General features: G+C 36.4%; 15 protein-coding genes across 26 annotated transcripts; 8 read left to right on the forward strand and 7 right to left on the reverse strand.

Annotated features, from left to right (window-relative positions):
* Positions 1-9,121: 9,121 nt before the first annotated feature.
* Positions 9,122-13,178, forward strand: LOC114753696 (homeobox protein knotted-1-like 3). Of its 3 annotated transcripts, none has more exons than XM_028942399.1 (6): positions 9,122-10,137; positions 10,983-11,103; positions 11,700-11,890; positions 11,990-12,121; positions 12,326-12,462; positions 12,539-13,178. In XM_028942399.1, exons 1-6 carry the CDS (start codon positions 9,373-9,375, stop codon positions 12,579-12,581), a joined length of 1,389 nt encoding a protein of 462 aa, XP_028798232.1. In that variant the 5' UTR covers positions 9,122-9,372; the 3' UTR covers positions 12,582-13,178. The 3 variants fall into 3 exon arrangements, with proteins under 3 accessions (XP_028798232.1, XP_028798233.1, XP_028798234.1); XM_028942400.1 differs by having other exon boundaries at positions 9,373-10,137; positions 12,542-13,178; XM_028942401.1 differs by having other exon boundaries at positions 9,373-10,137; positions 12,550-12,911.
* A 1,392-nt stretch (positions 13,179-14,570) lies between these two features.
* On the reverse strand, positions 14,571-14,948 carry LOC114753707 (uncharacterized). The gene has a single exon (XM_028942413.1). The coding sequence runs from the start codon at positions 14,946-14,948 to the stop codon at positions 14,571-14,573; it is 378 nt and encodes a 125-aa protein (XP_028798246.1).
* Positions 14,949-16,612: 1,664 nt separating this feature from the next.
* LOC114753699 (uncharacterized) lies at positions 16,613-17,023 on the reverse strand. Its single transcript, XM_028942403.1, has one exon. It carries the CDS (start codon positions 17,021-17,023, stop codon positions 16,613-16,615), a length of 411 nt encoding a protein of 136 aa, XP_028798236.1.
* A 3,801-nt stretch (positions 17,024-20,824) lies between these two features.
* Positions 20,825-27,792, forward strand: LOC114753698 (neurochondrin-like). The gene is made up of 18 exons (XM_028942402.1): positions 20,825-20,949; positions 21,022-21,208; positions 21,338-21,500; positions 22,173-22,309; positions 22,545-22,648; positions 22,763-22,858; positions 23,310-23,403; positions 23,547-23,667; positions 23,745-23,944; positions 24,617-24,708; positions 24,788-24,843; positions 25,374-25,463; positions 25,670-25,769; positions 26,061-26,165; positions 26,250-26,322; positions 26,734-26,897; positions 27,218-27,260; positions 27,424-27,792. Exons 1-18 carry the CDS (start codon positions 20,947-20,949, stop codon positions 27,483-27,485), a joined length of 1,890 nt encoding a protein of 629 aa, XP_028798235.1. The 5' UTR covers positions 20,825-20,946; the 3' UTR covers positions 27,486-27,792.
* Positions 27,793-30,674: 2,882 nt separating this feature from the next.
* LOC114753695 (uncharacterized) lies at positions 30,675-34,665 on the forward strand. Its single transcript, XM_028942398.1, has 9 exons — positions 30,675-30,941; positions 31,193-31,530; positions 32,341-32,522; positions 32,620-32,904; positions 32,990-33,048; positions 33,129-33,165; positions 33,278-33,349; positions 33,474-33,798; positions 33,904-34,665. Exons 1-9 carry the CDS (start codon positions 30,800-30,802, stop codon positions 34,384-34,386), a joined length of 1,923 nt encoding a protein of 640 aa, XP_028798231.1. The 5' UTR covers positions 30,675-30,799; the 3' UTR covers positions 34,387-34,665.
* A 6,023-nt stretch (positions 34,666-40,688) lies between these two features.
* On the forward strand, positions 40,689-42,179 carry LOC114753705 (uncharacterized). Of its 2 annotated transcripts, none has more exons than XM_028942411.1 (2): positions 40,689-41,954; positions 42,040-42,179. In XM_028942411.1, exon 1 carries the CDS (start codon positions 40,762-40,764, stop codon positions 41,416-41,418), a length of 657 nt encoding a protein of 218 aa, XP_028798244.1. In that variant the 5' UTR covers positions 40,689-40,761; the 3' UTR covers positions 41,419-41,954; positions 42,040-42,179. The 2 variants fall into 2 exon arrangements, with proteins under 2 accessions (XP_028798244.1, XP_028798245.1); XM_028942412.1 differs by having other exon boundaries at positions 42,044-42,179.
* Positions 42,180-47,083: 4,904 nt separating this feature from the next.
* Positions 47,084-50,907, forward strand: LOC114753704 (protein PHOX1). 3 transcript variants are annotated; one of them, XR_003741041.1, is made up of 3 exons: positions 47,084-49,312; positions 49,399-49,640; positions 50,224-50,410. XR_003741041.1 is itself a non-coding variant. In XM_028942410.1 (2 exons), the coding sequence occupies exons 1-2, from the start codon at positions 47,350-47,352 to the stop codon at positions 49,545-49,547; spliced, it is 2,112 nt and encodes a 703-aa protein (XP_028798243.1). In that variant the 5' UTR covers positions 47,084-47,349; the 3' UTR covers positions 49,548-49,646. The 3 variants fall into 3 exon arrangements, 1 of the variants encoding a protein (XP_028798243.1); XR_003741040.1 differs by lacking the exon at positions 50,224-50,410 and adding an exon at positions 50,584-50,907 and having other exon boundaries at positions 47,085-49,312; XM_028942410.1 differs by lacking the exon at positions 50,224-50,410 and having other exon boundaries at positions 49,399-49,646.
* Positions 50,908-51,932: 1,025 nt separating this feature from the next.
* LOC114753708 (topless-related protein 1) lies at positions 51,933-59,058 on the reverse strand. 5 transcript variants are annotated; one of them, XM_028942416.1, is made up of 25 exons: positions 58,929-59,058; positions 58,175-58,308; positions 57,903-58,082; positions 57,645-57,758; positions 57,399-57,557; positions 57,094-57,272; positions 56,934-57,004; positions 56,722-56,836; positions 56,494-56,603; positions 56,333-56,402; positions 56,145-56,218; positions 55,961-56,056; positions 55,794-55,889; positions 55,554-55,681; positions 55,218-55,452; positions 54,866-55,027; positions 54,408-54,554; positions 54,022-54,117; positions 53,700-53,882; positions 53,475-53,603; positions 53,287-53,382; positions 52,891-53,079; positions 52,642-52,805; positions 52,268-52,490; positions 51,933-52,024 (listed from the first exon to the last, which is right to left on the reverse strand). In XM_028942416.1, the coding sequence occupies exons 2-24, from the start codon at positions 58,252-58,254 to the stop codon at positions 52,313-52,315; spliced, it is 3,051 nt and encodes a 1,016-aa protein (XP_028798249.1). In that variant the 5' UTR covers positions 58,255-58,308; positions 58,929-59,058; the 3' UTR covers positions 51,933-52,024; positions 52,268-52,312. The 5 variants fall into 5 exon arrangements, with proteins under 5 accessions (XP_028798249.1, XP_028798247.1, XP_028798252.1 ...); XM_028942414.1 differs by lacking the exon at positions 51,933-52,024 and having other exon boundaries at positions 52,109-52,490; XM_028942419.1 differs by lacking the exon at positions 51,933-52,024 and having other exon boundaries at positions 52,109-52,490; positions 58,977-59,042.
* A 9,486-nt stretch (positions 59,059-68,544) lies between these two features.
* LOC114753702 (topless-related protein 1) lies at positions 68,545-76,433 on the forward strand. Of its 2 annotated transcripts, none has more exons than XM_028942407.1 (25): positions 68,545-68,654; positions 69,238-69,348; positions 69,448-69,627; positions 69,762-69,875; positions 69,947-70,117; positions 70,275-70,452; positions 70,557-70,680; positions 70,768-70,838; positions 70,930-71,080; positions 71,198-71,307; positions 71,399-71,468; positions 71,557-71,630; positions 71,708-71,803; positions 71,879-71,974; positions 72,067-72,194; positions 72,288-72,522; positions 72,611-72,727; positions 72,838-72,981; positions 73,155-73,265; positions 73,350-73,529; positions 73,876-74,004; positions 74,084-74,179; positions 74,339-74,536; positions 74,853-75,022; positions 75,557-76,433. In XM_028942407.1, the coding sequence occupies exons 2-25, from the start codon at positions 69,266-69,268 to the stop codon at positions 75,741-75,743; spliced, it is 3,213 nt and encodes a 1,070-aa protein (XP_028798240.1). In that variant the 5' UTR covers positions 68,545-68,654; positions 69,238-69,265; the 3' UTR covers positions 75,744-76,433. The 2 variants fall into 2 exon arrangements, with proteins under 2 accessions (XP_028798240.1, XP_028798241.1); XM_028942408.1 differs by having other exon boundaries at positions 69,959-70,117.
* Positions 76,191-79,543, reverse strand: LOC114753703 (ER membrane protein complex subunit 7 homolog). Its single transcript, XM_028942409.1, has 7 exons — positions 79,322-79,543; positions 79,062-79,105; positions 77,804-77,912; positions 77,591-77,654; positions 77,368-77,484; positions 77,157-77,265; positions 76,191-76,581 (listed from the first exon to the last, which is right to left on the reverse strand). Exons 1-7 carry the CDS (start codon positions 79,402-79,404, stop codon positions 76,484-76,486), a joined length of 624 nt encoding a protein of 207 aa, XP_028798242.1. The 5' UTR covers positions 79,405-79,543; the 3' UTR covers positions 76,191-76,483.
* Positions 79,544-80,431: 888 nt separating this feature from the next.
* On the reverse strand, positions 80,432-84,663 carry LOC114753694 (uncharacterized vacuolar membrane protein YML018C). Of its 2 annotated transcripts, none has more exons than XM_028942396.1 (8): positions 84,233-84,663; positions 83,021-83,404; positions 81,872-82,086; positions 81,637-81,707; positions 81,432-81,533; positions 81,220-81,337; positions 81,004-81,139; positions 80,432-80,820 (listed from the first exon to the last, which is right to left on the reverse strand). In XM_028942396.1, exons 1-8 carry the CDS (start codon positions 84,314-84,316, stop codon positions 80,758-80,760), a joined length of 1,173 nt encoding a protein of 390 aa, XP_028798229.1. In that variant the 5' UTR covers positions 84,317-84,663; the 3' UTR covers positions 80,432-80,757. The 2 variants fall into 2 exon arrangements, with proteins under 2 accessions (XP_028798229.1, XP_028798230.1); XM_028942397.1 differs by having other exon boundaries at positions 83,021-83,391; positions 84,233-84,306.
* Positions 84,664-88,847: 4,184 nt separating this feature from the next.
* Positions 88,848-94,190, reverse strand: LOC114753693 (synaptotagmin-4-like). Its single transcript, XM_028942394.1, has 13 exons — positions 94,086-94,190; positions 93,831-93,951; positions 93,674-93,720; positions 93,433-93,553; positions 93,137-93,264; positions 92,128-92,229; positions 91,909-91,983; positions 91,319-91,398; positions 90,289-90,439; positions 89,970-90,200; positions 89,527-89,796; positions 89,179-89,292; positions 88,848-88,997 (listed from the first exon to the last, which is right to left on the reverse strand). Exons 1-13 carry the CDS (start codon positions 94,188-94,190, stop codon positions 88,848-88,850), a joined length of 1,695 nt encoding a protein of 564 aa, XP_028798227.1.
* Positions 94,191-95,468: 1,278 nt separating this feature from the next.
* Positions 95,469-101,094, forward strand: LOC114753709 (probable sucrose-phosphate synthase 1). The gene is made up of 13 exons (XM_028942420.1): positions 95,469-95,657; positions 95,769-95,858; positions 96,105-96,346; positions 96,542-96,605; positions 96,701-97,399; positions 97,504-97,608; positions 97,743-97,874; positions 97,969-98,145; positions 98,461-98,514; positions 98,603-98,665; positions 98,789-99,736; positions 99,867-99,994; positions 100,821-101,094. Exons 1-13 carry the CDS (start codon positions 95,469-95,471, stop codon positions 101,092-101,094), a joined length of 3,165 nt encoding a protein of 1,054 aa, XP_028798253.1.
* Positions 101,095-104,996: 3,902 nt separating this feature from the next.
* Positions 104,997-108,029, forward strand: LOC114753700 (probable glycosyltransferase At5g25310). The gene is made up of 4 exons (XM_028942405.1): positions 104,997-105,242; positions 105,470-105,651; positions 106,648-106,999; positions 107,209-108,029. The coding sequence occupies exons 1-4, from the start codon at positions 104,997-104,999 to the stop codon at positions 107,872-107,874; spliced, it is 1,446 nt and encodes a 481-aa protein (XP_028798238.1). The 3' UTR covers positions 107,875-108,029.
* A 1,562-nt stretch (positions 108,030-109,591) lies between these two features.
* Positions 109,592-111,704, reverse strand: LOC114753701 (ACT domain-containing protein ACR2-like). Its single transcript, XM_028942406.1, has 7 exons — positions 111,634-111,704; positions 111,474-111,525; positions 111,261-111,375; positions 111,097-111,164; positions 110,260-110,934; positions 110,044-110,148; positions 109,592-109,945 (listed from the first exon to the last, which is right to left on the reverse strand). Exons 1-7 carry the CDS (start codon positions 111,702-111,704, stop codon positions 109,592-109,594), a joined length of 1,440 nt encoding a protein of 479 aa, XP_028798239.1.
* Between the last annotated feature and the right edge of the window lie 2,934 nt (positions 111,705-114,638).

Here is a 114,638-nt window from a genome sequence, read left to right on the forward strand (position 1 = left end):
AAAAACTTCTAATTTTCAAACATTTATTATTTTAATCAATTTTAATTAATTTTTTTATTTACGTAATTTTTATCAAGATTGTTTATAAAAAAGGGATGGAGGGAGTAGAAACTAAATGTTATATTCGAATAGGATTTATTTAATCTAAATAAAAGCAAGTGTTTTATTATTATTATTTTGTTTACAAGTTACGGGCAGCCCAAAGCGTTACAGTTTACAATGGAGCAGAGAAAAAGGCACGCCGTCAGAGGGAGTACATAAAATCACGCAATCAAAACAGAGGGACTACCGACTAGGGAGGAGTGGTTGCGCCGTAAAGAACAACGATTGTTTGAAAAAGGCAGCGTGTCATTCTCCTCCCTGGATTTTTTACTCTCCTGCATCTTTCTATTCCATTGTCGTCAGACTTCTAAAATATGGTAGCAATAGTTAGTAAGAGCATCATAATAAGTCCTCTTTAATTTCCCTTCAAAGCCCCATTGCGTATCTTTTTCTACATTAAAGTATCATAAAAATACGATCAATATATCTGGGAGGGAGGAGTTTTTTTTCCCCGGTTTTTTGGGGGGCCAACGGAGGTGTGGGCACCGGGCAGGTTGCGGTGAACACCAAACAGTGAACGTTGGGGCGGAGTGGGCCCCACGCAATGGAAACAAGTTTGTCATGCAAAAGGGGGCCCAACCAACCCGGGACCACAAGCCACCTCCCCCGGGGGGTGGGTCCCACAGACCACACTGATTGAGCCGGCGGCTGTCAGAGAAGTCAAAATTCTCGGTGGTCCCCACGCTAGTCCACTTGGATGGGCCTGATAAGCATGACTCAGGCGCGTGCTGCTCTATGGTCCCCCCGGTGTTGTGGTCCAAGGCCTTGAGCGTGAGACGCGCGTCCTGGAGTCCCTGTCCCGCGAGTGGCCGATTCCCACCCGACGTAACTGATGGTCCCCTCCGCGCCCTCCCTCCCCCCGCAAGGCTCTGATCGTCTACCGACAAATTACCGGCTATCGCCAGTGTGCCAACTCCTACTAAGTACTAATAGCGCCCGGAGGCTTCTGGTTCTTGGCCCTGGAGCCGCAGAACCAGAGTGCATTCACCACCTGTTTCCCACTTCTTATTTTTTTTTTTTCCTCTTTCGATCCTACAATTGGCATGTCCTCGTTGCATTCACTTTGCATCATACTTGGTACTCCCTCGTGTTTTTATTATAAGAGACATTTAATACTTATAGCATGTTCCTATATATAAGAGACACTTAAATTGTCTCTACTTTTTATGTTGATTTTCTATTTTACCCATATTTATTTTGTCTCCAATTCACACTCTCTCTTCCTCCACTTCTCTTCTCTCTTTTAATAATTTAATTGTTTTCTCTCATGTTCTCTCTCCTTATTAATGAGGGCATTTTTAGGAAAAAAATTATACTATTTACACATTGATTGCTCTTAACTAATTTTAACTACTTTTTTTATCAATGTAATTCGGTTATTCGTCTCTTATAACAAGGGAGGAACGGAGGGAGTATTTATTTATTTTTAATTTTTATGCATTTTCGTGTGCTCCTAAATACTCCATGCTGGTGGCGTGTAGCGCACTGTCCAAGAGTCCTGGGATATTTATTATCCCCTCACACCCAAAAAACAGAAAGAATCCCATACGGGGGGCACCCTAATTAATGCGACTTCCCTTGTTCACCACCCGGCGAAAGTGGGGACTGGTGAGGGCTCTGCCTATTAACCGCCCCTGTACCTTACAATTATGTCATGGGAAAATGAACATGCAAATTGGATCAACCCTTCAACGGTAAACCCAATTCTAGGCCGGTTAGTGGTTTTAAATTACTTAATTTATATAACTGTAATAATTTTTTGCATATATTTATTCTTTTAATCTTATTTATAAGGCACTTCTAGCATATTTCATACACACAAAAAAAACTTTAAATTTCATTAACTCTTATTTAAAATTTAGTAACTTTTCAACTTTATCCCTATTTAGGGGGTGTTTGGCAATCTCCAAACCATGGTTTTCAGAAGCACTTTTCCACAAAACGAGTAAATTCCTCCGTATATTTATATCGTAAACCGTAAAACACTTCTGAAACTATGATTTGGTTTTTATCCAAACACCCCCTTAATATTTATTATACTTCATGTAAACAAAGTCAACACAATAATAAATGAGAGACGTAATTGTACATTTATACAAAAAATTTCTTTTAGTGCCGTATAACTAAGACAAAAAATTATCTTCTCTCTCTGTTCTATAAATAAGATCGGAGGAGTATCTTCCATTTTGTAAATTACGATAAGAAAACTAGTTATAAGTTATTCTGTAAAAGTTTTTACATGACAAACTAAGTGTTATATTTAGGACCGAATAAGTATTTTAAATGTCCCATAGCCCAGAGATAAAAACCTGATTTAAAATTACCAAAATCACGAGAAAAAGGCTAAAACGTCCTTCTGTGATTTCAAGGAAAAATAGAGACGAAGGTGCCATTTAATAACGCCATGGGGAAACTGGGCATGAGAGCTTTGATTGTTACTTGCGAGACACTATGAGGGCTGCACCTTACAATTATTACCATCTTATTTTTATTTTATTTTTTTAATAATATCTCTATTGAATAAAAGTAAATAAAAGTGGTTAAAATTCATAATAATATATTTTTATATTTAAACGAACAAACTTGATAATACATAATTAATTAAGAGAAAAATAACTGATTTGAAACTTATGGGGCTCTGATGTTTATGACTGTTTTTTATAAGTTTCAAGTAACTGATTCAAAAATAATAAATAATTAATTACAAATAATAATATATTAGAAATATATTTTTATTTTTAAATCTGTCTTTATAATAAATAAAAAAAGATATATGGGAAAATGTGATGAAAGAAAAATAATTAAGGATAATATTAAAAAAATACATTAAATGTTAGGACAAATCAAAATTAAAACTTATAAAATCAACCACACTTTTTCTTGAATTTGAAACTTATAAATAAAACTAAAAGGAGTATTATTTATAAAAATATATATATAATTGATGAAAAAATTTAATTTTGCTCGAATCAAAACTTTCTTTCTCTTAATTTATAAATCATTGTCAGATCTTTTTCTTCTTTCTCTTTTTATAATGAAAATTAAATAAGACGAGACTGAACAGCAAACATGTACATTTAGAAGGAGAGCTTCTCCAATAAGTGACTGGCATCCAGCAGAACATTTGACTCCCTCGTCACAAATACGATAAAAGCTCTTTGGTTTTGTCAAAATTTGCAGGAGGACATTAAAGCTTGCCTTACAAACTTCGTAATGTAACTTTCTTTTTCATTTTTCATTTTTCTTTATCTGTGGACTGGTAGTTAAAAAAGAAAACAATATGTGGCGCAAATTTTGGAATTATAATGATTTCATTAAATGTGGATACTTTAAAGAAACAACGAGTGCCATGGATAAGGAGTGAGTGACGAAAAATAATAATTTCATTGAGTGTTCATGCTTCATGGTACAGTTTTATTTCATTTTTTACGAGACTCTGAATGTTTTCTATTATCAGTAACAGATTAACCAATACATAAACATCACTACTATAGCTTAATTAGTGTATTCCATTCGATCTTAAATGAAGTGTGAGCCAGTCCAATAATTTATTTTAATTACATGCATAATAGTTTAACTTCTTCATCCTCCTTTCGTTTAATAACTTTTTTCTCAAACTGCGTATTTTTTTTTCTTAAATTAATAGAAACATTTTCCAACATAAAATGATTTGAATGAGACGTGTCTAGATAAACAAATACTTTTCCAATTCTAAATATAAAACTCATATTGTCGTGTAATTTTCACTATAAAATACTACCTCCGATCCTTAATATAAGATCCTGTTTGACTTTTATTTTGGTCCTAAATATAAGATCCCAATCCACTTTCTCTCTCACATTTATATTTTTTTTCTAAAGTAACCCTTCTAACAATGATAGTTCTAATCAATACACTTGATTAGCAAGAATATTTTAGAAAAGACAACACCCATTTAAGACAAATAACTAACTCAACTTACTTCCTTAATCTCCTTAAATTAGTCAATTAGCTCTTATAATTAGGATTGGAAGTAGTAGATTTTATATTTAAAATCGAAGAAATATTTATTTATTTTATAGGTAACTAACTTGCCTTTTCCTAATTCATATGAGTTTGCCAAGAAAAGATCATAGGAGTTGATTGCGTTTCTTCTATTCGGTTTAAAAAAAAAAAATCACGTTTCTTCTAAACTGAAGCGAATGAGCAGTCCCCCCCCCCCAAAAAAAAAAAAAAAACTCCTTCATCATTGTGTATTGCAGAGGGGGTGTAATATAATCCTGACAAAATCACAAGAGATTGACTGATTTAGAACGGGGAATCATGCCTAACATCAGATTCACAATTTTTTTTTTATTCATATGTAATGACACTAACAGCAGATAACCATGGCACTGGTAAATTTACGTGGTATGAATAATAAATCATGTTAAATATATTAGCTGCAAACTTGCTTTATACAAAACAAAAATTCGTGTCATGCGAGTACTAAATTTGAAAAATTTCTTAATGGCTCGCTTGAGAGTATAATCATTCACTATAAATCTCCGTTCTTAATTACTACTACTACCTCCTTTCTTTATTACAAGAGCTAGTCTAACTTTTAATTTGATTCTAAATATAAGACTACAGTTCATTTTGTCTTTAATATTTATTTATTTTTTTCAAAATAGTCATTGTAGTCGTTGTACATGTTAAAATTTTCATCAAACAATAATTCTAGCTAATATAAATGATTAGTAAGGGTATTATAGGAAAGACAAACGTCTATTTATAACAAATAACTAACTTAATTAATTTTTTTAATATCTCTAAATTAATTAATTACATTTTATATTAAGGATCAGAAAAGTAATTTGATAAGTGCCAACATGGTGACAAATGCATAACGATTTATTTTTTATTCCATCCGGCACGGAGGACTGATGGATAACGGAGAAATGGAATGGAAACTGGCATTGACAGGTGAACATAGATCACAATATGGAAGGTTCTTGATGGGATAATGATGCTGCTGGGGATGTGTTTGACGGGATTAAAACTATATAATTTTCTAAGCCTTGTTTATAATCATGTTCAAAATCATTTATAAAATACGTTTTACATAAAATAAAACAAAACTTTTTTGGTAAGGTTATTTTATATTTTATAAATTATGATTATAAAATTATTTATTTATAAATCATTAGAAACAGTAAAGTCCCACGGGATTCTAATTTCAATTGGCAAGTAGCGTTCGATTCCAGCGAATCAAGGGGAGCTTAGGAGAGGAGGGAGTACAAGACTATTACCCCGTAGCTAGCTGGTAGTGGCCTACATAGCTTTTACGCTTTTGGAGAGCTAGTCAGCGTTGGTCAACTATTGCTTTACGGCCACTACAGCGTCGCCAGTTGTCCACCCCACAGCTACGCTTGTATGTGAAAATTAAATTATAATTTTATAGTATGCAAAATAAGAATATAAAAAATTTTATTTCAATTTGTACAAAAATAATTTATTGTTCTCAAACATCCCTTAAACTAAAATTCAAATCAATATACTCCTCTGGTCTTTAATATAGGACCCAATTTTTGAGTTGGTTTTGGTCATAAATATAAGACCCATTTCTCATATTTTTTAATTTTCTCTAAATTACCCCTATAGATACTCCCCCAACCATAATCAAGTAGAAGATGGAGAGGGGTATTAAAAAGATGATTATGGTGTTTTAGGAAAATGTGTCACTTTTCTTATAATTAACTAATTTACTTAACTTCTTTAATCTAATCAAATTAGTTAAATGGATCTTATATTAAGGATAGGAGGAGTATTAATTAATTGTCCAAAAATTACTCGTATGTAGTACGCTGCTTACCGTAATTTTGCCTGCAGAGAAGAAACGCCTCCCTGTGCATCACGCGCCTGGGTGGTTCCGCACGTTTAATTATTTTTCAGTAATTAATAAACGCAAACGCTGGCGGGAGAAAATATGAAAAAAGTTTGGGGACGGGACACTTCCTGGCCTTTAGATGAGACAGGAGATCTACGTGGCACCAATCCACGAGATACAAAACTTCCGTTGGCTTTTCTTCATCCCCTCCTCCTTATTTGGCTTTTCTCATCGCCCAAACAAAGCAACCATCTTTTCGTCCCCCGCTTTCTTTCCTTCCTTCCTTCCTTCCTAGAGCTGTCCATAAGGGCCAGCCCGGCCCTAAAGTGCTAGCCCTTGAAGGGCCAGGGCCTAAAAGGGCCGGCCCTTTAAAGCCCACATACCTTAAAATTATCTAATTATTAAAATCCGGCCCTTAAGCATGTAGGCTCAGGGCTTAAAAGGGCTGGCCCTTTTATGTTATTTTTTAAAATTTAAATTCTTTTTAATTATTTTAAAATAAAAAATAAAACAACAAAACTTCTAAGATTTTTTATCAAATTATAAATATAAGTAAAATAAATTAGTGGTGTATAGAAAAAAAAAAATTAAATGCCAATAAACTATTGTCCAAAATAAAAAAAAATCAAAATCTAACAAAACACAAAAAACAGAAAGATAAAACCTAGTAGTTAAAGATTAACAATATCAACATAATTATTATCTTTATCTTCATCTTTATCAATATCATCAAGATCAGCAATATTTGATTGTTCTTTACTACAAGTGAGCTCTTCTTCAGTGATAAAAATATTAAGGTTTTTGTCTTCATTTACCTTATCTAAAATAAAACTATTAGTAGTTATAAGTACAAATAAGAACCTGAACATTTGGTCGAATAAGAAAAGTTTTACACTTTGTTAAAATATGTAAACCGATGGTAAATGAAAATCTATTAGCTATTATGGTGATTAAAATATTAAGAATATCAGTTACCATTCTTGAAAGAATTGAAAATTGATTTTAATTGTTCTTCCACAAGTCCAAGACATTTAATTCTTTTCAATTATCTAGCTTGAGTATTGACTATTCTAGGTATTTTTCTAATTTAAACATATTCATAAAAGACTAATCTATAACTTTATAAATATATTGATAATAATTAAAAAAATAGACGGGCTTAAAAGGGCTAGCCCTTGGCCCTAAAGGGTTTGGCCCTTTTATTTTTGAGCCCTATAGGGCTAGCCCTTTTAAGCCCAATTTCTTTTTAAACCACCTAAAATACAACCCCCCCTCCATTTAAAAGGGCTTAAAAGGGCTGGCCCGATGGGCTTGGCCCGTTTTGACGGTTCTATTCCTTCCTTATTCTTTTTTTTTTTTTAAAAAAAGAACAGTGGATGGATGAATTATTTAATAATGAACGGTACTATCTTAATTTATATGATGATTATAGGGGTAAGGCTTCATTGCATCGAGTTGTTTCATTCTACAACATGTTACGTAGGCTGACACGTCAGCGAACTATTTTAATTATTAACAACACTGTATCTTGTTCAATACTATCGCCCCTCTGTAACCTTTTTTTGGATAACTCATCCTCTATAATTTTTAATTACACGTGTTTTTTAGTCGGAAAATCATGTTAGTGTAATATTAATAGTAATCCATGTAAGTGTAACCATTCAATTCAAATAAACTCTTGTTATTCTTCCGTCTTGTATTATGAAATATTTTTCATCCGAAAAATTTGTTACAAAATCTCTCATGCAAATATTCATTATTCAAATGAATATGAAATTTGTTTAAAAACTCAATGCAACCATGCTTCAGTTAGGTGTAACTTATCTTCAACAGTGTGTGTGAAATAGAAGAAATTTGTGCAAAATTGAAGAAGACCTGCACGCCACTCTCCATGAATTATACTCCAACAATTGAATTCCTCCTTAAAAAGAAAAAAAGAAAAAAGCTGCAAGTAGGGATTTTTCAATAATTTTTTCTTTTATTTTTTGCGCCAGAGAGTGAACTTGAGTTGTCCAACGTCACAATTCAATAATTAATCACGCAAAGTTTATATTCTTTTGGTCTTACTTATAGAGCAAAAATAGAAGATATTTTTTATTCTTATTTACAGGGTATTGAAATTTCTTTAATATGAATATATAATTTTACCCTTCATTTATTATTATATTAACTTTGTTTGTATAAGATATAATATATATTAAGAAAATATAAAGTTAAAAAATTGTTAAATTTTAAATAAAGTGTAAAATATATCATTTATTATTTTAAATATTAATTTATATAAAATATATTAAAACTCACTTATAAATAAATTAGAAAAATATTTCAGAAATCTGTGGCCATGGTTGACCGTTAACTATGTTCCCATGCCTAATTTATGATAGCCGATCCAGCAGTCAACGACTGTTCACCAGGTAAGCAATACTCCTCCGGTCTTTAATATAAGATCCATTTAACTAATTTGATTAAATTAAAAAAGTTAGGTAAGTTAGTTAATTACAGGAAAAGTGACACAATTTTCCTAAAACATCATAATCATCTTTCTTAATACTCCTCCTCTCTCCCTCTTCTACTTGATTATGGTTGAGAGAGTATTCATATGGGTAATTTAGAGAAAATTGCTAAATATGAAAAATGAGTCTTATATTTAGAACCAAAATCAACTCAAGAATTAGGTCCTATATTAAAAACCGGAAGAGTATATTCGACTTGAGGTACATTTTTTAACCAGAGGTTTAGTAGCCATAAATTAAACTTAACCACTTAGTGCGGATTGGCTTATTTAAATATTTGGATTGGTCTGCTTAAGTGTTTATAAGCATAATTTTGTAAATTACCATTGAAAAAGAGCCCTTAGAAGTCATAAATGATTCATTCCAAGAGCAGAGAATAAAAAGAGCTGAACCATAATGACCCCAAGAAATCAGCCAGGCAAAACCATATGCTGGGGGGAGTTTTGCTGCTTAAAAAAATTAAAAACACACAGACGTATCACGGCGACAAATATAAATAAAATAAAAATAAAAATCATGTATGGTAAGCGGGTAACTAGTATAAAAATGAGTAAATAATCAACGAACGAGGAGGGCCTTACATACCAAAAAGCAGTTTTCCGACCAGACATAATACAAGAGACATCTGAAAACCGCTACGATAAGGACAAAACCGCCTCTTGCCGGGGTCTCACTATCCTCTCTATTTTGGAACCATTAATATCCGTTTATAGTAAGCCCTCATCTCTTCCCTCTCTGCACTCCTCTCTCTCCTCCTCCTCCCCTGCCTTCTTCCCTGTCTAAAACTACACGCCACATCTCTCTTTGTAATCCTTCACCTGCTTCGCCAAACACTCCTTCTTCATGGAGAGATGGTCTGAACTCACGGCGAAATATTGAGGTCGCGTGCTCTGAGGCTGTGTTTCTTATATGGCGTACCACAACCATCATCTCTCTCAAGACCTGCCGCTCCACCATTTCACAGAGCAATCTCATCACCAGCAGCAGCAGAACCAGGCGCTGACTGATAACTCCTTGCGGACGATATTGCAGGACCCGACCAGTAAGGCCGGCTCCGATCCCCACCAACACCACCACCCGCTTCAAACCGCTCCCAATTGGCTCAACAACGCTCTCCTCCGAACTCACTACACCGACAATAACAACGGCAACAACAGTAACAGAACTGCTCCTAACAATACCAACGCCACCAATTTCCTCAACCTCCATACCGCCGCCTCCGACTCCACCGGAGCTGCTTCCCAATCCTCCAGCCAATGGCTGGCACGCCCGATCCTCCACCGGAATCATAGCGACGTCATTGACGACGTCACCGCCGGGGACTCTATCATCGCCGGTGCGACTTTGTCCCATGAGTCCGCGGATTTAAAGGCGACCGGTGACAACCTCAACAGCAAGGGCGAGGCGGTGGTGGTGGACAGCTCCGGCGCCACCGGGGACGGTTTGATGAACTGGCAGAATGCTCGCTTCAAGGCGGAGATTCTTGCCCACCCGCTGTACGAACAGCTGCTATCGGCACACGTGGCGTGCCTGCGGATCGCCACGCCGGTTGACCAGCTGCCGAGGATCGATGCTCAACTGGCTCAGTCGCAGAATGTGGTTGCCAAGTACTCGGCGTTGGGACACGGGAGCCAGAGCATGGTTGGGGACGATAAGGAACTCGATCAGTTCATGGTATCTTCTAGAATCCTCTGTCATTTATCTATTAATCAATTAAACTTTTCTTTGAGGCTAATCAAAAGTTGGTTGTTGCTATTTGCATCAAGGGTTGGAAAGCACTATTAATTGGAGCTCATTAAAAAACTTTCTAGTTTCCAGATAAAATATTAATTTGAATTGCTTGCTGTGGAGAATTTAAATCTGACGTCCTTTTGGATGATTGTTCAAGCGAGATGAATTTGAATTTATGATCAATGGAAACTAAATGAGGAAGCTTAAAAATATTGGACGTTTTCATCCCAATTTGGGAACTGGATGTAAAACAGGGTTTTTTCACTCCACATGAAAATGCAGCAGGAGTAAAATCTATCATTAATGTGCCGGAGATATTACATAAATATGTTAATGGAAAGCAAATCGACTTGGAAAATCTTTAATCTCCATCTTAGACGGAATAGACCTTCGAAGAAGATTTATCTGATGCTCCGATAAGAAATGTTTTGTTGAAATTTTCTGTTTATTTGTTTAGTTTCTCAAGTCTTTTACACTTTCTTCTTCCAATTACACATCCTTGTGAGGGGATTATCTTCTATTTATGAATTATTCAGCAATACATTTTTCTTAGATTTGGGTTATGCTCCCATTTTTCTACTACATGCTTTCAATAATTAACTTGCGATTTAAATCCAGTGATCCTGGGGAACGGAATGAAATTAAGCCCATAGTCAGTAATATTCTGACATATTAAGCTTTGTCATTCGAGCCATGATAGGCAAAGCTGGTGGACGTTAAAGAAGTTTATTTACCATGATATCTATACAAGGTTACAGAGCTTGATATTTTCTCTGTCGATGCTGCAGTCGCACTATGTCTTGTTGCTTTGTTCATTCAAAGAACAACTTCAACAACACGTCAGGGTCCATGCAATGGAAGCAGTGATGGCTTGTTGGGAGATAGAGCAATCCTTACAAAGTCTAACAGGTTCGAAAGTTCTCTTCTAGTGTTTGTTTCGTCTTAGAGTAACTCTAATCTGGCTGCTGCATGCTAGAAGGAAGTTAGTCTTTCCATGTTTTTTTTGAGCCAGCGGTTTGTCACGTTTCCCCTTTTCAATCACAATTATGTTTGCTGCATATTGAAAATCCTTGGGCAATTATGACTAGCGGTGCTGTGTCATCTTTTCCTTGCAACTCTAGCGAAAAATACTTCTGAATACTGCACTTCTAAATTTTTGTGGCTTAGTTCCAGCTTCTGAGAACTGCCAGCAAATGACATACCTAACTAACGAGCAAATTGCAGGGGAAAAAATAAAGGGGCCAGATAACTTCAAATTTCTCTGTATGGTATATAAAAGAAGTAGATGATACACTATGTTTGGCATTTTCTAGTCTTAGATGAGCATTGACGGCTTGTTGCCTCTAGGACAAACAGAGCGATGATACAGTTTTGAGCACGTATTACGAGTAGTATAGTAGTACTCTGAACAAAGTCGTCCACCCTTAGATCAGCCAACTTGATGGCTCATATTTGAAGTTGATGAGTGGTAAAGTTATAATTGTGGGCACATGGTGCATGAACAGGAGTTTCACCGGGAGAAGGCACAGGGGCAACAATGTCAGATGATGAAGACGATCAGGTGGACAGTGATGCCAACCTGTTTGATGGTAGTTTGGATGGTTCAGACATGGGATTTGGTCCCCTGATTCCAACGGAGAACGAGAGGTCCCTCATGGAGCGTGTAAGGCAGGAATTAAAGCACGAACTCAAACAGGTAATTAATGCGGTGTTGGTTCCCATCTTCTTTTGAATCTCTTCCCATGTGACTCTTTGGCCTAACTTCTTTTTTGCTTTTTCTACTTTCGAAATTTAGGGCTACAAGGAGAAAATTGTGGACATAAGAGAGGAAATTTTGCGCAAGAGACGAGCTGGGAAACTTCCTGGTGACACCACCTCCGTTCTTAAAACTTGGTGGCAGTCACATGCCAAGTGGCCTTACCCTACAGTAAGTTTGTCAAATCAGACCCCAACTACATACCCCGTACACATTTGTTCCATAATGTAAACAATATTAGCTATCCACACTTGAGCTGAAATATCAGCTTACTTTGCACTGTTAAACTGTAAACAATCCAAATTGAAGATCTCTGAGAGTTTCACGTATGACCTCTTTTTTTAATATTTGAAATTAATGTGATGCTCTGTTCAGGAGGAAGACAAAGCAAGGTTGGTTCAGGAAACTGGCTTGCAATTGAAGCAGATTAACAATTGGTTCATCAACCAAAGGAAGAGAAACTGGCACAGCAATCCCTCCACCTCAACGGTGTTGAAGAGCAAGCGCAAAAGGTATATCCGTCAAAATAAACCCCTTTTAATTTCTCCAAAATATTCACAAGCTTTCTCCCAACCTTAATTTGAAAAGAAGTAATGCAGGTGATAACAGTAACGCGGATCGTTACATTTAAACGGAGGAAAAACTAGAAGGATCTCTGAGTATACCTCATTCATTCTTTCTCTTGGATCGGTCTTGTTGCCTGGAAATGGAGTGAGAAAGAAGCAGACTTGTCATTGGTCTGACTGGGGAAACAGAGTAAGGAGCTATTATAATCTTCATCAGCCATTTTAACTCATGCCTCGCAGTCTGTAGGGTATAGATTAGTTTGATCAGTACATGTTGGGGGTGGGGGGGAGCGACATATTTAGGAGGTTCAATTACAAATTTTATAGCGAAGTCGATTAGGATTACTCCGCGGGCTTATGATTTTTTTCGCATATTATATAATGTTTGTGAAATATATATATTATATGCATACGATTAGAAGTCGGGGGCTGTGGGTGTACAGTCATAATCTGTGCATTTTTCCTTACAATCATACTGTTTTGTTTAGTTTTCTGAATTTTCAGGTTGTAGTAAAATTGTTATACCGCATACAGTAAGTACTTAATATTTGCAGTTCTCGAGTTTATGGCGTGTGATGATCCTTCATAGGGAAGTGCCGCATGGTTTAAAATTTTGTAATCATTTGCATGAATAAGTAATAAAGTTCGGGTTTTTTAAGGAAGTGCGTCAGGAAGTATTGTGTGTAACCACTGATTTTATAGTGTGTGGGTTCGTTTTCTTTGGACGAAACGCAACATTGAACGCGTATGTCCGCCGTAATTAGAGAATTTGGTTAAAGAAAAAGATGTTAGTAGAAGCAACGCCATAATTAAGCAAACAACATTTGGTTGATAAATAATGGAAGATTCTAGGAACTTATATCCTCTGAGAAACATATAATTTCAAGGAGGTTGGTGTCATTGCTGTTAGATGTATAGTAATTACGATTAAAAGGGGACAAAGGGGTAATGTTCGTTTCACGTTGTCAATGTTAGTTATTTGTTGGTTTCATCTTTCCGAGTTCATCAATCCCTGTGTAAAAATGAAAAGAAAAGAAAAATGAAAAAGGGGGGAAAATGCCGGGGGGTGTTTACTAATCAACGCTAATAGGTTTTATGAAGAGGAGAGGAGTGATTTTAATAAGAAGAATATTGCTCTGTGAGGATTTTATTTTATATATAGAATATAAATGAGAAATAAATCTTTTATAGGAGAGAGAAGATATAATACTCCTCCGGTACCCAATTGATTTATTTGAGGAGATTAAGGAAGTAAGTTAAGTTGGTTATTTATAATAAATAAGTGTTGTCATTCCTAAAATATCCTTACTAATTAAGTATATTGGCTAAAACTATCATTATTAGAAATATTATCTTGGAAAAAAATGCATAAATATAAGAGACAAAATAGATTGGGGTCTTATAATTAAGACCAAATAAAAAGTCAAATGGGGTCTTATAATAAGGACCGGAAGAGTATATCGTTGGCAAACAAGAAAAGATATAATATATCTCCTACATATTTTTATTTTTAAATACGGTCATGCATATTTTATAAAGATAATATATAGATTGATATTGAAATTGTAAGGATATTATTTGCATCGAGTGGCCAGAGAATCTTATCAGCAGTAAATATCATGACCCTGGCGATATCGTGGAACCTGAATAGCATATTTAAATTCCGTTCCAACAAAAAATTTCCATTTTAAATTTACGATATTTTTAATGCGAATCTCATCTCGGCTCAAATAAAAATAAAAATAAAAAACTTATCAGGACCCTGAATTATTGTTAGGTATGCAATTATAGTTGGCAAAAGAAAAAGATGTAATTATGAACGTTTATTTTCACGTGCAAAAATATTTATGCTACCTCTACTATTAAATTTAGAATCATTCCTTTAGTCATAAACATGATCAATTAATGCAAAGAATAATGAATATGTATAACATGATAAGTTTCATAAACATACACATGAATATATAAATCCCCAGACAATGGAAGGGATTAACGAAATACAGTTACAAAGGAATTAAATCTAGTTATGTTGAATAATTAATTAGCATCCTGAATTAGTGAGAAATTACAAAAGCAGCATGGTGATGACTGGTAGTGTTGTGGGCGGCAGCAGCATCATCAAAATTAAGAGCATAGCTCTTAGGATCATAATGAAACCGCAATCTCCTGGCTTTCTTGTTGGCTCTGTATCGCAGAAAATCGGTCTTCATCTTCTTCATTTGCCTGTGCCACCAGTTGTCTCTCGCTTGTTGTTCGTTTTCTTGGTCGTCGTTGCTCTGATGATGAAACAGCGTATATCCGTCTGATACGAGGAAGCACCCGCAAGACACCCTGGGCGTGCACACCTGCTGTTCATCATCATCGTAACTCGTATTCGCTTCCTCTTGCTTTGATGATTCTTCCCTCATTCCCCTCTCTGCTTTCCGATTCATATAACAAATCAAAATATGAATTTCGAAAGGCTTTGTGCGTCTTTATATAAATATATATAGAATAAATATTAATTTAACTTTCCGCGTTTGCCCATGGGATCGGGATATAATTTAATTTTTTTAACCTTGGGGATATAATTTAATCTGAACACTTTAAAGTTAATATTTCACATAAATATTTGCATTTGCTATTTTAGAGAAATCAGATTGTAAACGTTTCCGGTAGATTTTATGCTCATACATATTTTGCAAAAATAGATATTTAATCAGATTGGCCAAAAAAATAAAGATTTTGGATAAAAAGTACTCCTCCGGTCCTTAATATAAGACCCATTTAACTAATTTGATTAGATTAAGGAAGTTAGGTAAGTTAGTTACTTATAAGAAATGTGACATATTTTTCCTAAAATACCATAATCATCTTTCTTAATACCCATCTTCTTCTTCTACTTGATTATGGTTGAGGGAGTATCCATAGGGGTAATTTAGAGAAAATTGATAAATATGAGAAATGGGTCTTATATTTAGGACCAAAACCAACTCAACAATTGGGTCCTATATTAAGGACCGGAGGAGTAATTGTTTCGTTAATGGAAACGCAATATCATTACACTATTAATTACCATCTCCCCTTTTAACCCTCCTGTTATTTTTAATAAATCCTTTTATTTTTTCCCAACAACAAATCACTTTCTTACTCCTTCAGGTATATGCAAAATAACTTTCCTAAATTTATATATGCTGAAAAATTAGCTGTTATATTGCCTTATTATATCAGTGAAATAATAAACAATAGCGTTGAAGTGATCAACATAAATTAAAAGCATTGAGATATCTTTTTCTTGTTTTTAAAATCATGAGGATTATCTACGTACGCACGACCTAAAATTCAATGAGATTATGTACAATGAAGTCTAAACAAACAAACACACATACACACACACAAAAACATACACAGCTTACGAAAGGCAAGACCATATGAAAATATCAGTATTTCGCAAAGAGCAAAAAGGATCTTATCATGTTGATGGAAGATAACTTCAGGCCAAACCAGTTGGAATTACTTCACGCGATAAAAATGGGGTGATATGGATGTCAGAAATAATTAAACCGCTCATAATATTAAAAAATATACATACGTCACTGCTGGCATGGTATAAAAATAAATAAATTTATATACAAATATATATAGCTCCTATTTAGCTAACTTGATTAAATTAAGAAAGTTAAGTAAGTTAGTTATTTATAAGAAATATGACATGTGTTTCCTAAAACACTACAATCATTTTCCTTAATATCCTCCGTCCATCTTTTATTTGATTATGAGTGAAGGAGTATTCACAGAAGTAATTTAAGAAAAAATGATAAATATGATAAATTTAGGATTAAAATTAACTCAATAATTAAGTCTTATATTAATGAGAAGAGATATACCAATTACACTAAAAGAGATTAAAGGAGAGATAATTACAACTCAGAAAGAGATGATATGTACAAATATATTTTTGGCCGAAATGTTACGTGCAAATGAAATAATTAATCCCAGCCACAGCGAGGGTTAAAGGAATTCATGAAAAATAATTACAAAGTTAAGAGAGAGAACACCTGAGAGTTGAATATATATATATATATATATATATATATAATATTATCATGACCCCATATTATTCTCGAGTGTCCACGGGACTTGCGAATCGAGCTGAAAACTCAACATGCCCTTCGTCAAAATTCAGTGCATAACTCTTCGGATCATACTGAAACTGCATTCTCTTCATTTTCTGACTCATTCTGAATCTGAATCTGTATCTCAGATAGTTCTTCCACTTTGGCCCTCCCAGTATCTCTGATATTTCCTTCACCTTCTTCATCTTCTTCTCCCACCACTTCTCTTTCACAGATCCTCCTCCTACTTCTTCTTCTCCCTCCTCCGCCTCCTCCTTCTGATGCAACACATATCCAGCGGAGCGCCGCCACGGAGAGCATATTATTCGCCTGAAGCATCCACAAGCAGAAGGGCTCGACGCCCCCTCGTCTTCTTCACAGTCGTAACCCTGCTTTGATAAGTCTGCATCCATGGCTGTCACTTACGGAATGCAACTCTCGGAGCAGAGGGCTGAGGCTGTTTAAGATTTTTATCAAAATCTCAGAGTTCATCTTCGCGTACTCTTCCTCCCGTTCTGCGAGTTTTAAATGAATCCCATAAATAGATGCGGTGCTTTAGGAAGTCATAAGGGCCGATGCTAAAGCGCCGCGTGGTGTTAGGAGTTTTGGTATCGGGGTATTCGGGTGAGGTGTCAATCTGTGGTTGGACTGTCTATCGGCTTCTGTAACGGGGAGGTGAAGCTGAGTATTGGTTATCTGGAAAGATAGATTTGGCACGTTCGTAAACTAGAAGACTACGTGTGCCGGCCAAAGCTGAGGGTTATGTGGCGCCTGTTCATCTCCAGTTTGGATCCAAACACGTCCTTTGTCTTCTATTGCTAACACTTCAAAAAAAGAAAAATTAAAAGGAAAAATGCTTCTTTAATTTTTGTCTGTTGAGTATTATTTTATCATTCTTTCCTTTTGAAGTGGTTCTGTTGGGATATATTTATTTGTCTTTCAGTAGTGGTTAGAGTTGGATGGATGATTGGCTTCCTGCAGAGCTGGATTCGTCGGGACTTTTATTATTATTATTACCTTTGTTCAATTTAATATTGAGATATTTAGAGCGATTATGAAATACTCAAGCCATGGTGAACAATACTTAATTGACCGAAAGTTTTATATATAAAATAATGAATGATGAATTTGATAGGAAATTAACATTTTAATAGCGCAATCGATATTTATCTGACAAGTGTATGGATACATGTTTTTCTTTGTTTTTGCCTTTCAGTTATAATAAAATAGATGAGAGACATGTGTAATTGATACAAACTAGAAGAGTAGTTAGAGTATTTTATTCTAAATCTAATGACATTATCTGACAATGTTCATTTTTATATTTTGATTATTGTTCAGAGAGCATCTTAAATTTTGCTTGAGCTTAAAAAAAAAAAATTTATAGATTTTATGAAAATTGGTTTATTTCATAAATATTTTATGAAAAGCAAAAAAATTATTTTACATTTGGTTAAAATGATACAAATTTTTATTATTTAGTTATTTCTAGATTTTATCATATCTTTATGTATCTCTGTGTTTTTGTAAACATTTTCTCTCATATATCACAAATCTAGTTCTTTTTAGATGCTGCTCAAAATAATTTATCAGAATATCTTGATTTCTTCAATTTACAGAGAGATTTTTGCCGGGAAAAACTTCAAACAATGGGCCGGGAATGTTCATTGGGACTTCGTCCAAATAGGAGAAGGTCCAAAGTTTTTGCAAACAAGAAACGGGCCCAGCCGATTAACACGTGACTTTATTTTTTTTTTGGTAACACATGTGACTTTATTTTGAACAGCAACAAAAAAACTCACTTGCTCTTGTCAGGCCATGGATGGTTCTATGGGCGGAGGAAAACATTGAAATCCATAGTAGAAAGAACAACTTGTTGCATTAAAAATGTATCTTTCTTAGAATAATTCAGGATTTAAATAATTTTCTTATCCAGCAGAACCGGCAATTACTAAACAGGATATATATATTTTTTTTTACTAAACAGGATATGAACCCTTGCATTAAAAAAATTTAAAGATTTTATGAATAAATTAACGCGTCTAATTGGAACAGTATAAATGTTCCTGGGCCGAAAAATTGTCCTGCCCCCCCAAAAAAAATCACGAGTTAGTTAGAATATGCTCTTCTGATCCTTAATATAATACCTATTTAATTAATTTGATTATATTAAAGAAACTAGGTAAGTTAGTTAAGTATAAGAAATATGATATGTTTTTCTTAAAACACTATAATCATCTTTCTTGATATCTTCTCTCCCTCACTTACTTGATTATGGTTGAGGGAGTATCCATAAGGGTAATTTAGAAAAAATTAATAAATATGAGAAATATATCTTATATTTAGAACTAAAATTAACTAAATACTACCTCCGGTCCTCATTATAAAAGCTAGTTGACTGATTTGAGGAGATTAAGAAAATAAGTTAAGTTAGTTATTTGTAATAAATAGGTATCGTCTTTCTTAAAATATCCTTACTAATCAAGTGTGTTGGTTATGACTATCATTATTGGAAGGACTACTTTGAAAAAAAATACACAAACATTAGAGATAAAGTAAATTGGGGCTTGTATTTAGAACCAAAATAAAAATCAAACGAGATTTTATATTAAAGACCGGAGATAGTAGTTAGATCTTATATTAAGAACCGGAGGAGTATCAAAAAGCAAGGCTGACAAAAAAAAAAAAGAAGAACAGAGTGAAACTCAGATTCCATAGTTTGTAAACCTAACGTATCCGAAGTAACATGCTCGTATTAAATAGTAAAAATACTTATGAAAGCATCATCACAGAATCAAAAGTACAGAAGCGTTGTTAGATGGTGGGGGTGGGAGTAAAAGGAAAAAGCAGAACTTGAAATAACCATGATCACATTCATATTCATACTCATAAATATATAATTTGTCAGCAAGGTATGTGACTAAGGTAGGATTAAGGAAAAGACAGAGAATGTGCCTTTGCAGGCTAGTGTGGTTGATCATAACGGGGGAGGTGTGTGAGGGAAAACCGAGAAGCTGGAGGGAAAATTATGATGATGGAGGCCAGGGTCGTCGTCCTGGAAGTTGAGGGCATAACTTGAAGGGTCGTACGTAAAATCAGCAGATCGAAATTGGCGGTGGTGCTTGCGCGACTTCGCCCGCCACATTGAAGCTGACGGCGTTCCTGGACTCTTTATTTCTCCCAGACGACGATGCCTCCCAACCATGCCGCCGCACAAACAACACACCCTCAACCTCAATTTTAGCCTACGCCGCAACGATGATTCTTGCCGACACGCTCTCTCCATTCTACTGATTCCTTTTTCCTTTCAATCTAATCCTTCAATATGTAACATGGGAGGTTCTGGAAGGGAGAGAGAATGGGTTTAAAACGTGCATGTTTGAGCGGGTTTTGCTTCCAAAATTGCATGTTCAGAGTCGTCACCAACAACTTTCTCCAACATCCTTGTCATTCTGTCACCACTCTGTCACTGCAACCACAAATTCTTGTTGTGAGTGGCTGTTACTTTATTGTCATCAACTTTGTTAGCTGTAAATTGTGAATTGGAATTCTCTCAGTTTAGAGTTCGTTTGATTTGTTTTTCCGGTTTCATGTTCATCGGCAACCGTAGCCAAGTGAGAATAGAAAAAAAAAAAAAACTGAAAAGATGAATAGTGTCTCTTTTAAACTATAGTCGCAAAGTCATTGAACTTTTTTTTTTTTTTAAAAAAAAGGCAATGACACAGCTGTGAACTACCGAAGATGCTTTTCTAAATATGAGAACAGTACTTAAAATGTTGCTTTCATCTTATATTTATTATCGTAGTCTGATTTATCTTCTAAATTTATATTTTTCTTCATAAACTATTCTTATTATCATATAATTAAAAGCAAATTCTTATTAATGAGTAATGTTTGATATAAGTGATTAAAAACGAATAATATATATATTTTTATAAATAATTAACTTAATTTATTTTGTTAATCTTAATAAACTGGTAATCTAATTTCAATATTTGTGGTTGGAATGACTAACAATTAACTAGTTTTCCTCGTCAACATGAGCCGTGTGAAAGCTAAAATGGCTTAAGAACAATAACGAGCATGTGAAGCTCATTATTTGATTTCTATTGTTAAGTGTTAACCTTGAATCCAAATTTTCACGTTGGAACTTTCAGTTTTACTTGGTAATTTTTTCATTGCCCAAACAAATCTGGCAAATTAATCCGGGCCGCGACACTCTCTTCTCAATTAAGCGGCAGGCAGGGCTCTCGAGAATTCTCCCATAGCTACTCTCGGAGTGGAGAACTGATAAAGTCTCCAACTTTACATTCTTCCATTACTCGACCAATCTTCCATGGTGAACATTGTCTCTTGCTCTGCCTCTCCTCCATTACTCCCCCCTCTAAATTATTATTTTCGTTTCCTGCAGGAAGCACAGCAAGAGCAGGGTCCAAGTCTTGAAGACTGCTTGAAGCTATTGAAAGGGGAACGAGACGAACAGCGCCTTGCCGGCCTTCTTCTCGTCACCAAGTTTTGCAAAGGTGATGACCTCTCCTCCCTCCGCAGGGTTTACGATGCCGTGGGACCTCTCTTTCTTGACCGACTGCTTAGGACAGGTACGCTCATCCCTGAACTTTTTGCTACCTTGATTATTATTTATACAGGCCTGCCTTTTCTTAAAGCTGTTCAATTTTCGTTTTCTGTTTTAGCGTTTATTATTGAATTATAACCATGCTTCCCCCCAGGAATGGGAAAAGGAACTATCACCAGTGGCCGAGAAAATGATCGGGATGCGTATTTACACCTCTCAGTTACAGTGCTCGCCGCATTTTGTCGTGTTCCAGAGGTTGCATCCTTGGAAGATATGGTTTTGAAAATCCCACTTATATTGGAAGTAATGTCCACGGAGTATGATTTTCAGTTTTAGTTTCTTGTGTTATTTTATTTAAAAATCAATGTCCAGTATGCTTTCATTGACATAACCATGCTCATTGAATTTCAATTTGCTATGGCTACTATGTTATGGACTAACAAAGAAGAAAGGGAATTAAAAGAAATGGACGCGGCACAAAGTGTAAAATAGTTTTATAGCTGATAAGTAGTCTAATTGACAATGCATTTTGGAGAGCAATATTTTGGCTTCTGTTCATCCTCTCCACTAATGACTTTAGATGTTGGGATTCTGAAACTATTATTTCTCGAGAAGTGCTTTTGAGAAGAAGTTAATAGATGATTAACAGGGCCTCACTATCTGTTGTTTCTAAGCTATTTTGATATCGATGGATGATATTTTTGGTCTTCATTAGAACTTCATGTGGCCTTTTTAATGTTTTTGTTATGGTCGGGTTGTGCCCCTATGATTTGTGCTTATTGAATAAGTTTTCAAAGGCGGGTTCAATTGATTGTTTATCATGTATAGAGTGAATGAGAAACCCAACCGGGTTGCACGAGGTCTTTTCCGTATCTGCTGTATTGAGGGTAAAAGAAAATAGCAGTCTAGTTATATATTTGATTTTTTATTTTTACGTTGTTTTTAGTAGTAATTGTTGATTTTTTTTAATCGTTAAATCACTTGTTTAGACCAGGTTCATCTGTCCTTGAAGAATGCTATGAATTTTTGTACTTAGTGTCAACTGCTTCTGCGAATGGAAGTATGAAGTTTTACGAATCTGGTGGTGTCAAGATATTAGCTGCTCAGATATGTTCTATGCAAGATGGTAAGTTTTTCTTATGATTTCTTGGGTTCGAGGCAAAAGGAACATAATTAAACTGGTATGGTTGATTGATTATTCATTTAGGATCAATAATATTACTAGCTTCACTTTTCTTCGAGGGGCTGTCCTCTTGCAGCATATAGATGAAGAAACATTGCCTTTGATGGCTTATGTTGCTTTTTTTTTTCTTTTCCCGTCTCACTTCTGCCTTAGAATTGATGAGCCAAACATTATGCAGGTTCTCATCTCATGGAGATCTGTCTTAAACTTGTGGAACTAATTCTGAGCAGGATACCATTGGACGTTTTCATGAAGGATTACTTATCTGAACTTGCGATTTGTGAGTATACATTTTAAATATTTCGTTTCTTCAAATAAAAATTTTGCAGTCTTGCTGCATGGCAGATACCCTTAAATGTGATTCTTAAGCTATGGGGTGTGTGTGTGTCTCTACAGGTGGCAGCAGTGGCAAGGCAATTTGCTGTCTTGCACAACTCCTTGAAATTTGAAGCTCTCCATGTGCTTAGTGCCATCATTTCTTCAAAAGATGTAGTATGTATCTTAGTCTTCTGCTTTCGTATGTGAATTTTTATGATTTAAAATCACATTGTTCAAATAAGAAAACTCTTTAAATTCAGCTAAACCACTGAAATTTACTATATATTGGGTTCATGTTTAAGCAACAATATTGACCGAGTTGTGGTTGGATATGAAGTTGGTCACCATATTTGTTAGCCAGTTAATTGCAGTATAGGTTCGGAACATTTGTGAGTTAGGAACCTAGGATAAAAATGCAATCAATATATATCTGTAACATAGCCTCATACTTGAATTAATTATTCATAGTTCTTGCAAGAATAACTTCTGTATTCTGCCATATGGAAAACACGTGAATCAAACTGATTTTTTTGGGGGATGTTTACGGGGTTAAAATTTCTATTTTATGCATATGCATGTTGATTCATGTGGCTTGGGAGTAACTGAAAGTTCATGGCATTTGTAGGTGCCGCTTTTCAATGCCCTCCGTTTACTTCCTAATGATAGCTGGTCACATGATATGCGCCTTGGTATTGTGGCCATTTTGCAGAATCGGGTTGGTATGTAGAATAACCTTGCTAGATACTCTGTTATTACAGTTTGCTTTTTATTAGCTATTTTTTTAATTAAACGAAGAAAGTGCTAAAGAAAACGTATGATTTTGTTTGATGACTTGGGTTTTAAACTTGTAATTCCTCTGCAGCTCCTGCTGAAAGGCTTCAAGCTCTCATGTTGGCGGAGTCTATCATTTCCAATTTTGGAGAGGGTTGGCTGATCAACCACAGGAGCACGAGTGATGCCCAAGATAGCCCTTCGACTGACATGTCAGTTGCACTCTTTAAATTTAACCTTCTAAAATGCATCAACCGTCATATCTTTCCTCACCTCTTCCATTATATAGGTGTCTATTACTTGTGTTGGAGCAATCACGGGTTGAAGTTGCTGTTCTTCTGAATGAGTTGGCCTATCTAAAGTATGAAGCACCTAAGGATACTTCAGCTACTGCAGAGGCAATTCTCTTGAAGCGACGAAATGTGGCTGTTGCCTACTCTTTGATTGAGAAAATAATAAAATTAATATCAACTGTCGATGGAAATGATGGTATGTCATTAGAAATTAGTTTCTTTGACATTATACTCCGTTGCTATCCTATAAAGAAGGTTATACGATGGGCTTTCTATTTTATTTTGCCCCGAATTATGTTAATGTAGGTTAAAGTAGCATTCACTTGTGGTCATTTACTGTACATGCCGCTCATTGGTGTGAAAGTCCATCTGATATTTAGCACCACACGCAATCAAAGTATGCTCCAAATATAATTGTCGGAGGACTGATTTGTAGTACCATGATATTTATTTTAGAACATTATGTGAATGGTTAAAATCATAAACAGCAGTTAGCCTTATTCGTATAACATGTTGAGGCGCTTTATTTCCGCAAAGCGATGAGGTGCACCTTACTCATGACCTTTTTTTTATTAAAAACAAAAAAAAAGATCTCATCTAAGTAGGCACGTCTATATTTGAGTTCTGATTGCTTGAGGATGTGAAACTAATGTAGATCTTGACATGATTGAAAACTTCTGTTTGTTTAGGGTCAAGTAACACATTTCTGATTTTCATCATCATAGTTATCTGTGTAATGTCTGCATTTGGGTTTCATTTCGGCATACATGTAGCATAGTCCAGATAATAGACATGGTGATTAGTGGCCTAAAATATTTTGGATCTTCTGATCTCTGTAAAATCATTCATATAGTTGATAATCTTTTAGGCAACTTCGTTGATGAGGCAACATTAACAAAGTTGATCCGTCAGCTGAACGAGACTATTGGTGTTATTCTAGAGTATCTGGAAGATGCAAAGGTATTGCTAATGACTGGTAGTCATTAAATAGATGCTTGACATTTATCTTCTCACTCAGCATTGAAGCGTAATCATGCAGGAACGTGGACAGAATAAAGGGGATGATTTACTTGCTTCAGTGCGGATTATAGGGAGGTATGGTCTTATGCTGCTTGTCTAACATAGTCGGAGTTTTTGTTACGTTAGATGAACCATTAGGATTTGATATACTGACACTTTGTTCTTGCAGTTTTAAACAGCTGGACCATTATTTAGTCTCAACTCATGTTAGATATTACATTCTTTGTATGGTACTCCTCCGGTCCTTAATATAAGACCTATTTAACTAATTTAATTAGATTAAAGAAGTTAGGTAAGTTAGTTAATTATAAGAAATATAATGTTTTTTTTTAAAACACCATAATCATCTTCCTTAATATCCCCCCTTTCTCTTCTACTTAATCATGGTTGAGGGAGTATCTATAAGGGTAATTTAGAAAAAATTGATAAATATGAGAAATAGGTCTTATATTTAGGACCAAAATCAACTCAACAATTAGATCCTATATTAAAGACTGGAGAAGTAGTTAATATGAACTATATGATAGTATCAAGCTTGGAATCTGGCCGAGTTCTTTGATTTGAAGAGGAAAGGTGTTGAACTCTTTTTCATGTGTTTGTTTCAGCTACCTGGCTGAGGCGCCCCTTGCATGCAAGGAGAAGGTTCGGGAACTTTTAGGGTATATGCTCTCTGTTCAAGGAGAAGATGAACAGAGGTAGACCTGGATATATATATCATTTGAAAGACTTTGTCTGGCTATGTTTTTGCTTATACCTGTTCAGTATTTGGATGGCACGCCTGGCTTCAATCATGCACTTAAATGGAATACTCTATATTTTCCTCTGATATATGTATCCCTTTTCGGTGGAGTCTCTAATATGGAAAATTGTGTTTGCTCAATTAAATTATATATTGTTGCAGCCCTTTCCACTCTGTCTGCTTTTTACTTCCAATGCTGTGCCAAATTACAATGGATGTTGAAGGATGTAATGTTCTAGCTTCTTGTGGAGGACTAAATGCTGTAAGTTATACTTTATTTTCTATTCTTTCTGGCCTTTGTTAATTTCCTTCATCTTTTCGCTTCTTCTATTTTGTCTCTTGTGCTACTATTTTGATTTTAAAGTATGAAGGTGGACCTTCATATATGGGTAGCTCTTTTTGAGTGAATCATTGTTTTAGTGTTTCTTGTTTCCTTAATTTCTATTAGAACAAATGACTTAAAGATTTCTAAAGATTTCTTACTTCAGCATCGTCCAATAGCATTTATAATCAAGCATTTTTCGATCTGCAAATATGTTGGGTATATATGCAGGTTCTGGATTGCTTTACTAAATTAATCGGGTCAAAAGATTATATGGTTGAGGATAATGGCGGTGTCTTCTTGACATGTGATACAATCATGAATCTCCTGCTAAAGGTGATGTTCTTACCATCCTAACCTTTTAGGATATCACCCTGGTTCTGTGAGATCTTGATATAAGCTGCACCTTTTTCACTGTAGAAAGACAAATTACAGTTGACGTTTGAGGAATCTGATATTGTCAAAATTCTGAAGGCATTGGCATATTGGGCAGGTACCTGTCTCTCTTGTAACAACCTTTAAACTGAATGATTTGCTGGTCCCGTATCGTATATTTCATAATATGTTATGACTGCAGGGGCGATCCTCTTCCAAAAGATTGGCCTATTAACAAGATTGAGCCCCTAGACCTATAAGCCAACTCAGACGTCAATTGATGATTTGTTTGAATTGACCTGTAAATATGCTTAGAATAATTAATATTTTCTGTTGATTAATTTTTGTTTTATGATCAACTAGATGTTAAGCATATGTTCTGCATTACTTGTGAATAATATGGGTTCCACTTCGTGCATATTTATACGATATATTGATGGACATTGATGTCAATTGTTTTTCTCTTGAATTGGAAAAAAATGAAGCAGAGGGTCTATAATTAATTTAGTTACTGAAACTTGGCCTGTAGAGAACGCTGGAGACACATCAAGTATGATGATGGCTTCAAGCATTTGCGCGCTGATATTTGATTACACTTCTGAAGAGTCTCTTCTGAATCATCCTGATTTCAACCACAGCGATCTTCGCAGTCTTTATCGGCTGATCGCTAGATGTCAGGCTTCATCTGGACAGGTGAGTTGTAAATGACCTTGCGTTCACCCGTTCTTGTTCCTTTTTTCCCCTCCTGTAAAAATGAAAAAGACTTTTTTAAAATTCTGGATATTTGTATATCTTGCAATGTCTCACGTGCACACATCAAAATCTGCGATTACCTGTAATTGATGCTGCTCATTATTGTAAGACATGAATTCGATATTCTATTTCCTGTTTATATCCTCCTCATTCTCCTTAGATGTGGTTACCCTGTCTTTTAACTTATTTGCCATTTAACAGTTACTATATTGACTTCAACTAACTCATTTTACTTGATTGTTTGACATTATTCACTGCAGGATACTGAAGCAGATATGGATCTTATAGAGATTGTTGCTGCAGGTACAATACCACTCATCTGCGTTGTTTAGGTGATCAAAAACCAAAACAAAACAAGATAGGAATAAAAAAGATACCTTTGGCTGAGGGGCGAATAGGTGGAACTTTTCATTCTTACACGTAGATTTTCTGATTTATGGCTCTCTGTAACTCAAATATTGTGCAGGTTACTCTCGTTGGGCTCATCGATACCCTCACATAGGGGAGGCCATGAAAAACTTGACTTGATGATGGTTTCGAGCCTCAATGTGGCTGCAGGACTATGCTGTTTACCCAATATCTATGATTGAGTTTAATGATTGCTGTTCATAGTTTACAGTAGCGAGTTCGTTGTTGTTGTAAGGCTATGCTAAGCAACTGGTGGGTATGTCCCTCGTTTTCAAAGTGGCCACAGCTGCATTGTTGTAATAACTTATCTAATCTAATTAATTCAAAAGGTAGGGTTTATGTCAAATGTTACTGATGAGTTATCAAATTAAATTTTAAATTTGTCAGAAGTTGTCTAGTTAATTCAAAAGCTGGGGTTTATATAAAATAGCCAGAATCTCCGTTCGATGCATTGGTTTTACAAGGTGTTTTTTCAAGTGACAAATTAGTGTTTTTTTCATTAACGAAGGGCGTGCACGCGCCATGCCTCATTGCAATCACTTGTATGTTTGTGTGTGTAAAACGAGGTTCGGCTCATGAAAACTGGGAAACGCTCATTAACTCTTTTATTTACCCCATAACGACCAAAAAAAGTTGTTTATTCCTCTCTCTCTCTCTCTCTCTATCTCTATCTATCTATATATACTCCTTCTGTCCTAAATATCGTATGCAATGTTGCTGGCTTGATCGTGGGCGGGTCATGAACCTGAAGCGAGCTCTGGAACAAGACGACTGAGGATGAAAATTGTGAAGATGACCAGGACGTCGTTAGCCTAAAGATATCATGGCACCATTTGTTCGACAGAAATAAAAAAAATTCTCAAAAGAATTTCTACAACGACCTCAAATCGCACGAATTGGTCAACCATATTGCCCAAACACGATCTTTGAGCATGCACTAACTATCATCGCTACTTCCACGAGCGAGGCTCTTGGTGGTTCGCCATTTGATGAACCGTTCTTGTTCGAGCACCCTCAAGTTCAATTTTTTCCACTGTTAAGAGTTGTGAAGGCCCTCCTACTAGAAGTACCCATTCGATTGACCTCACAGGAAGATCGAAAACCTATGCACCACGCCTTTCTCAGGGACATTATAATGTTGAAGAATCACATCCCGCTCTTCTTGGTTAGATTGGTTCACTGGTTTTTAACGAGCAAGAGAGTGAATAATCAGAATAAGGATGAGGTGTGGATCAGAATGCTGATGGACTTTCGACAACACATATGGCGCAGATCAAAGATTTCGATAAACATCATTTTCGACAAGCTAGAATGTTTCGCAAAATCTCATTTTCTGGCGCTTCGCATTACTCATTTGCTCTCACCAACGTGCATTTTAGCACAAGAGAAGCCCTTGGTGGCTTATCTTTACAGAGTTACTTGTTTTAATTTATAACATGCCACATGCACATTTTCTGGTCAAATTTGCATGTCCGAATTTGTGAAGCTGTTAATTTCCATCCCATGGAAGGTCATAGTCCCCATGTTCGAGCTTCATGAAGAAAAATGCTGCAGATGCCATCTTCCTAGCCGGTCCCCGGAATGGCGTGTAAGTAGCAGAGAGAATGAAGTCGGCTAAGATTACGCTCCGTTGGTAGAAGAGAGCGCAATCCCTGCAGTAGTAGAGCTCGCAGTGATGGGGCATAAAATTTTGTCCCACTGATAATAATGGTGGATTAAACAGAGTCTAAATCGACAAAACTCGAGGTGTGGTTCGCCTTCCCGATATTCATTTCAGTGACAACTTAGTTGTGATATATAAGAAGGAACGTAGGATGAATGATAAGATTGTAAACATGGAAGAGGACATGAAGATTTGAGAGGTGCTGGGATTGCGTGTGAAGAGCTACAGGCACGTGGCATCCTTTGGGAAGGGAAATGACGAAGTCGGTGAAGGTGACCAATGTTCCCAAGGAACCACATATAATAGTTTCTCTTCAACTAAAACGCAACCAGTTTGAATTCAAATCAGGGGATGTTATCAGACATGGGATGATTTGCATATTTTGTAAAGAAAAGTCTAACATGATTATATGTCAAGAAGGAAGAAAATGATGATGGGTTGAAAATGATCTCAAAGACGATTTCCCTTTGGATGAAACTGAGAAGGACCCATGCTGCAGGCTATCGACTTTTGCGTCATTTTTCTCTCATTTCAGAGCCCTGTAGGAAATTAGAAGTACCAAAAGTCATTGATAAAGAAACAAAAGAAAAATCAACTTTAATATTAACAGCAGCAGCATGCATGTGCATCTTCTCGTGACTGAAATAATAGCACGTACCATTCCTCCTACGCCGTTGCTTCTTCCTCCATTCATCTTGGCCTGCATCATCTCTGTTCTCGGGTACCCAGTAGATGATTTATCATCATTCATCATGAATTTGCTTAAGGTCATGTCAATACATAAAAAGACTTGAAATGAACATCTACAGAAAATAACCAGATATATAAAGTTACAGGGTGTGGGTGGGTGGGAAAAACAAGCCGTTTGTGTTGGTATTTGTCGTAATTGTAAAGGGCGGGAAAGAGAAAAGGGCAGAAAAACCGGCAGAGATGTTGGGTTTGTAAAGTCAAAAGTGTAGCAGTGTAACAGGAGAGAAAGGTACAACATTGGGGAATGAACCCCCCCAGTCCGATTGCTCGCACGCTGTCTGGGGCCTCACCCTCTCCCCTTTATGGATTACATCTCATAGGAATCATCCTTCACTTTTGACCTTTCTCCCCTTCTGAAAGGCAATGTGGACCCACCCCTTAATCTAAACAATGCTTCATTTATGATTACCACCGTTACGCAGCTATGTTACATCATAGTATCTTCATTATAGTAATTGGTGTTTCACTTCACATAATCAGAGAAATGCAATTGAGTTGTCCTTCTCTGTTATAAGGAAATAAAAGAAATGTCTTTACCTTCTCTTGTTGCTTCGCATTACCATGCCACCTTAGATTCGTAAATAGTAAATGCTGCAGAATTCAGTAAAACTAAAACACTGGAGAAATGGTTTACACGAGGCAACATGATATGACAATGAAATGGTTTACAGCTCTAGAGAGTCTTTTTAGATGATTTATCGATATAATAATAAAAAAAAGGTCCCTTGTTCATTTGCATGAACACATCCCAAGGTTCATTAATCTATAACAATAAGATTTACAGGGTATGATTGAATTTCCTGGCATAGGCTAGTGGTGGGGTAGGCTGAATGAAATATTGGGAGTATCCGACGCGCTAAGCCCATATTATCATTACCGTTAACTCTTTATTGAGCTTTCTTCCCTGTTTCTGTGTGACTGTTTCCGTCACTCTCTCACACAGGCAGAGGCAGAGAGGTTGCTAGAGGCAGCGAATACTGCATTTGTAGTGTCTTCTCTTTCTTCTCTGTTCCTCTAAAACATGATGCTTTGTCACCGGCCTCTGCGCCATTTTTCTTTTCTGGCCACCTTTCTCTTACTTCTCTTTTCTCTCCTTTCTCTCTCACACGCAGCTTCTCGACCTCGCTCTCATTTTTCACTAGTCCGGACCCAACCCATTCCAGGTATTTCACTAACATCACCACTCTTTCCGGTGGATTTCTCTCTGTTTATAGTTATGAAACTCTTAAGAGTAGTGGGAAACTCATAATGCAGTGCAGAGTAGTATTTCCAGTTTTTGTTGATAGCCTCATTCTTCCATTAAATTTTAGTTTTGCATTTTATACTCGCCAAGGCAAAAGGATTTACATGTCTAGGTGTGCATAAAATGTTTTGGCAGAGAGGCATTGTCTCTAATTTCCTTTGTTTTTTTCAGCGGGAGAAAATGAGAACAATGTTGTGGGTTTTTACCTGACAGAAAGGTCCCATTTAGATGACAGTGCTGCAGAACCATCTGAGGACTCACCCGATCCATTTGTGAACTCACCCAACCCCTTTGTGAACTCACCCAACCCCTTCGTGAACTCACCCAACCCCTTCGTGAACTCGCCCAACCCATTTGTGAACTCACCGAATCCATTTCAGAACTCACCCATTCCATTTGGGAATTCACCCATTCCATTAGCTGCAGAGAGAACACGAAGGGATGACCCTCTTAATGGGTTCAAAAAGTACACCAACGGGTGGAACATCAGAGACCACCATTACTGGGCTGTAAGTTAGCTGATGTGTGTGATATCCTTTTATTGCCGGTTAATATTTGATCTATTATGACGGTCAAGTTCAAAAGTTTGCGCCTGCTTTTCGTTTCTGGACCTTGAAAAGAAATCCGTGCAGCACATTACGCTATTTCTTTTTTCTAAAAAGAAGGCGGAAAACACTTGTGTAATATTTCAAGCTCAATGACAGACGGGCAGTAATGGAAAGTGTTAGGTGTGATAATAAATAGAGTCCTTGCTCTACACCTAACAAACTTAAGCTTTTAGGATGAGTGCTTCACTGAGACAATGAAGTAAGAAACGATTAGTGTGATTTCTTAGTGATGGCGCAACTGGTGTTTGGAAAAGCAAGCTGATTTGGGAGGGCTTTTGGACTCTGGTTTGAGGTTGTAAGTATTATAATTTTAACTCATGAGAAGTTTCATGGAGAAGTTTGAAATAAAAATAGATCCGCTACAAATAGACAATTAGGTGAAACTTTTTTTAGGAAGTATAAATGAAGTTTTGTAAATAAATATTGCCTAATCAGTGTTCTTTCTTTCTTGTTCCTTAATTTGGTGGGGCTGGCTGTCTTACAGAGATTTTTAAGCCAGTTTATATTTCCAAAACCAAACAGATAAATTAAAGGTGCTGCCCTTGGTCATGATTGATGATTTCTATGTTCTGACTGATGACATTCTATGTGCATTCTCTTGTTTTGAAATTTTATTTTTCTAAGTTCAGTGCTATAATCCAATGCATGGCCTTAAATTCTGTCTGTCCATAAACACAGCCCACTAATTGCTTTTATTCTTGTTGAATGCAGTCTGCAGCATATACCGCAGCTCCTGTGTTTGTTGTCGCAGCAATCTGGTTCCTGGGCTTTGGCGTGTGCTTATTGCTCATATGTCTCTGTTGCTTCTTTCCTAAAAGAGATTCTTATGGTTATTCTCCAACATGTTATGCCGTTTCCCTCATTCTCCTCATACTATTCTCTTTCGTAGCAATGTACATCCCTCTTTCCTTTCTTTTCTTTTCTCTTGGCTGGTTTCAGGTTGATTCGATCTTGCATTGCAAACTGATACCATGCTTTTACACTTGACAGGATTGGATGTTTCATTCTCTATGTTGGTCAGGGAAGCTTTCATCGTAGTACGACAACAACATTGGAGTATGTTGTAGGTCAGGCTGATTCTGCTGAGGGTAAACTCAGAAATGTATCTGACTATCTTGTTCAAGCTAAACAGGTTGGAATTGATCGAGTTTTCCTCCCCGCTAATGTTCAAACTGATATCGACGACGTCCAAACAAAGATCAACGCTTCTGCTAGCACGCTTGCTGATCAAACTGAAAAAAATGCGGATGACATCCAAGATCTCTTAGATTCTGTGTAATGATTATGTGTTTCTCTCCATCTTTGTTTTATCTTTTCTTTTTTCCTCTCCCTCTGACATGAATATGGTGACACTTGACAGAAGGGTGGCACTTATCATAGTAGCTGCTGTTATGCTACTCTTGACATTCCTCGGATTTTGTAAGTCCCTTCAGTGTCCGTAATGCTGCTGAATTTCTTAATTCTTAATACGGTATTCATTTATGGTTTTGTTACTTCAGTGTTCTCCATCTTTGGACTGCAGCTTCTCGTGTACATGTAAGTGAAATATTCTTTGAATCTCGTTACCCTATCTCTGGTAGACACAACTGCATTTAGAGTTTTTTTTTTTTTCCCTTCTCATCAAATGCTTTGACATAAATAATTGCAGCTTGGTGATCGCAGGATGGATTCTGGTTACCGGTGCTTTTATTTTATGTGGCTGCTTCCTTCTGCTCCATAAGTAAGTTCCCTTCCTCTCTTTCCTCGAAGTTCTGAGTTATAAATTCCTTCAACTCTTTGTTACAGGATCCCGCTACATCTTCATGCATTCTTAAACACGAATCTAATTCCTAGTTTGCTGCCAGTGTGACTGCAGACACCTGTGTAGCTATAGATCAATGGACCCAGCTTCCCTCCGAACATACAACGATGGACGAAATAATGCCTTGTTTGGACAATACAACGGCGCAAGAAACCTTGTCAAGAAGCAAAGAAGTAACCTCTGAACTTGTTAACTTGGTTAACCAGATTATCACCAACGTATCAAACATAAATTTCGCCCCCAACTTCACTCCACTCTACTACAATCAATCCGGCCCCCTTATGCCTCTCCTCTGCAACCCTTTTCATCCTGACATGACAGATCGACAATGCGAACCTGGTGAAGTAACCTTAACCAATGCTACTCAGGTATTTAACCACAATCTCCTTAAACCAACGACACACGAGATCAGTGACCTATCTTTCTCCTCCTGAAGATGATCTGAGTGCTCACGTTGTGTTGATGAAATGCAGGTGTACGGCAACTTCGTGTGTCAGGTTTCACCAAATGAGATATGCATGACTCAAGGGCGTTTGACCCCTACCTTTTATAACCAAGTGTCTGCTGCAATCAACTCGGGGAATGCCTTGTATAACTATGCTCCATCCCTGGTTGACCTTCAAAACTGTAACTTTGTTCGAGAAACATTGAGTGAGATATCCAAGGATCACTGTCCTGATCTGCGACGTTACAGCAAATGGGTGTATGCTGGGTTGGTAATGGTGGCCACAGCCGTGATGCTGTCGTTGGTGTTCTGGATTATTTTTGGGAGGGAGCGTCGACATCGTTTACAGTCAAAAGATTCAAGGCATGCACCACCACCAGCACGGCCACTGCCACGGCCGCGGCAGCGACCACTACCACAACCGCGGCAGCGACCGCTACCGCAACCGCGGCCGCGGCCACGAATTGCCCTCGAGGACAGGAATAATCTAGCACTAGTACCCAGTACTTGACATGCTTTCCACTAGAACAAGATGTGAAGGAAATGAACCCAGTTTAGCTTGCACTTCTTTATGTGATGCTTGTGTAAACTCCCATAGCTTTTTCTAGCCCTTCCATTTGACGTGAATTTCTGTAAATCGAGTCATTTTTCCCATCAGCATGGCGGCCCCACTTTGAATCCCACGTGCGCCTTATTTTGGGCCAAGCAATTTATGCAGCCCGGCCCACAATTAACACTATAAAATTGGACCAAAGGCATCTGTCTGCGTGATGTGAAGCCCGCGGAAGAAGAAAAGGAAAACAAGGAGATGTGGCAGGCACAATTTCAGAATATACAAAGTCAAGTCACATAATTAATAGGGAAAAGTGCAATTAGGTCTCACTAGAGGAAATTATATATAAAAAGTCTTTTGAAATTATAAAATTATTCAAAAGTTTAAGAGATTTTTTTTACTATAAATTTTTTTGTTTAATTATTAAATTGTTTTTTTTAAGTTTGTACTGACAATTGAAAAAACAGTAATTGACAATTTAAAATGTAAAGATTGATAACTATTACGACAGGTATTAACAACACATTTTCTCAGCACATCACAAGATATAATGCATAAATTGTCAATACATGTCGCGATAGTTGTCAATCTTTACATTTTTAGTTATCAACTACTCCTCTTTTAGTTGTCAGTGTAAATTTTAAAAAAAATAATTTGGTAATTAAACAAATGAAATTTATTACAATAAGATATTTTGAGACTTCAAAATAATTTCATGATTTTAAGAGATTTTTTATATTTAATTTTGTTAGGTGGAACCTAATTGTAATTTTTTCTCATTATTATAATAATGATGTGATATGATTTTTTTTATGCTCCTTTTTCACTTTCTTTCCCCATATGCTTCCGCCAAATTTCCCTCAGGTCTGACCGTTTCAAATTTTTAAAGGGGAAGAATTTATGCGGGTTTTATAATAATTTCATACGAAAATCGAGTGACAAAAAGTCGTCATCTGCGGTCAACATTCTTGCTAGTTTAAAAGTAATTAAAAAAAAAATCAATATCAAAAGAATATCCTTTTAAGATACGTTTATGTAATGAATGGAAATGGCATCCACCCCGAAGGTTCTCACGGAAAATAAAAATCATGAGCGGCAAAATTATTAGAGACTGAAAATGGAGGGTTTCGTGAAAGCCAGACACCCGGAAGCATTTGTTAGACACAATAATTGTATTATAATAAAAGGATACGAGATTTAAGGGACACGCTTTGGTATAATATTAGGTGAGAACCCTAATCAAAAGCGGGGCAAGCACCCGCCAGCCCCATGTGAAGAGAAAAGAACTGTGTCTTTTAAGCCCCAGCAATCTTATTATTATTGCTCCCTAACCATGGGGGAGAGACTGCCCACTTTGCCTCCGCTCCCCTAATTAATGTTCTTCTAATCCATACTTTATCACTAATTTTATGCCCAAAAAATCTCCCTATATCTCAGGCTTTTCTACCATAAATTGCCACCGCATCATGACACCCATGCATCTTCTTTGATAGAGGGACATATATACTACCTCCGGTCTTAATTATATGACTGCACTTGTAGTTTATAAACAGGGTCTTATAATTAGAATTAGTAGGAGGATATATGTAGATTGATTCTGATTCACATAATTTGATTCTGCTCCATAAATTAATGTGGGAAAGAATCAATCAATTGACATGGCCCGGCCATTAATAGGAGTAGCAACTCTTGTTGAACGGCCCCTCCTTCTGAATTGAAAAAATTGGGAGACTTGTTTCCCAAGTTGGCAATACGGGTCTATATGAGGCTGGTCTGTAAGGTTATATTGTTCTTGCCAAGCAAATGAAATTAGAATGCTATAGGTTTTTTTTTGGCCAAAAGAATGCTATAGTTAATAGACGTGCCTCCCCCCCCCCCCACCCCCACCAAAAAAAAAAAGGGCCAATTTAATTTAGAGAAGTAGAGCCATCACGAAAGTCATCAGTTTTGATGGTTCATGTATGCTTTGCATGATATGCGTAGATATACATATATGTATGCATTTGTGAAAGATTTTCTAGAAACAGGCAAGATTCGAAGGTATAGATGGTTAAAAAGTGAAGAATCTTGAAGGGTGTTGCTCCCCAGTTCCGGGGGGTGGGACCTTGGCTTTTGTTCAAAGTCAGAAGATGCGTGACGAGTTTTTTTTTTTTTTAAAATTTATTGCCAGCGACAAGTATTTCTTTATTACATGTTTTGATAATTAAAAATTAATATTGGCAGACCGGAGGATTGATATTTTGGTTTTGCCGTCCTTTTTGGTTGCTTCTCATTCTATTATTGGTCTACATTATTCAGTGAATATATTGTTTTCTATGTGTGTTTGTTTCAACTTCTCAAAGGTAGTATCTTTACCTAAATCAACACAAAACTCTACTCATATAAAAAAGCTAATCAATATAGAATTATTTTTTTCATGATAGATATAAGAGATCAATTTATTTTGTCTCCTAAACTCTTTTTTTTTTTTTACCAAATTCTCTTTAATGCATGTTAAGGGGCATTCAAAGAGAGGCAGTTTTTGATGCATATAACTGAAAAATAATTTTTTAATGTTTACAAATTAATTAACTGACTTTTATATTTAGAAACGAAAGTAATAAGTTCAAATTTTATATGTAATTTTTATTATGCTTGTCACTGTTTAGTTCTCTTTCTATAGAGTAAGCTCACCTTTTCCTAATTTATAAACAGCATACTCGTTATAAATTTGATATCATATATTTATGATTGGTGGATGGTAAACAACTTCCTCTTTTAGACATTACACAACAGTGAGGATAAAAAGGGTAAAAAAAGAAACAGAGTTGGTGCCCAATTTCTTTATTTAATTATGCACCTTGCGACTTTGTACCCCTCCAATTTAGTCACCTGCCATGTATGCACCCCACACACATGAAATTGTTGGCCTAACATTGGCTCATCTTTCCCTATTTATGAAAATCAGAACACCGTCTCTTTCATCTCTACGCTGGTTAGCTGCATGTCTTTTTCTCATTAACTTCGCCTTTTATTCTAATTACCCATTCTCCCCATACGCACGCAAACAAAATAATACATCGTTACTTAACCTTCTCTACTTGTATTCTCATTAAAGCATTTACTGTGGTGCGTGGAAATTTCAGAAGCTTGCCCCCATTCCCTAAATCATTATTATGCATTCTTATCAAACTATAACGTGGCTGAGACAACCCCTTTCATCAACTTGCCTCTTGCTTGCAACCTGTTGGGCTCCCCAAACTTCCAAGGATAAATCAATATTCCATTGATGTCAAGAGACATATAATTACCAACAGGAGTTGGGTCTAGCAGAAATGGTTAATCTCCCATAATGTGGTGAATCAAGATTCGAATCCCCGTTGGGAGAGGTGTCCACATTTAGTGCCCGACAGTGTCTCAAATAGGATTGCTTCCAAAAGAAGGACACTTATACTTTAACAAAAAAAGAGACATGTAATTTACACCATTAAAAAAGATAGACAACTAACAAGACGATAAGAAATGGGCTCATAATCTATACTGCAATGTGAGAAATTTATTGATGCGTAATTTGTTAGTACATTTATAGGTACTTTTATGAGTCTGGATATATATCTTAACCTTAATAAATTTTTGAAATCCAATTAATTTAAACTTGCATGTAATAAAAAATAAAATTGAGAACAAGCTAAGAAACACTGTGAGAGGAAACTTGCGTGTTTAGACCCCAAAAAAATGAAATAGTTGTGCATTTGTGTCGGAATCAATCGGAGTCAATTGTTATCGTTGGAATTAAGAATCTCCCGTTTCATATTGCATTTTTGTATTCGACATTTTCCCTCTGCCTTCTGCAGTTTCTCGCTCGCGTCATTTTTCCATTTTCCTCGTCCACCATTGACGGAAGATAATATACGTAGAGGACAGAGCGCGTGGTTCTTGTCGTGCATCTGCGTGCGTGGGTTTCACATCGCACTCTAGGGTTAGTGTGACTTTAAACTTAACTAGCAACTAGATTTTGCATTCACGCAATGTACATGATCTTGCCAATAAATAAGCTAACATCAACGTAAAATTTCTGTAAAACGAAGTGCGTTATATTTAAAATTACACAATTACTGAATTACCACGTCAAGATAGTTGGTTAAAATGATATTTTGATCTTATATGTAACTGGTAAATTTAGCATTCGTTTGTAATTAATTGGTAGTGATATTTTCCCAAGGTATTTATTTATAGTTTTTCTGATCAGCCAACCATCAAAACCAATGCTTAACGGAGGATCACCATTGCACATTTTTTAATATTCTGATGGCAACATCATACGGCCTAATGGTTTAGCGTCCAGAAAATAATTTAAGGAAAAAAAAATCTCCTTAATCATGAAATAAATAAATCTTTATTGCTTTGACAAGTTAAGTAAGCAACTGACAAAGTCAGATGGTTGAGTTAAATTGGCAGACCAATGCAGTTGAATGAGTCCAACAAATCCCCCACCCCACTACCTCCACAGGGCCCCCTCTTCAATTTTCTTCATCTTCAACTTCCCTTGGCGTCTCTCCCACGCCCTTCCTTCCGTGGTCTCCCCGATTTTTGTTCAATTAAGTACTTTATAAACTTGATTCTTTTAATCTGCACACACATTAAAAATCGTAACAGATCACTTTATTTATATGGAAAATAACACTGAAAATTGTAATCTTAAAAAGTCGAAATCTCAAAAAACTAGTGATATCTCATCTCGTATTTTGTAAATATAACTAAATAACAAAAATAACTCTGCATCGAACAAAATTTATTAACAAGTTAATAGATATTGAACAATCATGATAAGAAATATACTGATAATAATAAATTTGATAGCATTTTTAAAAAAAACTTGATACAAGAGCGTTTATTCATTTGACTATAAGAGTGTTTGGAAACGCTCAGAAATGCTTTTAAAAGTATTTTCTGTAAATCAAGATAAACTCCTCTATATATTTGCTTTGTAGACCGTAAAATCACTTCTGAAACCATGGTTTGGTTGCAATCCGAACACCCCATATATTTGTAGAATACCAAATTAGACACTGCTTTTTCCTATAAAATTTTGACCTTTGAGATGTTTAAACTGAAATATTATACTCTTCACATTCTTAATATATGATCTAATTATTGAATTGATTTTGATAAAAAATATAAGATTTATTTCTTATATTTATTAATTTTTTCTAAATTACCTTTCAACCATAATCAAATGAAAAAAGAAGGGAGGATATCAAGGAAGATGGTTATGGTATTTAAAAAAAAGTCATATTTCTTATAATTAACTAATTTATCTAATTTTTTTAAATCTAATCAAATTAGTTCAATATGTCTTATATTAAAGATACGATGGATAATTTTTAACCTCTTTCATTTTTTTCTCATTTACAAGACATAAACAATTTACCTCTTTTTAAACTTGTACGATACATGGAATGCACAGTATTTTAATAAATGTACACACGACTTTTGCTCCTCAACCTAGACTCGGTCACTGGTTTTTAAAATTCCGTACTTATAATTTTCCCATAAAAGTATAAAATTACATTCACATGCCCCAAACCACCCGGCTAATTTTGTTCACTTGCCCGCCTCATGAACACACATTCTCTTATTTTGGGCAAAATATCAGTAATTTAGCACGTGAACTGTATCTGTGAGGAAGTTTTAAGTTAATTTCGTTGGCCTGAGAATTGTGAAGTAGAAGTATTTAGAAAAAAGGTGGATTAAAGCAATAAAGCACAGCCACCAATTGGCGGGAAGCGTACGCGGAGAACGTAAATGACCGGGGGTTTCAGAGAGGGACACAGCGGTTATTTCCATAAAACTTCAAGGCAGATTGGAGAAAGCATGTGGGAAAGTCATACGTAGTTCGGTAGTTGGCATGTTGTTTTGACTCAGAGATATATGTGGGCATCTCGTACGTTTGCGCTCAGTGTTTTCATAAATAATCTCATACTTGGCAGCCTTTGCGTCTCCCTTGCCGAAGCTGTTCCCTCAACGTCCTTTTGTGCAGTTCATCTCGCTTCAGCCGTTCGATCAGAATCCATACCACTCCCTCAATTACTTCTTCATCAAACCCTTCTTTAACTATAGTTGAGTTAGTTAACCCCGATTTCGTAATTCCTTAACACCCCCGGTCTTTTCCCGCTATTACCCTTAACCCTCTTCCGCGGGCAGCTATATAAACAGCCTCCGAGACTCGCTAGGTTTGCCAAACCAACTTCCCTCAAGGGGTCTTTGAGGAACAAGATATTTTATCATCCCTCTTCTGTTACTTCTGTTTCCTTTTTGAAAATTTCGCTTTCTTTTATTTCTTCTTCCCGGAAAATGGCTGCCTCGTCTTCCAGAACAAGATCAAGCGGACCAGTGCTTCGCTCGCTCTCACCCTCTGGAAGATTCTGCTCTTACTCCACCTCAAACATTCCCTTTTCTTCACCATCATATGCTTTCGCTTCTTCTTCAGGCTCCAGTTTCTCATCTCCCTGTTCCACTTTCTTCACGGAACCCCAACACCATCACCATCACACGCATCATCGCTCCGCTTCTCCTACGCAGGTCAATTTGTATAGCTCTACGCCACCGTCTTCCGCCGTCAAATTCTCAATTGATCGACGCTCCGTCTCTCCCAATCGATCCATCTCCAACCATGTCATCGGTAGGAAGAACCATCCCATCTCTTTCCAGAAGAAGACCTGTATGTGCGCGCCAACGTCACATCCTGGTTCGTTTAGATGCAGCCTTCATAGGAATATGCCGAATCATAACAGCAGCAATCACGCCTACTCATACCCCTCCAATCGGCTGAACATGCGCAGATCGGCGATGAAGAACTCCTTGGTGAGAATAGGAGGGGTTGAAGGTGAGTGGGTTAAGAGAGCACTGACCGCTTTGATTCGACCTTCGTCTCATCAGCTTAGGAGGAGAGCGGCGTTCGAGCCCCGGCCCAGTCGTCTTTCGATCATGTCCAAGGCAGAGGATATCTGATATTCACCTTGACAGGTTTACTCGTGTTTTTCTGCATTGAGGTACGCCGCCAGAGATGGAATTCTGCGAAGCTGTTAAGACGGCGAGAGATTTGCAGCGCGTCCCCTCCGGCGAGTTTTGCTTTCGTCGTCTGGAGCATTGTCGGTTCAAGTCAACGTTCGGGGTCGTTGCCGGAATCCGTGAAGGGTTCCGTAGTAGAACTTTGAGCCTGGACCCAGATAGATCCTTTATGTACATACCATTAGCTATGGAAGGAGTTTAATGGACTCTATATTTTCCCTAAATCATAATTCGAATAAAACATAAGTCGCATATCGGTTAACTTGGGATCAATTTTTCGACCCCAATAATTAAAACTGAAACCTAGAAAGATTTTTGGTATGATAAGATTATAAACTTCTTTCGTGAATGGCGTGATCCATCCCGTTATTTTTTGCAGCATAGCGGTTCGGTTATGTTTGCCGTTCTATCTGGTGGCGCTGTTGCCGGTATTCCGTGTCGCCATTGACTCTCCGTCGCGTTCTGGTGCTCTTTAGGTATGCGCTCTCTTTCATTTCTTTTTTCATTTTAAAATTTGTCTTGGAATTGTTTAATTCTTCAATTGCATTTCGTTTTTCTTAGCTAGAGGGTGCTGCGGCTGGAGATGGGCTTCGTGTTTGCCACGGGAGATGGATTCCATCTGTTGGTCACCTTGAAGGCGACATCTTACAAGTTAGCTTTAAAAAAATGTGTAAAGAACGAAATCAAATCAAAGATTATTAGGGGATCGAATTAATGATGGAATCACGGCAAAATGAAGAAAAGAAGTGTAATGTAATGATTTAAAATGTAAACTGGCCCTTCAGGGAAAAGGAATTCAAACTCGGGAGGGAATATCAGGTCAAAAACTTGGGAGGGAATAATAAATTGAGAAGATTCGAGTGGTAAGTTGAAGGGGAGGGACATGACCAAGAGACCGAGCCCGCTGGCCATTGTGGCTTGATTAGTGAAGACGATGGAAAAGCATTTTAACCCAGTGTGAGAAAATAATGCAGTGACTCGGACGAAAAATGTGCATGAAATTGAAACCGGGACATCGTCGGGTCAGAGTTCAGACCAAAACATAATAAAAAAAAGAATATTCTGTCTTGATATTCTCACGTCTTAAGATTTAGTTAATTAATTCATGTACACTAAAAAATTGGTCTAGGAGATTGAATCATTGATTAAGTTAATTATTTAGTAGCATTATTTTGTAAGAAATTGTACTTTTTTTAAAAAAACAAATTTAAACGAGGGTGTCAGATGTAGAAGATAGATAGAGGCAAAAACCAAAATTAGGGAGTAAAATGACAAAAATGTTAGAAAGATGAAGATAAAACGAATTAGCATTGTACTCCGTGAAGTTTTCTTTTAGATGCAAGGTTGTGAATTGTGATTTTGAGAAATCGATAAAAGAAAAGGTGGATACGTAACTCACGGGGAAAAATATATCATACAAGTCGTATATTTGCTATCTAGCAACGAATTGGATGTGAATGGAATAGAGATGGGAAGTGGTTCAAATTTAGGGGGAAAGTCAAGTAGACGAAATTGAGGAGACGGCGAAGGGTAGGGTGGTGAAATGGGGAAAGAGACGTGTGTTGGATCACACGCTTGTGGCCACTCAATTTTGCGAGGGGAAAGCGGCGGGGGACGTGTGGCGCTGTGAATGAAAAAGGTAGACCCATGAATGAATGAGCCGACCTTGAAGAATGAGACAAGAAGAATGGTCTCGTCCTCATCCTCCTATTCCCCCTGTCAAATGCCTAGGCCTGGGTTTGGCCCCTGCTTGTTTCCCGTACGCAAAAGCATCATAAAATCCCAATCCCGCGCAGGAATTTCCCCATCAATTTCTGGAATTCTGGAGAGGCTTATTCAGGAATGTAGATCTCTCAAAACAATTATAATATTGGGAGACAATGGCTGCCAAACAAATTAACATATATAAACCATTCACCGAGGGAGGGAAAGACAGGCATGAAGAGTGACGAGGAAGGAAGAATTTTTAAGGAGAGGCGGCGACGAGTAAGGCTGGTGCGTATTATTGTGGTCCTTCCGTTCATGAACCCACACACCCACCCCCTTATCCACTCCACCTCCTACACTCTTGTCTTCCTTGGTTCTGTCTATCCCGACTCCCTTATTTTATTCTCGGTGCTGTATTTGAGTCTCTGCCCCTGCTCTGCCTTAAATTAAAAACAGAAATCGGTCTGTGAGGTTCAGGTTCTGGTGATATTCTCCGTATCCACCGACTCACGGGACAACCAACCAACGTGACCATGTGGCAGCAATGCATTTTGGAGTACATAATTTGTGGGCCACTTTCGGCCATCATCCTTATTTTGTTTTATTGTTCAGCTTATGCTTATTGTGGTCCCCCAAAAAAAAAAGGCCCTCTCTTCGTACACCATATTGGGCTTCCGTTTTTTCGTCTTTCAGGTCTGCACAATTGCAAATTCCATCAGCAGGACCAACTCACCCAAATTTTTTTCAAAAAACAAAATTGCAAATTCCATCCTCAACAGTGAGATTCCAACTTCAGTGCTTCATCACTACACTCACGCGTGCCTCTAAAACAAGAATGACGCCTCTCCACTGCGGGTCACAAAAAGCAGAGAGCATGATGCGGACGGTTGAGTTACAGCGTTAATTCGTGGTAGTGAAACAACCGAGGGAAAGCGACAGGGACAGAAGCGTGAATAATGACCAACCTTTGCCCTTGTCGTGATATTATCCACCCCTGGCCAGTTTCCTCAAGGCAGCTAAAGGGTAATATGCTAACAACGTAGCAGCACCCAAGGATTCCAAACTCCTTGAATTGGATGCTGTTTGCTCCTGCCGACAGGAATCAGATATGGCAGAGGTTGGTGAAGTGAATAATTTCTGATGGTGGCCATCTTAAAGGCTGAGGCTTGGAAACGTGACGTTGGGGACTTCAAAAACATGCTGGCCTTTTATGTTTGCGGAAAAGAGATCTACAGGGAGGGCAGCATATTCCTAGGTTTGGAATCCATTTTATATTCTCCGCACATATTTGCATACTACCTCATGTCCTTAATATAAGATCTCATTTTACTTTTAGTTTGTTTCTAATTATAAGACCCCAATCTATTTTGCCTCTCATATTTATGTATTTTTTTCCAATATAGTCCTGCTAATAATGATAGTTCTAGCTAATATACTTAATTAGCAAGTATATTTTAGGAATGACAACACTTATTTATTACAAATAACTAACTTAACTTACTTTCTTAATTTCTTCAAATTAGTCAACTGGGTCTTATAATTAGAACCGGAGGTAATTATTATTAAGCTTATCCTGTATTGTTGTGATTTTTTTTTATACTATTTTTGTATTTCCTTGCATCGTTCAAATTGTTCATCGGGTTACCGTATGTATATATGGTTCACCCGCTTAACATTTGATCATTAGCAAATGCAAATAAAAGAATGATCCCACGGGTGTAGAATTCTCACCATGCATCTTATGAAAACACTTAGGATTATGAAATGTTTAATGTTGCCATTTTGAATATAAAGGATGAAAATATTAAATGAAAATTCATGTTTTCATCGCCTACTTGCGGCATATTCTAAGAAGAACCTGCTATTCCTGTCACTAAAACATGCAATATGGGTTGGACCCACGGGTCGAACCCGTCAACCTGTCAAAAGAGGTGGATTAGGGTTGGCTGTTGGCTAACCATCCACCACCTAAAAAATATGAGCCAGCACTATTACAACCCGAGCTTGCAATGGGTCAGCCCGTGGGTTGGCAGGTCCTACCTAAATTTTTTTTATTTTTATATATGTTAAAATATCAAGAGGTGGGCTGGAAAGGTAGGAAAAATTTATGTTTGAACTTGTGTTTTATCCTGTTTGGAGTTTGGACTGTGGACAATTGTATATTTTGTATTTTAATGTGTTATAATTTTGTTTAAATGCTTGGAATACTTAAAATCATTTCTGATTTTTTTAATTTTTAATTATTTATGAGAAAAAATTTTTAAAAAAATCTAGCGGATTGGTGGGTTAGAGTTGGCAAAATACCAACCAGTCAGAAAACAGACCTTTTGAGCCCGACCCAAATAACCCACAGCCTGTCACAGGCCAACCCGTAACCCGTGGGTTGGCCTGTTTTACTAGCCCTACGTATCACTTATTTAGATGACAATACTAATAAACAAAACAACTAGACTTCTGTTTAGCTTTGAACCAAAATTTTTTTGTTAAAATTAAAAAGTGGTTGAATACTACCTCTAGTCTTTAATACAACAGTTAGTTGATTAATTTGAGTAGATTCAAAAAACCAATTAAGTTACTTATTTGTAATAAATAAATGTAATCCTTACTGATAAAGTATATTGGCCAAAACTAGTATTGTTATAAAAATTATTTTAAAAAATAGATAAATATGATAGACGAAAAGAATTAAACTCTTACATTTAAAATCAAAATAAAAATCAAATAAATTTTTATATTAAAAATTGGACATAGTATTAAACAATACTACGCCAAAAATTAAAGGACCGGACACCACCATGGTTTTGTCTTTTACTCCTTCCCCATCGCTGTAGACCGGCCCTCCGGGAATCATTTTGGGACCCACAATTTTTCTTGTTCTTTTGACCCCGTTATGTTTTAAATTTAACAGCTAAATTGCAGTAAAAAAAACTGACAATTAAAAAGTAAGACATTTTAACCTGGGAAAAGCTTTTCCATGCTTTAAGCATTAAAAAAAAAACTTTCTATAGGTTGAAATTAAGAATCCTCTTTTCACCCAAAAAAAAAAGAATATTCTATTGATTTGGGCATGTGTCTGTTTGGAAAGATTAAAAAAATCTTTTATAAACATGTTTCATATAAATCGAGATAAAACTCCTTTTACGTATTTGTCTTGTATTCTATAAATCACTATTAAAAAATAATTTATAAACTGTTCTAATCAGCCTCATATCTGTAGATACTTTGTTTTTTCTCGTTTGTCTTCCGAGCACGCCGTCTGTCCTAGTTGACATTTTCATTACTCAATCGTTTATAATCATTTATCATATCTATTTGTCCCTTCGGGGACATCCGATTTATGATATCTATTTTTTTCAGCCAATCAAATCTACTTATTATTATTTAAAAACACGATATGGTTGTATATTTGTATTTTTCATTTTTTTATTATTTAGGAGTATTTATGCTTTAAAAAAAAAAGCTCATATCACAATATTTATGGTCAAATTTAGCCGGCAACTGGTTTCAATTTATTTGGACATTTTAACAACATACGTAGTGTTTACTTACTGTTACACGCGCCTTCGGGGCAAGTGGGACTTCTCTGTTCGTTTGCCAGCGTTGACTTGGATGAATGCAAACCCTAGCACAAAGACGGAGTACTTGGACATGCTTTCGCATTCATGCTCCAACCCAGACCTCCACTGACGCTTCCTCTTCTCCCTCCCTCTATTCAGTTTCCACCGATATACCACTTCCAAGCTTTTAATTTTATTGTGAAATTCTTCTTTGATTCTTTCTGGATTAGTCTGGCTGAATAGATTCAGACAACGGAGGAGCAAAACAAAAACAAAAAAAAGGCGCCAAGCTTGAGAAAGAGTGTTGTTTCCCATCCCCCAAAAAACAATCGTTTTTTGTTTGTTTGTTTGTTTCTTTTCAATAACAAACTCCTGCCTCGTCATAAGTTCTTCTGCCTAAATCTTGATGGATTGAAGTGGTTCGGGGCTAGGATATAAGAATATCTGTTCCATTGTTTCTTTTACTTTTGATTCTGCTACTTTCTGTTATATAAAGTTTTGGGATTCCATATATTTTTTTCTGTGGAGGGGTTGTGCTTATTATTAGAATTGTTGGACTTTGATATTGGGGATACTTTCGTTTTGTTTGTTTGTTGTTAAACTATCAATGGGGAAGCCCACCGGTAAGAAGAAGGATCCTGTAACACATAAGGCTGCGCATGCAAGCGGCAAGCAGAGCAAGCCCTCTGAGAGGACTTCCAAAGCTTTCGACGAAGACACGGCAATCTTCATCAACATGTCACAGGATCTCAAGGAAGAAGGCAATAGACTCTTTCAGAAAAGGGATCATGAGGGGGCTGTGTTGAAGTATGAAAAGGCCCTCAAGCTCCTTCCCGGAAACCACATAGATGTGGCACACTTGCGTACCAATATGGCTGCGTGTTATATGCAACTCGGTCTTGGAGAATACCCTCGAGCAATCAATGAATGTAATCTAGCTCTTGAAGTATCACAAAGATATAGCAAGGCTCTATTGAGAAGAGCAAAGTGCTATGAAGCATTGAATCGATTCGATTATGCGCTCAGAGATGTTAATTTTGTTTTGACCGTGGAGCCTAATAATCTCAATGCATTGGAGATTCTTGGGAGTTTGAAAAAGACCATGGAAGAAAAAGGCATCACTATTGATGAGAAAGATTTGGCAAGTTTGGAGCAACCTACCGCTGCCCCTGTGAGCAAAGTGGTAAGAGAAAAAATAAAGAAAAAGAAAAGTAAAAAGAGTGAGAGCAAGGCAAAGGATAAGGTGATTCTTGAGGATACTGCGAATGCTGTTAAAGATAAAGAAGTGGTGTCAAAAACAATTGCGAAAAAGGAAGTGGTTCTGGAGCCTGTTAAAGAAGAAAAAGTAGTCACAAGGACGGCGAAGTTGGTATTTGGAGAGGATATAAGGTGGGCGCAGTTGCCATTGAATTGTAGCATGAGGTTGGTGAGGGATATAATTAAGGATCGATTTGCTGGATTGAAGGGTGTTCTTGTTAAATATAAGGATCAAGAGGGTGATTTGGTTACCATCACTACTACTGATGAATTAAGATTAGCTGAATCTTCAGGTGATGCCTTGGGTTCTCTTCGGCTCTATATTACGGAAGTCAATCCAGAGGAGGAACCGACTTATGATGGAATAACCAATGGGGATGAGATGCCAGGTGATGGTATTGAGCATGCGCCAAAGGAAGCAGGCAAGGATTTGGCGAATAAGCTGACTAATGTGGAGGATTGGATAATCCAATTTGCTAGGATGTTCAAGAACCATGTTGGGTTTGATTCTGATTCATATTTGGATATGCATGAGGTGGGAATGAAGCTATATTCAGAAGCCTTGGAAGATGTGGTAACGAGTGACGATGCTCAAGAGCTTTTTGAAATCGCTGCAGATAAATTTCAAGAGATGGCGGCTTTGGCATTATTTAATTGGGGTAATGTTCACATGTCCAGGGCAAGGAGGCGTGTTTCCATTTCAGAGGATGGGTCAAAAGAATCTGCTCATGAGCGAATTAAAGCTGCATATGAGTGGGCAAGAAAGGAGTACAAGAAAGCAGAGATGAGATATGAAGAAGCCTTGAAAATGAAACCAGACTTCTATGAGGGATTTCTGGCACTTGGCCATCAGCAGTTCGAGCAAGCAAAGCTCTGCTGGTATTATGCATTGGCATGCAAAATGAATTTAGAGGATGGCCCTTCCAGTGAGGTTTTACAACTATATAACAAGGCAGAGGACAGCATGGATAGAGGCATGCTGATGTGGGAGGAGATTGAAGAGCAGCGTTTAAATGGACTATCCAAATTTGATAAATATAGAGCGCATTTGGAAAAAATGGGCTTAGATGGTCTTCTCAAGGATATTTCTTCTGATGAAGCTGCAGAGCAGGCTACAAATGTGAGGTCCCAAATATATATTTTATGGGGCACCATATTGTATGAGCGTTCTGTTGTGGAATATAAGATTGGCTTATCTTCATGGGAGGAATGTCTGGAGGTTGCTGTTGAGAAGTTTGAACTTGCCGGAGCTTCTCCAACAGATATAGGGGTCATGATAAAGAATCATTGTTCCAATCAAACAGCACTAGAAGGTATGGGATGTTGAAAATGATTGTGTATATTTCACCTGTTGTCCTTCAGGATTAGAAAATATAACTGACAATTTTCATAACCACAGGTTTGGGTTTCAAAATCGACGAGATAGTACAGGCGTGGAATGAAATGTATGATGCTCAGAGGTGGCAATTTGGTGTACCATCGTTTCGCCTTGAACCACTGTTCCGGCGGCGTGTTCCGAGACTTCATCACATCTTGGAGCATTTTTGAGTTTTCTTCAAGAGCTTGAAATTCTTTGGAGGCATATATTCATGCCTCTGTTTCTTAATATTTGTGATGGCTTTTTCATCCCATTTAAAACAGGTAAATTAGATTGTGCCTTTTGTTTCCCTTTTTCCTGACTTCGTGATTGTTCCAAAAAGGTATTTTGATGTGGCATTCATGAAAAGAGTAGATAATGATAGCTGAAATTATGTTTTCATGAACAATAGAAATTTTTGGAAAGCGCTTTTCCTGTTCTGAAATATTTCTGTATATGCTTCTGGTAACCTCAATAGGATTTGTATTTCTGTTAAATTCCTGAAGTGAAAATCGCAGAATGCTTCTGGGAGATTACATTTCAATACTCACAAAGGTGCTGGAGAAAATCCCTGTAGAAGTTGCATAACTCTTCGTTTATGTGCATTGGCAATTAGGCAATTTGTGAATTGCCCATAAATCATAATGTAAACTTACTTGCATCCTGTTGATCTCAATCCTGTGAAACCTGTTTTGAAACTTGTGCTAGTGATTTTAAAATAGGGGTGTTGTCATGTCAAGGGTCTGACAAGATCCGGGTTAAATGGTTGCCTCTGGTTGCGGGAAAAGTTCAAACATGCTGTTTGTGATGTGATTTTTCACACAGCTATGAAAAGTTTGCAGTCTGCCAACTTGTTTAAGTTCGCAGGGCTTTCGTACGCTCATGGATTAATCGTCTCTCGAGACATCACTGTAAAAGCGTGTTATATCTGAAGTTTTGGGCATATATACTTTTGGCAATGCAAGGGGACATGTGTCGTTGCATTGTGTTGACCAACAACATTTGTGAGAACAATGTTGATGCTCTGTTTTCTTGGATGATAGAGAAACATAGTGAAACCATATGTCTTGAGTTTGTGTGCTTTTCGATTGTACAGAGAATTTTTTTTCAATGTTTCAAGCAACATTTGAAACATGCTTGCTTTCCTTGTTTGGTGTTTTCAATTTCACCATTGTTAAAATCATGAGGGTGTACTGAATTGATGGATTTCTTGTCTTTTGATTGCAGGGGTATTTTTTACTCTCCCTTTTCCCCCCAAGAGTGCTTTGTGTAGCCCAATGGTTGGAGCTATGCTTGTATTTTGTTTTGGTGTTGGTCGTGTGTTGTATTCTTGAGGAGGCTTGCTGCGAGGTTGCTATTCTTTATACATAGTTGGGAGTGATGGTGTGATGATTTCATTTGTCATTTTGAGATGGTGAATGATTTGATTTGGTCAGTTTGCTGCATAGTTGGAGTCAATATTGTTTTGTGAATTGTAACAATCCATGGGTGGTAGATGGCAGGATACGGTATTGTTTTTAAAGCATGGAAATAAATACTTTTCTTTCATTATAGTTGTCAATATCAATATAAAATATAATATTTATAATAAGCCATATTATTCAATGCTGTGGCGGGAATGCTGGAGGATAAGGCTTCTTAGCTAATGCTAACTCGATTTTTCTTATCTATTCTATTAATTTTTACTCTTCTGATCCTATTTATAAGGTATTTTCAGCATGTTTTACATAAATTAAGAAAAACTTTAAATTTCATTAACTCTTATTTAAAATTTAATGACTTTTTAACTTTATACCTATTTAATATACATTATGCCTCATATAAACAAAGTCAACACAATAATAAATGAGAGATAAAATTACATATTCATACAAAAAATTTCTCTCAATGTCTTATAAATAGGATCAAAAAATATATTTTTTTGTTATATAAATAGAACCAGAGGAGTATATTTTAGCTATCAATCTTGAAGCTATTTTTTTGGCACTCTACAAGTCGATAGATCTGAGCCATATGACTTTGTTTTGGAGATCGCTCTGTAGAGTTAGTCATGATATTGAGAACTGCTTGTAACATTGTGCTATACATATTGCCTCTTCCCGAGCAAATAAGCATCTTAGTTATAGTTCTATTTTAAACCCTATTCTAAAGGAGAATCAAAAACCAAAATTTTGGTTATATTTTATGGAAAAAAAAAATGATATTCAAAGACCTTTTGAGAACATCAATGACATACTGAGAACCTTAATATTTTAAAATTAAAAAACAAAGGCATTAACATCGTTGTAATGTTTTTGGGTTAATATTTTTAATACTTGCTTTGAAGCCCACTTGTTTTGTCAAACAATTCTTCCTTTTATTGAGCTTCTAAATTTACACCATTCTGTTCGTTCAATTTTTACAAAAGAAAATTATTAGGGACTGAATTTATATGAACCTTAAAAGACCTAGGTCTACAGAGTTTGGACTGGAGGATTCTTGTTTGGACTGGACTGCAAATAAGAAATCATGTTATGGATTTTAAATAAGGTTTTGTTATTAAGCTTCAAGACATTAAATTTATAAAAAATTTTGTCTATATTTTTTTCACTTAGTCCAACAGCTTTCGATCTGAAAATTTTTCCACGCATTCAAATTGTTAGCATTAGTTAATGTTGCACGTTGTCCTTGGACAAAATGATGAAGGAAATTAAAATTAAAATTAAAAGCCATTAAAAACGATAAATGAAGAGCAGCAGAGAGAGGGAGACAATTAAAGCGCAATGACATCCATTAGAAGCAGATAAAGAGGAGGTATAAGCAGGGGCCATCAATTTTTTTTTTTCAGAGTTCGGGCCTTCAACAAAGGCCCCAGAAAGATTTCTATAAAACTAATGCAACAACTGAACTATTGGGCCGATTTATTGCTCCCTGGATAAACCATGTGCAAGTCTTATCCCCCTCAATTCGCATCAGACTAAACGACTCCCACACCACTGGGTTCTGCTGCCTCCTTGTCATCACGTGCAAGTGTGGGCCACTTAGGTCCTGGCTCAGGAGGCTCCATCACATAGACATTACCATCTGAAAGCCCCACAGCAAACTGGCCTGCCGTCACGGGATTTGCCGCCATAGCAAGTAGGGATATGCTCTCACTGCAACCACCAAATACATTGTATTAATATCAATGCACAAAGTCCTAGAATACTTGGCAATCTATCCTGAATCGTGATGATTGTGGTACTGTAATGCAAATATCACTTTTGGCTTATCTCGAGATTTTGACCAGACTGGGGAATGGCATACCTTGAAGTGTGGGGCAGGTAAGCAGTGGGATCTATCTTGCAAAGAGGCTGAAGATTTAAACCATCAAATATGGTGATAGTCCCATCCACAAATCCGGCATATATGTCCGTTCCATCAGATGAGAAAACTGCCTGGGAGATAACCAAAGGGAGTACCGGAACCCACTGCTATGAAACAAGAGCCATATTTAGTCATTTCATAACATCCATGAAGAAAAGTTCATCATATAGGACGGGAAGTATAAGGAACCTGTTTGATACAAGTTAATTCCTGTGCTTCATAAATTGCAAGATGGCTATCTTGTACAACGAGGAAGTTTATCTGTTCCGGGTGAAACTGAATGTGAGTATCAGATGGCACTTCTGGCTTCCTTTGAGCAGGTATCTGCAAGTTCCTTCCTTTCACTTTTTCCCAGCCTTCGATATTCCATAAGCAAATCTGCAAGAAGTCGAAAAGGTAAGAAGTTCATATTCCTGGCCCTTTTTGGCTAGTCATTCCATAATGCCTTTGAACTATTAAAATGAGACAAAGTAGCCAAAGGAAACAGATCCATGTTGGTCAGGAGGGGAAAAAAAAAACATGGGAGCTAGTTCAGAAGTAGTAGCAGTCATATGGTGACAATTGTATTGAGTATTGAACACCAACCTGATTATTAACCTCAGCAGAAACAAGAACATGTAAAGTGTTTGAGAAGGCAAGAGAAGTGACTCTTGTTGAGTGACCTTTGAGCTTTCTGATAACCTGCATATACACGAGTCACGGACAACTGGCTTCAATTTCCTCTGATCACGGGGCGGTGCACGTCTTTCTCTAATCAAGCAAAAGCCACATACCTTGCATGTACGGACGTTATAAATAAAGATGCTAGAATCATCAAAGCCAATAGCAAGCACATTATTATCTTGAGGGTAGAAGGAAATAGATGTCGCCTTAGGTGGTGGGGACATGAAAGTTGTCATAGTCTGTTATTAAAAGCCAACGAGTAGTTTCACGTTAGTTGAATCCTAGCATCATTACAAACAATTAGCAAAAGGAAACACAATATCTCTTAAGGTTACCTTGAATGTCAACATGTTGAACAAAGAGATTAAACCACCTGATGCTGAAATGAGATATGAATCATTTTTTGATATAGCAAAACAGCCTATTGATTCTTCGGGCTTGACACTCCCAAGGTCGTTGCTCATAAACCGCGAGCCATTCCTTGGTTGCCATAAGTGAGGGGAAACTTGGGAGGTTGCCTACATGCGATAACTTATCTTTTATTGTACCGTAAATTAAGACTCCAAATTCAACTCCGGGAGAGGCAAGAACGAACTGGAAGAGGTGAAAAATAAAAATAATAAAAATCTAAGAATGAGTATGAAAGCCTCTACTAACTTGCTCATTCCCTGGCCATTTCCAAAGTACATTTATACCATCTGATGCCAAAGCCAAGATGGCATTTCCCGCGCTGGTGTAAATCAGTCTGACAATCTGTGCTTCATCAGAAAGAAAGTGGTAAGAGTATTTAACTTTCTTATCCAAAAATCTTTTAACTTGTCGGCGCACTTCTAATTTTCAGCCTTCTAAATTCAATTTGAATATATTTAGTCGAGTCCTCAAAGCAGATGCAAAGTGATATCATTATTATAATGAGGAATCTGATGATAGCTAAAACATACTTAATCGTGACATGGAGCTAAATGTATGGTTGAAGCATTATTAACATGTGATGCTGCATCTAGTTATCACCGATGATGCCAATAAAGCAAAAATGGCCAAACCTTATTGACTTTTGGATGAACAGGGAGCTGCATGAACTGACACTGAGATGGTTCAGAAATTTTGAAGATCTTCCAAAACTTCGACGAGTTATTATCTTCTTCGGTTAAATTAGTATTCATGCCTTCCAAGACTTCTTTGTTCTCATTCTGAAAATAAATAAATTATTACTATAAGGTGACTACATGTAAATCCAAGATCATAAAAGAATATCAATAAAGAGTGCACCAACTAGATGATTGGGATCATTTGTTTGCATATAACTATATATCATGCTTCTATAGGGAAACAGACAGAATATTAATGAACCTCAAATTTCATAATCTACGTCTAGTAGAAATTCAAAGCTTACCACAAACTATGAAAATGCCGCCATTTCTGGCATTAACAATGGCATCAACCAAAGATGGACAACATGCCAGAAACCAGACGGTTAAGGGTTGAGATGCAATATTCTCACCTCTGCTGAGGTTTCAGAGAGAACAGTGGGGGCATGAATAGAAGGCGCTTCATTTTGCATCAGTAAAACATCATAATCAGGTTCTAAGATTTTGATTTTATTTTCGCTTGCAGCAACAGCCAGCAGTCTCCCCTCCTTGTTGAAGCGAATGCAAGGATATTCCTGCACAAACGAAGCTCAACTGAGAGTGACTTTTCCATGTCAAACATTTCCTTAGCCACACTTCTCTAAAAATATTCTGATCCAGGATCAAGCCCCTCAAGTATTTACGATCTTCGATCACGGAATGTTCATTTTATGGCTTTGGTCAAATCATTAACATGATTTTCAAAAAGGTCATTGAGGTGATTACCAGCAAACCCCCTTCGGCATTGGTGCTTGCCAATAGCTGTACGTTGTCCATATCCCAATATTTAACCATATGATCATCACCAGCAACCAAAAATTGGTTCCTCGTCGTATCAAATTGGATTTTTGAAGAGCATGGAGCCTTAAGTCCTTCGTAGACTCTTTTTATGTACCCTTCACTTTCATCCCATTCCACAAGAAATGGCTCTCCATCCTTGCCAACACCACATGAAAAAAGCCTACATAAAGTTTTATAACAATAGTTACACAATAGTCACATATTCATTACCACACAGACGGCAACTAATTCAATAAAAAAGGGATTTCAGTTGCTCACAACCTTTGATCGTTAGTGCTGTAAGCCAATTTAGTGTATCCACAACCAGGGGCGTCATAATCAACTCTGGGGCCCATAGTATCATATAACCATGCCTTGATCTTCCCATCGATTGAAGTTGAAAATATAAACTGAGGGGTAGGAGAACAAAAATCACAACATACAAAAAAATCAGCGATACATGCAACCAGTTAAAAAGTAATGAGATTGTGTTCAATGGCAAATAATCCAAAGCATTGTTACATGAACATTTTCCTTCACATGAGGACAGATGGAACAAACTGGAGCATTGTGACCACCAAAAACATAAAACCGCTCACCGGTATCCGCATCCCACACCTTCAAAACAGCGATGAACACATCAGTTTCTTTATTACTCAAAACATTTATCATTTGTCCAGTGAACTTACCTTTACTGCCTTGTCATCACCACATGTTATGACTAATAGTTGCTCACGAACGAAAGAAAAGGCTATATCATTGACATTGCCACGATGAGCTTCAATCTGAGAAGAAAATATTTAGCATTACATCCAGAAAACACAAATATCACATCTATGAAACTAGAAATTTAGAGGGTTAAAAGATTGTTACTTCCAGATGCTGGCAAATGTCTACTCCACCATTATAGGAATATAACTGAACAAGATGTTTCGAAAATGCAACCCCTATTCAAAATGGGAAAAAAATAATTAGAAGCAAGAAAGAAAAGGGGAAAAAGAAAGTTTGAGATCGTTGATGATTGCTTTATTAGAATTGGTCAAGTAGCTTAACATCCTTACCGAACAATGAACCATCTGAGCTCCAAATGACTTTGTTAACAGAAATCCACAAATCTTTTTCTATGGCTTCCTGGACATCATTGACAATGGTTCCAAAATTAGATTATTTACAGTATGATAACAATTCATTAATGTACAACTTGGTATGGGAACAGGCATACCTTGAAATAGGGTGAACATGCTCCAATGTCCCAAACCTCAAAATTTATAAAAAGCAACTTCTCACCGGATGCAACATCCCAAATTCCTAAATTGCCGATTTGAGTTCCAACTGAAGTAATATATCATTGGTCATATGTTAGCAGTTTTCACTTTTTCAATGCCAAAATTTTCACCAAATTACACAGAAGAAAAAAATAGTCAAATAGCAACATCAAGTATGAAACGACCTAGAAGAACAGTGTGCCAAGTAGGATGAAAATCCATGCTAGTAGGTGGCGAATCATCATTCAGTGTCAGAACAACTTTCCGGGGCAGGTAACTTTTTACGGCCGATGATGTTACCTACACAAAAGGCACCCCATGCATTTAATTCTGCGGACACAAAATAAGAAATGTAAGGAGAGATAGAAAGAAGAAAAAAAAAATTCATCTAGTTGACCTCATTTAAAGCTTTGCAGGATTCCCCCTTGAGTATTTGATTAGGATCCTCAAGAACCTTCACAGACGCTTCTACAGAAAGGGCATCAAAGATCACCATCAACTCCTAGCATTAATGACCACCTTAAAAAGGAACCCATGCAAAGGTCAAGACCCCAAACCTGAACTTTCATTAGCAGTAGGGAAGAGCGAGGAGTCTGTTACAGTAGAGGGGCCACAATCATCACTGTTTACAGGATTTGAGGGATCTGAGCACAGCTTACAAACATGGTCCACAAAGAGGGTTTGTATAACAGGCTCAGGAATAGGATGTTTGCACAGCAGATGTTGCCAATTTAAGCTGACAAATTGAAGATAAATTAGTTTTCTGCAAGTTTCTGATGTTGATAATAGTGTTAAAGGAGGACATGAATGCAAATGATCCAATATCAATTATCAACTTCCACTAAAAGAAATAGAGTGAAACCTTTGGCTAAGAAGACTACTTAACCTCTGAGATTTTATTGCGGGAAATTTCAGCTTCCCATTAAGCAGTGGATTTTCTTCAATGATTGTTTTAAGATCCTCTAGGACAATCTTCCTCACGGAATTTGTGTCTTGGTAGTTTGAAAGTGATTCATGTTCCCTGTTGAGGCCCATAAAGAAATTATGCTCTCTGAAGGACGTTACTGACCATGTAAAAGATCAGTAGAAGGAAATCCATGATTCAGACCTTATATTATTAATTGTCAACAGCTGAGTCATTTCTTTGAGAAGGTCCTCGTGTCCTGGGGCAAAAACTTTGACATCCTTCATCAGGATATCTAGAGCCTTGGAACGATCATTTCTGATGACATAAGTGAAAATGATTACAGCTAGGAACAAACCATGAACAATACAGCTTAATAAGAACAACTAAGGTCCATGGAAAATATGATGGCCAGAAGAAAGTGCCTAGACCGACAAGTTCTGTGTGAAATGAAAAGCTTACGTGTCCAACGCTTCAAGGAATTTCTGTTTCCTCAATTCAAAGTATATTTTGGTGGAGAACCTATTGTCATCAACAGTTGTGAAACAAGATAAATAGGTTTCAGCGTCCTCAAATTTCCCGGCAAGCACCATGTCCTCGAAATGTTTCTTGTCAAAGTAGCACCCGCTCTCACGCTCGAGCCTATAAATGCAGGATAAAGAAAACAATAAGAACCATAAAAATAAAAATTAAAGGAAGGGTGAAATTAAAACCAGAAAGTCAAAGAAACATACATATGTACAGTTTCCTTGAAGCCTTCCTCTTCACAAAACTGTAAAATTAAGAAGATAATCTCTTTCTTGAGGCTGGACATAACCACAATCGCTGTTTGTCTTACAGATTACCAGTTCAGAATATAGGTATATATCTGATAAAGAGGAAAAAAATCAAACGTTTCAGCCAAATCGTACTATCACTCCCAACCAAAATACGAACAAATGCAACGTATGTCTTGGAGAAGTATTCTACCGCTACTTACGGAAAAAAATATCAATTGGCTAGAGAAAACCATTATGAAGGGGGTTTTTGAAAAGTTGAGATTTTTCAAAAGTGGCCTCCTTTCGATTCTTTTCAGTTTTGAACTCCAGAAGAATCAGGTCAGGCTTTTGATTATGCAAATAGGTTCCAAAATTAGACAACTGGAAAAAAGTAATAGCAAAGAGAATGCACCGATTGGATCCGAATCTTTAAGAGCGAATTTATGGGGTAAACATTAGCGCTATCAACAACTGAAAATAAAGACTCTGATCAAAGTATCTTCTTCAATAGTCTGCTACAATCGCCATAATAATTATTGCTCAAATTTAAAAATACGAACTGAAAAGGGTTAATTTGTTGTTCGAAGAATTGAAGACGAAGATAAATGTTTATTAGTAAAAACAGAGGGAGTGGAATAGAAGGAAACAAGAGGAACAGGCAGAAAAAGTTCCTCAAAGCTCGTCGGAATGATAAAGAGAAGCAAATTAAGAAGAAGAAATTGGCTTTTACATTGAAAAAGGAAGCCTGGAAAAGGAAAATGAGACTGAAAGTCTTTACTATGGCTTTCAGAAGGCTTATTTCAGCTCAGATTCTCTGTAAGGGATGGGGGCCATTACGGCCGAGGCTGACCAATTTATAGTCGGCGCTGTAAGGGAGCGATGATAAGTGTGTGATAAGAGCAATGAGCTATCAATGTGGCTCTGGGGCTACAAGGGTCAACGTCTGGTCGCATGCCGGTGTGCCGCACGCAAGCGCAGATGGTTTTTTTGGAATAAGAGCCGCCCCATTAAATCACGTCGTTTTCAGCCAAAAAGAGGAAATAAATTTACAAATGAAAATAGAATACCTCGTGCCGGTTCTTTCTGCCCTTTCGGGAAAAAGAAAGCAAGCCCTCAATTTATGTTTTATTTGCCATAATAGTACTCCATCAATTAACTGCCCGGTTAGTTTCCTAATCACTGATAGAAAGGACAAAGATTCTGGACGCTTCTTCTTTTTAGTATTACTAAATTTAGCCCCTAACATAAAACTCGGGTTTCGGGTTTTTCATTAACCCTCTTCCTAATCAAGAAACCTTAATAAGGGAAATCTGGATTTTCTTTAAATCCACATTGAACCATCTAGCCTTGTGGATTACTTAGCTCAGAATCTCAATTCGCAAGGCTCCGTTACAAAAATCATTATTAATTGAACACATGTAAAACTCCAGGGCACAGAAGCCACTAGCAAACCGGGATTAAACAACATAGGGCAGTCCGAATTTACTAACAGAGTCTGGCTTCATGATTTTGATATTAACTTAGGCACACAGTAGAACTGGATATTTAAAAACAGAAGGCAGGAAAAACTGTCTAGGTAGAACTTACATACACATATATAAGCACAGCTACTGAATTTCAATCCCTTGAATATACTGAATTGAGATTCCAAAAATTTGGCAAGCTGGATATAGAAATATGCATATGGATATATATATATATATATATAAATAATTAAGTAGTTGCTTCGTTTCCATTCGTAGAGCCAGACATGTAGAGACAGAAGGAGTCTTGTTCTAGCTAGTTGTTTCCATGGCGATTCCGGTACTCATAGAACAATGGATAGAATCTGCGCATGACACCGTTTTCTTCCCTTACCCCGTGCGTACGCCGAATCATTGTCTGTAACGAAGGAAGCTCAAGTTTTCCCTGAAACGTTGGGTTGGCTCTGATGCATTTTTTCAGCTCCTCCACCACAAGTCTCCTTGTTCCTGGATTCTCAATTTCTCATACCTTATCATCGCATGATGAGTCCTACAGACACACACATACACACCCCTATACTGTTATATAAGTACAATCTCCACTTTCACTACATTCTATATATAGTACTCTTCCGGTTCTAAATATAAGACTCCTGTATATACTAGTGTAAGAGTTTTATATTAAGGACCGGAGGAGTATAATATTACAATGCACCTGTAATTCTCCATGGAAACCAGCTCCAGTGCTTGAACATATATTTGATCGTTGTATACTGTGAACTGAGGGAACTCATGGTTCACAATTTCCCTGGCATAGCGTCTTGCTCCACTGTGAATATATCAATTCAACAAATCATGTGTGTGTGAAAGTAAGTACTACTTGATTGAAAAAGACTTTTTTGCAAGTCATTAGCCTTGTAGCTTATAATCTTAGGCAGTTAGTGTTTGTTCTCTACTTAAAAAAAGAGCCTTTAAACAAAAAGTATTATACGTGTGGAGGGGTTCCAGGAGCCTGAGCTTCTTGATGTCGAAGATTAGTTTGGCAGAGCATCTGTTTTCTTCCACGGAGGTGAATCCGACGACATAATCTTCAGCCTCATCGTAACGACCAGCTAGCTCCTCGAAGTATGGAATGTGGAAATAGAAACCACTTCCACGCTCCAGGCTGCAAAACACACACGACGATCAAAATTATCAAATCAGTGATTCATCTTTAACCCAGTGAAAAAAATACAATCGAAAATCGACAGAGAGAGAGAGAAGGAAAACCCATCACCAATGTGCAGTCTCAGTGAAGTCACGTTCAATCAAATGTCGCAGCACAAGGACGAGGATAACATCGTCATGAACCTCAGGGTTGATAGCCATTGTCGCTGTTATCCTTTCTCTGGTCCCAAATACCCCAACGAAACCAAAATTAAATCCGAATCTTAGTACAAAGACAATACACGCGCGCGCACAGCATATGAAAAAGAGAGGGAAGAAGCAAAAAGACAAACTAAACAAGGAGAAAAATAAAAAGAAAACGGACATAAACAAATTAAACCAGCGGAAGCTGATGGAAATAAATGTGTGATAATGCAAATCTGATTGCGTGCGTTGACGAAAAGAAAAGATTGATATCCTTATCATGAGGGCCCAATACCAGAAAATTAGAAGGATGAGTTGGTAAAAGTCAAAAGCTTATGTCTGGATAATGAAGACAGGTTATGAACTCAAATGGTAACTAGCCAGAGGAGGAGGAGAAAGAAATGCAGAGAAAAGCAGAGATATAAAAGTGCAAAGAGGAGCTCACAGGAGAAGCTAGATCTATGGAGAAGGGTATGCATGAAACAGTGTTGAGAGGAAGCAGGTATTTATAGGGCCACCGTACAGTGAAAACCGACCGCCTCAATTAAGGACCACTCCGGCACTAAAGACTAATTTTATAATATAAATTATATTATAAAATAAATATAAAAGATAAGTTTCTTGTTATAAAATAAGTTTTATATTTATTAAACACAGATTAGAAAACCGGAAAAGCTGCTGGGTATAAAAACACAGAATGTAAGACGGTCCCATGTGAGAGCCAGCCATCGCCTCAGGCGTCTGTGTAGTACGCGCTTCATATATGCCTCTGCCAACGACACCCACCCCCAAAACCAAATAATATGGGGCAAAAAATATAAACGAGGTTGTTTGCTTCAGCTTTTCTATCAATCTTGAGCATGTAATTTTTCACTTATCTGCAAAAACATTAATGATAAAAATTCATTATTTATCATCACATTCACTGTATTCATCATGAGAAGATTTGCTGTGTATATCTAAATTTATGATAATTACTGGTTGTTTTAATAACATATTCTGGTTCTATTTATATTGCGGAAAGAGAAGTTATTTTTTGTCCTATTTATAGAGTATTAAGAGAAATTTTTTGTATAGATATACAATTTTACCCCTCATTTATTATTGTATTGATTTTATTTGCATGAGATATAGTGTATATTACACAGATAAAATTGAAATATTGTTGAATTCTAAAAGGGAATTAATAAAGTTTAAAGTTTTTCTTAATCTATATAAAACATGCCAGAAGTGACTTATAAATAGGATTAGAAGATTATAACAGCGCATTTCTATTTTAAGCATCTACAAGGCACAAAAATCTTATTGTTATTGTTATATCAGACAAAAACAAGGGTAAAATTATTTAATTTTTTTAACAAAATAAATTAATTGTCAATACTTTATGATGTGAAAGAAGTTAAGTTTATTAATTTTGTTTTTTCAGTTGATTGAGCTTAATGAATTCTTATATTAATTAATCAGGATTCCCCTTTGAGGGCTTTTAATTTAATGATAGGTCTATAAGCATGTTTTAGTTGATATTTTTCCATGTATAAGAAGACTTAATTAATAAATGTTTGTTTAAAAAAAAGGAAAAGAAAACATGTTTTATGATATTTTTTTGGAGAAGAAACGGTATTACTATGTTTGTAAATTAATTATGAATAGGATAGGCTCCTATGCATATTAGGAACGCATTGGATACTGATTTTTTTTTCTTTTGCTTACTTGTATAATATGAAAACATAGTTTTTTAATTTAGTTTTATTTGGGTGCCTCCGTATGAATATGAATCATATTTTCTGGCCAGAAAAAAAAAGAATATGAATCATATTTGTTAAAACTAATAAACACATTATTTGTGTACTCCAAAAAATTGAATTTAACATATAAATTATATTATTTATAACTTATAAATAATGTTTTATTTGCCAGAGCATAAATAATGTATTTCGCTATTTAGATTATTTATATTGTGTACGAATAGTTACAAATTGTTTGGATTTTAGGATAGTCACATCTTAAAAAATAAAAAATATTATATATTACGGGTAAAGGTTAATTTGAACCGGTCTGACTCGATAAGGCAAAGACAATATAAAAAATTTAGAACTGAACATAAATATGCATATATGTGTGTGTGTGTATATATATATATATGTGATTTCTAATTCTTAAAATAACCCTTGGCTCCTGGCCTGCTACCTATACCATACTCTATTTTGAGGCGCGTAAGAAATACTGACTAAAAACAGGAGGACACAACAAACTCCGGCCTAGAAGATTGTGACCAAGGAAGGAACAAAGTTGGTGGGACCCACACCACGTCATACTGAAACAAACTTGGGAAACGCCTTCGCCCCACCGCCCCTCACGTGCCGCGACGCTCCAAATGTCGGCCCATGATGTTCCTCGTGACCTCCCCAGCTCAGCAAACCGGACCACGCCCAACTGGAATTTTGCAATTCAATGTATTGTTTGTATAAACTGCTCTAAAGCAATTAAATGTATGTAATTAGTCATTAATTTTGCTGGCTGAATCTCTCTTATTAAATGAGCATTCATTGCATTTCATTGCCCCGCATTTAATAAGGCACATTGCATTAATTTTCCTAAGGAGTGGGCCCAGTTAATTAAAAAACAAAAACATTAAATACCAATCCACTAGTTAATATACTTCTCATATCCTATTTATAGGGTAGAGGGATAAGACATTTTCCAATCATATTTATAACGTATTGAGAATTTTTTTTTGTATTGATATACAATTTCATTTTTCATTTATTATTATGTTAATTTTGTTTACATGAGGTATAATATATATTAAATATGGATAAAGTTAGAAAATTATTGACGTTTAAGTGAGAGTTAATAAAGTTTAAAGTTTTTTTTAGTCTGTATAGAATATGTTAAAAGTGACTTATAAATAAGACCAATGAGCAAGTCATATTTTTAAGAAAAAATTTTGATCTAAGTGTAAATTACTTATAGTGTAATTAATGTTTGTTTTTTAAATTTTATCTTTATTTAATTCTTATTGAAAAGAGATAAAAACAAGTTAAGAGATATGAGAATTATTTATAAACATACATATAGAGAGAAAATTTTACTAAGAATAAAATTTTAAAAATTAACAAATTTTTCTAATATGTAAAAATCTGTTACAAGTAATTTATATTAAGTACCAAAGCGGTAATCTTCTCATCCTATTTATAAGTATTGAACTTTCAATACATTTTAATTAAGAAAAAAAATTCAAAACTGATTAACTTTACTTTAAAATTAAACAATCTTTTAATTTTATTTCCATTTCGTATATACAATTTTAAAAAATAATCTACACAATAATAACAAAGGTTAAAGCAAAACATTCATGTTGTAAATGTAACGAAGTAACTCACAAATAAAATCATATGTAACTTTCTCTCTATGTGATAAATAGGACCAAATGAATATAAGTTGTTTTTAACTAATTTACATCCACCAATAAAAATAGTTAAAATTATTAGATTTATTGTAAGATTTAAGTGATTCTCAACATTATCTTATCGGTTACGTTGCATTTTATCATTATATTAATTTTTATTCTCTGTCACCATCTTTATTAAATATGAGAATACATGAAAAAACTTTAACACTCTTTAAAGCTATCACATGCCATATAATAATAATAATAATAATAATAATAATAATAATAAAAGCAACATACAATAAAAGACCGAGCACCTTATCAAAAAAAAAAAAAGAAGTAAGAGATTGAGCAATACTCATTATGTTCTAATTTTAGGGCAACGTTTTGAAATCTTATTCAATTATAAATCTACAGAGCAGAGGCGTGTTATAGGTAATTTATTTCAATATTATTCTTTCATAATTGTATGGCATGCATGCTTTTATTTTTTCTAATTAGTTTTGTTGAAACATGTCATTAATTATAAAACAAAATAAGAGTAATTATAATCCCTTACTATAAGTATGCTTCACTCGCGCGCAGGAACCGAGTGTGTGAGTTACTACTCTATGGTCTCACCTCTCAAAAAAAGAGTTTGTGTTTAAGTAAAAGCTAAATCACAGGTTTAAAAATAATTTTATAGAATTGAAAGTAAGTATATATATGAAAAATGTAAAAATATTTTTTTGTAAACTGATATCTTTTTATTGAAAATAATTTTATTTAAAATATTGTCAGAGTGTTAAGCACTAGATAATAGTATTTATTTTAATAAAAATTTATTGTGTGAGAGACTAGCGGCTTTTGAAACACCCCAGACACAAAGTAAGGTTTGGCCAAGGGAGTGACGAGATTATGTGGGCCCATGGTCCACTAAGCCATGGCGGCGAGAAGCGCAAGCACCGTGCGAATGCGTCAGGTGTGTGGGGCCCACTTATGGCGGTTCCACTTTAATTTATACATCACATTTCTCTCTCCTCACGCTCTCCAGTCTCCACCCTCGTACACGTTTCCCCTGCAGCCACTGGATGACTGGATATTAAACAAATAAATTAAGATTTCCAACTATATTTAGGATCAGAAAAACATATTTTTAATCTTTTAATTTTACATAAAATTTTATTTTGATTTTTTAATTTTAAAAAACAAATTTTTAGTCTTCTAATCCTAAAACTATTAACAAAAAATATAATACTGAGTTCTTGAATACTGATAAAATATTACTAAATACTAACATATTAAGTTTAATATTTAAAACAACCATGATTGTTAAAAAAATCATTAAAGACTAATAATTTTGAAGTTAAAAGACTGAAAGCATATTTTTTAAAGTTAATGGACCAAACTAAAACTCCACATAAAATTAAAGAACCAAATAGGTATTTTAGAAAAAAAATAGAGTGATATTCAGTATATAGTAATAGATTCTAAAAAATAAAAATGATTTTATATTATATATTTATCTTCTAGTTGACACGTGCGTTTTAAATAATATGATTTTTACACTGTATACATGTAAATAGGGATGAAAGAAGTGGTATTTCCCAAATATAAATGTTTTTCTCAGACCCACCTGCCCCACTCACAACTCACGCTCATTCTCATAATTCATATTTTCCCAGAAAAATAGATGGTTTATTGCTTACTTTATTTTAAAATTTATACTAAAATGAAAGGGATAACAAATCTTTTCAATTTTTTTAAAGATCCAATAAGCATATTTATTGTATAACGTAACCGTGTTTCCAGATATGTGCTTTATCTATATATTATCAGTAAATGAATTATATAATAATATCGTTGTCTCGGAGTCTTCTCTTTAGTTGTCTTTGATGTTAGGCTGATATTTCATACGACCAATACACTTGCATGATTCTTGTGGCGACGAATAATGGGCCCCACGTTCAGGCGGCAAAATTTGGATGGATTCTCCCTATTATATTAAAGAAAATTTGACTATACTTTTCTATACGTGTGAATATAAAATTTATTTTAAAAAAAAACATTTTTATAATTTTGCCTTTAGCATTCCTTATAACCTAAGTAGTTCTTGGAAAAATTGGGGAAAAGTCCCTATTTAAAAAAATATGTTGATGGATGTGACTTGACAGTTTGTCAACTTTTGAAGTTATTTAATAGTACCCCTGGTCCTAATTATAAAAACTAGTTGACTAATTTGAAAAGATTAAAAATAAATTAAGTTAGTTATTTGTAATAAATAAGAATTGTCTTTCTTAAAATATCATTGTTAATCAAGTATGTTGGCCAAAACTACAATTATTAGAAGAACTATCTTGGAAAAAATTATATAAATATGAGAGACAACATAGATTGGAATCTTATATTTAGAACCAAAATAAAAATCAAATGAGGTCTTATATTAAGGACTGAAGGTAGTATAAATTAAATATCATGATGAAAAAACCAAAATATCCTTAATTGCACAGATTGGAAGTTTAGTTGCGCATAAAAAATATATATTGTATATTACTGGAGTTTGATTGCACTTAATATAAGTTGCACATAACGAAGATAAACTACACAAAATAAAAATTCAGTTACACATAAGGAAGATATATTGCATGTACAAAAAAGCCAATTGCACTTAGTTTATAAGTTACGTGTAATGAAAGATAAAATGCACACATGAGGAGTTAAGTTACACATAAGAAAGATATATTGCACATATGGCAAGTTAGGTTGCACACAACGTGCTTTAAACATAAGTGCAATATGTGTAAATTACATAAGGTACAACTAATCTTCCCGTACGTGCAACTAAACTCCTCGTATGAGCAATTTTTCTTCTATTACGTGTAATTTAGGTTAGGTGTAACTAAATTTTCCTTACATGCAATATATTATCCCTGTGTGCAACTAAATTCTTAGTTTGTGTTTCATTATGTGCAATCAAACTTTAATAATATGCAATATATCTTTCATACGTGCAATTAAATTCTCAGTCTATACACTTTACTTTTTATTACTCAGGCTTTAATAACGTGCAATTTAGGTTAGGTACAATCAAATTTTAATAACGTGCAATATATCTTTCCTATGTACAACTAAACTTCTTATATATGCAACTTATCTTTTATTATGTTTAAAACATGTCGTGTAATCTAACTTTCTTTACATGATATATTTTTATTGTGTGGAACTAAATTTTCTATATGTGCAGTTTATCTTTCATTATGTTAAAAGCATGATGTGTGCAATCTAGCATGCTTTACGTGTAATATTTCTTTTTTATGTGTAACTAAACTCCCTGAATGCATTTTATCTTTCATTGTGTCCAACTTATAAGTTAGGTGCAACTAATCTTTTCTTATGTGTAATATATCTTTTTTATATACAACTGAATTTTTGTTATGTGTAATTTATCTTCTATTATGTGTAATTTAAATTAGGTGCAATCAAACTTACGAAACGAAACTCATAGTTTATACAATTAAGAGTATTTTAGTATTTTTAGCATGATATGTAGTTATACTGAAAGATTTCAAGGATAATAATAATAGACTGTCAGATCCCATTTACCAATAAATTTTTCAAATAGGTGATTTTTCCCTGGCTTTCCCCGAGTTCTCTGCTTCCTTTTGCGCGTGAAAGTTGGATTCAACTTTATTTGTAATATTAAATCATTAGTATTTACTTATCTAATTAAAGAGACATAAAAGCACATTTTTTTATGTCCGCATCCAAATGTGAAACCTTCGCATTTTTCCTTTTTGGCGCCCGAGTGAAACTTTCGCTCATCAACGAGACTTTCCCACAAGGAAAAAGAAATTAGAGCAGAGCGTTGTCTCCACTCGCCAGGAGATCAAAGCGTTTATTCACTCGCTTTGGGATCGTGTGGAGGGGACAAAGTTCCACAGCCACTTTGATCTTTATCAAAGTGGAGACAGCTGTCGGAGTTGCCTTTCCTAAGTGGGACCCACTATATTGACTACGTATCTCATAAGTACGGCTTATTATACTTCACCCATTGGCTTATATGATAAGTCCGTGGAGTTATCTTCATCGTTGGTGCCGCCTGTGTGCCTATATATATCTCTGCCTCGATACATCAGCAGTGCTTCTGGGAGAGCGAGCTCTGATATCATACTATAAAGTCAGAGAAAGAGAAGAAAATACTTGTTTTTCAGTGTTCTGGTCTAGCTCTGCCGTGCGCTTCCTCTCTCTTGTTTATGATCTCTCTGTTTTGCAGGCAAGTCTGGACTTGCATCCTTTTTCAATCGGGTTGCTTTTGTTCTATTCGCCATGTTCTTTTTCTTCTATATTGCAGTTTCTGGTTCGGCTTTTCTCAGATTCAAACTTTAACTTTACTGTTTTCGTGTTTTTAAAACCCTAATTTCATTCTTTTATTTTCTTCGTTTATCCGTTTTCATGAATGAGCAGTATAAATTCTCAAGAAAATTATCATTCCCCATTTATGCTATAGATTTTGGCTTCTTTTTTTTTTAAATCTTTCCCGGCTAAATTATTTTTTTGATTGATTCATATTTATTTAATTATTCGAATGTTCAGGTTCTGTCGGTTTCTCAGTGCCTCTCTGTAACTCTGTTTCTGACTCTTCTGACATTTAGTCAGGATCCGAAAGCTCTGTAATGCGGTGCTTAGCTAGTTAAAACCAGATAATTTAATGTTCGTTACGAAATGTTCAACTAATTTAGGATGAATATATCTTTTCTTTTTTGGGGCCATTATTGGGATAAATATGTATCTTTTGAACAGAGAAACTTTCTGGGTTTGCGCACATGACAATCTCACTGATAGCGTTTGAATTACAGGCTGCAGATATAAGCAGGGGGAACGTTAATGGCGGCTTCGCTTAGCAGGGACCTTATCTTCCTGATCCTGCAGTTTCTTGATGAAGAAAAATTCAAAGAGACCCTTCACACGTATATGCTTTGCAATCTCTCTTCCCTTTTATTTCCTCTTCAGTCGATTTCTTGGTGGGATACTTGTCCGAACTAACATTCGGCCATTTCTGTAAAAAGCTTGGAACAAGAATCAGCATTGTTCTTCAACTTCAAGTATTTCGAAGAGCAGGTGCTCAATGGAAACTGGGACGAAGCTGAAAGGTATCTTCTGGGATTCACCAGATTTGATGAGAACAGGTTTTCGATGAAGACATTTTTTGAACTTCGGAAGCAGAAGTACCTCGAGGCCTTGGATAAGTAAGTCTGGTTTCGAAATTTTAGCCTTACCAATGTGTTTTCTTTAATCTTTCTTGATCTTGGTTTTTCTTAATCTTTCTCTTTGGTCATTACTTGGATGAAAACTTCACCCGCTCAATCCCTAAATTTTTCAGGCTTGATCGTGCGAGTGCTGTCGATATCCTATTGAAGGATCTGAGGGTTTTTTCCTCTTTTAATCAAGATTTGTTCAAGGAATTCACCCAACTGATTACTTTGGACAATTTTAGGTATGTTTTCTTCAGAAACATTGGTTAGTGCTGATATTGATGTATTCTGACGTCGCATGATTAATGCGGAGATTTTTTTGCAGGGAAAATGACTCCCTCTCTAATTACAGAGATACAAATACTGCAAGAGCTATCATGATGGTGGAACTCAAAAGGCTTATTGATGGGAACCCTGCGCTCCGTGATAAAACGGAGTTCCCTAACCTAAGAGTTTCAAGATTGAGAAGTCTCGTTTATCAAAGGTAGAATCCCAGCAACGATGATGTTCCTGCATTATGCTTCAACAAAATAAAAATCTTACGGCATTGAAGTATAGACAACATGTTATAATCTCTTCATGATTGCTTTCTGTTTTCCTATCCATGTGTAACTAAACTAGCTTTAATCTTGGCATCACAGTTTAAATTGGCAACATTCACTTTGCGAAAATCCGGTACAAAATCCTGAATTAGGATCTCTCTTCGTGGATCATAATTGTAGAAATTCCAGGGATTTGTCACAAATGTCTGCAAGCAGTCAATTTGTAGCTCCTAACCCGAGACTTGAGGGCTTTCATCCAATAGGTGGAGCTACTGGGGTGAGTAACCAAGTTAGAATTGAGTGACTGACTATATTGTGCACGGATTCATGGTGCTGTTCAGAAGTTTCTCAAAAATTAATTTTGTATTTTTCACATCAAAGCTTCCATTTCATCCCCAACCACCATCACTTCAAACTCCTATCACGACATGGATGCCTAATTCCTCAAACATTCTGCGTCCAGTACTTCCTGGAGGCGTCAATTATAGTGGCCTGACATACCCAGGTAAAATTGTGTGTTGTTCTTTATACTGTAGGTAATGTGAAAATATTTGCCTTTTTAAATTTTATTCGTTTTTGTTGCCTGATACAGGAGCAATGGCAAAGGGTCTTGGGGGTACTGATGAGATGTGCAGGTTAAGGATGGCTGGGATTCCGGACAAGGTTAGTTGATTCCAATGCCTCAGATGAGTGAACCCTGGTTAAATATAAAGTCATCATGCATTTTTATGTGATATATCTGAAAATTCTGTAGGTCATTCCTTCTGCTGTCTGTCCTACTCAAAGTCACAACTCAGCAGTTCTCCAAACCCATGATTTGCCAAAGACTGTCATAAGGACACTGACCCTGTGGTCAAACCCCACAAGCATGGATTTTCATCCCATACATCAAATGCTACTTCTAGGTTGGTTCTAATTAGCTTTTTCTTCATGAATCTTGGCTCGTTACAATGACTAATATAAAACATTTTTCATTTTTAAAATTTTGGTCAATCTGGTTCATTTTCAACTTGGCTTTTTAGTTGGAACAAGCTTGGGAGACGTAAGTTTGTGGGATGTTCGTTCGATTGAGAGGTTGTTCGCAAGAAATTTTCAAGTATGGGATATTGGAGCAAGTTCAATGACTTTAAAGGCGAGAATCCTTTACCTCTTTCAATTTTAAATAAGTAGCATGTTTTGATGATAAAGACTTATGGTATTTAAATTGCTCTAATGAAATTCAGGCAACACTAGTTAAAGATCCATCCATCTCTGTAAGACGTATATTGTGGAACTCTAAAGGTTCATTATTCGGTATGCCCGTTGCCTTACTAAGGAAATGGTTGGAAACTTTTGAATTGCTGTTGCAGAAATTATTGTGCTGTTTTTGATTTTGGGGCAGGAGTTGCATATTCCAAAAACATGATTCAGTTATACTCCTACCATGACACTAACGACATACGACCACATTTGGAGGTGTGTATGTCATCCTTACAAGTGCATGTTTTTATTAATAAATTGTTACTTAGTGCTTAACAATTTTTTAACCCCAGATTGAAGCCCATGTTGGAAGTGTAAATGATCTGGCATTTTGCAATCCCACAACAAAACTCTGTTTGCTAACTTGCGGTGATGATAAAACCATCAAGGTTGGTTGTGAAAATTAATTAGGATGCTTGTGAAAGAAGGCATAATTACTCATTTTCATACATGTATAAATTTAGCTTTGGGATGCCACTACTGGCGTAAGAGTTTGCAATTTTGAAGGCCATGATAGTGCTGTATATTCTGTCTGCCCACACTACAAGGAAAACATTCATGTAAGGTTTACTTTTGTGCGGATGATTTCATATCTCTTGCCTACACAAATGGTTTGGTTTTGGTTATTAATATTTTACCCATGATTCCTTAGTTTCTATTTTCCACATCAGTGGATGGAAAAATTAAAGCATGGTTATATGACACGTTGAGCTCAAGGGTTGACTTTGACGCTCCTGGTCGATCCTGCACAACAATGACTTATAGTGCTGATGGGACCAGGTTGATTTTTGACTTGATCATTTACACCATTGAAATCCTTAGCTTTCGGGATTCAACTGCTTAGAGAACATGTTGCATGGTTCATATTTGCAGGCTATTTTCCTGTGGAACCAATAAAGGAGGGGAGTCACATATTGTTGAATGGAATGAAAAAGAAGGCACTATCAAAAGATCTTACCAAGGACTTCATAAACATTCTTTAGTTGCCATTCAATTTGACATGACCAAGAATCAGTTCTTGGCGGCTGGTCATGACCATTCAATAAAATTTTGGGATATGGATAACGTCAATCTTTTGACAAGTACTGATGCTGAAGGAGGATTACCAGTGAGTTCTATTAATGGATTGATTAAACTCTTAGAATGCTTTTTTTTCTCCTGAATTCTGATATTGATATATCTTCTCCACTGTGAAGGCTAGTCCTCGAGTCCGATTCAACAAGGATGGCACCTTATTGGCTGTTACTGCTAATGATAACAAAATAAAAGTGCTAGCAACAGTTAATGGCCAGCGTTTGATGCATCAGATGAAGGTGTGCAAGATTCATATGTTCCTAGTTGCTTTGCATTAACCTTTGCTTGCATACAGCCGTAGTGCTGTACTATTTATAAATTTATTAAATTACTTGGATTAAACTTGCAGAATGGTGAGGTAAGAACCTTTGAAGATGTAAAACCTAAATTGACAAAGGCATTGGTCCCACCGAAGACCTGGAAGTTCACTGAAATCAATGAAGCGTCTCAATTTAGGTCACTAAGACTTGCAACCAGCATCAGGATAGAAAAGGTACATATGCTATCACAGTGCGTAAGAAATTTCATTACTGTAAAATGCGGCAGTAGAAGAAATTACAAGCTCATTCTATCTTGAGCAGCAGCATAATAGTTTCCATAAATTTTAGCATGGTATCATGCCAGGCACTAGTTATTCATTATTGAATTCTGTTCTTACAAGTGCAGATCTTAAGATTGATGTACACTAGCACAGGAAGCGGAATTTTGGCACTAGCATCAAATGCCATCCATTTATTCTGGAAGTGGCCACGCAATGATCTTAATCCGAGTGGCAAGGTTAATTTTTGTTCTTCTCATGTTTCTCTCTAGGTAACCTGCATCATGTATGGTTGTTGAAAAAGATTTTCTTTCGTTGCTTAGGCAACTACCAAGGTTGCTCCTCAGGTTGTCCAGCCAACACCGGGCGCAGTAATGATCAATGACTTAACTGACAGTATAGCAGGAGAAGCTGTGCCATGCTTTGCTTTATCCAAGAATGACTCCTATCTTATGTCAGCATCTGGAGGAAAGGTTTCTTTGTTCAATATGCTGACATTCAAGGTAATTTTATCACTCGGTAATGAAACTTTTCAGCTATGGTGGTTGGCCTCCTAATCAGGAAAGTTAGCTTATGAGAATTTTGTGTCTATAGGTATTGCAAGGTTGAAGCTTGAGTTTTCAGAAATAGATTTTGATAGAACTATTTATCTCAGTTCTTGCCCTTAATAGATACAGATTTGTGCTTCTTAGTTTCCTTGAAAGCCAAGAAATAGTCTGAAATAATTTAAATTTAAATATTTAAATCAGTTAGTATATAGTTATTTATCTCATCACAGAACCATGCCAAAGAAGCTAAATTTTCAATTGATTATCATTCTGTGATCAAGTGTTCTATGATAAATTACAGATAATGACAAGTTGTATGTCCCCACCGCCAGCAGCAACATCTCTTGCTTTCCATCCAATAGACAACAACACTATTGCTGTTGGTACAGATGATAATTCAATCCATATATATAATGTTCGCACAGATGAGGTACAAGATAGCATATGATACATTTCTCTGATGCTCAATGAATCAAGATACACAGAATTCTTATATTTGCACATTACAGATAAGCCATCGGTTAAGCGGTCACTCCAAAAAAGTTACTGGCCTTGCTTTCTCTCATGTTCAGAATCTACTTATTTCTTCTGGGGAAGATGCTCAGGTTGGTTGTCTGTTTTTACTGCAACTCCTTTTGTTTATTTGCCCGTTGCACAGAGAGAGACACTACAGATAATTGCATCACCTGTTCGAAGTCTGACAAAACTTGATACATTAATTGACCTTTCTTTTCTTCATCTTTTTCTTTTTCTCCCTTTATAAGATTATAAGATGGAACTCAAATACTTGGGAGAAGGAGAATAATACCTTCTTGCAGATTCCAGAAAGAAGGACACCCAGGACAAACCCTGCTAAGTCGGACATCTTTCTTCAGTTTCATCAGGATCACGCACATTTCCTTGTTGCACATGAGAGCCAGATAGCCATATATGAGACATCTAAGCTTCAATGCGTAAAGCAAGTATGTTATGTAGCACTTAACTTTTTCAAGATTTTAGATGCATTTCCAAATTTCGTGATAAACTAATGTGGTTGCAATAACTTGTTTTACTTTGCACTGATGACATTACAGTTCATACACATCACTTCTCTAGCTTTTCACATCTAACTTGAAACCGTGGACTGTCTTTGCTACTTCTATGATGCCTGTTGTCTAAATGTACAGAATGCCTTAAAACTGTGGACTCACTTCCCTCAAAAGTATTATGCATGAAGCACTTGGTGTTTGTTCTTGTCCTTCATACGCTAATTCATATCTCGCGTTTTTCGTGTTTTAGTGGACTGTAGGAGAGTTCATGGCCCCAATTTCCCATGCAACGTTCTCGTCCAATTGCCAGCTAATCTATACCAGCTTCATAGATGGAGTAATACTAATATTTAGCACTTCAAATCTCCAGCTGCAATGCCAGATTAATCCCAGTGCTTATCTTGGTTCTTCTACTGCCAGGTACTTCGCGTAACCTGTAATCCCTCTCTGCCCAATATTATGGCTATGATGGCTTGTTTTCCAACATTTACAGTCCGTAAGACCGATCATGTCAATGTCATAAATGAATGGTGATTTAATTGTCAAAGTATTTTAATTATCCTTTTCTTCTATGAAGCAAATCTGTTACTGAAATGTTGTAGACTATGTTGATCTGTGAAATTTAAATAGGGATCCCTTGAGGTTGGAGAGGGTCCTGAATTTACAAATTGGATCAAGCTAATCCATATTCACCCTGTTAGGGATCAAGGCAAAAAAAAAAAAAGTAGACCAAGGGATGCATACAACTAGCCCATTTTTGCAGAGAAGACAAATGTTATTTAATTAGCTCCATGCCCTTTGGTTTAATTTTTTTTCCCCACAAAATTTATGCAAGCATCTATGAATGACAGATGATGTTTAATCACAAAATCAAGGGTTCTTCCTTTGTGTCGTGGTAAGTGGTAACAAACTAACAATTCCCTTATGTACTACACTTGTTTGTTTCTTTTGCAGAGGTTCTGGCCTATATCCTTTTGTGATAGCAGCGAATCCGCAAGATCCAAATCAGTTTGCCCTAGGATTAACGGATGGCGGGGTTCAAGTTATTGAGCCACTTGAATCTGAAGGCAAATGGGGAGTGCCCTCACCGGCTGAGAATGGATCCAGCAATACAATGACTTCTTGCATCTCAATTGGTTGACCTCGTAATGGGGTAGTGGTAGACAGGGAACCAAAAGCAGGGAGACTTCCCTAACTTTAAGTTATACTAGCGATGAGTAATTTCGTATTTATTGTAGTCTCTGCTGTCAGATTGTACATAGTAGAATACTTACAGGTATCTGGTTTTGAAGACACCCCACCCTTGAAAAGATAGCTTTAAGGAATTTATAGCAATGGAATGTACCGATGCTTGACTATATTTGCTTTATCAAAAAGAAACATAAAAAAAAATCAAGATGGCCCAGATTGTTGACCTATATTTGCGCGCTTGCGAGCATCCCACTCCAATTTGATAATGCGGTAGCACCTCTCTCTGATTTCAATTCTACATAGACTGTTAAAACTCCTTCCTACTAAAACGCAATTGGACAGCAAACAGAAAACTAATAGAGCTCCACGTATGAACAAGAAATGCTAGCTCAAGCAATGCAGACACAAAAATCCTGCCTTCGCTGTTCTTCCCAATTGAAGGAGAATAAAAAGGAGAGCAAAATAAAATGTCACCATAAGCACACCACAAACGGCAAAACGGTAGTGCATGATTGCTAATGTTGACAAGAAAGTGAGCAGAATTACATAAAAGCCTCAGGTTCTAAAGAATACGCTAAGATCTCCAATTAGTAGAAATTTCAAACTACTGCATGACAGTATAGAAGTATATATTTCTTTGGGCATCTTTTTGTCATAACAAGATTCTTCAAACAGTGTGTCATTCGCCGTCTAGCTGCTGCTGCTGCTAGCGCCAGGTAAAAAGCTTGCCAATGATGGAACTCCTTGATTTCTCATTTCTTCTTGGGCACGCCTCATCTCTTCTGGATCTGTTGCCACCAAAATATAATGAAACCATCAGCAGCAGTCATGTGAAATTATACATCCTGCTTAAGCTCTATAAATGATCAAATATTTTTCATTGAACAGATTGTTCAAGAAAAAGGACGTATCATCACATCACATAAAGGTCTAGAGCAACAAGAAAGCAAACACAGGACAAGACACTCAAGACTGAGCAAAATAAATATGATGTGGTGCACTCAGAAAAGGTACAAGCAAGTTATATAATGGAAAACACTCCAGCAAGAGCATAATGAAGAGAAAGCCGAATAAGTAAGAGGTTTTTCATCAATAGATGCAGCCTAAATGAAATAGATAACTCTTGAAATTATGGCACTTGAAAGGAAAAGTTAAATTCACTTCCGTTTCACTAGTCTTTGTTCATTTGATGTACGCTTAGAAACTTGTACCTAGAGAAACAATCACTAGCCTCAAGAAATGATGCAGAAGGAAACAAACAATACGGCACCCCTCCAAGGCAGCAAGTACAGCCATACAGATATGCAAGAGTCAGACTCTCAAAGAAATGAAACACGTTTACAATGCAAGTTTATGAACATACCCATATTTTCCATTAATTTGGGCATGACGAACACAACAAGCAGCATAAATCCCATCATCAGACCCATTGGGCTCTTCACAATGGACATAATAGAGAAGGGTTCCCTAATCTGTAATGAAAAAGAAAGTATTAGGCATATATTCTAATAATAATTTGAAGGGGAGAAGATATAATCATGAAAAACAGCTTCAAATATGCAGTCTGAATCAACCTCGTAATATACTTCCTCCCTTAATGGCTCCAAGACAAACTCACTGAGCCCTCTCCTATTCTCTGTCAGAGCTGCATGAATTTTGCCTGGGTTTCTGGCACTAACATCAACTCGTACCTATTTTATTGTGAATAGAATTTAACAACAGTGAACACAGAGAAAAGAAAATATCAATAAATTAACAAGGAAAAATTTAAAGATGAAATTGCAGTAGAGAACGAACCGGAGAAAAGAAATAGCCTATTGCAGCAACTTCAATCAGGTGAGTCCCTGCTGTCACATTGTGGCTTTGAGCAGGCAAGTTAAGAAATTATCTCAGCACTAGCTATGATTTCTCAAAATCGAGGAGGATAAGAAGAAGGAAGGAGACTGATGACTATCCTCTCATCACGCATATTCAAACAGAGGTGTTACTTAAGTTATAATCAAAGGATACAATGAAAAATATCCATCAGGTCTCAGAAATGTAACTCTTTGACCACCATTGAGTATGACCTTGACATTTGAAACTTTTCCAGGAAGACCAAATTCCTTTGTTCCCAGACCTGCCAAATAGGTGTTGCAAAGAAAGAAGATTGAGAGAGGATATTGTTTTAGTGCACGCGCGTGCGCGTGCTTTCTTTTGGGGGGGGGGGGTTCGCCCCAAAGGAGTACAAGACCTCCTATGTGGAGAAGTGACTAATTATGCAGCCGTCAGAGTTGGTTAATAACAGTTTCAATAAACTCAACTTTATCTTATATTTTACGATAAATAGATTTATTTGCAAAATACGTGCAATCTGGAGTACTAAAATTTACCAACATACAAGCAATTCATATGCCAAAAATGCACAATAGGATGATAGATTCGTGACAAGCAATATGCAGTATGGACAATAAGTAATCATCAACACCCCTAAAACCTCTCAACCTGAGACAAAGTCAGCTAGATTTAGCTCAACCTTCGTGACAAGGAACAACGGAAGGTTCTGGAGATCCTTGCCTTATCTCTACAGTTGAATCTATTCAAAAGTTATGTCATCCTTTTCTAGATGAGATGCGGCAGCAAGCAACAAATACTTTTCTTTTGAACACAATGCATCAAATAATGAATAAGAACCCGACCCAAATACCCAAAAAAATAAAATGAACAAGAGCAACTGACAAGTGTAATACCCATGTTCTTGATAAAATTTCAACGAGATCAAATTTAGCTAATCTAAGCCATCATCAATTATTGCTCCGAGAACAATAAAAGTCTAATCAATCTGTACGAAGTGCAAACTGATTCTAATTATTTTTCCCCTTTTTTCACACCATGAGGCTTGAACTAATCACTACCTGCATCCCACCCCACCCAAACAAATTCCCACATAATAACTAGATCACAAATTTTTCATGCTGCAGGCCACAGTATTAGTCCAGTATTCAAGGTTTCAGGGAAACTTCTCATCTTAATAGTAGAATCTAATATGAATTAATATTCAATTTATAGGTCATGACAAACATAATGATATAGATCTAGATGTCCAAGTTCAATACATCCCGTTCAAGGAACCAGTGAAATTATGGTCGATCCTGACATGGAAGAGCAACAGGTCTCCGGAAGATACATCAATCTAATTAAACGGAAGCCGGACATAAACTCACAAGATACATCAATCTAAAATTTGGATTCAATTATAAAAAGTCAGCAAATTTAAGATATAACGTACTTGGAATCTTCACTCGACCGCTAATAGGGTAGCCCTCAGCAGACCTGAATAAGTTGCATTTGGTCAGAGGATTATATCAATGCCAATATTCCTAAACCAACCTTCCTAGGTTTGCATTGTGAGAAAACTAAGGGAAATAGTGGATAAGTACACCAAATATTAGAAAAAGTTCAAAATCAATAACTGATTTATCAGCTACGTCTCGCATGAAGATACAGAACAAGAGAGTAGATAAAAACTAGGATTAAAAAATACCGTACCCAGTAGCTTGAGCGAAGGACGAGGAGAAAATCGAGTAGAATAGCTGCAGGAAAAGAGCAAATAAGAGTCTTTTCGAGTGCATGGCCGCCTCCAGAATCGGACAGGGAATTATGGAGCGTTTTTAAGAGCCGATCGAAACCAAAACTATATACTTCGGGTCTCGTCTACGGAAGAAGTTGATATTTGCAAGATTGGCAGGCTCGAGAGGAGAGAGAGGGCCAAGGGGGCTCATTTCCGATCGGAGCGCAATTTTTTTTATTTAAAAAATAACGAACATTTTATTTTTATTTTACCTGCTTCACATTCCCAAGAATGTTAAGAAAAATATTTTAGATGTTTTTTCAGGGATTGAAAGCTTGAAAGCTTATATTAAAAAAGAAGAAGAAGAAGAAGCTTAATGCTTAGATTCTCATATGTTTTTTTTGAATAAAAAGATCAATATATCAAAACAAGGAAAAAAAAAGGGGCAAGTATTACAGCTCAATTGTTACAATCAAGTACCAAGGGGCGTGGGATAAAATAACATCCTGGGTTACATTAATTGACCATAACCGAAACATGCAACATAGAAGGATCTTGACCTCGGAGCAGGCCATCGCTTGGAATAACGGAGCTTGGATCACTTAGCAAGACCAGAATTTTTTCTTTATGATAGACGAGTTTTTCTTTTGTTTTATTGAGAAATTTTTCCCTGCTAGAAATTAGATTTTTTTTCCCGTAAGATTAAATACACTAATAGTGACGAAATCCACTTGGAAACTTTTGCGGGAGCTGGGAAGTACTTGCTGTAATTTTTCTTTTATTCGCAATTCCCTCTTTCTTAGACAATTTTTCTTGTTCGTTTTCTTAAAATTTTATATTTGTTATACTTCACTACATCTTAATTACAAAAATTAATAAGAAAAACATAAAAACCACATATACATATCTTTACTTTTGATGTTTTGTTCACGTGATTAAGCCACACATGCAATGATAAGTTAATAAAAATATCTAATAATTCTGATATATATATATATATATATATGTATGTAATGACCAAAAAGAAGAATTCTATTCCCACTCACATAGTTGCATTAAGGCCCCTGACTAATCGGCAACCAGTGATGTCAAAAGCAAAAGAATGAACTGGAAAATTGAATTTGACGATTTACGTATGTGAAAATAACAAACAGAAACAGGCTTGCTAACAGCACGACCTAATGATGTCCATAAATGTCACAGCAAATACCAGCTCACTCTAGAATCATATACACAGCCAACGAATACAGTATGAAATATACACACTCTTGTCCTCTTTCTTCCCTTTATTTCTTTTATGAGGATGCCAAACCAGGACCGAGGCATTTGTGGCGCAGCACCCAACCAGGACAGTGGACCGCCCAGTAAAAGAATGTGTTTTTAGAGAGATTAGGATACGGTTCAACACAAAACGCTACAAACCCAACTTCTTTGTGAACCAGTCTGAAACATTAGCTATCACAAAACCTGCAAACACCTGCCAAAACAGTTCTGATTTTAATGTGTGAAAAGGAAAGAGGAAAAAAACCCATATATGAGATCGTAGACAGAAGAAACTATTCTAGACATGAGACCGAATTGCGTAGCACAAGAAAACGTTGTTTTAACACCCAAAACGAACATGAGCTTGTTGAAGATATCTTGAGAGGTTACAAAGTACCTGAGCTGAGCCTAGAATATATATTGCTGAATAGTGCCGACCATGGATGACCATGTCAGCCACCATAGCCAGAGGAATGGTGAGTGACATGCCCAGAGTGGCCACAAGGGGGGTAGTCCATACAACACTAAGTGCCCTGCGTGGATGAACACAATTTTTAACATTAGAATTAGAGCACCCGCGAGCACATGCACTATTAAGATTGATCTCACGTACCATAAATAGTCCGAGAGTACGCTTCCAACAAATCCATTAGCAAGAACCACTTCTTCCAATTTAGCAGAGTGGGGAATCGTAAATTTAGGCTCTATTCCCAAGGCTGTCAGTGGCCATACTGACAGAATATAAATCCAAGAATTAGTGAGCTATTTAGAAAAGCAAAGTATAATCAATAATGAGTACAGGAGCATCGCAAATAAAAGACTTACTAAGCCACCATAGGGCAACAAGTGTAAACAATCCGATGTATCCAAATAGCTTTTGCACATCAACCCTTTCTCCCTCTTCACCAGAGAATTTTTTCAGAAGAACTGTAACATTAACAATAAAAGAAATGATTGTGATTCATCAAAATTCAAAACTATCTGACAGAATAAAGAACTAATTTTGCTAACAGCTGAGACATTGCCTAACCAGTAAAGAGACCATATGTGATGGCTGAGAGAAGGCCGAAAAGATCTCCAATCAGAGAGCGTTTCTCATTGCTGAACACAAATATCAACTGTCAACGCCCAAAAAGAAAAGCATTACAAAGAGCAAGGTAATGATAGATTAAGTGTGAATATCAATTTGTTTGATCTTTAATTAATCAGTTAAATTCATATGAAAATATAGGCAATGTGGTCATGAAAATAGACGGAAGGCTTACTCAGCACTGTATTGTGACTCGTCTGCAGCCCAAGTTTTCCCCAGAGTCGTCATGACAACCCCAGCCATACTGACAAACACAGCAACTACTTTGGAAACATTTAAAGAGTCTTGACCCATGGATGCACCAATGAAAAGAGTGAAAAGTCCTGAAGTAGATGATAATACTGTTGTACTTGCAACACTAGTCCGTGCAAGGGCAGCATTTGATAGATACTGAAAGCAACCAGAACAAAAGTTAATAAACTCAATTTTCAGTTCCCTGAGGTTGTCATAGAACAAAATTAAAGTCATAGTTAACCATGGATGACTAAAGGAACAAAGAAATTGATGGCAGACAATAGGTATGTCATGCAAGTACTGCCATAGACCGATTTATAGAATCAATATGACAGCGTGTAATGTAGCAAATAACTGAGGTTTGAGTCTGAGAAAGACACTGAAAGAATCTCTGCTTGCCAATATAATCAATAGTCAATACAAATCAATTGCACCAAGAACTCAGACCTACCACACCCCCCCCCCCAAAAAAAAAAAAAAGATGCACTAAGAACAAGCGCTTCTTAAATTTGTATAGCATCCAAATTATTCGGCTACCACAATTATCTATCCAGTGGTCCAACCATTTCCCGCAGAATTTAATCGAGTTACTTCATAGAACATAAAATATGCAAATTGTGATGAGGTGTTACAGACTAGATTTATTGCATAATACATGACGAAAATCTTATTCATAGTGTGTTAAAAATATCAGATATATAATGATGCATGTCTGTGTGTGTTGTCACAAGTATGGGTCAAAGTATATCTGGTGATTTGATCTACGAGGACCCCAGTTAACGACTTGTCAAAGAATGAGGGAAAACCAAAAAATTCTAAAGACTGAGTGTCTAATCATGTAAGAATTCAGTTATAGTTCAGTTATTGTGGTAGAGAAGACTTATTTATGGGCGTGAGAAATATAATCCTGATGTATTCTTAATAGTCAATTCACGGCTGGTTTTAACGGTCAGGATATTCAAATAAGTCAAAACTGACAGATATACACTTTTAAAATATGACAAAAAAATATTTTACATATATATATATGTGTGTGTGTATGAGAGTAAAGTCTATTGCATACATTAGGATATCATTTGAAGTAACTCACCTCTGTCAAAAACCAGATAGGGGCAATGACAAATCCATAACTAGCAATTTCCCAAGAAGTAAGTTCCTTCTCTGCCTTTAGCACGTGCTTGTCACTGTGTCTAGCTATTAACGGCTTTCCTTCTGCAAGAGCTGAAAGGTCTAATTCACTATCTTTTAATATTTCCAGTTCAAACTGTTTCTGCACTCCATTGCCTTTGAGAGGAGAAACAATCCCAGAAGAAGGCTCATCCTTGCTTTCCACATTCTTACCAGTTTTAGAAGAGTGGCGTTTAAGGAGATTACACAACCAGTCCTTAATGAATGCAAGCGGGAGGTAAACTACCATGAGAGAAGCTCCAAGATATGTCACTGCAAATGGCTGCTTGTAATCTGTGAAAATATCCTGTCAATAATGTTCAGAATAGCGTTATCGAATGCCAAAATACCTTACACTGTTAAGAATTATACATTTTTAATGGGAATGTATATGTAGACATAAAGCTTAGAAGCTATCACAATGCATGGTGATGCCTACCACAAAAGATTCCCCCGAACCAAATTTCAATATATTAGAGCACTTTTATGATAGACATCATGGGTGGACCAGAGTTCTGAGGAAGCAAACTAAAAGGCGGAGGTGGAAGCAACTAAAAGGCAGAGGTGAAATGCGATGTTTCTAGGGAACCCGATAACTTGCAACCATGAAATTTCAAGCATAATGTCTTCTGGTTCTAGGATAACATAACGCACGAGATTTAACAGGAGGTGTGTCTATCACCCCCTTACAGTACCCAAGAGACACGTTAGTAATACACATACAGCTTTCAATTGTTAAATCAACAGAATTTCGATCTATTACAGAGAGTCTTAATTCTTGGTAAGCTCTAACGTCAAGTCACACAGAGCCAAAAGATCAGCTTGCATCCATCTCTCAAGCACACAGACCCCTACATGAATTGCATGATTATTGATAGGCTGTGCAACGTTATGGCCTAAAGATATTAACCCTCGAATCATTTAATCCTATTTAATAGTTATCAAAGAAGCTCGAGTATTTAGATTACAAAAAAAAAAAAAAAAAGGAATCCAAGAAAAAGAAAGCAGTTTTCAACAGAACAAGCACGCGAATAGAAACATATACAAGAGCACATTCACAGAATAAATCCCACAGAAACTCCAAAAGAAACTTATGAAGAGTTTCATTCAGCACGAAAAAATGGTAAAAGGTCACCTGAGTGACTTCAGCCGAGGTGACCCAAATCAGAACAACGGCGGCTATAAGGAACAAACCAGCCTTGTATCTCCAACCCATCATTGACCAAACTATGCCCAGCAGAAGAAACCTCAGGAATTGCAAAGATCTGCAAGGCTCTGCGAGATCCCTGAAACTCCCTTCAAGACGTCACTTCAGCGACATGAGTGGTTGAGATCTTCGTTAGCAAAAGCTCAAATCTAGCGTGCTTGCTAATTCTAGCCAGAGGAGAAAGAAGAAGAAAACAAATAATAAAAATCAACCTCCTTTTTGCGGCAAATCCGAGGCAATGCAGCGAATGGAAGGAATAGAAGATGGGAAGGAGGATTCTCACAAAAGAAAAAGGTCAGAGTAATGCGGATGAAAGAGAAAGAGAGGGAAGTGTTAAAATTAAGTTTCGGTTGTCAAATTGTCATTACTTGTAGCTTCAACATCTCCCCCATGTTGCTACCACTCCAGAATACGAGTTATTTATTTATGTCCTCAAAATTCCAAATTTACCAAATAAATGGTACTATTAATGCATCCATCAACGCCATTATTACATTATGTTCTCTCTTAATTGTCCCTTCTCTTCTGTGTCTCAGTCTGTCTTTCATCCACCCGTATCCTATAATAAATTCGTATTTACTACTGAAAATAGATAGACATGTGCGTGTAGATATCTGCATTTGCTTTTTGTGGTTCCTCCAAAGACACAGCTTATCATGGGAATTATGATATCACACTGGGGAATAAATTATGGAAGGGCAACCCAAAAGATGAAGTGGAATTTTCGGGGCATAATTGAGTTAGTTGATAGGTCATTGAGGCAAAGACAAATCAAACATTAAAAATATGGGGAACAACAGAACAACTAAATAGGGATATCGTAAAATAAATATTTGTCTGGTCAGAGAGACCCACTAGCGCGGAGCATCGTGTTGTTTAATTAAAGACAGTGAACTTGTGCCTTGTGACGGAGAAAGGCGGCATCTTTTTCTTTAGCTTAATTTCTGGAGAGAATATTCTGAGGTAACGCAACCTAATGACTACGCGCTATCGAAGCAAAATGATCCTTTTTGATCGTTTTAAAAATTTTGTCTAGATGAGATATGCCTTGTTTGCTTGTAAGATGAAAAACCCGTTGATATGGTCTTCAATCCATTCGAAGTGCCTTGAGGAATAAATGTAGGACAGATATTTGAATGCTCAATTTTTGAAACAAATTAACCTGTGTATTGTAATTACATTTATTAATCTGATTCACCCCTCCAAGTCAACGTAGACAGGCTTATTGTATTTTTGTATTTCCACGAAATAGGGCGGTGGGTCAACATATTGTCATTGTTGATATTTTGTTGGGAAGATAGCGCTAATTTAGCATATTTTTTAACCTGAGCTCTCAATTCTTTAAATGTTAGGCTATGGTTAGGAAAAATCCTTGTAGAAATTGACTGAAAGATGACAATAGCGGGAAATGTTAAGAAGGAGCTCAAATCCAATATTATTGTGAGGACTTGCTAGAGGTGAACGGTCATAATTAGAATTTCTTGACGAGAAATAGAAAATTCGTCTTGCATCCCACGTGCAGGGTATCAGATTCCTCTGAATCTAAAGCATGTAAAGAATCGTATATTAGGGTCGGGATGGAAAAATTTTGGCAGAGAATTGTATATTGAAGTCTAATTCACTTTAACCTTGCGATCAAATGCGAGGGTCTGATTAATTGATTTGTTATTTTGACATGGAAAAAATTATGGATAAAAGGTTATTGATGAGCCTGAACAAATGTATAAAAAACTCACAAACATTTCAAAACTATAATTATAATTTTCGATAATTAGCTGTGGGCTACTTAACCGGCATTAATAAAAAAGAAAAAGAAAAAGAAAAAGAACAACTTCAAAAACATATTTGATTCCCTTCACATGTTTGTCGCTTGATAAATAGTACTCCTCCGGTCCTTAATATAGGACCCAATTCTTAAGTTGGTTTTGGTCCTAAATATAAGACTCATTTCTTATATTTATCAATTTTCTCTAAATTACCCTTATGGATACTCCCTCAGCCATAATCAAGTAGAAGAAGGAGAGGAGGTATTAAGAAAGATGATTATGATGTTTTAGAAAAAATATGTCACTTTTCTTATAATTAACTAACTTACCTAACTTCATTAATCTAATCAAATTAGTTAAATAGGTCTTATATTAAGGACCGGAGGAGTAACATCTTCTACAAAGATGTTTTTTTATGTAAATTTTTGTTGCTCTATTTTGTTCATACAGGCAATCCATGACAGAGTTTAATGTATATACTTTTTAAATATTTGAATGAATGAATGAGAATAGCCACAAACTCTAAAATTGAAGGCGCGAGACAGTGTGGACAGGGGTCTGTGCCGGCAATTTTACCCAGTTTTAGGAAGGGAGTGACGCTTCATTAAAATTCACAATAGGCGTCATTTTTCGTAAGAACCGCATCCTCAGGGTGCTCAGGGTCTAGAGAGATATTCTATGTTTATTTTCTGTTTGGGTGAGAAGAAAAGTTAGAGGAAAAAAAATGAGAAGAAAAAAATAGAAAGAAGAGAAAATATTATTATCCATCTTATTTGGATGAAAAAGAGAATATGGAGAGAAAAAAAAGTGAGCAAATATATAAATGACTAAATTACTGTTATCTCAATATATATTATGTTTGGAACCAAATTAAATATCACAATAAAAAAATTATATGAACATTAATATAATCAAATAATTTAAAATAAAATTAATTAATAAAAATATATTATCATATTATTATATTTAAAAATAAAAAATGTTATTTGTAATGGAAAAATAAAATGTGGATAATTTTTTAATTAAATATAATAAAAGAAAATAAATAAAATATATATTATTTAAAATTATTACTAGATAATAAAAAATTATTATTAAGTTGAAAGAGGTGGAGAAACACATGTGTATGTGTGTATAGTTAGTATGAATTCTGAGTATTGCATTGAATGTGAAAAAATAGAGTTTATATATTGGTTCAGAATTTGGCTGTAGTAAGATAATTGTGCTAAATTATAAAGTAGCCATAAATAAAATTAAAAAATTGCATTAAAAGCAAAATATGCATTTATTTACTTAATATAAGAAGGGTATACAAGGAATGTCGGTTTTCTTCTCATTTTCTCTCCATATGTGGAGAGAAAAGTTGGAAAGAAAATAACATGGGCCTCGTACCTTATTTTTTTCTCCTACTTTCCTTTCCTCATCCAAACAAGAAACAACTTTTTTTTTTAATTTATTTTCCTCTCTAGTTTTCTTTCCTCCCTCATTTGCTTTTCATCCAAACAAGGGGTTAGGAATCCTAAGTAAACGTTTGGAAGTCTGCTATAGATTCATCCTGCCTGACATAACATAACCTAAGAAGAATTAGATTAAATGCCCTGTCTTTAATTTGGGTTTAGTGATAAGAACTGCACCCTCACTAATAGGGGAGGAGGTTTGATTTCCTATCATGGTGCTTTGAGAGATATCCTGCATTTATGGTGCCTAAATAAACGCTTAAGGGTCTATTGTAAATTCATCCTACCTAACATGATATGACTTAAAAAGAGTTAGATCAAGTGACATATCTTTAGTTTGGTTGAACCGAAACCCTCCTAAAATTCTATTATAAAAAACCTTCATGATAGGAAGTCAACTCCACAAAAAAAACCACCACTAACATATAGTATAACTAAGCACTCAGCTCCTGGTCCTATAACGAGGCTAGTGGGAAGTGGCTGGCCCATCTCAGCCTCCATTTATGTTTTGTGTCGTTAACCCACTTAAATCAGCAACAAACCCATATGCAGAGAAATGATTACAACAACAACTAATTAAAAAGAGATTTCTTAAAATAGAACACCACTGGAGAACGGAAATATTTTCCTTTTGTGAAATATTCAATATCAAAACCAACGGAACACACATCTCTTACAAAGGTGAAGAGAAGAGATCTTCAATTAAAATTCATATTAAATCCTCCAAATGCATATAAACATCCATCTTCAAATTAGTATGAGCATTTATCTCCTGAAATTTAATGAAACTCAATGCATATAAAATCCTCCACTCTCGATGTCCAATTGTAAACATAGCTAGTTTACACCTTTAGCCAAATTTACGATTTTTTTTTTGGTAAACAAAAGTGGCGTAACATGACAAAACGTATTTGAAGTTCAGATTCTCTAACTTTTTCTGCTTTTTCATACATGATTTTAGAAGCATCGTATTCGACTTAAACTCATATTAAAAAAATTAATAAGATCGTAACATAATAAACAATTATATAGCTTGACAAAACCGAAAATTAAAATCAACATAGCTTCTTTAAAAAATAAAGAACTGAACATGTTCAATAATATTGGAATAAAAAACAATGTCGAACTTTAGCCATGTATATATTCATGGTGAGCTCCAGAGTTTCGAAGTTTTGATGATTTACTAATCACAACAGCCAAATAGCCGTAACAAATGTCGGTTGCTGAGTCAAGAATCCTCAAAAGTCAAAACAGGGACAGAGGTGAGAAAAATGAAATAACAACCATAAGCGTAACTTTATTTTGTGAAATATCAGAAGTCTATGATTGATCCCGCTTCTTATGCTGTGGTTTCCACTTGAAATGCAGCGAGATCTTTCCAGATGAAGAACCATTTAAGGCAAAAGTGTCCTGAAGTTCGCCTTTCAAGATGATCCTAGTGAATGTCAAGATCACTCTCCCAATTTTCTCCTGCAAGATCCATACATTTCACTTATCTCTTATATGTGATACTGATTTTCATAAATTTGCAGCATAAAATGAAGATGGCAAACTGATCATTATATTATTCCGAGGAACGCAAGAGGTGGAGATCCAATTAGAAGAACCTTAAAAGAAACAACATTAGGATGGCAGCGTCAAGAGAAATCACCTTCCCAAAAGTATCATGATCCCAGACTTCAACAATTAGCAAGTCATGTAACGCATCCTCCACAACAAAGTCAAACGTTTGATTCCACACTGGGTTTAGACATTCGTTTACAACCTGAAAGTACCACCGTTAATGTACTGTGACCAATAACTACAGAGAAACTATATCATCTTAATTTATAAACGAAATCAATATCAATGTGACACATTCTCCGCTCGATTCAAAATGAAAAAAACATTTTAATCACCCTTGTGATAACCAATTTACATTAATTCAAAAATTACTTCAAAATTATCAGTTCAACAATTTACTTATTCTTATTTCGTTGTTGAATGAGCTGAGTATTACCCTGGTTTTGTGTTTTCTGTCTGATTTTTTCAACGAAAGGACTACGAAAGGGTCAGCCTTCCCCATGAGGTCCACTACGGGTAAGTCTTCAGCTGATATAACTGTCACAGAAAGCACCCCTCTAACAATGACATTTTTCTTCGGTGCAGCATCGTCATCAACCTTATCCTTAAGGGTCTTCTCATAAGTGGTTAACGAGTAATCTGGGTTTAAAGTGTTGCTAAAGTAGTTGTCCAGGCCAATTGGGATGTACAAGAGCTCCAAATGCACCTATGAAGGGCAGGTATAATGTAAGAGGATTAGAAACTCAAGAATATGTTATATGAAATATTAATGTACAACTCGCACATTTACACATCACAAATACAATATTTTATATCTGTTAATCAGCTCAATGTCCAGACGAATACATTATGAAGACGCTAGTGAGATGTAATTCTTACCTCACCCCTGTATTTGTTATCTCTTTGGACCCCCAATTCCTTGACCAGCTTTAACCATATTTCCTTGACTTTACCAGGTTCAAGTTCCCGTAACTGCACTTGGGCTGCGCCTAAGAACTCCGCATTTTGAAGGCCATCATCATCAAAAATTCGTACCGTGAAGCTCTGTGAATTAGGATCTTCAACAATAAACTCGAAGTGCTCGTTCCAAACTGGATTCAAGTCATTATTCTGAAGATATCCAACCACTGGTTTATGAGCAACCAAAATTAATTAATCAATCAATCAACGAAGCTTCCACAGGGGAAGGTTGACTTACGATTGTTTTACTTTGTTTGGTTCTGTCACGAAGTGGACGTATAAATAATTTTGCAAAAGGATCGGATTTGCCTATCAGTTCTTTATTTGTTAGCCCCTTCGCTTGCACCAGTCTTACTTCTAGTGTTCCTTGCGCTTTCAGCTCCAGGTGACTGACAAGATAGAAATAAGTCATAATCACCAAAATGTAAAAATAACAAAAACCTTTTCCATGTTGAGCTCAAAGCAAAATCGATCAAATTATCCACAGGAATATGCAGGGTACTTTTGATGAATTTACAAAACAAATATATAAAAATAAAGATGAAATGAAAACTTAAAAACAACCCTGTACAACGTTTTTTTTTGCCTCTGTTAAATAATATGCAATTTATGTGACATTTCCTACTTCAATAAAATTTACTTTGAATAAAGAGATTCTAGTTTTAGTCATGTTAGAATCTTATATCATAAAAAATATGTTGAGTCATGTCAACTTTATGTCATGTAAAATGTGCCGAGTCATGATGCATGTTTAGAAGTTGGTAAAGTCATTATTTCTGCGTAATTGCCAAAAGAATGGTATGTCATGTTCCCACAAAATTCCACCATATCGTGGAAAATTATATAGCATCTCACCATAGTTCTCACGGGAAGGACAAAGATTATATTGGCATACTGTGACATCCTTAGTATTAATTAAATACTAAAATCCCTCTTCCTCTCCCTCTCCCTCCTTCTCTCAAAGGCTCACTCTTTCTTCTCTTGTTGGTATTTATCTTTTTGACTCCAACGCAGAATTGAAGAAATTTGAACATCTATTCATAAAGGTTTTCTCATTACCCTTTCATGTCGTTTTTCAAGCGATAGACCCCACAATTTCTTGAACTAGCGTAGTATGCTCACTTTGAAGGCATTCCTTTGAATCTTGGCGGGAGAGCAATCATGATTACAAGATATGTCCTACTTAGGAAAGAAGGTAACTTACTCTAAACTGCTGCCAATATTTTTATGCATAATTTCCCTCTTCTTATAAACAAGTTTTTACATACCTATAATCTCCTGGTATAATTGGTACAATATTGCGCACTGGCCAAGTTATAGAATCTTCGATAGCATCCTTAATTGTCTCCTGAATAGTCAAATGATAGAAAATGTTGTCATACATTCAAGAGTATTGTATGAGTTAAAGGGTCATTGGCAGTGCAATGCAAGATTAAACTGCCTAACTTTCATAAATGATTAAGGATTGAACGGCAGCTGTATATATTCGTATCTTTGGATCTTGTTACTTTTAGTTGGCAACTAGGTTCTATCAAGAGATTATTTTTAGAAGTCGTGATACATTAAAATTTAGTTCCGCTTGCAGCATAAACATTTAAGGAGTCACACTTCATAATACATAGATGCATTTATATAATGAAACATTAAGGTAGCTTTAAGAACCAACTGACCGAATATCTGGAAAAAAATGAAGACAAAGTAAAAAGGAGTAACATCTTGATTGAAAATTAGATCAACGAGTAAGTTTTTCAATCATTCAAGTGATCAAACCATTAAATTATATTGTTAAAATAGATGAAAAGTCACAACGCTGCCTTGTTATTGAAAGACAGACTTTAAAGATGTATTTGGCTTATACCTCTATAGCATCAGCTACCCCTGGGATACTTGAAATATCACCACCAATAACCTTGAGAGTGAAATCCAGATCTTTCTGCAGATGGCAAACAAAGAAACCGATTTAAACTTTTAATCAGTTGCATTAATTTTCAATTTCTCACATTTTAATTCACTTTCCCATTGTTTTATATTCTCATTTCCTCCCGAAGGCATTAAGTCACAACGTAGTATGGCTCACCTTTTGAAACAAGGAATAACAAACAGCTCCAAATGCAGGAAACTCGTCTACTAGCGGGCTGAAGATCAACCTGAAAACTCCAGTGAATGCAAGATCTTTTACCTATACGAACAAGTTGCCAGGAAAGAGCAAGCGAAGAATAAGGAATGCCTTACAAGAAATGATGACCGATGCAAAGTCTCTAATGATCTCACAAGCAGACTGAATTTCACGGTCAAACACATCAATGTCAATCAATGAAAATTATGTATTTTTTTTTTCTGATAAAAATTACAGTGTGAAGATGCCTAGAGATAGGGATGAGCAAACAGAGACGAAAATGAATGTGTGTGTGTATGCGTTGTTTATATTAACATTTCTCTCCAAATAGAGACACAAATTTGTCTATATGGGCTAAGCAAAATGAATGTTAAATAGGTATGGTGGACCATTATGGGTGAATTATGCCTGTTAGGCCATTGATGGAAAGTCCTTTACATGTGTTATCCGTTGGTATTTCCCTTCTCCATTTATAGGATACATGTAGCTTGCCCAATTTACCAGCTTTATCTCGTGAGCAATTGATTGAGAAGGATTCATCTGAATGTCTGAGACAAGCATTCAGTCATACAGACTCTGATGACCAACGCATGCATGTTTCCTATCTAATCATGTTAGTTGTTGCTTTGGACCAACATTTATATATATATTTTTCCCACTACATCATTGAATACCCGCACCCCTCATTACTACACCACGCCTAGTAGATACATTTGAAGTACGAGATGAATAAGATATATACATCTGATTAATAACTATACAAATTTATATAATCCACTGTAGTTGTAAGTTGATAATTTTCAAAAGATAAGATTTGGTTAAAATATTTTCCCTATCTCTAGATCATCGTTAATTCGTTATTGTCTTGGGATTGGTCTTCATGCTCTACAGCAAAAGGACAATAAATGAAACCTTTACACAAAATAATGAGCATGCCAAAAACATGCAGTTGGAAAAATATACTAATTACCTGCACTGGTAGTGCAACCCCTATATGAGTGTTAATGTCAAGTACGATATTTGGATTGCCATCCCATTTCATCTCTAACTCCATGGTCACTTTATCACGCCCGCTTTCTTCTTCAAGAATAGCAATTCCTGCATATTTCCAGTAATTTACATCATCATCAGCAGAAAATTTCCGGAAACGAGTACATCAGACCAACTTCTTTACATGTTCTCTCTGTTTAGCTTGGTCATGAGCGTCATGGGACCTATTCTATTACATACAAGAACAAGTTCAATGATGTCGGGGACAAAACTAACCTGTAAATTGCGGAGCAACAGTTCCAAGGGTCAATTTAGAGAACGTGAGTGAATCTAAGATAGCTGGCGTATGTTGTTCAAGAATGGGTTCCACGTTGGATCTTATCAACTCCGATGCTGCCTACGCCATATCACCGCAAATAGTTTGATAACGATATTTTCCGGTCACAAGAATTCAATATCCGACAACCCAAGGGATCGAATGAGATTCCTTATGATGAAAACTTAAAAATGGAAGTACCTCATCAACAAAGGGCCACATCTTCGCAAGTTGGGTGTTAAGCCAATCTAACTGCATTTGATGAAGAATAAATATCAGAGCCCAGGTTACTGGCCAAAAGATTATCGGAGACCATCCAGATAAAAATGTAAGGCGCAATGAATGAGATTATATAGACAATAAGATGAATGTAACTTCTGCCGCTGTGTGAAAACCACCCATGGTGGATAGAACTGAGGAGGCAGAATTTTTCTGGAATCCTCCACTGTCATTCTTGCAAAAGCAGCGACCGTCTTCGCCTGAAAGCGTTCAAAAGGGGGGGAAAAACCAAAAAAAGGAGTCAGAAGTTATCCCTGAAGCCAAAATAATAACAACAATAATAATAATGACGATGATGGTTCAAAATCATGAAAACAAGGTATCAGGAAAATACCAACTCAGAGCGACGCTTTGATCGGCTAGCTTCATAACGTGCAAAAGCGACGATAATTCCGACGCCAAATAAGATACCAAAGAAAATGCCGCTGAAGAAGCCCATTTTAAAAATGTTGCAGAGACGCTAGCAAATGCGGAAACCACAAATCCTATTTCTGCGTCGATAGATGCTGTACTTCTTTAGCTCAAATATGGTATAGTGGGTGATGGAGAAGAGAGTTCACATCTACTTGTCAGGCATTTTGCTCGAACAGAGGGACGACGCGGGGAAGGGAGGGAGAGGTCTGCAAAGTTCCTTTTTGTTTTTGGCCCCTAGGAGGGTCGCCAAGTTAGTTATGCCGCGCGAGTGTTTTGGCGGGACATTCTGAAATAATTGCTTTAATGTTGCCCCTCTCCTTCCGGTGTGGCACTGAATTTTTTTTTAAAAAAATCTTTTAATTGTCTCCTCACTGTGTTTCTTTGTGTTCTATAATGTAAAAAAATTTCTTTTCAAGTGACAAATCATATACTCTTCTGGTCTTTAATATAAGACCCAATTCTAGAATTGGTTTTGCTTCTAAATATAAAACTCATTTCTCATATTTATTAATTTTTTTCTAAATTACCCTTATAGATACTTCATCAATCATAATCAAGTAGAAGAGAAAAAGATGATATTAAGAAAAATGATTATGGTGTTTTATGAAAAATGTGTCATTTTTCTTATAATTAACTAACTTAACTTCTTTAACCTAATCAAATTAATTAAATGAGTCTTATATTAAAAATCGGAGGAATATATCAAATGGTTGACATCTGCACTGACACAAAAGAACAAAGACAAACAAATACTTCATGGCCAATAATAAGAGGTGAGCAAGTGCTCATATGCCATTCTCTAGAGAATTTTTTTTCAAACTTATGCACATTTTAGAAAAACTATAGTATTAATAATAATTAACTATAAATGATGCGACTCAACCATATTTATGGCAAAATAAATAAATAAACTAGGAACCATGTGAAAATAATACTGTTGGACTGGTTGTTTATGGTAACGGCATAAAATCGAAAGGCCAACACTATAAACGGAGTAGGAACTCAGTCAAAGCAGTAAAATAGGAGCGATCCACGAGAAATCTAAAAACACGAGTCACGGTCCCCGAAACCTTTCCAGAGAAGTCGCAGAGCTTGGAACGTGGACGTTCTCGTAGATCATCATCCCCGCCTGATCGATCCACTTTCACTTCTTCAGCACCACTCGTCATTATTCTCATGCATCTATGTTCTATGCACTTGTGAAACTACAACAGCTCGGCACGCACATTTTTGTATTTGTCGTCTGCTTGTTGCTCAAGTGTATCGGTTCTGTTCTACGTGAATATTTCTGTTCTGGAGCCTAATGGCAGGAAACGATTGGATAAATAGCTACTTGGAGGCGATTCTTGATGTTGGGCCTGGGATCGACCGTGATAAAGTAAAATCATCTCTGCTGCTCCGAGAAAGAGGTCGCTTCAACCCCACCCGCTTCTTCGTCGAAGAGGTCATCACTGGATTCGATGAGACCGATCTCCATCGTTCGTGGATTCGAGTACGTTCACTTTACCAGTCCCCTCTATCCATTGATCTAGCCAAATATATGCATGCTCCTATATGTATGTCTTGCTCTCTTTTTTATTATTATTTTTTGAATTTTGTTAAGGCTGCGTCGATGGGTGGGACTGAGGAGAGGAACACCAGAATGGAGAACATGAGCTGGAGGATTTGGAATTTGGCGCGCAAGAAGAAGCAGGTGCTCTGCCTTTTTTTTTCTTCACATTCACTCAAATGTCTGCCATGATCTTCACTGGCTACCTGAGGCCATCCAGTATCATATGTCAAATTCAACATCAGAATGGAGCCTCACACATTGTCTCTATTTGCTTGTCAAATGAACGCCATGAAACCAGAATGTTGTTACAGTTTAAACATTCCTGATCACAATTCGTTCACCATAGACTGATGAGGTTGTCATCTATTCCTCTGATTTCTTTACCAGGTCGAAGCAGATGAGGCCCGGTATCGTGCTAGGCGTCGTCTTGAACGGGAAAAAGCACACAGAGAAGCAGCTGCTGACATGTCAGAAGACCTATCGGAAGGAGAGAAAGGGGATGCTTTAGGTGAACTTCCAGCTCGTGCTGATAGCATTAGAGGAAGATTGCCTAGGGTCAATTCTATTGATGCGATGGAGAACTGGGTTAGACAGCACAAGGAGAAGAAACTCTACATCGTTTTAATCAGGCACGTACGTAAACTCTTGTAGTAGCTCCTCAAAGGATTGTATAACGGTCTATAGTGAGTGAAATCACTAGCTTATTCATAACCGCAAACAATATATTCATATTGATGTTCCATTCCATAGCTTATTGTATATTTCACATCAACAGTTGTATTTATTGATATCTAACGAGCGGGATTCAAATATTCGTCATACAGCCTTCATGGCTTGATACGAGGGGAAAACATGGAATTAGGTCGTGATTCTGACACTGGAGGTCAGGTAAATGTTGGATTTGGGGGTTGTTTCTTTGCAGCTGGCTTCCTCCTTTTCTAATATATTAATTGCCAACTAATTTTGAACTTTCTCACATTCAGGTGAAGTACGTCGTAGAACTTGCGAGGGCATTAGGAATGATGCCAGGTGTTTATAGGGTAGACTTACTAACAAGACAAGTATCAGCTCCTGATGTAGACCGTAGCTATCGTGAGCCAATAGAAATGCTGAATCCAAGAGGTTCAGACAACTCACATCAGGAGCGTGGGGGATGTAGCGGGGCATATATAGTCCGTATACCATTTGGCCCAAAAGATAAGTATATACCAAAAGAACGCCTTTGGCCGTATATACCTGAGTTCGTTGACGATGCAATGAAGCACATTATCCAAATGTCTAAAGTTCTGAGTGAACATGTTGGTGTTGGTGAACCAGTCTGGCCAGCTGCTATTCATGGACATTACGCTGATGCGGGTGACTCTGCAGCTCTTTTATCTGGATCTTTAAATGTTCCTATGATCTTCACTGGCCATTCACTGGGACGAGATAAGCTTGACCAACTTCTAAAACAAGGAAGGCACTCAAGAGAAGAAATTAATGCTACCTACAAAATAATGCGGCGAATAGAAGCAGAGGATTTAACCCTCGATGTTTCTGAAATTGTCATAACCAGCACAAGACAGGAGATTGAGGAGCAATGGCGTCTTTATGATGGCTTCGATCCCGTCCTAGAAAGCAAATTGAGAGCGAGGATGAAAAGGGGTGTAAGCTGTCATGGCAGGTTTATGCCTCGTATGGTTGTAAGTATCAAGATGAACCTTCTCTTTTATCAATCTTTACGATTGGATATATTTTCTTAACTAAAGTTCGACATGTTCTAAAATAAACTATCATATATGCCAAGGTGATTCCACCCGGAATGGAACTCAATCATATCGTTCCACCCGATTTGGATGAAGGAGAAAAGAACGAAGATAAATCTGCTCATGACTCACCAATTTGGTCTGAGGTCAAAGCTACTCCTTTACTTTGGATTGGTGATAACATGTAGCTACTCTTTTTAACGATTGAAAAAGAAAATCTGTTCTCTATATAATAGATTTATATTTTTTCTGTTGTCATTACCACCGATTGATTTACCAGATCATGCGTTTCTTCTCCAATCCTCGCAAGCCTATGATACTCGCACTTGCCCGGCCAGACCCCAAAAAAAATCTGACTACTCTCGTCAAAGCATTTGGAGAATGTCGCCCTCTCAGGGAGTTAGCAAACCTTGTACGCTCAATTCTGAGCTACCACTGCTTATTTTGTCCAATGTTTTTTATTCATAGTTGTTTCTTTTTAATCCTATACTGCTCTGCTGTTTCAGACACTGATAATGGGAAATCGAGATGACATTGAAGAAATGTCTACAACAAATGCTTCTGTGCTCTTTTCAATCCTTAGGTTAATAGACAAATATGATCTATATGGTCAAGTGGCATACCCTAAACACCACAAGCAGTCTGAGGTTCCTGATATCTATCGTCTTGCTGCAAGATCCAAGGTTTTAGACTGTTCATCAAATAGAGCTTAGATATAAATCAATGCGTATCCTGTAGTTACTGATGTTCAGTCAATAATGGTTTCTCAAGGTGCTAATAAATCCGCTTAGATGTCATCAGTAGCTGGTTACAAATGCACTAGTTAACTGTTACTAGTACATTGTAAATTGTTATCAACATATTGCTTAGTGTTACCAATTACAGGGTAATCTAATGCTACATGATTCAACTAAAATCCTCTGACAAGTTGCTGCATAACTTGACAGCGCCTGATATTTCACATGATATATTCACTCTACTCTTGGAAATATTTGTAGGGTGTTTTCATTAATCCAGCTTTTATTGAGCCATTTGGGCTTACTTTGATTGAGGTACTTCTCTTAACCCTCATTGCAGTTTCTGTTTGTTTTTAAGAAATGAACCAGTAGAAAAATTCTAATTCAAGGTTCTTGTTCCCAGGCGGCAGCTCATGGTTTGCCTATTGTTGCAACAAAAAACGGTGGCCCTGTTGATATCCATCGGGTTTGTCAATCTGATGCGACCTTTATAGAATTTAGAAAATACAAATTCCCTCAAAAATCGAATACACTGCAGCTTCATAATAACTTGTTGATGAATAGCGACTGATTTGTTTGATTATTCCAGGTTCTCGACAATGGTCTTCTAATTGACCCTCATGATCAACAAGCCATTGCTGATGCTCTTTTTAAGCTTGTCTCTGATAAACAACTTTGGGCAAAGTGCCGGCAGAATGGGCTAAAAAATATTCACCTTTTCTCTTGGCCAGAGCACTGTAAGACTTACTTAGCTCGAATAGCTACTTTGAGACCAAAACAGCCGAAATGGCAGCAAAGTGATGCTGAAGATGAAGGTTCAGAATCAGATTCACCTCGTGATTCCTCGCAAGATGTGAATGATCTATCACTGGACCTAAAGATTTCACTGGACGGTGGAAAAACTGAAGAAAGTGTAAACCTTGATAATGCTTTAGATATCCCCAAACAAAATACTGTCAGTGGAAAGAGCAAGAGAGAGCATGCTGCGTTGACATCGTTAAAGAACGTCGTTGACAGCACACGAAAAGTAGGGACAATGAATAAAGAAGACATTAATGCACTTAGCAAGTCTCTGTCACTGAGAAGGAGGAAATACGTTTTTCTAATTGCTTGTGATGACATACCAGAAATTCTTGGAATTCTCAATAAAATTATGAAGGCAGTGCTGAAGGACAGGAATGCTGGCATGATTGGATTCATATTGTCAACTTCCTTGACAATAACGGAGATAAACTCTCTTATAGCATCAGGAAATTTTAAGCCATCAGATTTTGATGTTTTAATATGTAACAGTGGTGGTGAACTCTATTATCCATCTGCAACCTCAGAGAAGAGTTCTACTGGACTTCCTTTTGTTGTAGATTCACATTATCAATCTCACACAGATTATCGATGGGGTGGAGAGGATCTAAGAAAGACATTGGTTCGTTGGGTTTCTTCAATCAATGATAAGAGGAAAGAAGAACTTGTAATCTCTGAAGACGAAGCAGGATCAACTGCACATTGCTATGCGTTTAAAGTGAAAGACCCAACATTGGTAACGTTCCTTACTCTATGGTGGCATGTTTGGTTTGTCACATGATAAAGTACCAGTGCTTAAGCATATCTATCCTTGTTAAGTTTTTGTTAACGGCCTGACAAGTTTGGTTACTATTCTACAATGACAGCTTCCTCCAGTTAGGGAACTTCGGAAGCTATTGAGGATCCAAGCTCTTCGTTGCAATGTTATATATTGTCAAAATGGGACAAGGTTGAACGTCATTCCTGTCTTAGCTTCCAGGTGCCAAGCACTCAGGTATATAGATGTGAAATCAGTCAATCAATCTTGCTTTTCTCTTTTATCCAGTTTATTCATGTTATTTTTCCTAATGGCTACCTAAGTTGATGAATTGAGGGTCAAACTATGTATAAAGGATAATTCGGTTCGCGCTTCACCATTCCCTATTAGTGAAGATTTCAGCCAATGTTTTATAAACAGCTCACTGAGAACCCTCTACTGTTAGATCTCCTGTGCGTACTATTTAAAATTAGAGATTGCCTTGAAGCCGATGACATCTTTGTGAAATACATCACTTTAGAACACTATGATATTTGATGTGGATCTCTAGACTAAAGCTTAGTGACTTGTCTTCATTAATCTTTCTGTTTCCAGCGGTGATTGCTGTTTGAAAATTAAATGACAGTTCCAGCTGAAAATTGCAGATGATTATCAAAATTTTTTAGGTAAATAATACAGAAACTAAAGAGGCATATGGGTAAATGAGGATGTTGACATGTAAAGTGACGCACAAAATTGTCTTGTTATCTTCTGTCCTAACTTGAAAACAAGAGTTATTATCGGATGAAGTGGACAACCAATAATGATACTGAACAAGCTAACAATACGTTCATACTCATGTTAATATGTTAAAGCATCTTGTTCTTTACAAATGAGACAGGGAGCCTATGATCATAAATTTGATTAAACACGATACCAAACTTTACCTAGCCTGTTTATTAAGCATGTTATCAGCATTATACACACACACACCCACGTGCGTGCGTCTCTATCTTGGATTACCAATTTATTCATGACTCGTAGTGTTCTTTTTTCTGATAATGGCGGTCATCATCCTCTGAAGGTACCTCTATGTCCGTTGGGGAATGGATTTGTCTAATGCCGTGGTATTTGTCGGAGAATGTGGAGACACCGACTATGAAGGATTGGTTGGAGGGATCCACAAAACTGTGATTCTAAAGGGTTATGGTAACGGTGCGCGTAAGCTTCATGATGGCAGAAGTTATCCACTCGAAGATGTTCTACCTCAGGAAAGTGCCAGTGTCGTGCAGGCTGAAATAAAGGATATCGATGACATACGTGCGTCACTGAAGAAACTGGGGATCATTTGCCAATAGGCCAGATGTTTCATCTGCCGCCTACTTGAGCAACTTCTCATGTAATAATCAGCGTTGAAATATGCCTTCACGTGTGCAGATGGCTTGCCAGAAACTCGAAGAGAACATGAATATCACAGGAAAAAACTCACAATCAACTGAACTGAGCTTCTTTCTCAATTATGATACGAGTAAATCATACATAAATACAAATAGCCAAGCCTCTGAAGAGAGTGGCTGCTTTATGGGCTACTAGCCATGGGCCTCTCTGGCCCAAAATACATTTCGTTGTAAGAAGCTCGTACTCAATAGTAGTTAGCTTCCAAGCCAAGTATCTTTGGCAGAAAGCGCCGTCATTCATTGAGCCATAGGGTTTGCTGATGGTGTTTCATTATCATCCCATCCCATTTGCTTTCTCCTTTAATAATGATTCTGCAGTTGGAGGAATTTCTTTGTTCCTCAGTGCTCTTCTCTCGCTTTCTTTTTTCGATGTTTGGATTACCGTTATGGTGCGGACTTTTAACATCGAGGATAGGCAATGGATATCCAGTGGTTTGCTACAAGACTAGAATAAGCGGGCTGCAAAAGACCACACTTTATGTTAACCTGGGCCCGCCTCAGGTGGGTTGGCGCCAACCTCCCCTTTTTTTTTTTTAATATTTTAAAATATTTTATTCAAATTTTAAAATTAAATTATAAATTTTTGTAGACTAAATTCAATTTGTTTTAATATTTTTATGAAGCTATATAATTAAACTAACCCAAAAAATTGCAAATATAAACTTACAGTTTATTTTATATAATTATTTTCTTTGCCATCGTCATTTTACATAATTATTAACATATAATCACGTTGCAAAAATGTGCTTTTTTCAAATTCCAGTGATTCCGATTTGAGAGGCGCGCCTCAATCACTTTTGCTTTAAGATAAATAAATAAATAAGGGAAGTGTATGCAATTTTAACGAAAATATTGTGTTTCATGCATTTCATGAAAACGTTATGCAATGTTTAATATGTATTAAAGTATTTTCAAAAAGATAGAGAAATGCACTTAATTATATCATTTCTATATAAAAGTAGTTTTTACATACCAAACATTACTGTCTTAATTTTTTGTTGCTGACAAAAGCATCCTCTCACCCGAACAGTAAGAAAGTAATTTTCTGGAGATAATGTCAGGCATTGTAATGTGGACCTTTCCTAACAATATTTTTTTTATTCATACACACCACTCCAAAAATTGAACTTATGACATAATATTTAAGGTATCCAAATCTCTTTCACTTGGTCTAACACTTATTGGTAACATTATTGTCTTAATGTTGGAAAGCAAGTCCCTACCTTTTATATTAAATAGAATTCAAGTCCCAATTTCCATTTCGACTTCCACCCTACCATGCTGCCAATTTTGCGGAGTAAGGATGATAAGGCACCCCAATGATTGGCAAATCCTAAGGATGGTGGGAAACCAGAGCTTTTTCCCTCAGAAGACTTGAAGCATACGTATGAACCCAACCTTACATTTCTTTTGATCGAATTAACAGTGCAATCAAAAAAAAAAAATTTTTGGGGGGGGGGGGGGAGGGAAGGCCTGAAGCTTCTCATATTGAACTAACAATATACTACGTAATGATGAGTATGGTCCTGATATCTATCGCGCGCAAATGTGGCTGCAAAATCTGATGCTGTTTAGTTAAAATTGTCTATCAAACAGTGGTTATAACGTGAAGGTACTCCTCTACTCCTTAATACTACCTCTGGTCCTAATTATAAGAGCCCGTTGACTAATTTCAGGAGATTAATGAAATAAGTTAAGTTAGTTATTTTTTTTAAATAGGTGTTGTCTTTCCTAAAATATCCTTGCTAATCAAGTGTATTGACTAGAACTATCATTGTTAAAAGGGCTACTTTGGAAAAAAATGTATAAATATGAGAGAAAAAGTAGATTGGGGATATTTAGGACCAAAATAAAAGTCAAACAGGATCTTATATTAAGGACCGGAGGTAGTATAAAACATAATCTGAGAGTTAGGAACCAATTAGTGATTGCCTCCACTTTGGTATGATGGACAAGTTTTTTTCCCATTCTTTTATTCCATTATTCACCTCAGTGCCGATTAATGAATGACTTGTCCTCCATTACAAATTAATTCAAGCATGTATTTCAGAGGGACCGGCTATTTGTTTTTTTAAAGTTTTGTAATTAAGTTCAACTTGCAAATGATACAACTTGTAAATATGAAAATTTAACTTGTAAACATGCATTATTAAATTTGCCTTGTAAATATTATTTTTTTAAATCTTTTCCGTATTTAAGTTTTTTTACGTGAAACCCCGGTGCATTCATACATGTAATGTAGTATATCCGTGGATTTAAAAATTTGAGGCGTATTAGTTTGAATATGAAAAAAATAACGGCTAATAAGTAATTATATCTATAATGGTTTACAACTTTGATTATCTTGTTCCTTTTCTTTTATAAAGAATATCAACGGCTCAAAAAAAAAAAAAGTGAGTTTTACCTCACCCTTGTCTTGCCATGTTTTTTACATATAGCATACATAATATACTCTCTAATACGTTTAGGTTTTAACCCAAAAAAAAAAAAAAACTAAATTTTTGTTGTATAAGGATTTAAAGTTAATTAGCGTTTGGACAATTTGACCAGATCTGTTATTTCGCTAAGTATTTAAATTTAGCCGTGAAAATAAACAAAAAGAAGAAAAGGAAAAAAATTCAATTTGATATGGATATTTAATTTAATATGATGTTTTATACGTTAATCCTACGCATGTTAATCCCTTTTCTGGAGAAAAAGGAAATCTATAGATCCTCCCATTCATGCTGTCTGAGTAAAACATCATAACATGGAGCACTGTTCATGTCAATCAAAGATAATAAAAACCTATAAACAGCAATTGGATTGAGTAAGATATTAAATTTAACTCTTGTGTATGGAAATAGTATAATTATATTATATTGGGATAGTTAATTTCTCAATAATTGATGTTCAAACTTCGCTTGAATTCAAATTAGTCAATAATAGTAAATATCACATGGTTAGTTTGAGGGGGAAAAAACAAATTAAAAATGATTTACTCTTAAGGTGGTTTTCTTTGGCTTGACATATTTAACAGAGCTTCGACGCGCAATAAAATTAAGAACATAAAAAAACACAGATAGAAACAGTATTTGTGTCTTCACTTGAAATAATAAATATTTTTTTAAAAAATATGGTAGTAAATTAATATTTTACCACCAGTACAAAAGCCACTAATAATTTCGCTCGCTATGGAAACCAAAGGGAAAAATAGTCGAAATAAGGGGAAAAAATTTGATGATTTTGTTTTGGCAGGAATTTTTTCTGGAAAATTATTTAGAAGACTATTAATGGTTTTCCCCCAAGATTTTTTTTTTGGACTGCCCACCTGGAAATTAAAACTTCTTTTTCCTTTTTTTTTTTTGACCGAACAAAAGACGTGTACGTGTTTTTTGAAAAACTAAATTTTAAAATGACTTCGAAGAATAACACTTATCAAGAGGCCTTCGCGTTCAAGTTTGGATGTCATGACTTTTTGGCGGGAGGGGAAGTTAGCGCTCTTGTTAGACAAGCATGAATGATGCAAATCTGATCACGTTTCTGGTTCACCTGCAGGGACAGGATTGTCATTTAAAATGACATCCAGAAGGTTAAATACGTCATTGCGTGTCACACTAGTTCACACTTTCCATTCCGAGCTCATAATAGAGTTTGAGTGTGGCTGAAGCTCCTAAAAATAGAGTGTGCCGGAAACACACAGTTAATTAGCTCCATGCCGCCCTTCATCATTACACTTCCCATGCTTTATATTTCTGCACATTCATCACTCCTCATTTTCCCCCACACAACAAACACTGCGAACTTCTTCAGAAAGAAACACAATGAAAATTTCTTATAGACTCCTTTTCTTGGCGATTTACTGGCTGCTTGCCATATCCATCATCGTCGTTAAGCTTCTTCCGGCCCAGTTCTTTAATCTAATCTCGTTCGACGGCTTGTATCGAAGTAAAGTGCAAATTGGTCAAGTTCAATTCTCGGTTTCCAGTGAAAAAGTACTCCAAGCTGTTGTTCTCGACGGACATGGAGATGATCTTCACCGGAGCAAATATAGTTTCCCAATAGTAGCCGTATGTTTCACTCACGTTCTCCGCTGGAGTGTTTACTTACGCATTGATTGATGCTCTCTCTCTGATTTTTATTCTCCTTTTCATTTTGCTTTGATTTAGTTTTCAATCTTCTTAGTAGGTAAGTTTAATTTATTTATGACTTGTCTATCAGTTACGGTGGAATTTGTTGCTCTTTATATTGTCTGAATCTCCGTCTCTGATTATAATTGACGGAATGTATGTAACAGAATACGAAAAAAGTCCTAAGCAGAGAACAAAAACTCGAAAGAGCACTCGCCGGAGCAAGAGCCTCGATTCGCAGGGCATTAGCTGATAGGAGAAGCAATCTCTCTTCGGTGTCCACGGACAACGGCGGTGACGATTACATTTCCTCCGGAGACATATATCGCAACCCGCGCTTATTTCATCAGTAAGCCGTCCGCACCATTTTTTTTTTTTTCCCTTCACATTTTATCCCTTTTGTTTTAGCTTTTTTTAATTATTTATTTAATTAAAAATTAAAATATAGAACTTGTACTATTCGAGAGAAATAGCTAGTAGCGCTCATTTTTCAAATCTAAACATATCAAAAATAACTATCAAGGACACATTCACTTATCAAGGACTCTGCACTTACTTTTTCAGGCACAGTCACATAACTATCATTAGAAGAAGAAATTGATTAAATAGTCGAGGGCTTGTATTCACTGCTTTGTTAATAAGTCACCGCCACTGAAATTTTCATCTAACGATGTCTTACTTTTGATTTTTTTTTTCTTGGATAAATTTTAATTTGTCTCTTATGATGGCGTAATTCCTTTTCTTCTACAAGACGTTAGGAGCTGCGTAGTGCGCTAGCATTCATTCGTTCGAGAGTTCGAAGTTCAAATAGAGCTTCTGTTAAAAGCCGCTTTATGCTATATGGAGTATTCATTAAAACTTGTACCGAAAAATCGAAAATACTTATTAAAACAATTGGATGGTGTGACTAGCATATATAGTTGTGGTCACTTCACACTTGTTCAGCCACATGATTCCTATCACGAGAACCATGATAAGTACTTGATACGTAACTGAAATCTTGATCTTGTCATTATAATTTGCCTTCAATTAAGATCAGCCACCCTTTCCCCCTCAAATGTTATTACTTTCAATATATTAATCGACACCTTTAATGAATGCAAATCTGATGCTGTACCTCGGAGTAATATTAAATAGTCTATAATCAAAGCCAAAAGAAAATCCCTCAGCACGTTTTTTTGGCTTGAACAATCCCTCAAGATGTTACATACTCCCTAGTATATATGTAAAAGTTAAATAATTAATTGAACAAAGTGATCAGCAATTCAATAAATTAAAATAAAGTAATAGCTCCGTGTGTGTGTGTGTGTATGTTGATTCATTACATATTAACGAGTTATTCCAGGAGCTATTTGGAGATGGAGAAAAGATTCAAGGTGTACGTTTACCAAGAAGGGGAACCTCCATTTGTTCACTACGGTCCGTGTAAAGACATATACTCAATTGAAGGAAGGTTCCTCCATGAGATGGAACAAGGAGTTGGAACGTTCAGGACCAATGATCCCGATGCCGCTCACGTGTATTTCCTGCCATTTAGTGTGACCTGGATGGTCAAGTACCTCTATACCCCTCCCACGAAAGACCTCGATCCTTTAAGGCGGTTTGTATCCGATTATGTGAGAGTGGTGTCTACTAGGCACCCTCACTGGAATAGAACTCATGGTGCTGACCACTTCATGCTCGCCTGTCATGATTGGGTTAGTTTTGTTCCTTTTACATATACAAACCTATATTTAATTTATTTTTCAACTCAGGAGTCGACATAGATTTATTTCAGTTTTTTTTTTTGCCCACATATATAAATTAAGTATATTGCTGAATTGTTGATGGTAATATATTATGGGGAGGGCCAATATATTTACTTCTCTCCTTTAGCTTTTTGTTAATTTTCCGTATAATTCTGCAGGGTCCTCATGCATCAGAGGGCGATCCTTTCCTCTACAACAACTCCATCAGGGTCTTGTGCAATGCTAACACTAGCGAAGGCTTCAACCCTCAAAAAGATGTAAGCCTGCCAGAAATCCATCTTTACGGCGGCGAAGTATCACCTAAACTCCTTGCACCCCCACCGGACAATGCTACGCGTCCCCATCTAGCCTTTTTTGCCGGCGGACTGCACGGTCCAATCCGTCCCATCCTTCTCCATCACTGGAGGAACCGTGCCAAGGATCTTCAAGTCTACGAATACCTTCCCAAAGGCCTAGATTACTATTCCTTCATGCTCAGCTCCAAGTTTTGTCTTTGTCCAAGTGGGTATGAAGTAGCTAGCCCTAGAATCGTGGAGGCAATCTATGCCGAATGTGTGCCGGTTATCCTATCGCAGTATTATGTGTTGCCGTTTAGCGATGTACTGAGATGGGAGTCATTTTCAGTGCTGATGGAAGTTTCAGATATTCCAAGGTTGAAGGAGATACTCAGTGCAATCCCAGAGCACAAATACAGGAAGCTCAAGCAGGGAGTAAGGGCTGTTAGGAAGCATTTTACTTTGAATCACCCTGCTAGAAGACATGACGTCTTTCATATGATCCTGCATTCAATATGGCTAAGGAGATTAAATGTGGGGCTCGCATAGACTTTTCCACGCACGCTTACCCATCAAGTTTGCTGTAAGCTAGTACGTAATTTAGTTTTCTGGCCTCGATCGGTCTCAGACAGGCACCCACTAATTCCCGTGTAGAAGAGAATATAAGTTTTGTGCTTGTGAAGTTGTCGACCAATTCTCATAACTGAATATTTGGATTAGTATAACCTATAGAGCTAGTACGTATACGTACTTACCCATTTCTTTTGAAGCATCCTCTAAATCTTCAATTCCAGTGCAATATATGTGTCCGCGCGCACTGGAAATATTATAGAGTATTGAGAGATGTCTGATCTAAGAATTTAAATTTTATCATAAAAAATATTCGATTAGATTCTTCAATTCACATAAATTAAGCACCCTAATGATCAATAAAAAAGTGTTCTGCAAGAGAGGTTATCTTTTATTAAAAAAATAAATGCTAATGAAAAGCAAACTACTATATGATCATTAATTGTATAAAAAAGTTTATTAATAAATTGTGAACTATCAATAACAAGTGTTAAACAGTGAATGACAAAAATTGTATTGGCAATGATAAGTTATTTATTAATCAGTTGTGAACTGACAATATAAGTATTGAACAATTAATGACAAGAAACATACTGATAATGACAAATTTGATAGCTTTTTTTGTTAAAAAATCTTATATAAGAGCATTTTAGTCATTTGACTATATTTATAAAATACCACATCAGACACCACTTGCTCTTTTTGAATTCTTAGGTACCTGAATTGAAATATTGTAATTTTCAACTTCTTTTTATGTCATTTTTATTTTTATGAAGAATTAATATTACACCAAAAGCACACCGCATATTGTTCGGTGTGGGTTAAAAAAAATCACCTTCGATCCTAAATATAAAAACTAGGTGATTAATTTGGGTAGATTAAGAAAATAAGTTAAGTTAGTTATTTGTAATAAATGGATGTTCTTTCCTAAGATATCCTCATTAATCAAGTTTATTGGCTAAAACTACCATTACTAGAAAGACTATTTTGGGAAAAAATACATAAATATGAGAAACAAGATAGATTTGGGTCCTTATATTTAGAATCAAAATAAAAGTCCAACTAGGTGTTATATTAACAACCGAAGGTAGTATATAGAGAGAGAGGGAGGGAGTGGAATTACCAGCTGACTTGTGCGCTTATTTGTGCTAAGCTACCCGGGTTCAGAATATGGCGGTCAGAAAACAAAGAAAAACAGAGAATTAAGAATTATATGCATATAATTATATCTATATATTATACATACAATATGTACATCGAATTTGTCAAACCTGAATCAATCACAATTTATCTACACTTTCCTTTCCATGCTAACCCATGGAAATTGCATAACCTAATCAGGTATGTATGCCTGATTAAAAAGTTTACAGAATTTGACCATAAGAAGGAAACTTTGGCTTAGGGCGATAGATCACAGCAACTAATTACTTAACGTGCCCTTTTTTTAAAGTCCAATATATGTTTGATCGTGCTTTCGAGCATAAGAGTGAGCACTCGCCCACAAATTGGATAAATATACACGTTTTGATGATGTAATGGGACAATTTTAGGGTTTCTGACAAAGTGACGTTTTGATGCCAGAGACAGAAATTAAGGTATAGAAACTGGCTACTATTATTTACAGAGGAATACAAGGCAGAGAGGGTTTTGATGGAGGAATCGAAGCAAAGAAGATGGGAAAGATCTTAGCTGCTGGCTAGTGATGAGTTGATAAGATGAACAAGGCATGAGAGAGACGTTCAATGTGAGATCTGAGCTTATGTCCAAAGGAGAGAGGGGTGTCGTCGTCACTATTGGAAGCAGCATGACGAATATTATTGTTTATGTGAAGCACCGTAGGACCCATCTCCCTCCTCACAGACTGAACAAAATAGTCAATATCAACCTCATAATTTCCAGATACGTCTCTCACATAGAAAGCATTCACAGACTTCTCTCCATGCGTCTCTACGTCTGCTCGAACCACAGCTAACCCGTTCTCTCTCAGCATCCTCGTTATGTCCGATAGCATCCCAACTCTGTTCTCTGCACACAACTCCACCCGAACTCCCTAATTTTCACGTCCACCAACACACAAATGAATGAAGTTAATTAGTTTAGTCTTCAACCAAACTGAGAATAACGGTGGCTGATCAGCAATTCTCTAACCTCACAAACACGGCGTTCTATTGCTGCCTCTAAGCATTTGGCCACTCTTTCCTTCTCGCTTTCTGTACTCAAAGCATACCCATCTATATGCCGAATGAAATACTCCTGTATTATATTTGAGAGTACGTATAGAATCATATATGAACATGCATGCATCAGACGCAAATGTGTGTTTATATATATATATATATATATATGAGAGTTGTTTTCATATACCTGAAAGGCATAGCCTTTGTGGGAACTGATAGAAGCATGGAAGATGACGTACTGCATGTCGGTGAGAGTGCAGACAGTGTCGAACATGAGCCTGGGTCGATCCTTGCACTCTATGCTCACTATCGAATATCCTTTTTGCTTGCAGCTTTCAATTCTCACCATTCTTTTTCTTCTCACCTCTTCCCCATCACTCGGCATTGCTGCCGTCGTTGTCGTCGTCAGACCTAACGGCGTTTCGAAATCCCTAACGGAAAGCATGAGTTGGTGCAACCTCCGTTCCACGGTGGTCATGGTGCCTTGTCCGCCACGGAATTCCGCCGTCTTCACCTCTTGCTGGTTGGCGCACGAGCTATTAGGGTTGGTGGTGGCGCGAAGGACAGTGGCGAGGCGATCTTCGATGTAAGCGAGGCGCCGAGGGTCTTCGATCGGGGAATGTGTGGATTGATCGGAGATGTAGGCGACGCAGGCTAATCTGGCGTTGTGGGTCCAAGCATGAGCCTCGTCGATGTTGCAATGGAGGTCGGCCAGGGCGGCAGAGATCTCCGAAAATAGACCGGGGTGGTCGGCACCGGTCATTTCGATGGCGGTGTGCTCGTTTGGATGAAAGTAATTAGGGAAAACCTTACTGGAATAGGCCTTTATCGAATGTGGAGATCCCCTTGATCTTCCTATGGCCTGTTTGATCCATATATACTTTCACTTCACACAAATACATATACATATAGCATGCCAAAAAAAATTACATATTGTCAAATACATGCATCATACGGACTTTTTATGACTCTTATTCTGAACTATATATAGGACTGAAGAGCGAGCTTAAGGGAATTGCAGTACCTGCTGGATATCATTAATGAGTGTCTGGTCCGTTAGTTTGTTGCCATGTTCATCTCTAACATGAAACACTGCAAATTTTTCCATGAACTGCAAATTAGAATTTAGAAGTGGAGACATTATTCATGAAACTCTATTAACAAGGGATAATTAAGAAAGTAGTTTACCATCCATGAACCAGTCAGCATCAGATGAAATATAGCTCTTGCAGATTTGAAGGTTCATATCCGTTAAAACTTGCACCACTTCTAGGAGGAGACCCTGCTTGTTTACGCTATCCACCTACACACATCATTAACCATTGTTTAATCAAATGCCGAACCAGGGACTCAATAAAATATCATTTACTGCTGCATTTTCCACTATGATCTTCTCCTTACCTTTACTACGGTACAATCCTCTATGTTTTCATTGTCGATGGTGACTCTACAACTGCAAGGTACAGGCAGAGAAACAAATGTACGTCTGATTTAATTATCTGTTTTTGGAGCTAGGACAGAAGATTGAAATTTGAAGGGTTGAAAAAGAGGAAACACTTACGTGGGACCATTTATCCTTTCTAGGAGAGTATCAAACTCAGGATCAAAGTAAGGCCAACAAACTTTCTTCATGCTGCAATTCAATTAGATACGAAACAGCATGCATGTGTTAAACAGTCGCTCTCTTCTTCTAATGCAGACAGAGATTATATGGAGTACTTTAAATTTCTAGTTTGGTGGCTGGACGCATTTTGCGGAGAAGAAAAGAATATAAGAGGAATATATAGATTGATCTACGGGTTTATGAAAGTCATGAAAAAGATGTTATCTCATAATCTTTCTGATTCTGATGCAATATATATGAGCAAGAAGTCATCAATATATAAATATACTTCATTGTTTAGAGAGATTCTCAGCCATGTCAAAATGTACAAGCTCTTTTTTCCGCCATAAAATTGCAAATACGCTTGTTTCTCCCTCGGCTTCAATTCTGTTCCAGATGCAGCATAATGCATTAGATTAACAGGGGTATGCCATTGCGTTAAAAATATGTAGAGAAAGCATTAGGCTATTGCTATAATAAATAAACTAGGTTTTCGATAAACGAAGAAGATGGTAAGGATGGTGACGAAAGGATGAAAGGATCAATGAACTGCGTGGATTTCGAAAGGAATGTGAACATTACAAAGAAGAAAGAGAAGAAGTTAATGCATGAGGATGTGATAAATTGAAGACTCAAAAACTGGGAATGAGCTTACGTGAGGGGGTGGGGCTTGAGAAGCCCAGCTTATAATAACCAATCCAGCAATGCCAAAAAAGAAAAATGTGGATCGAGCTGGATGAGATGAGAGAGAAGAATCAAAATGTGAGTTCTCTCTCTCTCGAAACAGAAAGGTCGTGTACCAAGAACAACGCCAACCATTGCAGTCTGTCATGTATATTAATAACAAAGGAGGGAGAAATAGAAGATGATGATCACCATGATTAGGTTAAATCAAGTGACCCAAATATGTGGAAGAGAATGGATCGAAGAAAATTTGAGACCAAGTTGGGAACGGCAAGAAACGGACACGTATGCAAAGTCAAATGAGACATGCATCATCATTATATTCCACCACCACGTTTTGTAGTTAATTCCTTCTTCTTCCCACAATTTCTCCATGTATATCCATCTCTACTGTTAATATGTCCAAAGTATCAGGCTGATGCACGTTAATTTTATATAAATTTTACTAACTATTAATTAGTTAGAACAAAATAAGTTATTAATTTTTATTTCTGGTATAAAACTAAACGACAAAATCTATTTAAGATGTAAATTTCATTCTCTTTTTGCCGGCTTATTAATTTCATTCTGTAGTGTCCAATTAATTTGAATAATGAATAGTACTACTTCCGGTCCTTAACGTAAGAGTTAGTGAATTAATTTGAATAGATTAAAAAAATTAATTAAATTAGTTATTTGTAATAAATAGTATTATTTTTTTTCTAAAATATCTTTGTTAATCAAGTATATTATCTAAAACTACTATTATTCTAAGTACTATTTTGAAAAAAATGGATAAAGATGAGAGACAAAGTAAATTAGAATCTTATATTTAGGATCAAAATAAAATTTAAACAAGTTCTTATATTAAAGACAGAAGATATTGCATAAATTACGAGACTTCTTGTGTTATAGTTTCTTCTTAGTGTGAACGTACCGTTGAGCACTTCGAATCCAAATCACGTTGGTCTTTCTGATTTCTTTCCCTTACATGGGAAGCCTTTTCTTTTGCTTTGGGAAAGTGTTGATAACAGATGAGAATGGAGGCTTCTTCCAGCAGTGGGATAATTTTTCTGGAAAGATACCGCCTATCAGTAGCAGGTTATTACAACTTTCAAACACGCTATATTATTTATGGTCAATGGGGCCAAAAGAAAACACGCAAATATTATTTCAAGAAACGTGTTGATCCCATGATTTTGTCATGATATGTAATTATCCAAAATGTCCGGTGAATTAGTATTAAATCATAGGCATTAAGTTTGCAATCCTAGCTCGCACAGTGAGTCTAGAAAAAGGGTTAACAATTCGGCTAGATTCATCCACAAAATTGTTGACAGGTCGGCAGAAATTATTACAATAGAGGGTAATTTACGTTAGTCTGAACCAGATCATAAAAAGGTTACTTTGCAAATCTTTTTAATTCCACCTAATTTTTACTCAGGTGTCATTAATTGTTTGTAACATACCCTAATTTCATCTATTTTTAATCATGCCCCAAACTAAAAATTAGATAAAATTATAAAAATCTGATAAAAAACCTTAATAACTTGCAAATTAATTCTTCTTCTGGTATTCCAAATCTGATGGAAGCAAGATTTTCTTTTCTACTCTTCTCAATGAAAATAAGATTTTCCTTCTTGGGGAAGAATCCCAGCCAAGATTTGAGTCCTCAATTGAGGATCCCCACCACTTGAGGAAAAAAAACTAGAGAGCAGCGATTGACCTGAGGCTCAAAAAAAGGGCCGAAAAAACAAAACCCTATAATTCTTTCTCTGTTTTTTTTTTTCTCTCTCTGAAAAAAAGTAAGATGCTGACGGATATGGCATTTGCAACTGTTAGTTCAATTGGACTCCGCTCACATTTCTATCTTTTGTTTTTCCCTTTACACAGCATCCTGGCTCCAACAGATCTACCAGCCGATATGCCAAAGAAATAACCGGTCAAAGTGAACGACATCCCTTGAGATTGAGATGTCATATCCTCAGAAGAAGCCTATATGACCCAATAATTTCAAGTGTGGTTAAACCACGGTCCCACTGCGCCATTCGCATGCCCATTGCTGTGGCTGCCTCCCCCATTGGGAATGAGTGAAGGTGGGAGTCCTACAGCCAGTGGGAGAGGTGCAGAAGGATATAATCCATGGCCATGTGGGAGACCATGGGGACTCATAAGAGAACTGCCAGCAGGGCTCCCCTTGCGATGTTGAAGGGCATGGATCTGCCTCAACCCTTCTTCATGAATCCGTGATAGCGTTTCTAGCTCTTTCATCGACAGTGCCTCCAGACCAGCGCCATATA

The sequence above is a fragment of the Neltuma alba genome, unplaced genomic scaffold, assembly GCF_004799145.2.
Source record: "Neltuma alba isolate B1F8T4 unplaced genomic scaffold, ASM479914v2 tig00008085_pilon, whole genome shotgun sequence".
In the NCBI taxonomy this organism is placed as follows: Eukaryota; Viridiplantae; Streptophyta; class Magnoliopsida; order Fabales; family Fabaceae; genus Neltuma; species Neltuma alba.

Excerpts from the sequence above, each read along its gene's own strand:
- LOC114753700 (XM_028942405.1), top strand. The coding sequence starts at position 104,997 with ATGAAAATTTCTTATAGACTCCTTTTCTTGGCGATTTACTGGCTGCTT. Across the intron at positions 105,243-105,469 it reads ATAGTTTCCCAATAGTAGCC|AATACGAAAAAAGTCCTAAG; the intron begins GTATGTTTCACT and ends TGTATGTAACAG. Across the intron at positions 107,000-107,208 it reads TGCTCGCCTGTCATGATTGG|GGTCCTCATGCATCAGAGGG; the intron begins GTTAGTTTTGTT and ends ATAATTCTGCAG.
- LOC114753704 (XM_028942410.1), top strand. The coding sequence starts at position 47,350 with ATGGGGAAGCCCACCGGTAAGAAGAAGGATCCTGTAACACATAAGGCT. Across the intron at positions 49,313-49,398 it reads CAATCAAACAGCACTAGAAG|GTTTGGGTTTCAAAATCGAC; the intron begins GTATGGGATGTT and ends TCATAACCACAG.
- LOC114753707 (XM_028942413.1), bottom strand. The coding sequence starts at position 14,948 with ATGAATCGGAAAGCAGAGAGGGGAATGAGGGAAGAATCATCAAAGCAA.
- LOC114753696 (XM_028942399.1), top strand. The coding sequence starts at position 9,373 with ATGGCGTACCACAACCATCATCTCTCTCAAGACCTGCCGCTCCACCAT. Across the intron at positions 11,104-11,699 it reads ATCCTTACAAAGTCTAACAG|GAGTTTCACCGGGAGAAGGC; the intron begins GTTCGAAAGTTC and ends GTGCATGAACAG. Across the intron at positions 12,122-12,325 it reads CCAAGTGGCCTTACCCTACA|GAGGAAGACAAAGCAAGGTT; the intron begins GTAAGTTTGTCA and ends TGCTCTGTTCAG.
- LOC114753699 (XM_028942403.1), bottom strand. The coding sequence starts at position 17,023 with ATGGATGCAGACTTATCAAAGCAGGGTTACGACTGTGAAGAAGACGAG.
- LOC114753703 (XM_028942409.1), bottom strand. The coding sequence starts at position 79,404 with ATGCACTCGAAAAGACTCTTATTTGCTCTTTTCCTGCAGCTATTCTAC. Across the intron at positions 77,655-77,803 it reads CCTGATGGATATTTTTCATT|CCACAATGTGACAGCAGGGA; the intron begins GTATCCTTTGAT and ends GCCTGCTCAAAG. Across the intron at positions 76,582-77,156 it reads CAAATTAATGGAAAATATGG|ATCCAGAAGAGATGAGGCGT; the intron begins GTATGTTCATAA and ends TGGTGGCAACAG.
- LOC114753702 (XM_028942407.1), top strand. The coding sequence starts at position 69,266 with ATGGCGGCTTCGCTTAGCAGGGACCTTATCTTCCTGATCCTGCAGTTT. Across the intron at positions 71,804-71,878 it reads GTGATGATAAAACCATCAAG|CTTTGGGATGCCACTACTGG; the intron begins GTTGGTTGTGAA and ends GTATAAATTTAG. Across the intron at positions 73,266-73,349 it reads ATCTTAATCCGAGTGGCAAG|GCAACTACCAAGGTTGCTCC; the intron begins GTTAATTTTTGT and ends TTCGTTGCTTAG.
- LOC114753693 (XM_028942394.1), bottom strand. The coding sequence starts at position 94,190 with ATGGGCTTCTTCAGCGGCATTTTCTTTGGTATCTTATTTGGCGTCGGA. Across the intron at positions 90,440-91,318 it reads ATTATACCAGGAGATTATAG|TCACCTGGAGCTGAAAGCGC; the intron begins GTATGTAAAAAC and ends CTATCTTGTCAG. Across the intron at positions 88,998-89,178 it reads ATCATGATACTTTTGGGAAG|GAGAAAATTGGGAGAGTGAT; the intron begins GTGATTTCTCTT and ends TGGATCTTGCAG.
- LOC114753701 (XM_028942406.1), bottom strand. The coding sequence starts at position 111,704 with ATGAAGAAAGTTTGTTGGCCTTACTTTGATCCTGAGTTTGATACTCTC. Across the intron at positions 111,376-111,473 it reads AGGATTGTACCGTAGTAAAG|GTGGATAGCGTAAACAAGCA; the intron begins GTAAGGAGAAGA and ends TGATGTGTGTAG. Across the intron at positions 111,165-111,260 it reads TGCTGACTGGTTCATGGATG|TGTTTCATGTTAGAGATGAA; the intron begins GTAAACTACTTT and ends AAAAATTTGCAG.
- LOC114753708 (XM_028942416.1), bottom strand. The coding sequence starts at position 58,254 with ATGTCCAGCCTCAAGAAAGAGATTATCTTCTTAATTTTACAGTTTTGT. Across the intron at positions 56,837-56,933 it reads CCTGCAAAGCTTTAAATGAG|GTAACATCATCGGCCGTAAA; the intron begins GTCAACTAGATG and ends CCTTTTGTGTAG. Across the intron at positions 55,028-55,217 it reads ATGCCGAAGGGGGTTTGCTG|GAATATCCTTGCATTCGCTT; the intron begins GTAATCACCTCA and ends TCGTTTGTGCAG.
- LOC114753698 (XM_028942402.1), top strand. Across the intron at positions 22,310-22,544 it reads GATATGTTCTATGCAAGATG|GTTCTCATCTCATGGAGATC; the intron begins GTAAGTTTTTCT and ends AACATTATGCAG. Across the intron at positions 23,404-23,546 it reads CATTTTGCAGAATCGGGTTG|CTCCTGCTGAAAGGCTTCAA; the intron begins GTATGTAGAATA and ends ATTCCTCTGCAG.
- LOC114753705 (XM_028942411.1), top strand. The coding sequence starts at position 40,762 with ATGGCTGCCTCGTCTTCCAGAACAAGATCAAGCGGACCAGTGCTTCGC.
- LOC114753694 (XM_028942396.1), bottom strand. The coding sequence starts at position 84,316 with ATGATGGGTTGGAGATACAAGGCTGGTTTGTTCCTTATAGCCGCCGTT. Across the intron at positions 83,405-84,232 it reads CCTCGGCTGAAGTCACTCAG|GATATTTTCACAGATTACAA; the intron begins GTGACCTTTTAC and ends CATTATTGACAG. Across the intron at positions 81,534-81,636 it reads CACATATGGTCTCTTTACTG|TTCTTCTGAAAAAATTCTCT; the intron begins GTTAGGCAATGT and ends TTAATGTTACAG.
- LOC114753695 (XM_028942398.1), top strand. The coding sequence starts at position 30,800 with ATGATGCTTTGTCACCGGCCTCTGCGCCATTTTTCTTTTCTGGCCACC. Across the intron at positions 33,166-33,277 it reads CTGCAGCTTCTCGTGTACAT|CTTGGTGATCGCAGGATGGA; the intron begins GTAAGTGAAATA and ends AAATAATTGCAG. Across the intron at positions 33,350-33,473 it reads TGCTTCCTTCTGCTCCATAA|TGTGACTGCAGACACCTGTG; the intron begins GTAAGTTCCCTT and ends GTTTGCTGCCAG.
- LOC114753709 (XM_028942420.1), top strand. The coding sequence starts at position 95,469 with ATGGCAGGAAACGATTGGATAAATAGCTACTTGGAGGCGATTCTTGAT. Across the intron at positions 95,859-96,104 it reads TGGCGCGCAAGAAGAAGCAG|GTCGAAGCAGATGAGGCCCG; the intron begins GTGCTCTGCCTT and ends TTTCTTTACCAG. Across the intron at positions 99,995-100,820 it reads TCCAGGTGCCAAGCACTCAG|GTACCTCTATGTCCGTTGGG; the intron begins GTATATAGATGT and ends CATCCTCTGAAG.